General features: G+C 35.8%; 16 protein-coding genes across 23 annotated transcripts; 10 read left to right on the plus strand and 6 right to left on the minus strand.

Annotated features, from left to right (window-relative positions):
• The first annotated feature begins 1,908 nt into the window (after positions 1–1,908).
• LOV1 (NAC domain containing protein 35) lies at positions 1,909–4,080 on the plus strand. Its single transcript, XM_059590088.2, has 3 exons — positions 1,909–2,309; positions 2,497–2,765; positions 3,347–4,080. The coding sequence occupies exons 1-3, from the start codon at positions 2,060–2,062 to the stop codon at positions 4,028–4,030; spliced, it is 1,203 nt and encodes a 400-aa protein (XP_059446071.2). The 5' UTR covers positions 1,909–2,059; the 3' UTR covers positions 4,031–4,080.
• A 4,071-nt stretch (positions 4,081–8,151) lies between these two features.
• Positions 8,152–10,610, minus strand: LOC132177139 (multiple C2 domain and transmembrane region protein 5-like). The gene is made up of 2 exons (XM_059589368.2): positions 10,210–10,610; positions 8,152–10,051 (listed from the first exon to the last, which is right to left on the minus strand). Exons 1-2 carry the CDS (start codon positions 10,608–10,610, stop codon positions 8,152–8,154), a joined length of 2,301 nt encoding a protein of 766 aa, XP_059445351.2.
• A 1,548-nt stretch (positions 10,611–12,158) lies between these two features.
• On the minus strand, positions 12,159–20,320 carry LOC132177666 (GTP-binding protein). 3 transcript variants are annotated; one of them, XM_088515991.1, is made up of 9 exons: positions 20,140–20,320; positions 19,549–19,794; positions 19,090–19,444; positions 18,742–18,966; positions 17,755–18,014; positions 17,309–17,529; positions 16,567–16,692; positions 15,146–15,331; positions 12,159–12,951 (listed from the first exon to the last, which is right to left on the minus strand). In XM_088515991.1, the coding sequence occupies exons 2-9, from the start codon at positions 19,727–19,729 to the stop codon at positions 12,511–12,513; spliced, it is 1,995 nt and encodes a 664-aa protein (XP_088372117.1). In that variant the 5' UTR covers positions 19,730–19,794; positions 20,140–20,320; the 3' UTR covers positions 12,159–12,510. The 3 variants fall into 3 exon arrangements, with proteins under 3 accessions (XP_088372117.1, XP_059446072.2, XP_088372116.1); XM_059590089.2 differs by having other exon boundaries at positions 19,975–20,320; XM_088515990.1 differs by lacking the exon at positions 20,140–20,320 and having other exon boundaries at positions 19,549–19,958.
• A 682-nt stretch (positions 20,321–21,002) lies between these two features.
• Positions 21,003–27,534, plus strand: AL6 (alfin-like 6). 2 transcript variants are annotated; one of them, XM_059590091.2, is made up of 5 exons: positions 21,003–21,469; positions 21,603–21,635; positions 23,296–23,524; positions 26,794–26,920; positions 27,016–27,534. In XM_059590091.2, the coding sequence occupies exons 1-5, from the start codon at positions 21,373–21,375 to the stop codon at positions 27,286–27,288; spliced, it is 759 nt and encodes a 252-aa protein (XP_059446074.1). In that variant the 5' UTR covers positions 21,003–21,372; the 3' UTR covers positions 27,289–27,534. The 2 variants fall into 2 exon arrangements, with proteins under 2 accessions (XP_059446074.1, XP_059446073.1); XM_059590090.2 differs by having other exon boundaries at positions 21,005–21,469; positions 27,013–27,534.
• Positions 27,535–27,984: 450 nt separating this feature from the next.
• On the minus strand, positions 27,985–30,374 carry LOC132179279 (Pentatricopeptide repeat (PPR) superfamily protein). Its single transcript, XM_059591979.2, has one exon. The coding sequence runs from the start codon at positions 30,334–30,336 to the stop codon at positions 28,057–28,059; it is 2,280 nt and encodes a 759-aa protein (XP_059447962.2). The 5' UTR covers positions 30,337–30,374; the 3' UTR covers positions 27,985–28,056.
• Positions 30,375–35,642: 5,268 nt separating this feature from the next.
• On the plus strand, positions 35,643–43,864 carry STI (AAA-type ATPase family protein). The gene is made up of 6 exons (XM_059590186.2): positions 35,643–38,255; positions 38,443–38,662; positions 40,590–41,153; positions 42,172–42,895; positions 43,367–43,448; positions 43,541–43,864. The coding sequence occupies exons 1-6, from the start codon at positions 36,177–36,179 to the stop codon at positions 43,637–43,639; spliced, it is 3,768 nt and encodes a 1,255-aa protein (XP_059446169.2). The 5' UTR covers positions 35,643–36,176; the 3' UTR covers positions 43,640–43,864.
• Positions 43,865–45,819: 1,955 nt separating this feature from the next.
• Positions 45,820–50,068, plus strand: LOC132179567 (protein SIEVE ELEMENT OCCLUSION B). Its single transcript, XM_088515231.1, is given in 7 exon segments — positions 45,820–46,190; positions 47,359–47,433; positions 47,435–47,449; positions 47,642–48,042; positions 48,319–48,565; positions 48,884–49,321; positions 49,448–50,068. Coding segments are annotated over 7 exon segments (1,851 nt in total). The 5' UTR covers positions 45,820–45,989; the 3' UTR covers positions 49,922–50,068.
• Positions 50,069–52,968: 2,900 nt separating this feature from the next.
• Positions 52,969–62,011, minus strand: ISPD (Nucleotide-diphospho-sugar transferases superfamily protein). 2 transcript variants are annotated; one of them, XM_059589795.2, is made up of 13 exons: positions 61,823–62,011; positions 61,629–61,711; positions 61,474–61,545; positions 60,678–60,733; positions 59,320–59,399; positions 59,071–59,153; positions 58,223–58,300; positions 56,866–56,934; positions 55,721–55,789; positions 55,555–55,601; positions 55,108–55,198; positions 54,980–55,022; positions 52,969–53,649 (listed from the first exon to the last, which is right to left on the minus strand). In XM_059589795.2, exons 1-13 carry the CDS (start codon positions 61,980–61,982, stop codon positions 53,636–53,638), a joined length of 945 nt encoding a protein of 314 aa, XP_059445778.2. In that variant the 5' UTR covers positions 61,983–62,011; the 3' UTR covers positions 52,969–53,635. The 2 variants fall into 2 exon arrangements, with proteins under 2 accessions (XP_059445778.2, XP_059445777.2); XM_059589794.2 differs by lacking the exon at positions 52,969–53,649 and having other exon boundaries at positions 54,947–55,022.
• A 141-nt stretch (positions 62,012–62,152) lies between these two features.
• On the plus strand, positions 62,153–64,885 carry LOC148586057 (NADH dehydrogenase (ubiquinone)s). Of its 2 annotated transcripts, none has more exons than XM_088515822.1 (2): positions 62,153–62,495; positions 64,616–64,885. In XM_088515822.1, the coding sequence occupies exon 1, from the start codon at positions 62,260–62,262 to the stop codon at positions 62,491–62,493; it is 234 nt and encodes a 77-aa protein (XP_088371948.1). In that variant the 5' UTR covers positions 62,153–62,259; the 3' UTR covers positions 62,494–62,495; positions 64,616–64,885. The 2 variants fall into 2 exon arrangements, with proteins under 2 accessions (XP_088371948.1, XP_088371947.1); XM_088515821.1 differs by having other exon boundaries at positions 62,157–62,495; positions 64,628–64,885.
• Positions 64,886–65,818: 933 nt separating this feature from the next.
• Positions 65,819–69,953, plus strand: PEX4 (peroxin4). The gene is made up of 6 exons (XM_059592370.2): positions 65,819–65,984; positions 66,355–66,407; positions 66,676–66,795; positions 66,870–66,998; positions 67,838–67,967; positions 69,647–69,953. Exons 2-6 carry the CDS (start codon positions 66,402–66,404, stop codon positions 69,733–69,735), a joined length of 474 nt encoding a protein of 157 aa, XP_059448353.1. The 5' UTR covers positions 65,819–65,984; positions 66,355–66,401; the 3' UTR covers positions 69,736–69,953.
• Positions 69,954–70,927: 974 nt separating this feature from the next.
• MMT (methionine S-methyltransferase) lies at positions 70,928–77,980 on the plus strand. Of its 2 annotated transcripts, none has more exons than XM_059590331.2 (12): positions 70,928–71,364; positions 71,517–71,710; positions 71,820–72,026; positions 72,118–72,213; positions 72,591–72,779; positions 72,853–73,041; positions 73,142–73,378; positions 73,713–73,847; positions 75,032–75,352; positions 75,536–75,715; positions 76,415–77,383; positions 77,540–77,980. In XM_059590331.2, the coding sequence occupies exons 1-12, from the start codon at positions 71,133–71,135 to the stop codon at positions 77,846–77,848; spliced, it is 3,258 nt and encodes a 1,085-aa protein (XP_059446314.2). In that variant the 5' UTR covers positions 70,928–71,132; the 3' UTR covers positions 77,849–77,980. The 2 variants fall into 2 exon arrangements, with proteins under 2 accessions (XP_059446314.2, XP_059446315.2); XM_059590332.2 differs by having other exon boundaries at positions 71,343–71,430.
• A 722-nt stretch (positions 77,981–78,702) lies between these two features.
• On the plus strand, positions 78,703–79,615 carry LOC132179514 (18.1 kDa class I heat shock protein). The gene has a single exon (XM_059592249.2). The coding sequence runs from the start codon at positions 79,024–79,026 to the stop codon at positions 79,603–79,605; it is 582 nt and encodes a 193-aa protein (XP_059448232.2). The 5' UTR covers positions 78,703–79,023; the 3' UTR covers positions 79,606–79,615.
• A 48-nt stretch (positions 79,616–79,663) lies between these two features.
• On the minus strand, positions 79,664–82,595 carry LOC132179515 (large ribosomal subunit protein eL42). The gene is given in 4 exon segments (XM_059592250.2): positions 79,664–79,910; positions 80,019–80,093; positions 80,288–80,467; positions 82,407–82,595. Coding segments are annotated over 4 exon segments (504 nt in total). The 3' UTR covers positions 79,664–79,850.
• A 4,105-nt stretch (positions 82,596–86,700) lies between these two features.
• LOC148586058 (uncharacterized) lies at positions 86,701–89,129 on the minus strand. The gene is made up of 3 exons (XM_088515232.1): positions 88,739–89,129; positions 87,323–88,622; positions 86,701–87,052 (listed from the first exon to the last, which is right to left on the minus strand). The coding sequence occupies exons 1-3, from the start codon at positions 89,127–89,129 to the stop codon at positions 86,701–86,703; spliced, it is 2,043 nt and encodes a 680-aa protein (XP_088371358.1).
• Positions 89,130–113,570: 24,441 nt separating this feature from the next.
• EMB140 (EMBRYO DEFECTIVE 140) lies at positions 113,571–125,426 on the plus strand. Of its 2 annotated transcripts, none has more exons than XM_059589626.2 (16): positions 113,571–113,933; positions 114,047–114,180; positions 114,499–114,556; positions 115,281–115,496; positions 117,589–117,864; positions 118,090–118,224; positions 118,310–118,435; positions 118,875–118,919; positions 119,064–119,171; positions 119,951–120,093; positions 120,201–120,324; positions 121,140–121,214; positions 121,736–122,098; positions 122,172–122,264; positions 124,120–124,276; positions 125,088–125,426. In XM_059589626.2, the coding sequence occupies exons 1-16, from the start codon at positions 113,685–113,687 to the stop codon at positions 125,318–125,320; spliced, it is 2,535 nt and encodes an 844-aa protein (XP_059445609.2). In that variant the 5' UTR covers positions 113,571–113,684; the 3' UTR covers positions 125,321–125,426. The 2 variants fall into 2 exon arrangements, with proteins under 2 accessions (XP_059445609.2, XP_059445610.2); XM_059589627.2 differs by having other exon boundaries at positions 113,573–113,933; positions 125,100–125,426.
• A 10,911-nt stretch (positions 125,427–136,337) lies between these two features.
• LOC132177565 (zinc-finger homeodomain protein 4) lies at positions 136,338–138,661 on the plus strand. Its single transcript, XM_059589938.2, has one exon. It carries the CDS (start codon positions 137,449–137,451, stop codon positions 138,286–138,288), a length of 840 nt encoding a protein of 279 aa, XP_059445921.1. The 5' UTR covers positions 136,338–137,448; the 3' UTR covers positions 138,289–138,661.
• The last annotated feature ends 2,961 nt before the right edge of the window (positions 138,662–141,622 follow it).

The raw sequence follows: 141,622 nt of genomic DNA on the forward strand, positions 1-141,622 counted from the left end.
GGGATTTTCAAGATTGAAGACGCCCGGCCGGGGGTATTCATATATAGTTGTATACATTAATCATATATAGTTGTATACATTAATCCTCAAAAAGCTACTTTTTTCTAGTTAGTCTAAATTGGTGACCACAAGGAGCACTAGCCCATGTCCCCCACATAGCACTGCTGATGCAACCATAATCAACATTCTTGCAGCAAAGTCAACCCAAAGCGTCGTCAGTATTTGTCATATATAGCTAGTATATATTTATATATATGATCATCAGAGAGTATATATAATGGAGTATATATACACCATTTTCAAATATAGTTACTACAAGCTCACACTGGTATATATACGTGCATGCAAGCGAGACACAGAGATTGAGAGAGAGAGAGAGAGAGATCGATTTCAAAAACAACACCTAAAAACTAAAAGCAATATAATAGCTAGCTAGTGATCGTATGCATGTCAACAGAATGTGCTTTGTATTAAATACATATTAATTATATATATGTACGTATATACTACCTACTTGAAGAATTTAAATGAATTCCCTAATTAATCCTATCAATGCATAAGTCATACAGCTAATGTAAGGTGCAAGTATGGGTGGTCCATCCATTAGCTAGGGGAGGATGACAAAAAAAAAAAAGGAAAAAAACTTTAATATTGCGAATTCGCAAACTTTTTTATTTTTATTTTTTAGGAATCATAACCTAAAAAATATTGCGAATTCGCAAGGGTTTTGAAATCATAACCTCGAATTATCAAAATTTGAAATATCAATATACATCCAAAGTTTCAACTCCTTTTAATTTCACTCACCTGTTAAGATTTTCTATTAAATCTTAATGGAAGATGCCAAAATAATCAAAATACCCCCATTTTAAATTTTTATTTTATTTTATTTTATTTTTTAAAAAAAAAAGGATTTGCTGGTGAACCACGGCTTGAAAAATAAAATACCCACACTGACGTTTAAGTTTTTTTTTTTTTTTTTTTTTTTAAATAATAATAATAATTAGGGGTAAATTTAGATTTTACAAATTTTACAAGGGTATAAGAGAGACATTTCATCTCTTAATGTTTGATTTAACCCTAAACTATAACCGTAAAGGTGAAATAAAAAGGGGCTAAAACTTGGGATATTACCAATGTAGCAAATTTTGATAATTCAAGGTTATATAAAAATTAAAAAGAAAAAAAAAAACGACAATGGCCCCCAGGAATTTACAATGCTATATATATATATGATCAAGTTAGGAACGAGGGATATTAATTAATACACCAAACCCTCCATATCAACTCTGAAGTTAAAAAAGTAAATAAATAAATAAATGTGGATGATATCTCTTACCCTAAAAACATCATGTGATAAACCCCATACATGAGCTTTGGAATCATCAATTTTTTATTTTATTTTTATTTTTTTATTGAGATGGCATATATATAAGACCATTAATAAAATGCATGTGGTACATTCATGGTGTTGAACATATACATGAAGAATATTGTTGTCCCAAGATACAGGATTTATATTAGGTGACAAAGGCAATATTAATTTATTCGTATAATTGATAATAATAATTTGGTGTGTAAGGTAGAATAAATAAAATTTATATATTTTCATTAAATGAGATAGATAAAAGTGCGATTTATCATTTTTTTTTTTTTTTTTTGGTGGCATCGGAAATTAAATAAGTTTGAATTTTTATGGTGGAAGAAAGGTCCAAGGGCACCGCTGAGGGCTGTGTGGCCACCCTGTCGTATTTGTGAGATGTCATTTTCTCATCTTAAAAGACACCTCTTCCCCTGTAGGGCCTGAAAGCTATGTAGATCTTTCTATTAACTCCCCTCTCCATTCTTCTTCTTCCCTCTGAGTCTCCCTCCGACTGTAGAGACAGAAAGAGAGAGAGAGAGAGAGAGAGAGAGAGAGAAGAAATTTTTAAGTATTTGGAAAGGTACGACATTTTTACCATCTCTTATCTTTGGCCACCACTTGCACCACTCAAATCGTACGGTACTATTTCTCCATCTCATGGTGTATAAATAAAGAAGGGATTTGAGAAGATAGTTTATGGCAATTACAACAATAAGCTCATCAAACAATATGAGCCACGACGAAAGCAGCAGCAACAACAACAACAAGCCGGCGGTAGTTGATGATGATCACGAGCATGATATGGTGATGCCCGGGTTTCGCTTCCACCCGACCGAAGAAGAGCTGGTGGAGTTCTACCTTCGCCGTAAGGTAGAGGGAAAGCGATTCAACGTTGAACTCATCACTTTTCTGGATCTTTATCGCTATGACCCTTGGGAGCTTCCTGGTACCTCTTTCTCAAGGATATCCTATACCTAGCTTCCACTACTATATATATATATATATATATATATATATATATATATATATACTAGGAGCATGCCAAAATTTGTATTAATTTATTCCATCCATCTCTACTTACGCTTACTAATTACTATATATATGTATATATTGTTTGTGTATGTGTTAATTAGCCTTGGCAGCAATTGGAGAGAAGGAATGGTTCTTCTATGTGCCTAGAGACCGCAAGTATCGAAACGGGGATCGACCCAACCGTGTTACAACTTCCGGCTATTGGAAGGCAACCGGAGCTGACAGGATGATCCGGACTGAGAACTTCCGCTCAATTGGGCTCAAGAAAACCCTAGTTTTCTACTCTGGCAAAGCTCCCAAGGGCATCCGTACCAGTTGGATCATGAACGAGTATCGCTTGCCACATCATGAAACTGAACGCTATCAGAAGGTATATATATAATTTAACTTAATTAATTGCTATCTCTATCTATCTATCTATCTCACTTGCTCATAACCTGCATGAAAAATCGATGATGATGATGATGATCAACCTCTCTCTCTCTCTCTCTCTCTCTCTCTCTCTCTCTCTCTCTATATATATATATATATATATAAAAGAATATATAATAGCAGCCTTGAAAGAAATCCTATATATATATCCTGTTATTTTGTCTCCTCATGACTAACCCTAGTTCCTAGGGCCTCCAATACACCTTGAATTGGAGCACAATCTCTTGTTTTTTCAACAATTTCTTGTATATACAACACGCTGCAAGGTGCGCATGCACAGGAAAAAAACAAAACCATACAGATGAGAGACTGGCAGAAACGCTCCTGACAATAATCTTGGTTTCAAATTTCTCATTATTTAATGATTTGATGTTTAATATGTACAAAGGATCGATACTCCATTTTTCTCGTAACTAATTACTACACAGTTGGTGCATATATATGAATGAAATTGAGTCAGAAAAGGTCATCACAAACTTTTCTCCTTCCTTGCTTGCTTCCAAAATTTTATTGTTTCAGGCAGAAATATCACTCTGCCGCGTATACAAGAGACCCGGAGTTGAAGACCACCCTTCTCTCCCTCGTTCTCTTCCATCAAGGGCATCATCATCATCATCATCTAGAGTGGCTCAGTCGTCGGGTAGAAAGGCGCAGCCTGATCAGACGACGGTTCACAATTCCATGGGAAACTTGCAAGCTTTTGGAGGACAATTATCACAGCAAATTGAGGTTGAAAAAATGAACGAAACAGATGGGAGCAGTAATTCAGATGTGACGACAGCTCTTGGGCTTTCCAAGCACAATTCATTCCCATCTCCAATGGAGGAGGAGGAAGCTGCAGGAATAATGCTGATGCACCACTCAAAGCAACCAATCTTCACACCCGGCTCTTCTACTTCTGTGCCATCTAGTCACGTTGTGGATGATCTTCATAGACTAGTGAATTACCAACAAGCTCACGCTTCAATTATGAGTCAGCAACAACACTATTACAATGCTCATCATCATCATCATCATCATCACCCCACCCAATTCTCAGGCTTGCCAGTGCCAGTGCCATCACATTCACATTCACAATCACAACAACCACTTCCCCTCAGCACACTCCCCAACGTGCTTCCAACCGCCTTCTCCGATAGACTTTGGGACTGGAATCCGATCCCTGAGGCGGCAAACCGAGACTACACCAATCCCTTCAAGTAATCAAAGCTAGCACATAGATAATACTATATATACACTTGATGTTAATTTTAGTGATTTATCTAAGTTCTATTAATGTTGTTAATTAATTAACTTTCAGAATATTTCATGACCTATAATATTGATAGATAATGATTTGTCGCTATCTTAATTAGGGTTTTTGTGATGCTCTTTCTTGTGTTTCAACAAGAAAGGTGTTGGTGCTTACTTTATTCAAATTAATTAACTTGTGCATGTTGTCTGTCTTGCATTTGTAAAAACTTTCAACAATATTGAGAGTTTCAAAAATAGATTAATTAGTGCATGCCTAAATTCAGGTTAGTCTTCCAGATCCAATATATATATGGAGCTTAGTTTTCAACTTCACAACTTGTTTTCGCCGCTGATGTTTTAGGCCTTAATTAATTAAGTAGCCTCAAAAATGGAATCTCTCTCTCTCTCTCACACACACACACACACAAATTGTTCAGTACTTTAAAACCCTAAGGATGGATGATGATGGCATGATTGATACGCACATATATTGATCATCACCATGGGTAGATGGACAAAGGTATCTTGGAGAATATTGCAGGAGTTGGACCAATAATTGCAGAAGCCAACGTTGAGAAAGGGAGAGAGGAAAAAAACTGTCCTATTTTGCTTATTTGGTTGCTTATTTTGTCTTTGTTTGTGGATGCATGTTTTACATAATGGTGAACTGCCTCTAAACCAGACAAGTTTAGAGGGGCCAGATGTAGCTATAAACATATGAGGTATATATTTCTAGATCGAACCAGCTTAATTCCAATATTCTTCAGTTCCATTTTCACCGTGGACTAGCTAGCTTAATTAATTGAATTCCTGTGGAAATAAACCATTGGATCTCCCTCTCTCTCTCTCTCTCTCTCTCTCTCTCACACACACACACACAATTAACTGACAAGTGTAAGCATGTAGGGTATATAGGACATACGTACGTAGATAGGTGTGAATTGATAGTAGTTTGCAATAATGATCAGTACTGCGCGCAGTCTGCAAGTCAAGGAAAGCACATGTGCACACTTTGCGGGCGGGCGTGCGTGATATGGGTTTGCTAATTGCGCGCTGTAGAGAGGTCCATATATATGTATCCCATTGTCTGCATGTTATCTCTATATATGCGCAGTGCGCACTAGTGTGGTTTTATGACCTAGCTAATAATACTTACTGCCTCCCCACCCTTTTATCAATTCTTTACCAGATTTAACTTGCTTATATATATTCACATTCCAAAAAGGAATGCTTATAGCTATATATAGTACCCCTATAGCTCTAGCCACATATATGCCAACGACTTTGCTTGGAGTATATATATATTTAGACTTTAGCTAGCTAGGTTGGGGAATGACCTAAAACACTACTGGTACTGCACCTATCTATCATCAACAATTTCATTTTATTCACTTTTCCTTTTCATATTTCATAAATTAATCATCATCCCATGCATCATATATATGCAGTTTATTTAAGTACTTCATCTCAGGGAATATTCTTGATGGATGTTTATGAAGCACCCAACAATAATGGGCTAGGATGTTCATATTAGTCTTCAAGGGAATAAAGAAAAGAAAAGTATATTATTGTAGATCATGAGACTTGTTATTCCTTCATATATATATATATATATATATATATATATATATATATATATATATATATATATATATCTTTTATTCATCTCTTTTTTCAATTCATTATTTTTCATGTAGGTCCTATTGATCCAATGGTGAATTTGAAAAAATATAGATAGAAATGGATAGGAGATGGAAAAATAGCATTTCTCATTGTAAATTGTTAAAAGTATATACTATATTGATTATATTATTACATTTATTTTTTCCTATTAGTTTAAGCTTTTAGGATAATTAAGTAATCATTTAACATAATATCAAAGTAGAAGTTCTGAGTTCAAACCCTATTTCTGTTATTAACCCCCCATTTTAATTAAATATTTTATGTGTTATGTCTTACTTATTAATTAAATGATTAAATTTATCATATCCTATTAGTTTAAACTTAATTTTGAAATAAATAGTTATATAATGGAATAGTCATAATTTTTTTTTTTTTTTTGTTAACAAACCGAAATCCATTAAAGCATAAGAAAGTTACAGGACATATAAACCCAATTTAAACGGACTATAAACTCATCAAAGCAGGTGAAGATGGAAGTTATCTACAAATGCAGCCCTAGAAAATCCATGCCGCGGCGCAATCTGATGGATACTACCATCAGAAGTATTAATACTCCTATCAAGCATCTAAGCAGACTTTCAAAAAAGCCATGGAGATTTAGATGCACAATAACCGTGGAAAAAAGGTTTCCAAAAGGAAACCAAAAAGAAAAGAAAAAAACCACTTCACTTACGAAGAGTCTAAAATCTAACCAGATTGGGTTTATCAAAAAGTAACACAAACAGGTTACAAAAAATAACCACAACAACATTACAGAATAAAAAGGCAAACTAAAAAGCAGATAAAAATGTCCAAAAAACAACAACAGTGGAGTAGTCGATGACGCACAGGCCCACAAGCCGGAAAGGAAACCAAAAGATCAGCGTATGAGGTTGATGGAGGTAGAGTGGTGAGTGGGGGACACGCGCCCGCGAGTAAGATCTACTTGTAGGCGCGAACACACATTAACGCGTGGTGGTCAGATGGGTGGATTGTTGGTGGTAGATGATGGCGTAGACACCTGGAACCCAATTGGATGGCTCTTGTGCACCTAAGATTTCCTGAAAACAAGAGAACAAATTTTGAAAAAAAAAAACATATCCGAAGCTTTCAAAAAAGACGCGAAACCCAAACTTGGAGCTACTAGTGATGGAGGTGGTTGGAGGTTTTGGGGGGGGGGGGGGGGGGGGGGGGGGATGGGCCGTTACAATTTTTTGACAGAGATGAGGCCACCAAGGAGGCAAATAGGGTCTCCAAAGAGACGATTTTAGCCTCTAAAGAGGCAAGAAAGAGAGGAGAGGGTGGAAAATGGAAAAAGAGAAAAAGGGGGGAAAGGAGGAAGCCTCCTTCAAGTCAGCCAAGGATGGGCTTGGGGGATTTCTGGAGGAGAGAGAAGAGAGTGTTTTGCTCTCTAGGGTTTTTTTTCCGTGGAATAGTTATAATTAATCAGCCTTCTTTCTTCCAAAACTAGGTATTATCTCTTAATTTTTATTTTTTTAAAGCTATATAGCCCATGTAATTAACTAGGCATAGATCATTATTTATATCTAATTAGCTCCACCTAATCGATGTTGTTTGTCAACCGTCGCTATAAGTGCTCTAGTTCTGGAGATGGTATTTTCAACCCCTAAATTTTATAGTGCATATCTATCTACGTACTGAGTTATGGAAATGGCTTGTGAGAGCTTTAACTTCTCCTAGGGATATATATTAATGTGTGTATATATATATAGCTTCTTAATTGCTGCCCTCTCAGTACTATTGCTAGATCCACCCATCATGCCCTTCACTAATTAACAATTCCACCCTTTTGTCAAATTTTCTTCAATCACATATTGTGCAATATCACAATATGTAATATTAATTACTATGTTCGTCATTTTTTAGTATATATCTTTTATAGGTAACAAGATCATGAAATGAATTTACTCTTTAATTTCCTTTACTTTTTGAGCTAAGTTAGCGACTAGCTCTTTTCACTGCTTTTGGTTCCAAAAGATAAGAAAAGAAAACGGATGATATATATATAAGACCAAAGCATGATTAATTTGTAAGCAGCCATCACAAGCTACACAGTGTCTAAGCTAAAATAATATAATTTCAAAACACACACACATTGCATTTTGTGTGTGTGTATATATATATATATATATAAGTGTACGTGTGTGTGTGTATGTGACCCCCTCTCCTTTAATCCGAGATGATTTTTTTTGTCTATCCTTCCTAATTAATGGAAAATTTAAGCTCAAATTATTTATATCATTCAGTTAAATTTTCCAGTATAAGTTCATAAAAATGCTATTTATATTAATCTTCAGCCATCATCATTAGCATTGAGACCACAATTACAAAAAATAATTTCAACTCCACAAAAAAGTTCATCTCCAACTACGTACTCGATGTGTGTGTGTATATATATATTAAAGTTGTCAAAACATGCTATCTGTTTTTGCAGGCAGCCTTCTAAAGAAGTTATGGGGCACCGAAGGAAGATCAATACGGAATCTTGGATGCCTTAGCACATAAATCCCCGCAAGAAAAATCATAAATCTGTTAGGAATGATATATGTGAGAATCGCAGCAATCAAACTGAAACATACAAAGATAGCTGTGGCTCTCGGATCCTGCCAGCTAAGCAGTGACTGAGCCCTCTCCCCTTGAGTTGCCAAGTCACCAAGCACCGTCTGCATCCTCCCACCAATGCTTCTCAATCGATCATATCGCCTTCTAACAACTTCACCCGTCTTCTTCGATGGAAATGTATCAAATTCTTCATCCAATTCTTCCTCATTTGTTGTGTCAGCACGAGACAACTTGGTATCCAAGTGAGGAGGATTTCTTGGCCTCTTTCTGTGCCGCCAAATCCCAGCCAAGAATAGCAAAACAAACATTATCGGAAATATCAATTCGTCAAAGAAAACCACAAGCCAGAATAAGATGTGAACCATAACGGTTACACCAGTATTTCTCCAATTGCGTATCTGCTCAAACCCTTTGATAACAGCTACAAAACCATTCAAAAGATCAGTGACTCTATCATAATTGGCTTTGCCTTTCCGTATGCTCCACATTTGTGATCCAACATCAAGCATATACTCAACAACCTCCTTCATTAGCGGCGGCTCGGCTCGAGTCAACCTCGAAGAAATCAAATAGGCAGCTTGGTGCCTCAAACTGTCTATCTGAAACACAGACAGCGGGCTAAGGTAGTGCATGTTAGGAAGCAACGGTTTGGAATAACTATGTAGCATATTAACATAAGACGAACAAGAAAACCTGAAAGCCAATTGAATCTCTCCCATCTTCATTGCCCCACGAGGTTGTAAGACTAAAAGTGGATAAGAAAGTGTGTAGATCCGATTAGTTGCAAGGGTGGATAGCCGAATCCTCACCTTCCCAATTCTTTGATGTAAAAATACCCTTTGAGCTGGTGAATCTCCTACTTGTACATGACCATTATCAAAAACTCCAATTACAAGCACAGTACACAGATCATGAACATCCCAACTATACTGTTCGTTCCATTGTGGAGTAAAACTATCAACTATTGTTCTTGTCCTCTCCCACCTTGATCCATATTTAGCCACACAATAAGCATCTGTTCTATTCTCTTTCGGCTTCATTGCCGGCAACCCAGTAGCATTCAAGATTCCCAGATGAAAAACTCCAATGACAGGTCTCCACAATAGCTTCTCAGTTGGCCTGAGATCGCTGCTGTAGTGTGTGGATTCATCAAGAACATGATACCCACCATCCAAAGAAATTCTCATGTTAAGCTTACTAGCAAACTTCACCTGATTTTGATCTTCACCTCCTCCAGGCCTTTCAAGATTATAAAACTGATTAGAGGCAGGAGTATTGTCCAGCCTCTTCTCAACATCAAGCAAAGGAATTACACACCTCCCCAAACACACACTTTCCTCCCTATTAGGCTGCAACTTATCCTCCACACTCAAAACCAAATCATCATCAAAAGGTTCTGCTGCAACAAACATGATATCCTCATTCCACGTAGGGTGCTTGTCATAATTCTTTGGTGATATCGTCTTAGTTTTAAAAACCAAATTCCCAAGTGTAGCCTTCACAAATATTTCCCTATTCTTATCTCTAAGTACCAAATCCTGCGCGTCAATCACATTAACTCTAAGATACCAAAGCTTAGGTGAATAATATTGCTCGGAACGCGTATGAACAATACCATCACCACCAACAGCTGCCGAATCCGAATGCCAAGCACTGGAAAAAGCCTCGTCCGCCTGAGTCCCCATCCAAACAGATAACATCAGCTCGGCCTTCACCTTCACCTTGTTCTTGTCCTCCAATCGATACCTGTTAGAATATAAATTAAATGATTAAATTCATTTCTTCGACTTTTGGAATATGCGGTGATTTAGCATACGGTATGAACCTATGTCATTTACTTCCAATTTCAATTAAAATATTTCAATAATTAAACGTTGGCGATAAGTAATGATTTAAAACAATACCATTGTGGCGCCAATGGACTGTCGGGTGGAACACGCAAAGGGGCCTCGGAAATAGTGAAGGAAAGTTTACCAATGATTTCAGTGGACAAGTCAGCCCTGTTCTTCACTACAATCTCAAATTCAGAAGCCTGAATCCGTTCTTTCTTAAAAGCAAAGACTTGATCCCATTCAGGGTTTGACTTCTTCTCAAGGAATTTAGTGGTGGCCTTGTAGTTGCCGAGCATCAGTTCAACGTAAGGGTCAGCAAGGCCTATCAGATACCTGGCTTTAACGATCTTCACGAACAAGAAGTGCATTTGTTCTGTCAGATCGGAGGCCCTTGCGGGACCCATTGTGTCCTTGGTGGCGCTGATGTTCGGCGAGGTCTCCTTCACAGAAAAATCTTCTTTTGGCTTTGCCATTGTGCCAACTGCAACAACGGCCAACAGGGTGTCTTCAAAATCGGTTGTAAAAGAACATATATATATATATATAGACATGCATGCATTATACCGTTTAAAATTTTTATACTCAATTCAAGGAAAAAGAAAGATATATTAGCAGCTAGGGCATGCGATTTAAAATAGGGAGCAATTTGAAAACGTTAATTGTTTTGTAAACTTGAAGCTTGGCCTATAAAATTGCAGATTTTTCTACATGTTCAAATTTCAATTTAAAAAAAAAAACTCCCAAATAATATATTTTCTGTGATTTGATTTAAATTGCACTTTTAGCATGCAAAATAGTAGTGCTAAAAACACAATCATAAGTAGAGAGCTGTTTTATAAATTAAGGAATATATAGGACAATACCGTTGTAAGGACAGAAACAAGAATAAAGGTCTCTATATGTGATCCCTTAAAGAGCTTGAAAGAGACTGCAAAAAGAAAGAACAACTATGTTAGAAACAATACTAAAAAAAAAAAAAAAACAAATTTAGATTCTCCTCGGGAGAAAATCGTACATGTATATGTATATTATGAGGGCTGAGATGTAATCCAATACTTTCTCCTATATATATATATATATATATATATATATATGAGAAAGGACAGACAAAGAATAAGAGTGAAGACAGAGGATGCGGAGGACAAGGATCGGTTCCCTGTGAGAAGAAGAAGAAGAAGAAGAAAAACCCTCGGGGTTTGACGTGAGTTTGAAGCAAAAATAACAAGAACAAAAAGCAAGCCTAGGATTTTAACGTGGTTTGCCGAATAAGGAAATTTCTGAATAACGGCAACTCTTAGAAGAGAATATATAGGGCTAATTAAGGTTACGTTTGTTAAAAGTTTCCACAAAAAAAAAAAAAAAAAAAAAAAGTCCTTAATTTCTCTTTTTAAACCTAAAACACTTTTCAGAACACAAAATACTATTCAATATATATATATATATATCTAATATACTAATTTCCAGAAGAAAAAAAAAAAGACAACACGACGACTAACATTTTTCAAAACTCTTGAAATTAACATAAACAAATTTCTCGGCCAATTAATTAATATGGATGGCGAAATTTAGATTTGTCTTTGGTTCAGTTCAAACCTTGTTAATTAGTTGCTGTTTTCTTTTTCTTTTTCGACCAAAACGGAATTAAGCAGGTATATATATAGCTTCACCGTACCGATGATGTTAGTGTAGATCTATATATGTTGATTAATTAAAATTTTGTTCCCTATATATTAATTGAGATTAAGAAATCCGAGTATGGAAAAAGTTTCATCTGACAGCAGACCATTAATACACTCTTAATTAAATTTTATAGGAGAGAAAATATCCTTTTTGAAACTAGATTTCTTTCCTCATTATTATTATTATTTTGTGAGGAAGCCTAGCTAGGGTTCTTAAGTTACGCAAGAGGCATCTAAACCCAACCCTTCATATATATTCGGATAAATATTGCTTTCAATATAAAACCTTTTTATTTCAGCTCTTCTGCATGCTTTAGATAGATATAGTGTCCTGGATGGATCTGAAAATTGGGGAATATATCAGTGAGTCTGTTTCCCAGTGAAATACATTCATATAAAAATAAAAAATAAAAAAATCATCTTAGCGTAGAAGAAAGCAATAAAAGGCATGATTACCGCCATTTCACTTCGTTTCTAGCTATGAATTTTACATTTGCTAATCATACAAACAAATCCCTTTTAGATGGTTAAACAAAAAGCCAACACTACTGAAGAACCAAGCTAGGCCTGTAATAATTACCACCATAGGATCATTACTTAATTTCAGCATCCATCTGACAAGCCTTAAACTACAGATCGCGAAAACTGGAGGATCAAACTCATCGATCTCCTCTACCTCATATTGAAATAGCACTCAACCAGAGACACCTCTCTTGTCGGACATTATCCTGTCAGGCAGTCTGCCAGAAGATTGGCTGCTCTTGCTAGTGTTGTCTGCACCTTTTCTTGAGACAGACCGCTGCATTATCCGAATGGGAATTCCACCCAAATCGAAGTCTTCCTTCAATGACTTTGTTAGGAACCTGAGGTCTGTATCCAAGAGCTGTCTCTTTCCACTCACAAAGGCAACAAAAGTGGGTGGCCGGGCCTTCACCTGGGTGAAGTACTTGATCTTGGGTTGTGCAACCTGATGTTTCCAAGAATGCCTGCTCATTACCTTACGCAACCAGCGATTCAGAGAAGCTGTGGACAATCTTAAACACCATTTTTCATATGTATCAACAACCTGACTTAAGACAGGTATCCGGCCCCTTCCCTCCAATGCTGAAATGAATACAACCGGTATTCCTGTCACCTGCCGATAAGTCATTTCAATGCTAAATTGTCTAATTTATCATCATTTGAAGATCATGGTTCGATTAATTCCCAAAAAGAGTAAAAGTAGATCGAAGAGAAAACACAGATCGATTATAAAAGTTATGTAGAATGATATAGAAAAACACAACTTCATCCACCCTATCTGGGACTTGCTATATGTCCTAATTTATTTTTCTGCATCAACATTTGCTTCTTTTGTTATTAAAAGATTATGCTGAAAAAGGGAAACTAACAGTAAGGTTTATGTGTATCAGCACTTCTTAAAATGCACCCCTTTTTATGCCCAATCTATAAATCCAATCTGACAAAATCCTCAAATTGAACAATCCATGTATGCCCTTTGGTTCACATCTTCCAGAAGCTTAAATGGTAACACCTTATCATCAATTTTAATATCAAATCTGTAAGGCAGAGATGGCAATACAAGAAATTAAATCACATCATCTACTTGAAGGTCAAATACTTCAAACCTACATTTAAATCAGAAATCACTTTTAAAGTATTATGGACTGAGGTCTGGGGTTGAACCAGAGCCATCAATGATGAGTTAGGAAGTTTGAGGGTGTCAGAGAAATTTTGAACCTGATTTTTTTTTTCTTCTGTAGTGATGGGGGAGGTGGAAAGTTATCCTTCTTCCATACTACTTGATTCTACAATGGTATTGGTACTGCTTTGATTTGCAAAGAATTTGATCTTAAAAGGTTCTTGAGTATCAAAATTGAAAGGTAAAAATTATCATATATGGGAAGACGTTATGACATTTGAATCGATCCAACAAGATTATATAACGCCTAATCCCGTCTTCCAATAGAACTAATATGACATTAGCACATATTTACACTGATATGTACACCATAACATCTCGCTCATATGTCCCATTGAAGAAGAAGAATAAGTTGCAAAACTCGAGTTCCTTTTCTCTCGGTGTTTTTATTTGGGGGTAAGTAATAATGAGTTTTCATAGAAAGAGGAGATACCTTAAGTGCACAGGACGTGTACAGAAGGTTCACCAAAAGAATACATTTAAAATTCATCTTCTCCATAATATCTAAAAAGAAAAATCAGAACGTAGCAAAAAATAAGCATACATCCATACAATGACCTCAAAAATAAAAACCTAAGCAGAAACGTGGAAAGCTCAACACCACTAAAAGTCCTATAGTTCCTTCCCCAACACCACCCCCCCCCCCCCCCCCCCCCCCCCCCCCCCATAGTACACATTACATAGAAGAGTAGCATTCCACACGGGTCCATCACTATGCTGCCTAAACAAATTAACCCTACCAACAGAGAAAAACATTAATAACCTTGAAGGCATCATCCTCTACAAAACTCAAGCTCTTTTTCTGCAAGATTCACCGCAAATTGTATAATTATTAATCTGCAATCTATTAATTCATGTGAAAATAAAGTTTGAAAGGATTGTTCGAACATGCAGTGGATTGTGGATGAGAGAATCATGTCTTAACTAAAGGTTTTTCATGCTTAGTTTGGTCATATGTTTGCTTGCTACTGCCTTTTTGAATTATATCTTACTTTTATTGACCACTTTGTATGTTGCTAGCGTATAAGAAGTCATGACTATCATGTGTCCCTCTTAGCACAGTGAAAGGCTGAGATATATAAGGTTTTAGGAGTAATAAATACCTGCATCATAAGGTTGCTAAACCCTATTGTCAACGACTTAGACCACTACCTCAAATTATAGTACTGTAGATGAAAAGTCATTTGCAAGTAACCAAATCCAACATTTATCAAATCCCAATTCCAATCAGATTGCAAGTCCACGATTTTCAGTCATTTCATTCCTGGAAATTCCCCAAAGGTTTAAATTTGCACAAATGCCAGGCATGCAGTATGTCTGAATATTTTTCTTTTGTTGCACTCTACTCTATCAAGGTCATATTTGAGAAGAGAATTCCTTTTTTAGTATCAACTTTCAGAACATTAGAGAATTCCCAAAAAGGAACAAAATGATACTACATTAAACCAGTTCTGACTTAGATATATGCAGGTTACTTGCAATGAAAACAAAATCCAAAATGATTGCAATCACAACAGATCAAACGTGGGATACTGGATATATAAAAGCAGAACATGCATATGTGTGGATAAAAGAATAACAGGTGCCTAAGCAATAAGTTACGTAACTTTATCGTAAGCCATCAGACCTGGGGTATAACTGTCTGAATTTCTTGAGGAACAGCTTCCATGACCTTCGCATATGAAGTATGATTTTGTTTTCCTCTTAGAAGATCCATCTTGTTCACGATCACAACCAAACCACGCCCTTCTTCCACTGCTCGTCTTGCTATAACTACTTCATCATGACTCATACTTCTTCTAGCATTTGCAATCTGATCATCAGATGAATGAACATTATAGCAAAAGACATCATAGAAATAGCAAAGAAATGTCCCAAGTTATAAAATTGATATTGTGTTATAAACACAAATTCATACAGGGAATGGATTATGTGAAAATTGCCATTTTCATCATTCAATTGCTTTAACTACTGTCTTGCATGGAAGTCAGCAATTTGTTTAATATCTCATGTAAAAAACCCGAGAAGAAGTTAGAAATGCTTTCCCACTATATTCATATCATTTTCTTGTCATTTTCTGTAGTGGAAAACCATCACTGGTCTTACAAATAGTAATTCACTAATAACTTTCATCACTCTGGGCAGGATAGCCTCGGGAGGATACAACAGCATGAACTCCAGCATTACGTTATATGAAACATAGATCATTTTTGGTTCATAAGTCAGCAACTAAATACAGTACACCACATGCTCCAAAATGTTGTGCAATGGGAGAATATAACAAAAATAATGAGCCACTTCCACAAGGAGCACTTGTATGAGAATGATCAATGAATTAACTATATTTAACGTGGTGTCTTTGGAGGGAAAGAAATGGTAGAAGTTTTGAAGACCGTGCAAGGACAATGGTGGAGCTAAAGTCTTTCTTCCTCAATACTCTTTTCCACTGGACAGAAGCTCTCGACTGTCAATTTGCCTACTTTTAATGATTTTCTTTAGTCTCTTTACTTTTCTGGATCGGTGTATCTTTTGTATACTTTTTGTATACTTGGATTGCGCCTTCGTGCTTTTTATGACGATTACTTATATTAAACACAATAATAATAATAATAATTATAATGATAATAATAATAATAATAATAATAAAACTGTCAAATAGGAATCAAGCAATCAAAAGCACAGAACCAACCATAATTAAATATAACAAAACTGTCAAATAGGAATCAGCCCAAGTCTTGTATTCTTGCTCGAACTAAAATGACCCTAGTTATATTTATTATACTTCTACTTTTTGTATTTCATGTTTCACCTTTTATCAAAATTAAATGAAAATCAAAAGTAGAATAAAGATAGAATCACTTAATCTAGGGTTCTCAAACAAGTGTACCACATTTTGGTATGTGTTTTCCAGGACTATATCAACAGTAAAATTCCTGCTCAAACTGCAATTTGGCGTCTTAACAGAAATCTATAATGTCAAATGACAATCACAGGTTCATCACACTATGACAGAAAATGCGGAAAGAACAACATAATGTAATGACACACCTCTTCTGCATCAAGGACCAAAGCAACTACATGAGCCCTCATTAGATTCTTTCTTGACTGCATAATGCTCAAGGATGATGCTCCTTTCTCCTGTTTTGTCCTCTGCAACCAGCCTGCAGTATCAACCTACATAAATAAGCAACAACCTCAAACAATGTACTTGGAATTTGAAGATAAAAATTTTAAAAATTCAATTTTGAAAGCATAACTGGAAACAATTATAGTGACCAGGCTCTATATAACACATTGTGGACATCTATTACTGGGACCTCGAAATCCAAAGCCAGGTGCTCAATATCTCATTGGATAATAAAAATACCATTAATATGAAAAACATCAATAAAAAGAGCTAAAAAAATTAAGCCACTCAAGATAGAGATAAATTAGTGGCTGCCAGGACAGTGTATGGGCTTTAAGAACACTATCAAACTTTGGGTAGGAAATACAGTAATAATAGGTGAGATTTTTTTTTCCCCGCCAGACCCTTTTTTGCTCAGAAAAAAAAAATTAGGTGAAATTTTTAGTCCACCGACTATACAAATAGCTTGTGAATAGGACATAAACCATTACCATGCATGATGAAAATCCACCATCAGTTCTTAGTTTTGAGAGTGGCAATAACCCATAATCAAAAAGAGAGGGTAAATAACAAATAAAACAAGAAAAATCGAATTAAAGAATAAAAAATGTAGCAACAACATCATATAATTAAAAGAGGACATTGAGGAAAAATGATATTTACCAGATATATTGTTCTCCCTTGAAATTCAAAATGAGCTCTAATTGAATCTCTTGTCAAACCAGCTTCTGGACCCACCAACACACGTTCTTCTTGTAACAATGTATTTAGCAAGGTTGACTTTCCAACATTAGGCCGTCCTACAATTGCTAACTGTAATGGCACCTTACTTTCTTCAACCTCACTAGGACTACTTTCCTTGCTATTTCCCTGATTATCTTCATCTAGCAGTAGTAGAAGTGCGAAGTACGGTTAGCTATAATGATTTATCCAAAATAATTGAAGATGATGACAAACAAATTAAAGAACTATATTCAAGATTTCAATTTCATGATTGTATATAGGTCTAAATTCTAAAGATGACCGAATAATGAAAAGGCCTTGATAGAAGAAGAGCAAATTTTTCAATGTTGGATGACATATCCTACATGAAAATGAAGTTTTCTTACCATTCAAGACATGAAGCATATAATCTTCAAGCATAGGCTTAAGAGCTTCATAAAGTTCTGTCATACCAAGTCCAGTCTCGGCAGATATAGCAATAGGATCCCCAAATCCTAACCTATAGACTTCATCAGCAGCTGCCTTAAGAGAGTTACAACCATCAAAAAGTGATTCAGATTTATTCATTGCTACTATAGGTTTGATTCCAGGAGCATGTCGGCGTAACCACTTTCCAACGTCCATATCAAGGGGATGAAGTCCAGCTCTAATTACAAGATAAAAGTAAAAAAATAAAATAAAAATTGAAATTTGCAAATCAAAGGAGCCAAAAGAGAACAAAATTACGCACACTAGCAGCCAAGGTATGCATACACTTCTTTGATAAGTAGGTCTTGTATACATTTCAAAGTGAGATATGAAATTTTAAGGTGTTTTGGGGTGTGGGAAAGGGGGAGGGAGAATAAAAGGAAAAGAAGACAACCGAATTTCACCAGCTCTGTCGTCAATCAGAAGTAACCTATTTCCACGGCATACAAAAAATTAAAATTGCATTATTTGATACACACTTATCTGAAATGCAGCAAATAACCCCAGGGTTACTTGCTTACTACAAAACAAACAAATGTGACCTAACAACAAATAAATAAATAAAAACTCATTAAATTTTTCATTTTCTTCTCAAATTATCCTCGAGTTCTCCCAACTTAGAAATTGTATCCTCATTGCATTATTGATACACACTTATCTTAGATACAGCAAATAGCCCCCTATGGTTACTTGCTTGCTACAAAATAACAAAATGTAACAAGATAACATCAAATCATTCTTTCTTTAACATAAAGCTTTTAAAAAAATTCACTTTCTTCTTAGTTCATCCTTGAGTTCTTCCAACTTAGAAATTTTTTTTTCATATCAAAATGAGTTTGGCACATTAAAAAAAAAAAAAAAAAAAAAAAAAAAAAAAAAATCAGAAAGTCATTCATGAAACTGACCTCACATCTACCAGGAAGACTGCAATCTGAGACCTTGCTAGCACATTTGCAGTCATTCTTGAAGTTCTGTCAAGAATAGACCCTGAAGATGCTTCTGTTTCTAAGCCAGCAGAATCCAATACTCTAAATCGCAAATCACCTAATTTGGCAACACCTTCTCGTATATCCCGAGTAACATGATCCTCAGGTGTATTATATACAAGAGCCTCCCTCCTCCGAATTAAGCTAAAATTAACCAAAAATGATCAACAAGAAACAAAAATATCAAATGCATCAAAATCTTCCAAAGAATACTAAATTTAATTTTGTACAACAACAGAGAGCTAAGCACGTAAAATTGAAACAGACCGGTTAAATAATGCTGACTTGCCCACATTTGGGCGCCCGACAATCATTACAGTTGGAAGCAAATTTACTTCAACTTTCGTGAAGTCCACTGGTTTTCTATACATGCCTTTAACTTTCTTTTTAGTAACATCATCATCCCCATGATCAGGTTCAAAATCAAAATGTGACTCTTCAAAATGGCCACTTGCATCATTGCATGAATTAGAATCCGACAGTTCATTTTCAGTCAGCGTGCAAAATCCCACTGTAACTTGAACCAGACTAGGTGAAGGCAAGCTCAAGATTGACCTGCAGCAATTCCAAATCGAAGATGTCCTAGGGTTGCTATTGCTAAAGGAACCACTAAATAGCGACTCTGAAAAAAAAAAAAAAAAAAAAAAAAACATCATCAACCACAGATTTGGCAAACCTTGTCACATATTATGGTCAAGGAAAAGAAGCAAGCACTAGAACTTGTACCTGATGTGATCTTGATAGCATGACGAGACTGTGCTATAGAATGAAGGCGGTCTCTCTCTTTGAAGACATTTGGGATTGGGTTAGTCACACGGCTGCGTATAGAGGTGCTCCTATCGAGGAGACCAACAAGACCATAATGCCTCTTACGGACAGAAAGGGCTCGAACCCATGAGTTAGACATGCCCAAATATTGGCTATTCTAATAGCCACCTCCTATTCATACAAACAAACACACAGTTCCACTCCCTGCAACCAAAGGCATTATATTTTTCAACTAGAACATAAAACGAAAACAAAAAATGCAAACCAATAAGATTATAAAAGATTGGGAGTGTTCAATTTCTATTGCTGAAAAGGTATTGGGACAGCAATATTTTTAGACAAAAAGAAGAAAAAATCCAACTTGCACAATCAAAATCCAAGTACCCAAAAGCTCTCTTCTAGTCACAATACATAGAAGATTTATATCAAACAGATAGTGTGCAAACTGTGGAAAAGTGAAACTAATCAGGTTTCTTGGAAGAGTTCTTTGTAGCTGGACTTGAGAATAAGAAAGATGATTCTTATGATGATACAGAGAAAAAAAAGCACCGGAGCTTGGGATCTTTTCTGGGTATTTTATTGAGAAAATACAGCATGAAAGCAGAGTTCACGGAAACATCCAGCAGCAGTGAGTTTCCTTGATCTTCATAGTTTTCTCATCGTTCCCGCAACGCAGCTTAACGCACCGTTTAGTCAGGGAGGGTTTTAGCGCGGGTGGGCAACGGACGACGTGTAGTTTATTACTTTATTTTATTATTCCATAAGGACGGCGAGGAAAACAAAACAAAACACATACTTGGTAAATTTATCTTTATAATATATAGCATTAAAACACGGTTGTTATGGTAGCAAAAAGAGTAATGCTACTCTCCTCCACCCCTATTTATTTCATATAACATAAATACTATACTATGTTAGTGAGTTAAAACTTATCATGTCACTCACTAATCTCTATAAAATAGGTGTGACTCTATCTCTATGAATACTATATTTTTATTTTTTTGAAAACTAAAGTGATAATGTATTAAAGGTGAAAAAATATAATTATTATTGAGTAATTAATGTAAAAAGTATGGTGATAAATAAATTGTGAAATGAGCAGCAAAAACCCTTGTCATTGTCAACATCCATCAATTGGGGTTGGGGGGTAATTCGGAAAAATGAAAAGAAAGTTTGATTGGACGTGATTTTGAGAGAAAGAAAACGGCAAATTCAAAGGACAAACAAAATTCTTGTCAAACATGGTTCAGGAAAAGAAAATCAGAATCAAAAGATTGTTTGAATAAATATATATATATATAAGGAGCCCCATAATTATTATTATTATTTTAGTGGACGACTCTATAACCCTAAAGAGAAGAAGATAGAGAGGACCCCACCAATTAAGACTTAAATAAAAGGATTAGAGGGGGGGAAGCAAATAGGAAATAGCAATGCGGGTAAGAGCAGTGAAACCCTGATTCGGAGGGTAGCCCTCATCTCTTCTCTTCTCATCTCATCCTATCATTATAAAGTCATAACCCACCCTTCGTTGTAATTCCCAAAATTCATACCAAGACTTCCACCAGATAAAAGGGGTTTTTTTGTTTCCCAAATTGGAATATTAAAGAAGCAGAAGAAGAAGAAACCCTAAGGAAGCCCAATTGGAAACCCTAATCTACGTGGTTTTCAAATTCTAACCGAGAATACCAGCATTTGGATTCCGATTGTGTTAGGGAAATTGGATTGAAAATTGAGACACACAGAGACGGAGACGGACAGACGGAGATAGAGAGATAGTGAATGGAGGGAATACCGCATCCGATACCGAGAACAGTTGAGGAGGTCTTCCAAGACTTCAAGGGTAGACGCGCGGGTTTGATCAAGGCCCTCACGAATGGTACTTTACTCTTCTCCGCTTTCATCTTCTTCTTTCTTCTTCTCTGCGGGTTTGCCTTTTTTTTTTTCTTCTTTTTTTTTTTTTTTTTTTTTGCAAATTTTGCTAATTTATCTCCTTGGGGTTGAATTTGCAGATGTCGAAAAGTTTTACCAGCAGTGCGATCCCGGTGGGTCATTTTTAAATTCTTCTACTTCTTCTTCTTCTTTTGAATTATATTTCATTTTGTGCGACTAGGGATTGTGACGAATCTTTGCTTTTTGTTCTTTTATTGCGACTCTGCAATTGATGATGTACTGTGTTCACTGGGCCTTTTGGTCGGTAACAGCTTATGGGCTTTTCTTTTTTTTCTTTTTTCTTTTTTTTTTTTTTTGTATCAGTAATTTTTGACAGTTCACTAAAGAGTTTGTTGTTTTAGGGATTGATAAATGTCTTGTTGCACCTCTCTTGGCTGACCTTTGCTGCATGTTGTTCTCATTTGAGTACGATTTTTTTTTTTCTTTTCCATTTTTCAAGTCCTTTCATAATCTAGAAAGTTAAATAGAAGTGGGAATTTAGCTTTTGGTTTTTGGTGAAAAAATGTGATTTCAACAATGTGCTATTACAACCGTAGAGTATACTCATGATTCCTGCAATTATCCATGAATCTCCATGGAAACTTAGGGGATGTGTGTGTGTGTGTGTGTGTGTGTGAGAGAGAGAGAGAGAGAGAGAGAGAGAGAGAGAAAATAAGATTAATAATGATTATGCACAATTTCTCTGTGGAGTTGACTCCATATACATGTCATTTTTAGTGTTGTTTTGGGCTTGTATTACTTAGAGAACTGAAAACTTTCTTATAGGTACATGAATAAATTTATGTGTTTGGTCATATGATACATTTATTATGATAGCTTCCTTTACACAGTTTTGGCTTGATGAATAATTGTGAAAGACATTGAATGGACTGAGGCCTTATGAAGATTACTGGTATATTCTTGTTCTATGTTGTATGGAAATAAGGAATTTTTACCTACCACCATTACGAAAATAAAGCGACATAGAAAATATGAATATCTTTATTTGTAGCATTAATGGCTTACTTTTTTATGTTATGGAGGTCCCAAATGTATACTTCATAAATTTAAATATTTAGGTTTTCGACTTTGAATGGTGTTTGATAATGTTTATCAAAAATATTTGTACAGTTGAATCTTCAAATTTTAGGTGAACTCACTTGAACCAAATAAAACTGGAAGCAAACTTTCCTACATGTAGACGGATTATGTTAGTATGGGTACACTGTTGTTTCGGTTGTAATCTTTCAATGTATTCTTTCTATTCATAACTTGTCCAGCTATATATTTTGATTATTTTCTGCATTTTACTGCTCTCTAATTAGCTGATGTGCTGACATATTTCAATGATTAAGTAATATCAGTTCTGCATTCTGAATTGTCAGTTTTTTTGGTCCATTTTATGATTGTGATTTTTTTTCTATTGTCATATTGAAAGGAGACGTCATATCATGTTATTACTTTTACCTCTATCTTTTAAGTTGTAAAGAGATCCAATTGATACCATAACTATGGTTATGGTATCATTCTTTTGTCTCTGTTTGATTGTTGTTGAACGTGTATCCCAATGGTCCTAGAAGCTCCACAATATATTCGAAACTTTACTGTCATTTTACACTGTCCTCGTGCATTCTTAATAGTTATTTAGTGTTTTTTTTTTTTTTTTTTTTGGTGATATAAAAAACTTGCAGTGGCATGGACATGATTTTGATTACATTGGTAGTTGGAGAGAGTGTAGTCTTGTTTCTTAATGTACTCATGTTGTACTTTCAGAGAAGGAGAACTTGTGTCTATATGGACTTCCAAATGAGACATGGGAAGTTAATCTGCCTGTTGAGGAAGTGCCTCCTGAGCTTCCTGAGCCAGCATTAGGTATTAACTTTGCTAGGGATGGGATGCAAGAAAAGGACTGGTTATCACTGGTTGCAGTTCACAGTGATTCGTGGTTGCTTGCTGTTGCATTCTATTTTGGTGCACGCTTCGGATTTGGTAAGAACGAAAGGTATGAAATTGTTATCTCTTACTTTATGAATTGTTATCTGTTGTAGGGAGCAGTAGGTATCATCACTCTGGTTTTATGTTATATTGACCCAAGACTTCCTGGCTGTCAATCTTAATTTTCAATTGGCTCCATCTGTCTTCCTTTCATGTTAGTTTGTTTCCTTGCCAAAAAAGAAGAAAGAGAGAAATATTGTCTCAGTTCAACTCTTACTTGAAAAATATGTTATATTTATGCTTGAAACGTTGTTTGCATTTGAATTTAACATTATTTTGGATATGTCCTCAATTCAGCTGTATCTACTTAATACATAATTAATATATCAAAGTTATGGAAAAATTGGAATCAATTTTTCTAGTCATCAAGCAAATATTCATAAATATTGAATCTAATGTTTAGCTTATTGTCTTAAACATAAACGTTGCATTTGACTTTGTTTATTATTACATGCTGTGTATTAAAAATTATTTGTACATTTTCTTGGCTCTAATTTGCAAAGATGTTTTAAATGCTAACGAGAAGAGGATGTAACGATGTATTTTCATCACATCAGTATCTTGATCCCCACCCCCCCCCCCCCCCCCCCCGCCAAAAAAAGAAGAAGAAAGGTTTAAAAATAAAAATCAACCCCCTTTTATGGTTTTTCTAACTGACACTAATATTTTGGTAGCCTTGGTTCTTTCTTTTTTTTTTTTTTTTTTGCCTCGATGTTTCTACTGTTGAAATCTTTTTGATTAAACTGTTGATAAGATGCTTGCTCCACCTGTAAAATTTGGATCAACTTAATGATTTGTGTTAGTGTTGGTGTGCTATTCTTCATGATTAAGCGAGATGATTGGCACAATATATTTTTGATAAGTAATATGTATTATCAACCCCTCAAAGGGGCACAACCCAAGTACACAGGAAGTATACAAAGTAACCCCTAGTGACTAGAAAAATAATTTCAAAGCTCTAAAAAGTCAGAAAATGTAGACACATGCGGGTGAGACCAAGTCATGCTCCATGAACACAGAGTATTGAGTGCCAACTTCTTCACCTCAAACACGCCACTCTCACAATCCTCAAAGCTGCGTGCATTCCTTCTCACCATAGACACCACATCACACACAATGGGATCAGCCTCCATATGTGCAACACAAGCCGATTGCCTAACTGTCCCCCCCAACTCCCCAAGCAATCACTCACCTTTCACGGCATAACCCAATTAACACCCAAAAGTTGGAAGAACATATTTCATAACTCATGTGCAACCTCACAATGCAGGAGCAAATGGTCGGTGGATTCGCCACATTGTTTACACGTAGCACCACTCCATCACCATAATATTCATCTTCCGTAGATTATCCAAAGTGAGTATTTTCCCTAAAGCCGCCGTCCACACAAAAAAATCCACTCTCGGAGGAGCCTTCACCTTCCAAATATATGATTGGCACATATATTCCTTTATTTCCTTCCCTATTTATTAAAGTTGTATGAAGGTATACATATTATGCATGTATATATGCATTCATGGATGTATGCCTGATGTGCAGCTGTGTTCTACATCTCGGCTTTTGGCAATTGCTTCGTCAGATATCTTCTGTGTTTCATTACCATGTCTGTCTCCATGTCTTCAAGCATGCCAAGAAGATTTGTACAATGTGATTTTTTCATTTTATAGAACTTGAGAAGGCTTGTACCTTATTTGTCTGTATATTACTTCTTGTTGTAAAATATCTATTTATCACATCATTTTAGTCATGTAATTCTATGATTTTGTGTTATAGATGCACTCTTGGTGTATGAAGGAAATAATATGAATGTGGAAGGATCATTTTTCCTCAATTTGGGTCATGAGTTCTTAGAAGGAAATTTATTGCAAAAAGAATTTTTGTTGTATATCTAGGTCACTTTTATCACTTAACATGGGGCAGTTCTCTTACAAGATCAATTCAGATTGTCTCTGGTTCATTTAGAAAATACGATCAAAAGAGCTACTAGCGGAGCAATTAGGCATAAATTGATACAGACCCCTCAGAATTTGGTAACTTCATTAACAACCACATGCATTGTGTCAAGTTTTGGATTGAACTAATCCATTGACGCAAATAGTTCGTGGGAGAAAATCCAGTTATTTGGGCCCTCTAAATTGTACTTGTTTATAATTTGTGAAGATCCAATTCTTATTTTTCGTAAGGTTGCTTCGAGATTTCCCCTTCTCTTCTTTCTTCAACATACATACTCTCTCTTGCTGCTTAAAAGTAATTTGCTATGGAAAGGGCTATGATTAGCTGATATTCATCCAGTATTATTCCTCTCCTTTTTTTGCTTTTAATCTTTGTTGTGCACACCAATATATCGAATGAGTAAAACATGTGTTCTTTTGGAGTTAGAATTTCTAGTAAGCCTCCATTGTCCTTGTTTCATTAACATTCAGAGTTGTTGGAAGTTTTTTTTGTATGCTTTGATTATCCTTGCCTTGTAATTTTCATGAGTTGGAAAATGTAGGAATGAGGCCGCAGGTATATAATATAGGTGAAGGTAGGGCATCTTTCCTTGTTTGAATACTGGAAGTTAGGATGAAATTGCCATGGATTAGTCAAGTTGACGAAAATCCTGAAGTTTTATGTAGTTAGATCTACAAGAAAAGGGTTGTTTGTGAATTATTTTGCAATCAGAGTGCTTCTATTAGTGAAGTTTTGCAGCATGAGCTTAGTAAGTCGTTTGGTTCCTTTTTTGACACATAAAAGCTAGTTTGAAGTGAATTGATAGAAGAATATCATGCTTGATTTATGATGGGCTTGCACATTTTTTGGAGCTTCATTGTCTTGTTACTTATGCTTTTATTTATGAGTCTTTTTGGTTCACCAATAACAAAAAAAACCATTGCGATTGATTTTCCTGGACAAATTTTTGTAATTTATTATTCATTCTACTTTGAATATTTGAATTTCTTTAGGTAAAAAAAATTCGTGATTGTAAGCTTGTTTTAGTTTTCTGCTCAGTGGCTTCTTGATGTACCCATGACATTGAAATTTGATGTGAATTGTTTGCATATATAATTTTTGGGCTGATTACAAAATATTGCCATTGTTTACTAAGAAAAAAAGTGCTACGCTTGCTCCAGTGTTGTATAATATAGAAAGCCTTTCGTGCCATAGGTGCAGAAAATGTTGCCCTTGCTATAAAGCCAATAATTAGTAGCTACATTTCACCCACAATTGTGTAGTATATATGATCAAATAAAGTAAGTAGGTGTTTCTAATATTGTTTGGAATTCGCATTTACAGGAAGAGGCTTTTTCAGATGATAAATGATCTCCCAACCATATTTGAAGTTGTGACAGGCAATGTCAAGCAATCAAAGGACCAATCTGCTACTCACAACAGTAGCAAAAGCAAATTAAGTGGAAAGACGGTAAGAAATTGCTGATTTAACAGAAGTTGTTCATTTTTTATGCCTCCTTCGTGTAAAGTTCTCACTGCGTTCTATTTTGATGTTGCCCACAGCAGTCCCGACAATCTGAGCCCCAGCCCAAGGGAGTGAAGATGTCTCCACCACCCAAGGAAGAGGATGAGAGTGGCGAAGAAGATGAAGAAGATGATGAACAGGGTGCAACTTGTGGGGCCTGTGGGGATAACTATGGTACTGACGAATTTTGGATTTGCTGTGATATTTGTGAGAGATGGTTCCATGGCAAATGTGTAAAAATTACACCTGCGAAGGCCGAGCATATCAAGCAGTACAAGTGCCCAAGTTGCAGTAACAAGAGGGCTAGAGTTTAAATCTAGGTTCTGAATTTGGTGATTAATACCAATCAAACAGAGGTGAAAAGGTTTAGACCTTTCTCAGTACAATTTGAAAGCAAGTCAGTGTCTTGTTTTAGTTTATGAATTTGAATGATTGCAGATGAACTTCGGATTTCAAGTTTTGCTACTTTTGCTATCAGTTCTGTCTAATTTTAGTGGGAATTGTGTTTTTAGATAGTGAATGGCAGCCAGTAATACTATGTCTATGCAATTTTCTGGTTTGATCTTGGTGCATATTATCTTCCGTTTCTGCATATTACTACCTTACATTTGGACAGTTAGTTCTCCTTTCGTTTTGCAATCTGCGGAGGTTGCACATGGATAGAGCTGAACGACAAGAATTGGCAAATGTTTTCTTGCTGCTTACCATAGTTTATGACCGTATTGATCTACCACGCTGCTTTGAACACCCTGAATAGGCTTTTGTGGCAATTGGCGTCAACCATGTTAAAAAGCATAAATGTTGAGCCATTCCCATGAGTTCCGAGAACTGCGGAACAGTCAGCAGTGCAGCCACCATAACACTGCAAAATGAGACCGTTCCCCCTTTCTAGTGAAGAGTCTGTAAATGCTCAAAAAAAATTATAATAATAAATTTTTTTTTTTAAAAAAAAAAAAGGCCAAAAAACACACATCTCACGCTCCTTTTTTTTTTTTTTTTTTTGGCTTTTTAATGCCTATTCTCTCAACCAATGCCCCCACTCAGGTCCCTTAGGTTTTGAGTGTCTGATGCGTTGTCTCCCATTACCAGTAATCTTTGCAAGAACATAGCCCATTGCTGAAGCGGTGAAACCGATTATTATCCCTCACAATTATTTCCCTTTGCTCCAACTTGGAGATCATCTTAATAGCTGTATGACAGTCCCAACATACCCTTAAATTCTTCACCACCCTAATTACTGCCCCTGCTTCACTAACAAGAAGAGCAAAACAAATGGCCAATTTCTCACTATGAGTTCCCACCATCTCCTCTTTCTCCTCGTCTTCAACGTCTCTCAGCACACAGCTTTTATCAGCCGTATACCCATCCCTCGTCATCTTCCTTCCCAATTCTGACAAAATCCTATAGATGTCTTCTGATTGTTCATGCGATCTATCTCCTACTATGAACTTGTGCATTTTACCCTTGTCTTCTACCCAACTCCATCCAATTGTCTTCTTCACTCCCACCCTTCTCATTGTTGCCCGGACCCTATCGACGTCTTCCCACCTCCCTGCCGAAGCATAAATGTTGGATAGCAAAATATAATTTCCCGAATTGTATGGTTCAAGCTCAAAGAGATTGCTTGCAGCCAGCTCCCCAAGTTCAACTCTTTTGTGAATCCGGCTTGCATTTAAAAGAGACCCATAAACTCCTGCGTGTGCTTTCATCGGCATGCTTTCAATTAACTTTTTAGCTTCCTCCAGTTCACCCAGTCGACCTAGCAAATCAACCATGCATGCATAGTGATCTACAGCAGGAACTTTAATTGATTTGAAGACCTTCCAACCTTCTTCCAATAATCCCGCATGGCTGCATGCTGTCAGGACACCAATATAGGTTACGCGGTCTGGTTCAATGCCTTCTTCTTTCATCTTTGAAATTAGTTCAATGGCTTCCTTTCCATGTCCATGAGTTGCAAACCCTGCAATCAATGTGTTGTAGGAAACAACATCTCTTGTTACCATTTCTTGGAATATCCTCTTGGCATCTTCCACGCTCCCACATCTAGAGTACAAGAAAATCATAGAGTTGTATCCTGAGATGCTGAGCTTGATATGGTTTTCATTGAGGATGTTCACAGCCCAATTGCCCAATTTCAATGCCCCAAGATGTCCACACGCTGAGAGAACACTCACCATGGTCACCTCATCTGGTTTCGAGTCTTCGGTAGTAGTCATGTCTTTGAAGAGCTCAATTGCCATAGCTGACTGCCCATTTTGAGCATAACCTGCAATCATCGAGTTCCATGAGACAACATTCTTCTCGGGCATCTTATCAAAAAGCTCTCTAGCCGAAGTCAAATCCCCAACCCTTGCATATGCTGAAATCATGGCATTCCATGTTACAGAGTTCCTAAACACACCCAGATCATCAAAAAACTTTCGGGCAGTCTCAAGGCTCCCGCACTTTGCATGCATATCAACCAGCGCGGTCTTGACAAAACAATTTAAATGTATCTTCTTCTGGTCGATTTTTCTGACAAGTGAGTCTGCAAGGCAAGGATCACCATGCAACGAGAGCGATGAAATCACAATAACCCACGTCGTTTCATTTGGTTGAACACCGGTATTCATCATGTCATCAAACAATCTTAAAGCCTCCTCTGCAAACCCACTCTTAGCATAACCTGATAGCATTGCATTCCAAGAGACAACACTTTTCTCCGGCATCTCATTGAAATACCTCCTTGCACTCTTCAAAGCCCCCATCTTAGCATACCCAGTGACCATAGCTGTCCACGTAATGACATTCCGCTCAGGCATCATATCAAATAGTATACGTGCTTCAACTTCATTACCCCATTTCCAGTACCCAGAAATCATTGAATTCCAATCCGCAAGAGTCCTTTCATGCATTTCATCAAACAACTCCCTGGCAACCTCAACTGGGCCACATTTTGCATACATATCCATAATTCCATTGCGTACGTAACGATCCAGACCATGACCCAATTTAATCACATGGGCATGAAACAGAATGCCGGCGTTGCCAGCCAATCTAATCAATAACGGGTAAACGAATGTACCAGGCCTTACACCACGACATTGCACTTGTCTGAACAAAGAAACCACTTCATCATGAGCACCCAAATGGGCGTAATATTTGAGCATGGAGGTAAAGACATGGCCATTCGGGCACAACACAGAGTTGAAAATGAGACGGGCGTAGGTGAGAGGCGCGCCGATGCGCGTGCAGTGATTGAGAAGTAGTGCCACCCAGTAGTTGTGGTGGTGGAGGGAGTTGTAAACGAGGTTTGCATGGAGCTGTGTTAGATGTTTTAGACTCCTTATTCTGCAAACTATGTTGCCCAAATGTGACATCACATTCACATTTACATTTACATTTACATGCTTTGGCTCCAAACATGCCCAAAAAACCTTTTTAAATGGTGTTATAAAAACTCTCCTCACATGCAATAGGCTTATCTTATCATTCCTTGCCTAAAATCAATGGGTATATATATTTGTTAATATGTTTTAAGGGGGTGTTTTTTAATTTTTTGTTTGAAAAAAATATTATGATGGCACGTAAAGGCGAAAAATTGTTTTTATGTTTTAAATAATGTCTTGTGTTTTAAATTGTTTATTAAAAAAAAAAAAAAAAAACATAAACCTCTCTTAATTTGTCTATTATATTCAACAAATTACAAGGCAAATACTTATACAATATATAGTTTCCAAAACAAACACTCTTCTTTTTTCTTATTTTCAAACAAGAATCTAAGCAATTTTCCTCTCAGATAAGTGATTTTAGAGAATGAAAGATGAAAGAGATCGAAGACATAATAGAAGGTGAAAGAAGTAGGTAGGGAATCAGTAAGGATGTAGGCTTGTTTGCTTTTGAGCGATTAGATTAATTATGATGGACGTGGCATATTTGGAACCATGCATTGGAGCAAATAGGATGAAACTAATTAATTGGGAAAGAATCTATACTCCATCTTTTCATTTCTTTTTTTGTTAAATCAAATTCCCAATATAACTCCAAAAATTTCCATATTCTCTCGTGCACAGACATAAATATGTCATCATCGTGATTAAATCATAAAATAATTAATGATGTTGCATGGGATATCAACTACCACTCGTATTATATGTATATATATATGGACCTACTCTTTAGTGTTATGTTTTGCATTGCTAAGACAACCTTTTTTGTCAAATTGATAGCTCTTTCTGCTTAGTGCTTAACAATGGAACAATGTTCAGGATTTGTACCTAACAAATGGATACAGACGAGCTAAGAATGTCCTAGTTGTTTGGACGATTCCCACCAAGAAAATATCATCTTCAACTGCCACAGTTGAAGGCTGTGCTGTTTCTTAATTAATATATTAACTCTTTTTTTTCTGGTCAAATAAAACAAAGAGAAGAAACACTAAAAGAACAATCAGAACAACAATAAAAAAAAGAAAACTAGCTAGGGGGGGTGGGGGGGATTAAGGTTACTAATGGTCCACAACTATAATGGGGCAAAGAAAAAATGAAAATGCTTCCACTTTAATAGTTGGGGCAGCCTATCTAGCAATAAGGTTGTGCGAAAATTAATTAGCACTATAGCGAATTTTTAAAAATGAATAAGCTGTAGCTAACAGTAATAGACTCTAAAAGTTGGCAGGCTTAAAAAATGAAGGAATTCAGTAAGAGCCTCCAAGTTGAGAAAGGCACGCCAAGACAAAGAGAATTACCATCAATCTATAATGATATTGTTGAGCCCTATGCAATTGCAAGTTTAATGACCAATAACACGACTCTAGCATCACCTACAAAAGTGACAGTAAAAATCACAATTAAATTTTAAATAAACTACTGTTAAAATTCCTACTAGAAAAACTACAAACAAACGCACTCACAAAAGAACAAAGGCACTCACAAAAGGACCACTTCAATAATCAAAAATATAAATACACCATTGATTCTGTATGCAATATAATTAACTAGAATGCATGTCCATAAGCCTGCCTTCAGGGTTGGACCATCCCCTCGAGCCTGATGAGTGTGATGTGACCATTCAGTCGCACTTATTGCTATCAATCATTTTGATGTTGCCACTCAAACCTCACCTCATTTAAAATATAAAATATTCTGATCATCACATCTTACTATTAATTGTAATAATCACTGTTATATAACTAACTAACTAAGTTAATTTACTCTCACAATTGAAATGACTAATGGCAACTAAATCTAATCGTTGGATCATACTCATTAACTATAATCATACTATCAGGATCAAATTACTTGATTACATAATCACATCAATCCAAAATTTAACGACCACGATTTGATGTGCACCGTATATATATATATATATATATATATATATTTCTAGAACCCTACACCCACCACTTCACATGCATTGATCTTAAGCTATGACTACTATTTCCGACTGGGGACTATTTTTGTTTTAAGAATTACTTCCAATTAATAAAATATATGCATCCATAAATACATTTTATTTTGAAAAACTTTCAAATACTCCTTTGTTTTTGCTGTAGACGGCAAAGCATAATGTTTCCATAGAAATAGGTAGTCATAGTGGCAGAGTCAGACAATTTATATGAGGGGTGTCACTAAATTTTTTTTGACATCCTAACAATTTGTTATATCCTAAAAATTTGGTAATTCAAACAATATATGGATCACAAAAAAATATCTATAAAAGTTTATAAATATGTGCTCAAATTGATATATTAGAAATATAACATGTCAGCACTATATCAAAAAGACAGAAATACAAACAAAAAAAGTATCTAGAACTGCACTTTAAGGTCTCTTAAAAGTACAAAATCATTAAGTATCGAATCTAAATCGAAGCTCTCAGCAATTTTCCTTTCAATATGGAGAACTAAACTATTTGCAAGAAAATTATCCTCCATTTTGTTGCAAAGTTTTTTAACAATTTTCATTGCTGAAAATGCTCGTTTGGTAGTTGTTGTAGACACTAGAAGGGTCAAAACAAAAACAAGACAAATCAGTCTATTAATAAGATAATATGTCTTTGATTTTTTTTGTCTTTGCTTGCCTTATCATAATTCTGCAATAGAAGACAAATTTTATAATGTTGGATCGGTAAGCACATTAACTTCAAAACACCTCAATTGATATCTCAAATTAATTTTGTCATGCTCAGAAAAATCAAGAGGATAATACTTCTCCGCAAGAATACATAAATTGTTAATTTTAAATGATTTATAAGCATATTTTGAATCCAAAATAGAGCTAAGTATCAAAAGTTTTATCGCCTGTTCACCAAACTTACTATCAAGCTTTTGCATTTGAAAGTCGATAATAGTATTGAATATGTAAAAATGATAATGATGCTCTACTGTAATGTGATTCTTTTGATTACGACCTTAACCTTCAATATAACGAACACTCAAATTTGAAATGTCAATTTCATATTTTTTGGAGGAAGAGACAATATTCTCAAGCAACTACCGAACGAGCAAAAAAAAATTAAAGACATACTATCTTATTAATAGAATTTTGGGAGAGAGGAGAAAAAAAAAAATAAAAAAAATTGGGGGGTGATGACCGTAGTCAGCCTAGTCCTATCCCAATCTAGTATATATACATTTAAAGAATAATCATCTTTGAACATTGAATCACGTGTTTTGATTCCATCAGGATGTGAGAGAGAGAGAGAGAGAGAGAGAGTCCTTTTAATATTTTTCTTATATATATATAATATGATTGGGAACTTAATTGGAAATAAATAAATAAAGAAGAACAATTGAAAGAGAGGGTATTAGAGGTGGTAATCTTCTGGATTGTAATGGAGGAAAGATGGCCAATCACAGGCTTTAATTTCCATAAATTTATGTAGGCAGAAGATAAGAGCGTTGAGCTCCTCGACCAAAGGCCTCTGTTGTGAACTTCGTTTGTGTCTGTTTAAACAACTAAACCTTAATTAATTATTATGAAACAAGTTAAACAACCAAATAATTGTTTCCACAGCACATGGCATCGTGATTTTTCTTTAAAATGTGTTCGTTTTTTTTTTTTGTCCCTACCTTTTGCAAAGTTATCCTACAACACCCTTTTTTTAAAAATCATAATAATAATAATAATAATAATAATAAAAAATAAATAGTCTAGTAATATTTTCATTGATTAATATATATAAGAGCTTGAACACAACGTTCATGAGATACAATGTGAAGAATATATATAAGGGAAGGCCAATCTTGGTGGGCATTGTAGTAGTTTTTGTTTAGTTTGAATAGATTTTCAAGAGTAGTGATGTGGCAAATAATTAAACATTAGATTGAGTTTAGATAGAATGATATATGTCCTGTTCCTGCGTATCTGAATTAAAATGGGAGGAAATGTGAGAGAGCTTTTAATGGGAGCCAGGAGAGCCGCTGCAATGATATTTAAGACTTGAATTTGCAAATGGACAACAAATGCCACATCTTTTTACCATACTTGTATGTATTTTATTCCAAACATGGGTAAACCTGTTTCTTTTATTTCCATTTTATTAAAAAAAAAAAAAAAAAAAAAAAAACTAATTTTTAATGGATTGCCACACACATTAGCATCCTATATTAAAAGAAATGCTAAATTACAGATTACTTACTTAAGAAACATAATTTATATACTACATATATAAAAACGAGTAATTGCACATAGACACAGCATCTGAGATTCTGAGATATTAAAGGCTCAGTAGGATTCATAGAAAGAAAAAAGAAGAAGATAAGTTTGGTAGGATGAGGTACGGTTAGGCCCTCTTAATTAATTTTCCAACAGGGAGAGGCTTTGGACATGCCCAAATATGGGTGCCACATTTGACATTTGGTTGCCCACTTGGCCCCCAATGTCTTTTTTTTGCCTATATAAATAAATATATATATACACTCATTAAGTTTCACAAGGAAAATTAAATAAAAATAATGGCTCTATTTGTTATTTGTTAGGTGATGTTCATTCCATTCTTTAGAGAGATTTAAATCATTTTCCACTGGCAAATTTGTTATTGAATTGGAGATCAGTTTTTGCTAACAATATTTTTTTGTTTGTACTAAACATTGAAAAATAATGGCTCTATTTTTTTTTTTTTTTTCTTTTGAGATGTCCACAGAATGGGGAATGGGGAGAATGGATTCGAACTACTGACATTCGCTTTATGAGACGTCATTTGCAATCGATTGAACTATCTCTTGGGACAATAATAGCTCTATTTGTTAATGTATTTAATTGTATTTTTTGGGTTTGGTTTAAAAAAAAAAAAAAATTCCGATGTGATATAAAAGAGAAAAAAAATTATAACAAAGGGAGCCAATTTTTTAAAAAGAATAAAAAGGTAAGTAATAGGTCAAATGGGGATTAGAATGTAAAAGGAAGACAAGATGAGAAGAGACAATAGAAAGAATGTAAACGAATGAATGAGCAATAAAAAGGGAAAAAGCAAAAACAAAGGACATGATAGAAGCAGAATCCCGGAGTCACCGCGTTTGGACAGAGTTTTCCTTTTTTCATCTTTCTCGATGATCATTCAAAATTTATTTTTTATACAACACACACAGTCACTGATTCAAGATTTCATCAGGGGCGCGGGCGCCAACTAAAAGAGAAAGAAAACCCTACTATACACACAAAAAAAGAAGAAAAAAAAAGAAAAAAAGAAAAAAGAAAAAAAAGAAAGAGTCAAAGGAGAAGCACTGCCATTTCATTTCATAGAGTCGTCCTCTCTTCTTCCACTCTTATTATTATACTAATAATAATAATAATAATCTGTCACTCGGATCAGATCTGCCCATTCCCTCAAGACTATTTCTTCCTATTATACATGTTTAGTCTGTATATATGTGTATTTATATCAATGTGCATGTTTGATCAATCAAAAGTGGAAGAAAAATGAAGTATTGGTGTAAAATGGGGTCTCATTCTTTCAGGGTTTTGTGGTTTGTGGGGTTTTGCATCTGAAAGATGGTATTTTTATTTGCTTCAACTTCGTTACACTCCAAAACCAGTCCCAAAACAAAACCTTTTGGGTTTTTGTGAAGAAGAAAAGGGAGGTTGGAATAAAATGGGGCTCATACTTTCTGGGTTTTGCGGTTTCTGAGGTTTTGGTTCTGAAAAAGGAGATATTTTTAAGGCTTGTACTTTGATTAGCACCAAAACCCGACCCCAGTAGTGTTTTCTGAATAGAAATGTCAGAAACGAGGGGTGGTGATCCAAGCAAGCTCCACTTGAAGAAGGAGCTCACTCAAATCCGAAAAGCGGCGCGGGTTTTACGCGATCCAGGTACAAGCTCCTCTTGGAAATCTCCTCTCAATTCCTCAAGATCTGTAGCACCAGCTGCTGCTGCTGCTGCTTCAACTTGGAAGAACTTGTTACAGTCTGATCAGTTCCAAAATAACAATGGGAAGGAGAAGGAGAAGAGGGTGTTCCTGTACAATTGGAAGAGCCAAAAATCCTCAAGCGAGAAGAGCGCAGCAAAGGCCAAGAATGAGGATGATGATGATGATGGTGATGATGGATCTTCTTCTTCTTCAGTTCTCGGGGGGAGTGTTGATGATAGCCTGAGCGATGCGCGTAATGGTGGGGATTCAAAGAGCGATAGCCGTTCTTCCATATTCAGATGTAGGGATGCAAATCCTGTGTCATCGGCCAATATTAAGAAGAAGAAGAAGAAGAAGAAGAAGAAGAAGAGTAAGAAATCTAATGCCCATTTGGATGTTTTATCAAAATATCAGCATAAACATGCTATTGTTGGTAGGAACTTAGTTAATTCGAAACGGTTGCTCCAGGGTCATCCTTCTATGGCATTAAGCCGGGATGACTCGGTCGAGCAATCTGATGATACTGAAGAGTATAGTAATTCCGAGGAGTTTAGGCAAATTTCGGGGGCATCTCCATTGCTTTTGAAACTTAAGCATAAGAAGAATTGGTCTCACTCGTCGGCTAATTTTTTGAGAAAAAGTAGTCTAAGAGAGGATTCTTCTTATTCGTATAGTACACCTGCATTGTCAACTAGTTCTTATAATATGTATCGCAATCGAGACCCAAGTACTGTTGGGTCTTGGGATGGCACTACAACTTCAATCAATGATGGGGATGATGAGGTGGATGATCATTTGGATTTGCCGGGTCGCCAGGGATGTGGGATTCCATGTTATTGGTCAAAGAGGACACCAAAACATCGTGGTGTCTGTAGGGGTTGTTACTCTCCTTCGCTATCGGATACTATAAGGAGGAAAGGGAGCATTATCTTGTGTGGAAGTCAAGCTATGTATCCTCGACAACGCCGATCATCAGCAGGTTCCAACAAGCTGAGTATTGCTTCAAGAAGTGCTCAAGGCATTCTCCCATTGCTTGGCGATGGTAGAGGAGGCTCATCTATAGGAACTGGGAGGAGTGATGATGAACTCTCAACTAACTTTGGCGAGCTTGATTTGGAGGCTTTGAGTAGATTGGATGGAAGGAGGTGGTCATCCAGCTGTAGGAGTCAAGAAGGATTAGAGATTGTAGCTCTTAATGGGGAAGTGGAAGAGGAAGGCACGCCGGACAATATCACGAGTTTTAGCCAGAAGTATAAACCAATGTTCTTTGGTGAATTGATTGGGCAGAATATTGTGGTCCAGTCGCTTATAAATGCCGTTATAAGGGGTCGGATTGCCCCTGTTTATCTTTTCCAAGGTCCCCGTGGGACTGGAAAAACATCAACAGCCAGAATTTTTGCTTCTGCCTTGAATTGTCTGGCTCCTGATGAAACCAAGCCATGTGGATACTGCAGGGAATGTACCGATTTCGTCTCTGGAAAGAGTAGGGATCTATTGGAAGTTGATGGAAGCAATAAGAAAGGAATCGATAGAGTTAGGTATCTACTGAAGAAACTATCGGCGGGGTCCTTTTCAACCTTCTCACGATACAAGGTTTTTGTTATTGATGAGTGTCATTTGTTACCCTCTAAGACATGGCTGGCATTTCTCAAATTTCTTGAAGAACCACCACAGCGAGTTGTGTTCATCTTAGTCACAACAGATCTTGACAATGTGCCCCGTACCATACAATCACGGTGCCAGAAGTACCTTTTTAACAAAATCAAAGACAATGATATCATAGCCAGGTTGCGGAATATTTCTGCTAATGAAAACCTGGATGTTGAATCGGATGCATTAGACCTGATTGCTTTGAATGCAGATGGTTCACTTCGAGATGCAGAAACTATGCTAGAACAGTTGAGTTTACTGGGGAAAAGAATTACTACATCTCTTGTAAATGAACTTGTAAGTTTGCTAGCCAATACTTCCTTGACGTGGTCTGCTTGAATTAGGTTTTTTATACTTCAATTTTATGATCGGGAAAGGATCAAATTAGTATGTGTTAGCAAATTTTAGTTAGGGGAGTACTTTTGTTTTATAAAATTCTGTAATTGAATGATTCAAACCTATTGATTCAGTGTATCTTCTATAGGTGGGAGTTGTTTCAGATGAAAAATTACTGGAACTTTTGGAGTTAGCAATGTCGTCGGACACTGCAGAAACAGTGAAAAGAGCCAGAGAGTTGATGGACTCGGGGGTTGATCCATTGGTTTTGATGTCTCAACTGGCCAGTCTCATTATGGATATCATTGCTGGCACTTACAACATAGTTGATGCCAAATGTGGTGATTCCTTCCTTGGTGGACGAAGTTGTGAGTATTATTCCCCATCGCGATTGATGCTGATACAGCATTTCATTCTTCATCTTGAGTTTTGGTAGTGATAAGGAAACAATAGCTTAAACAAATGGATACCATCAAACTTAGGTTATTGATTAAAAATGCCTTTATTTTAAGCAAATGTTTGAAAACGTAAATTTAATGGCGTACTGTAAAGCACAATGGAAAAAAGAACATTGACAGATCAAATATTGTTGGTAGATTAACCTGCCCTATTACCTCAAATAATTAGGACAGTAACCATGTAGAAACCTATTGAAACAAAAAGCAGATCCTCTGACATTAAAATCAGTAGTTAGACTTTATATGAATGATTCTAAAGTAATTGTCCAAAGTTCTATTACGTTGGTCCCAAATTTATTGGCTGAAACTCAACTGTATTCTCAAAGCCTCTTATCTGCTGGAGTTAGCCATAGAATCCTCTTCTGCTATTCTGCCCTTAGCCATCTTTCTATACCTAGTCATAAGTTAATATGTCTATTCACGGTAAAAATCTTTATCATCATCAACACCTTTCAGGTCAAAAGAATCCATACAATTCAAGGGGCTGGGCCATTTGGTTGTTGTTTCAATCATTGCATCATGTGGCCAGACCTTAACTTGATCACATTCTAGAGAAAAATATGGAATGAGTAAAAAAAAATTTGATCCCCTCCCCGGGTGTCAAAGCCAAGAGACAACCTCAAAGCAATAGGTCCTTGTGTCATCCAAGGCTTCAGGTGCCAAGAAGGCTGTTGCACAAGTGAAGCAGGCAACAAGTTATAAACATAGTATACATATTATTAACTCAAATTATGTGTTTTGGTGCGTTGAAGTCTTATAATCAAGTGGCTCTGTGCCTAATGGATAGGGGCTGTTCTATAAAACATGTGATCTGCTTGCCTTTTGGCCTTTTACTGACTTGATAGGACCCTAAAGCAACACACTTCATTGGTTCTTTTTTGATGAATACACACTTCGGTGGTTCTAGTGACCAACACGTGTTTTATTCCTTTTGGCTCATATGTTCTGTTCTTTAGTATCTGAAAAATCTAAGAGGGCTTTGGTTCTCCAGACATTATTTCTTTTTTTTCATTTAGGTGTTTGCTTGCACCCTGTATAAAACTTAAAAAGAACTTGATATAGTTGGAAAGTACCTTGCTCCTAGACACTTTCATCGATGTGGTGGAAATCAATGCATCTTATCTGTTGACCTGTTAGATTATCATAGGCTGCCCAGATCCTGTGGTAGGTCATGGCTGGTTTTATTCTCCACTGTTTCAACTGGCTACCTAAACCATTAGAACTTGGGCTATTATTTAAGCGGATTATCAACCTAGCCAGTTTACATCAGATAGTTTATGCAATTGAGCCCATAATTTCCTAGTTTCTTATGTAATTGCTTGGCAGCTTGAAATTCACTTGTTAAAGTTTATATTTTGATTGTTCTTGATACGTTCTGACTATTTTTAGTCATACTCTTTGATTTTTTTACAGACAACCTATGCCATCTAATTTCTTTTCTTATTTTCTTGATAATTTTTTTTTTTTTTTTTGGTTATGTTAGCTAATTATCAATTTATTTTAGTAATTATCTTGCACCGATATCTTCTAGCTTGAAATTCACCGTTATCATCAAGATACACATCCCTATATGCCGTTGGCCTGTTGTGGAATACCTGGACGAATGTTTACCATTATGAGTTACCCAAGAGATGGTGATAAAATGATATCTACTGATCACCTCCCACCCCCCCCTAAAAAAAAAATTGGTGATAAAATGTATCTACTGAAATTCACCCTAAATAAAAAATTGGTGCTTCATATGTTGCTGCCTCTTGTGTCTGTCACTATAAAATTATCTTTTTAAGAAATTGAAAATATTATGATTTTAATATTTGGGCTGGGTTTCACGCTTCAGTGACTGAAGCAGAATTGGAGAGATTAAAGCATGCTTTGAGGCTTCTTTCAGAGGCTGAGAAACAGCTAAGGGTTTCAAGTGAACGCTCAACATGGTTCACAGCGACTCTATTACAGCTAGGTTCAATGCCTTCTCCAGACTTTACTCAATCTGGCAGCAGCCGGAGGCAGAGCTGTAAGACGACTGAGGACGACCCATCTTGTGCTTCAAGAGAAGTTGCTGCTTGCAGGCAGAAGCCAGATGCTCAATATATGCCTCGAAAACCAACTTCTCCTGCTTCCTTGCGCAAAGCAATAAGTGCCAATCCCAACCATTTAGGGGAACTACTGTCACGGGTTGATGTTTTCAGTTCCAATTCCAAGCACTCACATAGCCAGTCAGTTGATGGTGGTGCCTTGGCAGCCTCATGTGATGATGTTATGGTTGGAAATATGATGTTTAAATGCATAAACTCAGAAAAGTTGGACGATGTGTGGGCACATTGTATTGAGAGGTGCCATTCAATGACACTGAGGCAGCTGCTGGATGCTCATGGAAAGCTTGTGTCTATCTCTGAAGTTAAAGGTAAACTCATAGCTTTTTACATTCATTTATCTTTTGTTTGTAAAATTGTAGTAAAAAATGATTTAAAAATATGCTCAACTTTATCATAATTGCAAGCAATGTGCTGGTGGTCTTGATGAGAATTGGGGAAGTAATAGTAAAAATTTCAGCTATGGTGTCAATGTATTATTGAATAACTAATAATTTACAACTGAACTTACAAAAATAATAATAATTTACAACTGATATATATTTTTTCAATTCTGGATGATGTAATGGTGGATTCTCATTCCGAATTAGGTGTGAATTGTGTTACTCTTTTCTTACCTGCCAGAGAAAGTTTCATATAGCTACTGAATGATTTGTCTTCTGAAGTTTGCTATGAATGAATATGGGATCTTGCAGTTGTGGTGAGTGTAATTTGTTATAGCGGATTTGGACACTGATGTAAATTAATCAATAGTTTTGCTGTGACAATTATGTTGTATCATTCATTATGGAAATGGAAACAAACTTTCAACCTTTATATGCTGCATTCATTGTATGAAATTGTGAAGCCAGAAACGATGATGATTTGAAGGAAATGACTCAGTATCATCTTATGAGTTTGTTTCAATTTCTATTTTCATTTTAGTCAAATTGATTAGAAAGATCCTTCCCATTGGATTTAACTCATGCAAGTCTTCTTACCTCCTGGGATAAAGTTCTATTTGCTACTGTTTAGCTTATAGTGGCTATACTGCTCAATCATTGATGTACACTTTACCCCAAACCCCAAGATCCCTCCCTTTTTTTTTCCTTTCAAAATTATCTGGCCTTTGATATATATTTTTTGATAAGTGGCCTTTGATACACACACACACACACTGGTTAGTTTTCAACTGATCCGAGTAATTTCAGGACTATGATTTGGGTTGGTTTCTCAACAAGTGGAAGCATTTAGTTGAATCAATTTGCTTTAATAGTTGAAGTGCTAAATAGCCTTTATGATGGGAGACTGTCCCCCCTTTTGTCCTTTCTTATATGGTTTTACGTGCAGGTTTTCTTGTTGCTTTTATTGCATTTGGAGATGCAGAAATTAAATCTAGAGCCGAAAGGTTTTTGAGCAGTATCACAAATGCAATGGAAATGGTTCTGAGATGTAGTGTAGAGGTTAGAACTATCCTTTTACCAGATAGTGAGGCTTCTATAAATGGTGTGAAGCTGGTTGAGTTACCAGAAGGTCTGAAGAAGGCGGAAACAGCTATAGCAATTGATAGGGAAAAGCAGGCAGTTCACAAAAACACAATAAATGGTTTTTCTAATTGTTCTCCATTGCTTGATGAAACCTATCGATCTACCTCTTGTTCATCGGACTTGATGGCTGATGGCAATGTTCAAACCAGTGGAATGAGAGGGAGAAGGCAGGAGATTCCGATGCAGAGAATAGAGTCCATTATTCGTGAGCAAAGGCTAGAAACTGCCTGGTTGCAGACTGCGGAAAAAGGCACACCTGGATCATTGAGTCGTTTGAAACCGGAGAAGAATCAAGTCCTGCCTCAAGATGGCATATATTGTCAAGATCAGATAGAATCCATGAACACAACGGTGTACTCCTCTCAGCATTGGGAAGACGAATTAAATCATGAACTCAAAGTTTTGAAGATTAACAATGGAAGTGTCCTCCAGAAGGACCAAAATGGTCGAAGGCTTGATCGTCTTCCCATGTCCCCAAGTTTTTTGCATGATAAAAGTTTAGTGGGAAATCCCAATAAAGATAACCGGTGAGTCTTTCTTTGATTCCTCAACTTGTTGCATGATCTTTTCCATTAATCTTTCTTAACTTTCTTTCCCTCACTCTTGACTGAAAGCATTAAAATTGTAGATTACATGTTGAAATTGAAACGCCAGCTTGTGCCCTTATAAGATGCATTTTGATTTTGATATATAAAATATCAATCAGGAACTCGTACACTCTATTTTCGAAAGTTGTCCAAGCTTTCATTTTCACGCATCTAATTATTAGGTGGTTTTCATATGAAGTGTTGATCCATTAAGATTCTAAGAAGATTTAAAGGTTGGGCTTCTTGGCTTTATGATTCTAAGACTCAAGCTGATTCTAGTATCTGCTTCTTGAAGTTAATTCTGAATGGATAGAGCTTATTAGATGACTGTGTATGTGTGTGTGTGCTGAGTGGCCATGTATCAACATTTATCTGTTGTATAACATTCACTTATTCCTGCTGTTTCTTTAGGGGATATGAATCAGGGTCAGGAACTGGAGGTTGTAGTGGACTTTTCTGTTGGAATAACACCAAACCTCATAATAGGGAAAGGGTAGGTTGTTGCTTTATTTATTTATTTTCTTATTTCTGTAGGGAAACTTGTTTAACCTGAAAGAAACTTGTTGGTACTTTGTTTGTAAGCAGGTTAAAGGGACTACAGCTCGAACACGCAAAGGTGGACGGTTTTCATTGTTTGGTGATTGCACTAGGCCAAAGAAAACAGAGAGCAGATCTAGAAGTTAAATGAGAGAGAGAGAATTCATAATTTGGATTTTCTGATATACTGTTGGTTTTCACAACATATTTTTCTGTATTTAGTTCTACAGTTGAGCCATTCTTCAAGGGTGTGAGCGAGAAGGAAACATGATATGTAAAGGTTATATGTGGTTGGGTTCTGCATTTTCTTAGCTCCATCCTGATACTATGTGATCAATAAAGGAAAAGGGACAGTGGATGTTAAATTGTTTACTCTTGTTTCGTCCGTTTTTTTTTTTTTTTTTTTCTTTCAAGTTTTGATCAGACAGTAATTGTGGGATACACGAGGATTAGAAGGTATAATTATTTTTATCATTATCTTTTATGGGACAGAGGGTGGGGAGAATTGTAACCAGTATTCTAAAGTCATACAAGTTATCTATTGAAAAATAAAAAATAAATAAAGTCATACAAGTTGAGGGGGTGGAGGAGATTTGGTATTTGAGGTTGAACAATCTATCTACCTACCTAGAGTCTAGATGTCACAGCCGTGACATGGCTGTCATGGTGGCTGCATGGGTTTGCCAAACATTTATGCTGTCCACCATGCCCTGGCATGAGGGAGGCATGCTTTGGGCTAAGATGAAGGCTGGGTTTGTTCCAACCTCGCTGGTTTGTTTGGTTGGGCGATGGCCCATGGCACCATGCATTGTCAAGGTGCTTGGGCATGCTACTGTTGACCCAAGAGCTGCTGTGGGGCGCATGGGTGCTGGGATGGCTTGTGTGAGTGGGCTGGGCGTGGCCTAGGCCGTTTGTATGCTTGTCTGTTTGACCATGGTGTTGTATGCTGCTGAGAAGGGCCACATGGCGCCCAAGATGCCCTTGAGAAATGCTGGAGAAGTGCCTGCAGGCAGTGGCCACGTGGTGGCATTGCCCTGTCCAAGTTATGGTGCTGTTTGACTAGGTATGGTGTGGCTTGCTACACCAGCCACATGGCGCCCCTGCCTTGCCTTGCTGGAGAGAACCTATTATGTCAGGGTTCAATGATTGCCTTGTAGTGGAGCTCGGATGCTAGAACAACCTTGAGTGTGGCAGTGGGCTCGTGTGGGGTGCTGGCCAAGCCCCTTGCCTGAAGATTGCCTGCTACAGTGGGCAGTATGATGTTCTACCATGCTTGCAAGAGTGCCTGCAAGGGCTGCCATGGGGCAGCAAGCTATGTAAGGGTATTGGGCTAATTCAAAGGAACCATGGCGCATGGTCCAGGTGGCAGGTTGGTTGCTGGAAGTGACCATGTTGCACCATGTTGTGGGCTGCAGTTAGGTGGCAGCCCACTGCAGTAAAGCTCTTCCTCCTGATGGCTATAAGAGGGATGCTGGGGCTCTCATTCAAAGCTGCTGGAAGTTGCATTGTGAGTGAGTCTTGTGAGGGAGCTGCTGTGAGGAAAACACTGAGTGCATGTGATTTGTATTCTGGTTTCCTGTTGTAAGCTTTGGTGGCTGAGTTTATATTGTGGCTAAGGGTTCCATTGTGTTGTAAGGGCCTTGGTCAGTGTCTTTGTACATTCGGTTTGGTTGAGTGTAAAAGTTGGGAGGTGTTGCTCCTGTAAAATTCTATTGTGTTGTGATTACCCTTCCCTAATCTCTGTTGGTGTGTTGGTTGCCTTGGCACTGCTTGGTGCTTTGCTAAGGGCCATCATGTGGCTTGTTTGATGCAAAAAATTTGCCCCGTGACACTAGAGATCATGAGGTTTTATTCTATTCTATGCACCCCACCATCTCCATCCATCCATTTCAGATATCTCACCATAAGTTGGATCAACAATAAACGCAGCAGATTGAAGAAGAAATAATGATAAATATAAAAGCCATTATTTTGCAGATTATTCAAAGACTTGATTAGAAAAACACTTGCTTTATTTTGTGTTTCGTGTATTAAGAGTAAAGCTTGATATAACAAAATCCAATAACCAACCAAAGAGCCAAAGGTCAACATGATAATCCATACGAGTGCTTCGAGGGGAGGTGTCATCATCCATTGCTGAGTGAACAAATTGAATTTCTCGAAGATGGGGATTTGAACAATCACTTTAGAGATATTATAATAACGGATATATATATATATATAAAATTCTTTATCCCAGTATCTAGTGTGGGCATGGTAGCAGAATGAGAGGTAAAGGTTTTGAGTAATACCAAATTATGAGCCATCTAATTTGACTTGAGCGGTTAATCACTCTAAACCCATTTTTTAATCTAAACCGAAATTTTAATACAAGTTGACACTTCCCGCACCGAAAAATCGCCAACTTGTCTCGATCTCCCAAAACTAAACCCCAACCCACCTTCTCTGTTCTTCCCCAAACCTCTTTCGCTTTGCAATAGACAAGGGCCAAGGCAATATGATGGTGCAAGTTATCGGACAGCAACCCATTGAGGGTGAGCTGAACGTGTTAAACATGTCCGGCAAGCAGATCTTGAATCTAATAACTGCAACTCATGGCCATGTTCCTGCTGACCATAATTTTGATGCCCACTCTGTTTTCGTTGTCGTCAACAACATTCTTAAGCGCGCAATCCGTATTGTTGACAACGCCTTGCTGGTACGCATATAGCCTTATACTATCATATTCTGCATAACATTTTTTTTTTTTTTTTTTTTTTTCACTTTTATCTTCTTGCCCGAAGGTGGGATATAATAGTCTAGCATTAAAATTTAGGAATAAATGCAAAATTGATCTTTGTGGTTGGCCTAAATTATAAATCACTCAATAAAGTATAAAAAATAATTTATAGATGTAGTTGGCCTAAATTACAAATCATTCATTGTGATATAAAAAATAATTTATAGGTCCTCAAGGTATGCCAAAATAACAGTTTATTTCCTGAAATCAATTTTCATTAAATAACATAACAAAATCTGTCACTTTACCACGTCATACCCAATAAAAATGTGACACATGTTATTATTAATTTTACTTTTAAAAATGACAATTAAGATTTTTCATATCATTTTACAACATTAGCTAAGATTACATATCAGTCCTCACTCCAGTCATATGGCCACACTAAATTAACCCAATCTCTTATATCAAAAAAAATTTACCATGTCCGTAACCCTCCATCGTCTTTATCTTTGCTAGCCACTTCACAAAATGCGACCGTCAAATTCTCGCAAAATGCTCCCAAATCACAGCGAGAAAGATGAAAATGAGGGAGGCTTATGCACGAAGTAAAATTTTGGGAATAAAAAAGATTAGGTTAATTTACTATAGCAGTATGACATGATAAAGTAACGAATTATGTTAAGTTACTTAACATAAATAAATTTTATGAAATAAACTGTTATTTTAGTATACCATAAGGACCTATACATTATTTTTTATATTACTGGGAGTGATTTATAATTTACACCAACTATAGGGACCTATAAATTATTTGTTATACCACATGGAGTAATTTATAACTTAGGTCAATTACATGGACCAATTTTACATTTATCCCTAAAATTTAACACGTTTTTATTCTAGGAGAGAACAAATAAATGGGATATATATTGTTATTTTAAGTTAGGGAAAAGATCGAACACATTGACAGTGTTTTGGTAGTTTAGGGTTTTATTGACACAATTGATACTTTGAGGGTGATATTGACAATGGGACGAGAGTTTAAGGAGAGTATGTTTACTTTTCTCTTTTAATTATTAATGAGATCAAGGTAGTCTTTAGAGTTTGCTTTCACTAATGATTACTTATGACTTACTATATATAGGGCCAGGAACACCTGGAGAACCCGGAGGAAAAGGCGTCCAGAGCCAGTTTCGATCCACTATTATGCATACTCAAACGAACTTTCCTTTGAGGTAATTACAAAGAATAGCAATTTTTCACCTCCACGAAAATCTTTTACAATAGCTCATATTTTTCTGTTATTATTGTTTTTTTTTCTCCCAATGTTTGTGCCATGAATTCGGATTGAGATGAATGTGATCGTTTTTACTGTATAAATACCAAATTAGCAATTTTGTTTCATAATATCAAATGTGTAATATCAGATGGCATCCAAGGCTCCAGGTGTGGAAATTGCACACAAAACAACGATGTCAATATTTGACAAACTCTCAAGCTACTCATGGAATGCTAAAGCAGTACTTACACTTGCGGCTTTTGCTTTGGATTACGAGAATTTCTCAGCTCTTGTCCAGCTTCACTCGTCATACCAACTCGTCGAATCAGTAGAGATCACAAAGCATGTCACCTTAAAGAACCTAGACCTCCAAAAATACGAAAAAACGATTGGGGAACTTAACAAGATTATCAATGACACATTGGACATCATGGACTTCATCTTAATTGAGTCGAAGAAGCTACCTACTTATACCATGGTGGGTGTCTATTGGATTATCATTACTGTTGTAGCGTGCACAACTCAGATGCGTTGTCTCACTAGCGATGAGTAAGTTGTTGTCCTTAACATGTACTATATATATATATGCTCAAATCCTCACTGACATATCTCAATTATAAGACTTGTAATTACAAGGGATCTGCTAATTGGGCAATTCATAGATGTCCACTTGGGGTTTCCATTTGATAGATAATGTTGTCCTTTTAATCTATTGCAAATGACCTTGGTTGCCTGATTTCTGGGTTAAGACACAGGATCTATTGCCCTTGGCCCACAAAATCTCCTTAGTAGGGATATCGATAGAAATGTGCCCATCTGAAACAGGTTAGCCCCAAGGCAGATTTCAATCATAAGGAAGCATGCTCCATTGAATCTATTGCAGATGCAATATAGTGGCTCAAAAACGGGCAACACTAACCAAATATCCTTGTTCACTGCAGAGGAAATGAAGGCAAGAAGAAAACTAAAACAACTTTTACGAACACCTGATGAAATCATGGAGGTTTTCAAGGGGCTGATTTTTGCCAGGGATGATATGCAATCTCTTATTGACGGTTCCACCAACAAAATGGTTAGCTTTGAAAACGAGAACATACAAACTTTATTTACAACTGTTGAAATTTTGCACCACATAAAATTGCAGAATTTTTGGTTGAATAAAGACAATCTTTTAAAAATTATATATGCAAATAAATAATATAAAAATAAACTGTAAAAGAAAAAAATATATATCATTATTGGGCCTCCCTAATAATACTTTTCCTTTTCAAGTTTGTCTGCATGTAATGTTTCCTTCATCATGAATGTACCTGAATTATGTGCAATAGGCACATTAAGATTAATGAACAAACCATTGATTTGATTTTTCACAATCGTCTTGCACAAACAGGTTAGCATTGACATGCTGAAAAAGAAGAATATTCTATTGTTCATTTCAAGCTTGGACATCTCTAAGGATGATATCTCTATTTTGATGCCAATTTATGACAGAATAAAAGAGACTGAATACCAATACAAAATTGTATGGATCCCAATTGTGGAGCAGTAGACCGATGACATGCAAAAGAAGTTTGAGATGTTGCGGTCTAAGATGCCATGGTACATAGTGCAATACTTTTCACCAGTAGCAGGCATCAAGTTCATTAAGGAAGAGTGGCACTTCAACAATGAGCCTATTCTCGTCGTAATGAACCCAGAAGGGGATGTGGAAAATGAAAATGCATTCGACTTGATTAGGCAAGAAGGGATGCAGGCCTTCCCTTTCAATACTCAATGGGGCCACTCAAGGCCAAGTGCGGTTGTCATGAGACCACCTGGACCTTACACAGTAAAGTCCTTTTCACATCTCTAAATTAATATACACATTAATGCACGCAATTTTACACAAAATTCATAATGTGCCTTCAAATAAAATTTGAGGTTATATATATATATATATATCTTGTGTAATCAGATCGAAAAGTATACTTTTCACTGTGGAGGAAAGGACAACAGATGGGTTGAACAATTTTCCAAGAAGGTAAATGTTGTAGCTGAGGATCCAATCATAAAGGAAGCATATATTTCCATAGAATTGTCTTGCGTTGGAAATGGCTACAAACAACAACGTTTTTGGAAACACACCAAGACTCAGAAGACTGAATCCAACTCTCGGAACCATGAAATTCAAAATTTATTGCTTTCCTTCAAGAATGAGAGTAGGTGGGCTGTGTTGACCAAATGGTCTACAATGGTAGTAAGTGATAATGGGGCGACAATTCTAAAGGTCTTGGAGGCGTTTGAAGAATGGAAAGTGAATGTGCCTGAGAGAGGCTTCGAAATTTGCTTCAACGAGTACCATGGCAAGCTTCTTCAAACTAATACCCTGCAATCGAGGAGGCGCACCATTGGCTTTAGGTGTTATCACATTGATTGTTTTACTAAATAATAGAATGATTCCCACCAAGTAATGATGTACGAGTCTAAGTTTGTAACCAGTGTCACCAATACTGGGAAGTTTGATTGTGTAATGCTACATATATAGTAAAGGGCATCTTAATAATGATGATGGTAATGTGATGCCAATGTTATCGTTTCATGTTGTTGCAATTGGAGGTCATCTCGATCACAATTTTGTTACTATATATGCTTTCATTTTCTGGTCGGCTACTACTGTTTGAACTATGTTGTTCTTCCCACTCAAGCTTAGTCAGCATAAAGGACATCGTTGTTTTCATTTAACTACTTGACACAACAAAATAGGAAAAGGAAATAGGAAACCCCCTTGAACCCATGCTCTCTACCTCATGGCAAAAAATATATTACAGTAAAACTGAATTTAATGGTTGTTTATGGTAAATCTTAATGGGAGTACCATCAAATAAGTGGGCAATGTCTCTGCCTCCCAAATCACTATTTGTTTCATGTCATGTGAAACCATAAATTTCATTGTGTTGGCCTGTTATTGTCTGTTATAAGTTGCACTTCTTCTGGTACCTAACTACTATTTTCAAGTGGGTGATTTACTATAGCCAATTTTGCTAAATGGGATAGGGTCAATGTGAAATCTTGCTGAATTAATTATATTTTGTTGAATGTTAAACAAGTTGAATTGCATTTAAAAAAAAAAAAAAAAAAAAAAATTTGTACGAGTATGCCAAGTGTTTAGCTTCTTTTCAATTGGTTTGATTCTCCCATTTTCGCCGAGTTCACTAACTTGACTCTAACGCTACTGCATTGGCATGAGATCGGGGTTGGTTGATGATGCGACAAGTTCAAATCTCTTGGAGGTGAGTTCTTTACGATTCCCATAAAGTAAAATTGTCTTGTACTTTCATTCTTGGAATTTCTAAGCTAGCATACACTTAATTATACAAGAATACTTGTTTTCTTTATTTTGTTTTAAGAGTTTCTTTGTGGGAGCATTTGTTCATTTTGATCTAATATATCATTTTATCTGAATTCACAATTTTTTTTTCTTCCCAATTTTCTGTTGTTGTATCCATTTGCCAATCAGTTTGCAAAACAGAGCCTTTAGCTTCATTAGGTATTGCAACATAAATTAATCATTAACTTATCTTATGCGTTAACTATCGTGTATCCAAAGTTTATTTTATCGATAGTAAATTTTATGTCATAAACTCTATTTTCAAAAATTCGAACATAAGTTCCTAAAGAGTAGCTCAATTGGCTGTGAACTATACTTCATGAAGTGGAGGTCACTAATTCGAATCTCTTCTCCCCCTTTCCTTGTATAAACACGTTAAAAAAGAAACCCGAACATAAGCGTTATTGTAAACACTTGGGATTCCTTTAAATTATAAAAATATAGCTCAGTTATAAACACTCAGTGACTTTTATACTTTGTGACATTGTGGACTCATGTGGTGACCCCCACAATCGTGCAGGCATTGCTTTTGGCTGCAGGTGTTTGTTGTCTGTTGTCATTTAGCTTAGATGTCATCGAATGTGATACTTCGAGTTGCTAGCTGGTGAGGCACTAACTTAAGCTAAATCAGTCTCTCTTCTATTGTATAGATGCCTAGCTAGCTAGTGTGACATGTTAATGTTGTAGATATGTACATGTTTATTAAACATTATGTTGTAGGAACCACCGCAATTTGGCCCCACCTATAGAAGCTCCCTACCCGATTGCAACTTCTTTCTTCACAAATTGTTCACAGATGACCTATCCCACGTCATACAACACCCCATGCACTCACACCACACTCTTTATTCTCAAACAACCATCACCGATGACCAGTGGCGGAGCCACATTAGCCCTTGGGGGTGCCAAGGATTTTAAAAAAGATTTTTTTTTAATTTTTTTTTTGAGGGTGCCGTGGGTATTAAAAAAAAAAATTCCTTTTAAAATTTTACCTACCCATTACCTAGACACAGCAACCCTTCTCCCGCACCCAAAAAAAAAAAATCTCTAAGTCGCTCTCTCTCAGACTCTCTCTAGTCTTTTCGTAAAGTGCAATTCTAAACCTTTTTTTTTTTTTTTTTTTTTTTTTTTTGTATTTTTGTCTTTTTGATATAGTGTCAACATGTTATATTTCTAATATATCAATTTGAGCACATATTTATGAACTTTTATAGATATTTTTTGTGATGCATATATTGTGTGAAGTACCAAATTTTTATGGTAGAAAAAATTTTTAGGACGCCAAAAAAAATTTAATGGCACCCCCAATAGAAAATGGCTGGCTCCGCCACTACCGATTACTAAATCATATTGTGATGCTTGCTGCAAAAATTGCAAAGATTAATCTTTATTTTATCGCTGTTCATCCCTTAATTTGCGACTTTGTCGTCGACATCCAATGTGCTTCGCGCTGAACTGGAAGATTAATGCCGACGACTGTCATGATCAACACGCATTTGTTTCCACCTAACGCAAATCAACTTCACTTGTAAAGCCTGTGGCAAGTATAGACCCAAGGACATTGCCTACCACTGTAGCATCTGCCGACTCATGATTCACGGCCGTAAGTATTATGCTCAATTTCTTCACACCATCAAAACTAAGACACATGCATGATCACCCCCTCACTCGCACTTATTCTCTTGGTCAAGTCAACAAACAGGACAACGTTATTCTGTGAACTTTGTCGTAAAGTAGTAAATATAGAGTATGGAGCTTACTAGTGTCAAATATATATGTGCTCATATTACCCACTTGAATTGTGCAAATACATTTAAAGATGAGTATTTTGACTTTAGTGCCACCTCCAAGTCGGATGCCAGTAATTCTAATGACTACCAAACTCAGTTGGTTCATTTGGTCGAGGGAATCAAGCTAGTGGAGGACCACCAAGTTTATACCCGAGAGATCAAACATTCTAGCCATCCACAACGTAACTTAATCGTGAGCACTGAAAAGCTTATGGATTACAAGCGTTGCAGGCGTGTATGCAATTTATAATATTTGATGCCTCATTTTACAATTGTGCCCAATGCAATTTTTTCCTCAACAGTAGATGTACTAAACTACCCGAAACCATTACGCGAATGTTACTTCATGAACATCCGCTCAACCTGATAGTCTCAAAGGATCCAAACACTAATGGATTGTTCTTGTGTGATGTTTGTAAACATCATCGCCATGGCTTCACCTATAAATGTGACAAACTTTCTATGGAGCACTACAATTTTGACGTTTGGTGTTGTTTAATTCCGGATCATCTTGAACATGAAGGTCACCCACACCCCATTTCCATTGCTAAAATATCTCATGGAGCTTGCAATGCTTGTGGTAAAAATTATAAAGGGGTTTTGAAATTCCTCTGCACTTATTGCAGGGAGTTCACCTTGTGTATTAGATGTGCAACTCTTCCACTAGTAGCTAGATATGAATATGATACACATTGCCTACATCTCTCCTCTACATGTGAATATGATCTCGGAGAATATTATTGTCTAATTTGTGAAGAAGAAAGAGATCCAGACTGCTGGTTCTATTACTGTGAAGAATGTAAGTTCACTACTCATCCCCGATGTGTTATTGGGAAGAATGTTTGCATCGAGTGTGGAAGAACTTACATAAATAAAGATCACCAGAATCCTCTCATTATTGTTGAAAAGACCAAGAACTCTCCTTCATGTGATTCTTGTGGTAAGTCCTTTCATGGTGTAGCCCTAAAATGTACTCAATGCAGATTCAATGTCCAGCCTCTGTATCAAGATTAGAAATGGAAGAGATGTTTGAGAAACATCAGTAATAGAATGAAGTAAGTTTTGAGTTATAATTAGAGAAAATTACACAATATCTTACTCTTTTTAAGTGCAATAGTTAAGACGTGTGTGTAAATTAAATTCTTGTGTTTCTTTTTTCAATTTTTTTTACATGTCTTGTATAAATTATATATTATTTGCATTTGTTTCAATGTCATTAGAAATATCTTGCTCTACCTTTTTCCAGCATTCCTACGAGTTGTTTTGGTTTAGCAGATCAAAATCGCATTTGCTTTATTCTCAAGCTTCATTTTACAACTCGACCATCATTGAAATCATGGCCATTAATGACTTCCATGGGTCCTCAAAATAACACATCTGTTGATTTAGTGGAAGGTGAGTGAATTTGTGGTTAGCAATTCCTGGCTTGATGAACATAATTACATCATCGTGATTACTCAGGATCATCTTTTTTGGCCACTAAATGTTGCTAAATCGGTACAAAATTGTGAAACTTTGATAGACTAACTAGTTAATATATATATTATTATTAAGTTTTGATTAAAAAATATTTCATAATGAAAGACAAATGTGCTAATTACAAGATGAAATCCATAACGATAAAGATTAAAATAACAGAATATAAAAATAACAACATTACCAATAATTATAAAGTTAATATATCAAATGATCACAAGTAGAATAGGAAAACCAACTATAAAGAAAGTGATTGTTTATTGGCTAGTCTATTTTTATTTATATATAGAATTGGTTTGCAATAGGTTTTATCTCATCACATGTTTTAATCTAATCTATTTTTCATTCACAAGTCCTACACTCAATATATTCTTATAATTTTTGGGTTTATAGCTCAACATCATGGGTTGACCGCTTAGAGAAACTAATTTTATTTGGACTGTCCATTTGAAATTGGCAGTCAACATGGTAGCAAATAAAACAGAAAAAGGTGGCTTGAGTGTCTATTAGGGTGGCAAAACCACCTCCTATGGTCAAAAGGAGTGGTTCAGCCACCCCCAATAGCACAATAAGAAAGCAAACAAGTACCAAGTTTTTTTATTTTGAAAAATGTTTCTAACAATATCATAGACAAGGTGTCAGATTGAAAAAAGCTTAGAGACTACTTATGCATGAATATATATATACGTCCTTTTTTGCTTGTGTTCGTGTGCTGGTGCAAGAATTTTTCTCAAGTCAATAATTTAGAAATTATGAAGAACAAAAGATTTTATTACTCAACAAAGTTGCTAACAGGAACAATAAGCCCAAAGTGTCAGGGCTGCTAATTAAGAAGATGATCCAGAACTCGTACTCAATATTCTCTCTGCAAGCAATAAATCATCTGGGGTTGTGACCTGCAAAACAATCTCAGCCAACAATCCAAATCAATTCTTGAAGATAAATAAATATGATAGAAAGAGTATTATGAAGTTCTGGTACCTTGATGTTGGTATAAGATCCTTCAGTAATGTATACAGGATGCTTGAGGTGCTCCACAATAGACACATCATCGGTGACTTCAAGTCCTTCTCTGTCAAGATGTACAATTCTCAGAATTAGACTACATAAAATTTGAAGAAACAACAATTACAACTGACAAATCCCTCCGCAAAGGTTTTTCTTTAAAAAAGAGATGTTTTACACCAAGACGCATTCATTGCATAGAATAAAACTGCAATGGGATCAGCATTGGTTTGCACATAGCAGGATATATTTATCTACAGTAATTACATGCAACATATTCTGTACTGCTACTAATGAACAGGAAAGATTAAATCTACATCAAATAGTGTATAGCATACGTATGCAAAGTGAACTATTAAGTACATTTCAGCTAAGAGAGAAAATAACAATAATAATAATTAAAAGGAGTTCTTTGGTACGTACCTATTTACATGCTCAAAACCCTTTTTAAGTAACTCAGGTTTAATGATCTGCAAAAAGAAATTGATTAGGCAGCAATATTACTATTCACCCTATGCACCCAAAAAAACGATTCTCTAAAACAAGATATATCAAGTACATATAAATATAGATGCTTTCAACATTAAACCTGTGGGGTCTGCATTTCCCAAAGTTTTTTCCTGTCCAGAGTTTTTACTACAAAAGATCCGCTGTTGGCCTGCACAAGATTAGAAACATGCTTCGCTATTAACCAGGTCAATTGATTGAGCAAATCAATGCTAATATCGATGTGATAATATGCTCAAATTAGATTAGGCAACCATGTAAATAAAAGATATTAAAGCTCACTGAAAAGCATACCAGACAACAGCGAAGATCCTACACAACGTGACAGTTTCCCAAAAGCTATAATGTGCTCTTGCATGTGTTAAATGAAGAACAGAAACATAATATTTGGTAGCAAGAGTATTCTATGCACTATCATTTTTACATGGTATAAGCAAAAATTCATTAAATGACACCAAAGGGGACGAAACCCAAGTAATAGGAAAAATAAGTTGGTAATTGAAAATGTGCCCGCAATAAATGTAAAAGGCCAAAAAAAATTTAGAGAGAGAGAGAACACTTAATGTCTATGATATACACAGGGTCTGACTATCAATTTGCACCAATTCCATCATCACAAATGACCAATGGGACATAAGTATGTGTGATTCATCAGTCACAGCAAAGGAAACACAATCCTTGTGTAACTAGATATAAACAGGGACGATAGTGAAAAAATGTCTATGAGATACCCAAATAGTGTACCATTTAGGCATTTATATGACCCTAAGTAGTTGAAATGAAGGCTCCATTGAACTAAGACAATATCTTTGGAAATTGAAGTAAAAGATATGGAAAACAGAAATTCCTAAACAAAATAGAGAAGAGAGAGGCAATGGCAGAGATCTACTACTAGAACAAGAAGCCACTAAATAGGAAGAATTTGTTCTGACTAAAAAAGCACATGAAACTCCTTAAAAATCAGTTATATAGATATTCATCTGAATCATAACAGCTATTCAACAGAACTTCATAAATTAACATAACTACCAATTTTTGTAGCAAAAATGTAATGCGAACTTGATGTTTTTGTTCTAAACATTCAAGTACCTTCAAATAATTTCTTTTCCAATTTGCAAACATTTTTATTTTCGGGTAAGTAATGTATTAAAAAAAAAAAAAAAAAAGAACAAAGGCAAAGGGGCAATCTATAAAATATCGCAGTAACTGTCTACAATCAATCAATACCTCTTTGATTGTAGCTTTTACAGGAACACCAAGTACAGCTGCTCCATTCAGCCAACCATCTTTAAGAACCTAAAACCAAACAATTGACAAAGTCTAATCATCCTCTGACAAACAAAAAATAAAAGTGTAGGCATGGCCAGAAAGTGAGAAGGTGAAGGAGAGCAGGAGGTATAATGCCGAAGTAACACAGGAGAATACAATATGTATTCCCAAATATTATCAAAATAGCGCACACTGAAACTCACCATGTTCATAGATGACATCTTTTGAAACGTACTTTATAGTTCTACAAGGTAGTCTAGCAACTAAGCCTCATAACTGCTTCCACTTGTCGCATGGAGCTTTAGTCTTTTCTTCTGACCCTCAAATATTGCCAATTTTGGACTGTCAGGCAAATTAGCAACTACCTTCTAATATTCAGACTAGTGCCAATAAGAGTAAGCTACTATTATCTAATATTCACACTAGCTTAATAAGAGTAAGCTGACATATGCAGATTGCAGGTTATTTCTACATTTTGCATATTCGACCAAGTTCTTAACTTGTTCCTAAGATTTCAAATCATTTCATCCATCAAGTTGGAGACTTAGAGTGGTTCTAAGCAAGTAAATGGACAGGTTACCTTATTACTCTTCATTTTTTATGGGTACACAGTACAAATTTAAAGAACGGTTGAAAACACCTAGATATTGAAATGGAATCCTCAATAAAGAAACTCCAAACTTCAAGAGACGTTGCCTGCATAAAGCTTACCCAGACATAGATTCTCTACAACTGCTCTATCTAAAAGGGGAAAAAAATGAGGGCATAGGCATAACAGGCTATGCATCAAAATTCAATCCTCCACATATATATCACACCCAAACATTACCTGATGCTTTTTTTCCCCAATGACTTGCCTCTCGTCAAATGAGATGCTGAACAAGAATGACAATTTTAAAACTAAGGGAAATAATTGGAAATTGAAAAAACATAGACTGTGGGTATGATAAGAATTAGAAAAGGATGAATGTGCCCTGCCGGAGGGGCAGGGAGGGTTGTTTGAAGGCTTATGGGGTCAGGCAATCAACAATATTCATTTTTCAGTAAGTATTGCTGCTTAAGGATTTCAGAGCTAAGGTAAAAAAAAATGCCTCCAAAAGATCATATAAGTATAGATCTCCCTGGTTCAACTTCCACTGCCTGAACATGTAAAGTCCAACATTCAAGCAGTGTATGGAAAGAATATTTCACTGAAGATTGGAGAATAGCAACATTGTATATCTCCTAAAAAATAGTTCACTGATGATCATCAATAATTTGTACAACAAAAGCTAATGCACTAGATAAGAGTAGAGAAAAGTTCTCTAAGCCAAACCTTTTCTATATCTCCTGATGATACCAAAGGTCTTGCAGAATCGTGGATGCAAACAAGCTCTGAGTTTAAATCAACTGCCTGTAAACAGAAGTAGCAATAAAACTAAGAAAGAAATCTGTAATCACTCAACATACAATCAAAGGCATTATCAAACCTAACAGAACCATTTCACGTATAGCTCTCACGAAATGTCATTGTTATACAACAAAAGCAAATGGCCATAAAGTATATAGCCATACATGATTCCACTCGCACAAAGGAGACAAAATTTAATTAACAAGCAGATATATTATAATACCCTGATCCTATATTAGGAAGATAAGTAGTCCACATAGAGAGTGGGCGGTCTATAAAAGATGTTCATAGGTGCTAAATCCCACATTGCTTACTGACCAAGTGAAACTGAGCATTATAAGTGATTGTAGGGAAACTTCAAATTGACTAGTCCTTTTAGGGTGATAGCGCATATGTGACTAGCATTTTTTTTTGAATTGTTAAGATGAGTAGCCCACATAGAGAGTGGTGGTTTATAAGAGATGCTCATTGATGCTAAGTTCCACATTGCTTACTTACTAAGTAAAATTGAGCTTTATAAATGATTTTATGAAAATTCCAAATTGACTAATCCTTTTGAGGTGATAGCACAAATGTGGCCAACTTTTTCTCTGAGTCGATACAATTTCACTCTCTTAACACCCAACTAATTATTGTTATTAAGAAGTTGGCAAAATGTTCAAATATTATAGACTCATTATTAAACAGGTATGAAACAAGATTTGGTTACTATAGAAATAAGACTTACTTGAAGAGAATAATAATTAAAAAAAAAAAAAAAAACTTGCAACTACCTGAAGTCCACTGTAGACAGAATCTTGTCTTTCCTTACCAGGGAGTGTGAATTTAAGTTCCACACGAATCTTCTCTTTGGTTCCTAAGAAAAAGAAAAACGTTCCTTTGAATATCTTTTATAGTACTAGAGCCAGTAGTATGAAACATAGTCAAGTGGTAGATACGTTTTATGCAAAGGAACCCTACTACACACACACATGCACACATGTGTGTGCAAGAGAGAGAGAGAGAGAGAGGAGATATGAAACCTTCAAAAACGTCCTTGTAGGAGGGATCACAAACCACAATGATTTCCTTCACTTCAATCAATTGTGAGAAAGTGTACAAACTGCAAGAAGTCAGCATATAATTACTTCATAAGCACAAAAGACAAAGTATCAGTAAAGAATCAGTGTAGAATCGAGGCAAAATTACTTAAGGTGCACAATCCTAGTATCACCTTAGAAGCTGGACCTACATTTGAGTCCCACCTAGGGATTCTTTCTACCTAGAACTACAAAAACATGAATCAGGTCGAATCTTTAGTTAAATAAGGCTCCCTGTGTCAATGCCATGAGCATGTTGAATTCACACTTGGCACTCCAATATGGTGAATCTTTTGCCTTTGTAACTGACTGTTGATGGCAATTGTAAGCACATTGATTGCAACATTAAGTTCTAGACTGATACTAAGCATTTAAGGTCTGCCTCAAAGTTTAAGCAAGCTTTTGTGTCGCACAAAATTGTTTCCATATGTTTAAATTTTACCCTATATAGATCTTCTATTAAAATTTTCAAGACTTTGGCTCCACAAAAAAAAGAACAAGTTAGCCCTCAAAGGAGTTTAAAAGAAGTTTCAAAAAGTTCGAGCAAGTTACTTAAACTGTATAAAAGCTCCCCTCAAATTCAATATTTTTATAAAATTTGAATAATACATGACCATTCTTTCGTGGTCTTTACAAAAGTTTATATGAAAGGCAGGTTATGAAAGAAAATTCAACATAAAAACCCAAAGCAAGCAAATACCTACCTGCTACAAATTCTTTCTCACAAGGGTTTCTCAGTTTCACTCATTTTGCAAACAAACACAAATTGGACTCTAAGATGTTAAGTTCACATATAAGATTATTTTTAGACATCTATCAAAGTTTTTTTTTGATCGGTAATATCAATTTATTAAAAGCACAAGGGGTGCAACCCATGTACACAGGAAGTATACAAAAAGAGTCCACACATACAAACTTTTAATTTGAAAATGATGCACATAAAAAGTTGATAGCTTCTTTTACACAGTATACTTATGAGTTATGACTTACTTTGGTATCAGAAAATTCAGATTTTTTTTTTTTTTTTTTTTTTCCCATAACACACATTCAGGCATATATTTTTATTTTAAACTATGTCTTTTTCTGAAGGTGTATCAAAGCGCACACCACCCCGCGCCCCCCCCCCCCCCCCCCCCAGGCGCCCCCCTAGCAAAAACTTAATACCGCTTCTGATAATACTGGCCATCTATTCTTCAGTTACAAAAGAGACGAGGTTCGAAAAGTCCTCGAGAAGAATCTGAAGCCAACCCTGTGTAATGGGAATAAGACATTTATAGGTGAGTTAAGTAGTTGCCATTTACCTATATAAAGCAATTGGTTGGCCTAAAAGTGGGATATACTGCTTTGGCATGCTCGCCTATTAGCACAAACATAAGAGAACCATCATGTGGCAGATGAGGAATAGCCAAATTATAGACAATGAAGAAAATGGGAGCATGTGCGAGGTGTATGTTCAAGCAAACTATATATAAACACACAAAAGGCCATACATGTATGTATGTATGTTTGTATATATGTATCCTTGTGTGTGTGTGTATGGATACATAACCATCAGATATCTCAAAAATAACAACAGAAATAACAATATGAATAATCTAAATGATGAGGGTCATGCTTGCCTCTGGAACTATATTTTCTTGAAGAATATGTCAATTCTTGAGTCAAGCAGTTGAAAGATGAGGAAAAAATACATTTAACCCGAAGAAGAATGTAGAAGCCTATGCCTAAGGCCATTAGGGAACCTAAATGCTAAGTGCATTGCATTGTCTTAATAACTCCATGCAAGGTCATTCGATTGTCTTCACTTTATTTTTTATTTTTAAAAAAAAAATGGAAAAAAAAAGGTAAATTTGAAAGGATTAATAGTTAGATAAAACATAATTGAGGTAGTGAATTTGAACTCCAAGAATCTTGTAAAGTACAAGAAAACCATGATACCGTTTAAAGTAGTGTATCGTCCTCTTTTACCAAAGATAATATGGGCACGTGAGAAAATTGTTTGTTTGGAATTTCCATGCGAATGAAACAAAGAACAATGGTTTACATATAAAGTGAAAGGCAGGCCCGTCTGAGTTGAGAAGAAAGAAGAAGACTTACTCCCATCCTTTTGCCCTTCCCTCCAGCCAATAGAATCACCGATACGCTCTTCTCCTTCACAACTCTAGACTCCTGCGTAAAACAATTCACAAAATGACCTAGAAAAGAAAAAAAGGAAACCCTTCCAATTGTTTTTTCAAATGTCCCAGACTCACTTCATTCTCAGAGTTTGAGGAGCAGCGAGGAGTGATCCTTAATCTACAAGCTCTCGCCTTTTCCCTGAATTCGAATTGAGGACCTGATAACACCACCACAACCAAATTTAACTTAAATATAGTTTCTTCTTCAACAGAAAGTGACAAAACAGTAAATGGAAATGTAAGGTTTAAGGAGGAGGGTTCGACTTTGCCTGGATAAGGAAATGTAAGGTTGGAGTGTGAATGTAGTACTCGAATTGACTTGACCGGAATTCGGTGATTAGTAAAGAAAAGCGAACGAGAAAATGAAGAGAAACCAAAAGAATCAGCAGGAGAAGGAAAGCTCAGGTTCACGGGAAGAAGAAGCGCCATCTCTCACTTCTCTCTCTCTCTCTCCGTAATACAACTGCCAGGCTGTGGCTTAAAACAAGAAATGGGCTACTTGACAAAAAACCGAAAAACAAAAGCTTGGGCTTGTAGGAAATGGGCTTGTACAAAAGTTAAGGGTTTTCTGATATAAGTTGGGTTGGTCCAGTCCACCCAAAAAGGTTGTTTCTGATTTCCAAAGTTCAAGAAAGGAGGTGAGGAAGAGGAAGCAGTACTGAAGACGCAGAGAGAGAGAGAGAGAGAGAGAGAGAGAGAGAGGAGAATGGCGAACAAGGCACTGGGACCGACGGGAGAGTTCTTCAGGAGGAGGGACGAGTGGAGGAAGCACCCTAGGCTGACGAATCAGCTGCGCCACGCCACTCCTGGCCTCGGCATCGCCCTCGTCGCCTTCGGCATCTACCTCGTCGGCGAGCAAGTCTACAACAGGGTCTACGCCCCCTCTTCTTCTCACCACCACCACTCTGCTCCATCTACTTCCTCTGCTGCTTCTCACTGAAGGTCTGAATCTCAAATTTTTGAAGTTTTCTTTGGTTTTTTATTCGATCTTTTCTGCTTTAGGCCGATTTTGACCCTGACCCTTTTGAGCTTCTGATTTTCGGTGAAATGGGTTTCTTGTATTATGTTTGGTTTTGGCCAAATGTGTCTCCTTGATATCGTCTTTTACTTTCTTGTGTTTCTATGATAACTTGATTGAACTGATGGTTTTTAACTATTGAACCCTGATTGATCCAATCGTTATTCATTTGATTTTGAGGTAATTGATTGATTGTTTTGGTGGGAGCCGGTGACCTCTCTAGCTCGCTGTTTGGAGGATAAGACCCACCAAGTGTGTGCTTTTTTTTGGGAATTGGAAACTTTTCGTGAGAGGGTATCCATTTCTTCATGTAGAATGAGGGATTGTGTCATGAACTTCTTGTGAAAGAAGGTGTGAGATTATGGCTTGCAGTCTTTTATGAATTGAACGTGGAGATCGGGGTTTTGACCATAGGGATAGATGTCGGGAATTTTTTGCTGGTTCTGTAGCAGCAATAGAGCCTCAAGTTAAGTTGTCAACCATCAACTCGTATGCTTATACTCAAAGTTTTGAATGATGTTAGGACAGGATTGAAGCACTCCTAACTGTGAACTGTCACTATGCTTAAGCTCTGATGGATTCCTTCGAAGAGACATCCTTTGAGGTCAAATTTTTTTTATTAAGTTATCCTTCCCCATGTTGATTTCTCTTTCCCTTGGAAGAACATTTGGAGGTCTAAAGTTCCTTTAAGGGTTGCTTCCTTCACTTGAATGGTATCCTTAGGAAAATTTCTTACTATGAATAACCTCCACATAACCTCCATAAGCATCACATTATAGTGTTAAATTGGTATTGTATGTGTAAAAAGAGTGGGGAAACACATTATCATCTCCTTCTTCATTGTCATATTGTGAGAGAGTTGTGGAATTTGGTTTTTAGATGTTTGGAGTAGAGAGAGTTATTGTCAAAATGGTGATGGAGCTATTGGCATGCTGGAAAGGAAGGTTTGGGCAGAATGATTTTAACATTGTTTGGAATGTAATCTCTTATTGTTTAATGTAGTGCATTTGGAGAGAAAGAAATGCTAGAAGTTTCAAAAATTGAGAGAAGGCGTGTTTGGAGCTATAGATGTGTTTTCTTGAATCACTCTTTGAATGGATCTATGTTAACGCTCTTCTCAATATCTCTAGCTTTGCAAATTTTTGAGCTCACTTTCCTCGTTTTTGATCTTGTAGGGTGTTTATCTCTTGTATGCATCTTGTGTACTTAGGTTGCGCTCCTTGCGCTTTTAAAGAATTTGCGTTATATATATATATCTGAACTCAACATGCCTATGTTTGAAATTTCAATTGATCGCGTAGTTGGAGAAGAGCACTGGTCAATTAGAGTTGGGTTATTGAGCTTAAAATGAAAAACTGATTGTTCACTGGCTTACCGAACTCACTTGACTAAAGAATTATCCCATGTCTAGCTTTCATTGTTTTATATAACTATAGTAGTGGTTGAAAAGTGATTTGTTCATTTTAGTTTCTGGTCTGCATATCATGTGGACAAATAAATGAGATATCAAGATCGATGAACATCCATATCATCAAGCATGTTTTATTTGTTGTTTTTATCTGTGTTTCTTTCTTGATTGTTTTTATGTAGTTGGATCAAGAGTTAGTGAACTCCTTGCATGTGTTTTTTTCCCTATGGTTATGATTTGATTTTATATAATCAAAAAGTTGATCTGCTTGCATATCTTTTGCATCTTTTTACATAGACCACCCATTCTAATCCAAGAAATGAACTTTTGTATTTCTAAAAGACATTGAAGGCCATATGAAGTGGAGTTTGTCAAGTGCCCTATAATAGCAAGATAATCATTATCACTGCCCCGGGGGGGGGGGGGGGGTCATTTCGTATTTTTTTCTGGAAGATTTTTGATTCTGCCAGCTAAATCTTAACCTCTGTACTTGCTATGATTTGAACATGTTGTGATTAGAAGCTGACAGAGCTGGTGCTTGCGAATTGAAGATAATCACGCTGCTGTTGTTTTTGCTCTTTACACATTTAAAACATATTTAGTATGGTATTTGCAAATTGATTATTCGACAAATAGCTAATCTTGCAGATGAGCGATTGGTGAAGGGAAGGAAGCTTGGGCCTCTTGTATTTCAGCATTCCTCTTTCTGACTTGGTGTTTAATAATAAAAGGTTTCAAAATGGACATGGAACTTAAACCATGTTATTTTTGTTCTCTTTCATAAGTTGGAATGTGGAACTTATAGCAAAGCTGCTATGTACATCTTTAAATTACTGTCTCGATCTGTATGTTTCTATTCACTATCCATACATTTTATGCCTCAATCTATGTTCAGTTCTTCTTCAATTTTTTTTTTTTAATTATATTTGTCTTTCTATGGTTGGTTTCCCTCTGCTACTATTGCATTATTTCTGGATTAGAATTCTGTGTGGTTTTACTTCTCCTGGTGTCCATGCAAGGAAGCCTTTAGGCAAGATTGAATAACACTTTTAACATGACCTTCCATTTTATAAGGTTCTTTTCATATTTCCTAAAATTTGTAAACCCGGACCATCCACGGGCGGCCGGTCGCGCGGTCATATTGGCGATAATAATATTAATAAATATATTCTGTATTTTTCTCTTCTCAAAAGTCTTAGAAATCTGTCTTCCTTTTTTTTTTTATAAATTTCTGAAACAAGTTTTGGAAAAGAAAAACTAAATGATATTAATTGAATTTTGGCCAACAAATAGAAGTAAAAATAGAAAATGATATGTTGGATGTTTTCTTTAAAAAAAATAAAAAATAGAGATCATGGCTTCTTTATGGAAAATTCATCAAGAAGTGCCATTTTCAACAAAATTGGTGAAAAGTATATCATTTGAGAGTCAGTTTTTTTTAATTAAAAAAAAAAAAAAACCATTATTTTAAAAGTTAAATCGTGGTCCTACCACATGTTAAAGTTAAACAGCAATTTTCAAATTATATATTTTAAAATTATTATTTTCTATATCGCACTTTTTAAATCACAAATTCAACCCCAAATGATATTCTGACATTGAAGCTATGATATTTGTTTTTTTTTTTTTCTTGGTAATAGCAAGAGAAAAAGGGGGCATTGTCTCGAATTCTTAAAGTAGTAGTATAGCAATTAGCACATAAATTTTCTCAAATAATTAAATAAGTATGATGTTGTTGTCTCGTTAATATTTATTATTTTAAAATAAAATTATATAAAGTGGCGTCGTAAATTAAATAGTAATTTGATAAAAATGATTATAACATTAAGCATGCATATAATAATATACACGAAGAAACGAATAGTTGGAATTTTCGAGAGGATCATAGTCCCTGTGCTTTGTCTTTCTCGCTGAGACGGTTTCTCCTCGATCCCAATTTCGGTCACCGCAGTCCGATCACCCAGGCACTCAATCGGCGCCACCACTCACCGCCGTATCTCGCCAGGTATGGATACCTAAATTAATCATTCAAATCACTCACCATCGCCCTTTTCTCTTCCCAATTCAAATCGCAATCTCTCCGAATTAGGATTCCACTGGTCTTCTAATTCTTTTAATTTCGCCCTACTTTTTCTTCTTTTATGTCATCGGGAAATTGCCCCCTTCTTCTTGATTGAGAAAAAAAAAAAAAAAAAAAAAAAACACGAATTTCCTGTTGGTGTTGTAGAGATGTAGAAACTCAATTGGGTTTAGGCTGTCTCATGAGTACATCCATTTATTGAATTCCATAAATGAAATGTTTAGTCTTTGTCGATTATGTTGGAATTTCGCACAACTATTCATTGATTATCTATGATATGCTTACTGGGTTACAGTAAGGTTTCAGCTTTTGACGCAAAATTTGATCGACAAGGACGACCACATGCAGGTTAGCTACTGTAGATCACATCAAAACTTCTTTTTTCTTGTTGCGTTTTTTAGTGCCCATTTGTGAACGTTGATGTTCCTGCTGTTGTTTGATTTTTCGTTGTTATGCATTGTTTTTTGTATATATATGTTCTAATCGAGTAGGTCCATATGGCTGCACTCTGCATGAACTACATGTAGGAGAGAGATTTGGGTCTAGACCAGTACGTCCAATATGCATATTTGTTCTATGGTTTTGGTCTTTTTCTCATATGCAGCCTTGTCTGCAGGCGTCAAGGGCAAGGCTTTTCAAGGAATACAAAGAGGTGCAGCGGGAGAAAGTAGCTGATCCCGATATTCAATTAGTTTGTGATGATTCCAATATATTCAAGTGGACTGCTCTTATCAAGGTAAGCTTGGTTATCGATGAAGAAAAACATGGTGTATTATGTTGTTGCTTGATTGATTTGCCTTAATTATTCAGGGTCCATCAGAGACTCCTTATGAGGGTGGCATCTTCCAGCTTGCTTTCGCTGTTCCTGAGCAGTATCCTTTGCAACCTCCTCAAGTGAGGTTCTTAACAAAAATCTTTCATCCAAATGTTCATTTTAAGGTATGAATCTTTTGTATGATACCTAACTTTTGGAATAACTTCTAGTACATACATAGACACATGGGAACTTGCATGCAGACAAACATTTTCATATATTGTGTATGCTGGTTCATTTCCACCATAAAATAAATGACAATCACCAGGAAACCATAAGGTAAAATGGAGGAACAGTATATAGTGATCCTTTTTGCCCACTAATACTTTACTTGAAGTTGCATTAATGTATGAATTCTCGTGGTTTTTCACTCTGCCTGAATAAATTGTGGAAAAATAGTATAGATAGGATTCAAGGTTGAGAACTTTTCCAGAAAATGCTGAAGCACTTGTGAGGTGTTGAGCTAAGTTATGCTTGTTTTGTTTGAAATTTTGTTGAATTACACTGGAAATTGTGGGGAAAATTTGAAGCACAATGTCAGCAAGTTTCAAAATTAGTTGAAATTTTGAAATCAGCAAAATTGAAGACTTCTATATTAAATGAATGATTTTGGTGATGAGTGAATGCAGAACATTGTATCAGGGTAATCAACTTTATGCCTGGACAAACATCTGTAATATTATTGATTTAACAATTTATTTTTAGTTGATAGGTGAAGGAAAAGTGGCTAGATACTGTTTGATTTGTCATATTTTAGAACTTGATTAAAAAAAATGGGATTGAAGTCTGTCTAAAATCCAAATTGGCCTACTGAATACTGATTGGGCAATATGAACTAGTTCACCTTGGTTAAACATAGCCATCATAAGGGAATAAGTGATGCTGAAAATTTATGTTTTAATACAATGTTGCCAACATGGTTAATTGAGCATTACTTATGTTATATAATATGTTTCTCCTTCAGACAGGAGAGATTTGCCTTGATATCCTGAAGAATGCGTGGAGCCCAGCTTGGACACTCCAATCTGTTTGTAGGGCTATAATTGCTTTGATGGCCCACCCAGAACCTGATAGCCCACTAAACTGTGATTCAGGTAATCTCTGTTACTTCATGCATTATTTTTACATTTTTTCCAATGAGACTATAAGATTCTAAAAGCCTTTTTTCCCTTCTGAGAGTGTGTGTGGTTAGGGGTTTCTTTCTTTTCTTCTCTCCTTTTTTTTTTTTTTTTTTTTTTTTTTTTTGAGGGGATGGAATGGTGGATGTTCCGGTTCTAGGTATTCCAGGATAATAAATACCCTTTTAGTGGTGGGTGGGCGGATGTTCCAATTCTATGTTTTCCAAGATAATAAATACCCTTTTAGCACCCCAGTTCCATCCACACAAAATAACTACCCCCCCACCCCCTGCCACCCACGACATGAGAATTGGGTGGTGGGTTGACGGTGCGAGTTCAAATCATGCTAGGTGTGCAAGTCATTTACACATCAAAAAAATAAAATCACATAGCTTGACATATTTTCATTTCAGATAGATAAGTAAACAGAAGATGCAATTTAAGCTTGTCTAAGTGGTACCCCTTAGACATAAGATAGGGATAATATATACGTGATTTTAACATAGATGCGATTCTTTTTCCATCTTTGGTTCCTTCAACTGAGAAACTGCTTTATACCCAAAAAGAAAAATGTACAAACTTCTCATACCAACAGCCATAAAAGTACTTACAAACAACAAAAAAAAAAAAATTGTTGAGTATACATGCATAAATGTAGAAAGGTTGAGTCCCGTGCTAAGAATACTTCACAATTGTTGAGTGACTAATATAGCATACTTAGGCTTAAGCTTTTAGATTGAGTGTTGACCCAACATGTTGTATTATGGTCTCATTGAAAGATTCTACAAGGTGTCAATTTCTCCAATAAGTGATATAAGAGTATGGTGATGTAAAGTATGTTGATGCAAGGATGGACAAGGATCCCTATGGTAAGGGTAGAGGTGCATGATCCATAGAGTGGTGGCAAAGGTGCATGACGCATGCATGGACAATAGAGCACCCCTAGAGTAGGGGCAAAGGTGCATGGTGTGGGCATGGATAAGAGTCCCTAGAGTAGGGGCAAAGGTGCATGGTGTGCGCATGGATAAGGATCCCTAGAGTAGGGGTAAAGGTGCATGGTGTGGGCACAAACAATGGTCATTGGAGTAGGGGAAAACAATGGTCATTGGAGTAGGGGAAAGGTGCATGGCGCAGGTAAAAACTGAGGGTCCCTAGGCGTATGGTGCAGGTAAGCCCACATAGCAAACAAACAGCTCATAAGATTGATGAAAGTTTTCATTCAATGGGGAGTATAGTAATTTGGTGGAGGACTTACGTGTGAAGGGAAGATTGTTGAGTATACACGTGTAAGTGTAGAAAAAATTGAGTCTTAAATTGGAAAGATGTCATAATTGTGAGTGGTTAATATAGCATAGTTGAACCTAAATTCATAATCTGGAGCTTTTGGGTTGATTAGTGTTCCAATATATTATATTTTAATCCCACTAAAAGACTTTCCAAGGTGTCAATCTCCCCAACACTAATAGATAAATAAAAGCTTGAGTTGGCACACCACAATATATTGCATGCCCGACTCTGTGTATTAATGTGTGATTGTGAACTAATGGCTGTGTAAAAGAAGAAAACTGGTTGTTGGTTTAGCTTTTTTCTGTGAACTTTGAGGTATCACCCGCTTATGGTGTTTATTTTAATTGGATCACTTTTGCTTGGGCCAGGTAATCTTTTGCGCTCTGGTGATATTAGAGGCTACCAGTCTATGGCAAGGATGTATGCTAGGCTCGCAGCCATGCCGAAGAAAGGCTGAATTGCTCGAGTCCCTTCTACTCTCATTGCATTGGGTGTATTTTTTGCTACTATGCAAAGATATGGTGTATTCAGATGATGCAAGTAAAAAAAAACTTCCACGCTATCATTGGAAGACTCAACTCTTTGTTGTTCTTTTTCATTGGACGTGAAATGTGCTTAGAAATTACAATGCACCTCTGTTCTCAGGGCAAAGAGAAATTGTTGAGATTTTCTTTATGTGGACGACAATATGTGATGTTTGATGCGAGTGGTTGTGGGTTAGCAGAAATGCTCAATTGCGCTTGCGCATGCACCAACAGCTCTGGACATCATAATAGAGAAAGCGCATCTCTGCATGTTGCCATTAATTGGTAAACAGACACCCACTCACTAAGACTCTGGAATTGAAGCTCTCCAAATTGACCAAAAACGGCATAGAGGCATATCTGATATGTCATTGGTATTTTCTCATTTAGAAAACACAAAAAACACAATACAGTTGTGGCCACTCGAGCATAGTCGCAAGATCAACAAATTGCTCCTGGTTCTACTAGTAGTGGGCTCCAATTTATTTATTATTGGCCAATTCCCCCAACCTTTTTTACTTGGTGTTTCTTTTGGTTAACTGTCATTTATCATTGTTTTATGAGAATGGGAGTAAGTGTCTTTTCTCCTAGAAGCGTGCTTGAAAAGACTCAAAAAAATCTTCCATCCGTCAAAGTATTGCCACTTCCGTCATTTTTCTCGTGGAAGTCATTATCCAACCACTCTACATCTTCTTGTGCCATGTGCAAATATGCCACTAATCGGGTCAACAAGAACCCAATTTCCCTTGTCTTCTTTCCCTCTTCCTTCCAAACAAACAAATAAAAAAAAGCTGAACATTTGAAAGGGAGAGACGATATTTTGTTCCCCATATTTTGAGTTTGAAGATTCTTTGTTAAAAATGGAGATTCCCCATATTATTCTTTCTTCCCCATATTTCTATATTATTATACTTATAGTACCCATATTTTATTTCTTCTTACGATTTTTTTAGTAAAATTTCAGAAAAGAAATAATATGCCAAATCCCAATATAGAAAGAAGAAGAAGAAGAAGAAAAAGAAAGTCCCCGTACACTACACACTAAAAAATATCTATCTATCTATCATATCATTTCTATATGGAGTCTGATGTCGCACCACGTCTCCATATTTCTGTTATAAAAAGTGTTAACGAAAAGCACATAAAGCGTCAAAGTCGGTGACCCCAGCATTCTCTTTGAGCAGAGACACTGTATCTTTGATGGTGTATTTATTTGATATAATATAGAAGCTAAAATCCATTCCTCGGAAAACAAACAAGAACCACCTTTCTTTGCTTTCCTTCTTTCTGGGCTTTTGCGACAGTGGGGTGTGTGAGCGAAGAGCGAGTAATGGGGCCCACGGTGGACGACTTCTTGAATGAGTGCGAGCAGTCCGGCGACGCCGCCTACGGTGCCTTCAGATCGGTGCTGGAACGCCTGGAGGATCCCACCTCCCGCGTGGATGCCCGGATCTTCCTTTCCGAGGTCCAGAAACGCTTCTCCGGTGACTCTGCCTCCGCCGACCATTGCTTCCACACTTACCATTTCCGGATCGACGACATCTTCCTCGACCAGTACGAAGGTATTGTCAAGAAAAGACGTTAGTTTATCAGAGTTTCACGTGTTATAGACAATCTTGTGGAATCGTGTAAGTTTGCGAGGACGATTTTCGGGTTTATTTTCCTGTTGGGTTTTGGTTTTATGGTAACAAAAATTGCTCTGTTTTGTGTGCAGGGTACCAGGGAAGGAAGAAATTGACAACGATGGTGATCCCAAGCATATTTGTTCCCGAAGACTGGTCCTTTACTTTCTATGAAGGACTGAATAGACACCAAGACTCTATTTTCAAGGACAGGACAGTTGCTGAGCTTGGATGTGGGAATGGATGGATTTCCATTGCCATTTCTGAAAAGTGGATGCCTTCAAAGGTTTCTTCATCTTTTGATGCTTTTTAGATATTTCGTCTTCATATCCGCAAATAGCGGCCCATTGGGAGTTCTCTAAGTGTGTTTGTTCGTTGTAAATATCCCTTTGCAGGTGTATGGGCTTGATATCAATCCTAGAGCAGTGAAGGTTTCCTGGATAAACTTATACTTGAATGCTTTGGATGAGAAAGGTCAGCCCATTTATGATGAAGAGAAGAAGACTTTGCTGGACAGGGTGGAGTTTCACGAATCCGATCTGCTCTCTTACTGTAGAGAGAATGGTATTCAGCTTGAACGGATTGTTGGATGCATACCTCAGGTATTGTCTAGCATTTTGGAGTGTAAATTTTTCCATTGTAATCATTATTTTGACTGCTTGGTTGCCCTTACTTGTGTTCTTCTTCCTGCAGATTCTCAACCCAAATCCTGATGCAATGTCTAAAATGATTACAGAAAATGCAAGCGAGGAATTTCTCCATTCGTTGAGTAATTATTGTGCACTTCAGGTTGCAAGCCATCTTTGATAATTTTAGTGTTGATGTCCATTTCAAAATTGTTTCTAAGTTAGCTTGTCTGCTGCACTGTATGTCTAATTGATTTTTAAAGTTATTGTTAGATGATCAAAAAACTTAAAAATTATGATTAGGTTTCCAAGTTATCCTGTAGGTTCCGTTTGCTAAATTTTTTGTTTTGTCCTTTGTTTTGTCTTCACCAAACAAAAACATTAACAAACAACTCAAATACAAAAACACTAATAAAAACACTAAAACAGTTGACACCTTTACGTCAAATCAAAACACTTTTTCAAACCAAAACTCCCAAAACACATTAACAAACAAAGCCATTTTTACCTTATAATTTACGTATATTATTTTCTATGCAGGGCTTTGTTGAGGACCAGTTTGGCTTAGGTCTAATTGCAAGGGCAGTCGAGGAAGGGATAGCTGTCATCAAACCTATGGGGATTATGATCTTCAATATGGGAGGCCGTCCAGGACAAGCAGTTTGTAAACGCTTGTTTGAGCGTCGTGGTTTTCACGTTAACAAGATTTGGCAGACCAAAGTTCTTCAGGCAAGTAAACCCGTTTCGCACTGGAAATTATTTTTAATCCAAAATGCACTCCTCTTGAAGTGTCCTGCTGCAGGCTGCTGATACAGATATTTCAGCCTTGGTTCAAATTGAGAAGAACAGTCCACACCGTTTTGAGTTCTTCATGGGGCTTTCTGGAGATCAGCCTATTTGTGCTCGAACAGCATGGGCCTATGGGAAGGCTGGAGGTAGAATTTCTCATGCTTTATCAGTTTACAGTTGTCAGCTTCGGCAACCAAATCAGGTGCTCACTTTAGTTATGTTTGTATTTTAACAAGTGGAAGTTCATTGCCCCATATGGGGAAGGGCAATCATAAGAACAATGGTTTGAATAAATTTGACAGGTCAAGACGATTTTTGAGTTTCTTAAAAATGGCTACCATGAGATCAGCAGTTCGCTAGATTTATCTTTTGAAGATGATTCTGTTGCTGATGAGAAGATTCCAATCCTAGCTTATATTGCTACCGTCTTGAAAGAGAGTTCCTTTTTCCCCTACGAGCCACCAGCTGGAAACAAAAGATTCCGTAATCTCATTGCAAGCTTTATGAAAACATATCACCATATTCCACTGAATGCTGATGTAAGAAAATTTTAACTGCATCTGTTACTATTATTTTTTTTTGTAAGTAAATGATATTCATATCGAACCAAAGGGCACCTCAAGTACACAGAAAATATACAAGAGAACCTATCCAAAAAAATAAATAAGATCAAAACAGTCATGAAAACAATCATCAGCAGCGATCCACTGGAAAAACAATCATTATTTTTTTGTTATTATTTAGTAATGCTGCTCCTTTCATTGGGGGGGGGGGGGGAGAGGACTAGGGGACCGTTGGTCTATTTTTCTTGATGCTAGTATTACTCAATGTGAAGTACTTTGTAACTATTTTTTCATTTCAATTCTTGCACAGAATGTTGTTGTCTTTCCTTCTAGGGCCGTGGCAATTGAGAATGCTCTTCGGTTGTTCTCACCCCGTCTTGCAATTGTTGATGAACATCTGACCCGACACCTACCTAGGCAATGGCTAACATCTTTGGTAATTGAGGTATGCTAGTTTGTGATGCTGGCAGTTTTTTTTTTTTTTTTTTTTTTTTTTAAGTTTTTTCATTGGTAAGTTAAATACATAGCTAAAGGTTTATGAATCCATGACTCACTTTCCATCCCTTTCTTATTGGGGGAAGAAGTGTTACGTGAGCTAGAGCTCACTGGCACTTTCTGATGCCGTTGCAACTTCAAGTGTCAAATTTGTCTAAAATGTCGTAGTGTAGCTAATGAAATATTATGCACTTTATTGGATTTTGCCACCCTTATAGTCTACAATCAATGTAAATTCCATTTGTGGCCAATTAAGAGAATAATGATTTAGTTATTGCTTCAAATTAGTAGCCTTGCAGTGCATGGCTTTTTATAGCTTTATAACTCCATCTCGTCCAAGATAGAAAACATCTGTCTGATATACTCAAATTTACTTTTTCTTTAATGAAAATAAATCTATGTACAGTCACCTTCATCATTCTTGTTGTTCGTTTCATCATCTTCTTTGTCATTTATGGATTACTATTATTGGTATGAAAAACACATACTAGGTGAGGTAGTCATATAAACCATCTTTATCTTTGTTCTAAAAATTCACTGATTGATGTTATCTCGGAATTGTGTTTACATGGAGCTATGCAATGTTATCATCATTCCTGGTCTTGTCTGTTTAATATTGTAATTCTTGTCTAATATCTTGAATTATATTCAAGACAATGAACTCGAATAATAATGTAAACCTATACTAAGTCTGTTTTTTCCACCATGTTATATTTGAAATAATTATGATCAGTTCGTTCTTTGTCAAATATCTTCTTTTGTATATACATGTGGGTAGGGATATTGCCGGCATATTTGCCATGGTGGAGTAGAGACATCCAAATTGTATGCTTGTGTATTACCACTCAGAAATGCACATTGTGTTTTATGACCTCAAATGAGATAGTTTGATACGCTTAATTCAGACAGTTTTCAGATTTTCAAGACCAGAAGAAATTGCTTTATGAATTGGTTGCTCCACTTTTGTTGATGATGCCATTTCTGGTTCTGTAATGACTTTGGCCTCCAAATGCTTGGGAAATCTAACAGACAATTTCCTGTCTATGGTTGTCAAAATACCGCTTGTTGCTGTGTATTTAGCTGTTAAATTTGTTTGAAGCATTTAAATAACTATATATATCTTGTTTATGATAGAGTACAGGAAGTGATAACCCGTCAGAGGATATACTTACAATCATTGAAGCACCACGTCAATCAGATCTGATGATAGAGCTGATTAAGAAGTTAAAGCCACAGGTGGTGGTGACTGGGATGGCTCATTTTGAGGCTGTTACCAGTGCAGCTTTTGAACACCTTTTAGGTGTTACAAGAGAAATTGGATCTCGTCTTTTCTTAGACATATCTGATCATTTTGAGCTATCCAGCCTCCCGGGTTCCAGTGGGGTCCTAAAATATCTTGCAGGAACTCGGCTGCCCTCGCATGCAGCAATTATATGTGGCTTAGTAAAAAATCAGGTATTTGTTTCTTTTTCATTTAATCAACTGATTATCTTAGTCTAGCTTTCCTAAAGGAAGGTATAGCGTAACCTAATCAAGCTACTGAACCAGTCTATTGAACTGTCAGATTCAATCTGATCAGTTTATTTGTAGTTGTAGTTTTAACTTCTCTTGATTAATGGAGCTAAGTCACTTTTTCAGGTTTATTCAGATATGGAAGTAGCTTTCATCATTTCAGAAGAAGAGGCCATCTTCAAGGCATTGTCCAAGACTGTAGAAGTACTCCAGGGGATTACTGCACCAATGAGTCAGTATTACTATGGTTGTCTTTTCCATGAGCTTCTAGCGTTTCAACTTGCTGACCGACGTCTACCTGCTGAGGTTTCAGTCATTGCATTATTTCTTAATCTATTTATCACCAAATGCATTTGATGTTGAATTTTATGAAAGCATTCATTCTTTTGATAAATTTACTCTTCTATTTGTAACACTAAATTTGTCAGTTTTAATCAGTAATGTTACTGTAATATTTAACTGGCAAAACTGGAAGACTTCTTTTAATGATAAGAAAGAGATCAATAGTGGTTGATTCAATATTTTAGCAGTGGTGCAACAATTTTTCCTCACCACTCTAGAGTTATTCTTCTGAATTCCTGTGCATCATGTCATGGTCTAAGCACCATGATTTCTTTTAGAGCTCGCCTTATTTTCTGGACTACTTGGGAGCCTTGAACATGACATCCTCTGGAGACCCGAGATTCACTACTAGAAAGGGAATAGTTTTTTCCCCCTTTAGGCTGATTGCTTCAATATTTTAAATGGACCCTTTTATTGTGCTTTGGATGCTCTGCAGTTAAGCATGCTTGGGAAGAGTAGTAATAGGGATAACATCCTGGGAAGTCTTTGTGCTGCATTTCACCTTTTTACTTATTAAAAAAAAAGAAAGTGCTCTGAATAACAAGCTGTAGTTTGTTGCATGTTGGTTGTCTCAAGTAGTTACTTGAAATTGTCTGTAGATGTGCATTATTCTAGTTGATACATTTTTGCTCATCTAATCAATGTTTGATACATGTCCTGTAGAGGAAAAGTCAAAAAGGCAACTCAGTCGAGATGATTGGCTTTGCCAGTTCAGCCATCTCAGTCCTAAATAACTCAGAGTTGTCAATTACTGAGGAAGAGAACACGTCCCTGATTCACATGGATGTTGATCAAAGCTTTTTGCCTGTACCATCTGCTGTAAAGGCTGCAATCTTTGAAGGTTTTGCAAGACAGAACTTGTCCGAATCAGAAATTGATGTCACCTCTAGCATCAAACAGTTCATCAAGAGCAATTATGGGTTTCCAACTGATAGAAGCTCAGAATTTATATATGCCGACAGCTCACTGGCTCTGTTTAATAAAGTTGTCCTCTGTTGCATCCAAGAAGGTGGAACTTTGTGCTTCCCAGTAGGCTCAAATGGGACATATATTTCTGCTGCCAAATTTTTAAAAGCTAACATTTTAAATATCCCTACCAAGTCTGACAAAGGTTTTAAGATGACAGAGAAGATGCTTTCTGAAGTACTTGAGACTGTAAATAAGCCATGGGTATATATTTCTGGTCCAACAATTAACCCAACTGGTTTGCTTTACAGCAATGAAGAGATAGAAAATATTTTATCTACCTGCGCTAAATTTGGGGCAAGAGTTGTGATTGATACTTCATTTTCGGGTTTGGAATTTGAATCAAAGAGTTGGGGTGGCTGGGACTTGGAAGTGAGCTTGTCGAAGCTCAGTTATTCTGGAAAGCCATCTTTTGGCGTCTCTCTGCTTGGAGGGCTGTCTCTCAAGATGCTAAGTGGAGCACCCAAATTCGGGTTCCTGGTTCTAAATCAATCTCACTTGGTTGATACATTTTATAGCTTCCCTGGATTATGCAAACCTCATATCACTGTTAAGTACGCTATAAAGAAGCTGTTGGGTTTGAGAGAGCAGAAATCAGGCAACCTAGTGGATGCTATTGCTGAACAGATACAGAATTTGAGATGTAGATCTAAACGCTTGAAAGAGGTAATTAATTATGTTTTCTGCCGAAGGGTTTCCTTTCCCTACTCTTTGATTTATAATTTTATAGTTCCTAATGTCACGCCTGAGAGCTGCAATTGAAGCACAGCTGTTTCACTACTCTTTATCTTAATTTCCTTTCTCACCATGTATTTGCTGTAGACACTTGAGAAGTGTGGGTGGGATGTGCTTGAATCCTGCGCTGGTGTTTCCTTGGTGGCAAAGCCCTCTGCCTACCTCAACAAGGTTGTTAAGCTCAACCATTCACCTGAAGATGATGCGACTTATGAAGTCGAGCTTGATGACATAAACATTAGGGAAGCCATTCTCAAGGCCACTGGTTTATGCATCAACAGCAGCTCGTGGACCGGAATCCCTGGCTACTGCCGGCTTACATTTGCTTTAGAAGAAAGTGAATTCGAACGGGCATTAGATTGCATTGTTAAATTCAAAGATATCACCAGTAACTGAATTGCTCTAATACTGCCGCATTTCTATTTGATTTCATTGTTTTCACGACTTAGGTGTTTTGAAGTAAACCAACTCTCAATTTATTGAAAATGGAGGTTTATTTTCAGTTATAGAGCTCAAGTTGAGCCTCAACACAGATTTTCACTTGTGCATATGAGACAATGTACCAGTCAATCTTCATGCTTGATTGGCTGAAGTAGTCAGCCAATGCCCCTTGTCTTGTCATTTCACTGCTGTAGCCTGTAGGTGAAAAGGGATTGTAATAAAATATATGCTTTCTCTACTCTCGTTTGAAACGTTGCAATGAACTTGTTAGATGAACTTCACTGCGGTTATGTTGCAGCAAAACTGAAGAACGATTGGAAATGAGGAACTGATCAATTCGTGATTCTGTTTTTGGAGGAACTTGTGGAGTGTCGGTTTGGATCTTTGAGTTCAATGGACAAAAATATTCTTGAAGAATTTCAAAAAGAGAAAAGTACTCGAATCCCAAACAAAATATAAAGTAACTCCTAGCCCACAGCCATGCCTCAAGTCAGTCTCCTCAAGCTTTAAAATGTTTCTTAAAAAATTTCACCTCCTAATTTTTTATTTCGTCTCGCTTTGGGCTATCATTGATCCACGGCTCAATTAGGTTTTTTTTTTTTGTGTAATTTTTTGTATATTATTTTTAGGAATATTTTTGTCTTTTTAAGGGCAAAAGAAAACGTTGTAACCCCATGACCATGATAGATTGGTAGTACACATTAATCCAATTCAAACATTTAGAAGACCTTGCAAATTAAGTAGCCATTTGTCAAGTGCCACATTTCTTTCGCAAATTTCAGATCATAAATCTCAATCGCACAAAAAAAAAAAAAAGGAGAGAGATCTTGATCTCACTCTCCCGAACATTCTAAACAAAAGTACCTCTCTTTCTATGTCCACGTCACGCAACCGTCTCTCTAGATGGTCCTAGATTTCTCTCCTTTTCCCTTGGAAAATCACAAGAACAATCCAGAAAACCAACGACCAACGTGCTACCCCCCCGCTTCTCTCCTCCTATAAAACCCCAACCTCACCCCTCTCCCTTCAACACAAGCAGCTCAAATAGTTAAGCAGACCCACCATATATCCTTCACTTTTCTACAACCTTCTTCTATCATTATTCAAAGCTACTAAAAAGAGGCCCCAAAATGGTCAAGCCTGGCATAAACGGGTCTATGCTTGTCGTAGCAGCTGTAACGGTAGTAATAGGCCTCATGGCCACACAGGCCAACGCCTTGATGCCATACACGAGGCCATCCCTATGGGACATTTTGCTCCCATATTCAGAGGACCCGTTAAGAATCCTTGAGCAAACCCCGCTAACCATCCCCAGAGGCGTTGAGACCCTCGCTTTGGCACCCTCAGACTGGAAAGAGACGCCCACGGAACACGTCATATCACTAGACGTCCCTGGGATGAAGAAGGATGATATAAAGATAGAGGTGGAGGAGAACAGGGTGCTGAGGATCAGTGGGGAGAGGATGGGCAAGAATCAGGAAGTTGAGGGCGAGCGGTGGCACAGGGCAGAGAGGACTAATGGCAAGTTCTGGAGGCAGTTCCGGCTGCCGGGTAATGCGGACTTGGATCACGTCAAGGCACATCTTGAGGATGGTGTTTTGAGGATTACAGTGCCAAAGTTTGCTGAGGAGAAGAGGCAGCCTAAGGTTATAAACATTGCTGAGGAGGGGTCCTTTGGGGAAGACATCAAGGCCACCAAGGCTACCGGCTGAGATGGTCATAAGTAATGTATAAATAATATAAGATGTATGTTTTCAGAAAGTAACGAAATAAATCACAACTGCAAGGATCGATATTAGAGAACTGACGCCATAAATAGTGTTTCAAAATCACTTTGATGTTTTTCCTAAACCAACATTCGAAGGAACAGAACGACTATTGCAAATTTGTCTTCAAAGTCCAACATAATTGAAAAAGTATATCGATATAAAAATAAGAACAATACAATGCAATGCATTCAGAAGAGAGAAGTCCCCTTTCCCTTTTTGTCTCCACCAATCTCAAAGTGTTTGCACCTCTGCAAAAACGAGTGGGCAAGCCATTAGCAAAAGGCAAGAACAAAGAAGCTAAAACAGACATGCAATAGTGTAAACGATAAGAATTCAATATAGTTTTCTAAATCAACCTTAATTGCGTGCTGGGACACATGTTTGCAACTCTGGCATTGTAACCTCAAGACAATTTTTTTGGTTGTCTTGGCCTGCACAGAAAACGATCAAATATCTTAACATTTCGTGTTCACCTTTATAAAGTATTAAAAAACAAACCAAAACCACGTGAATGCAACTTCTGAAGGGATGTGAATAATTCTTTTAACATATGAATCAGTTTCTTTTCATGCTAACTTTAGTATACATGCAATGGAAAAGAGGAGGGAAGACGTGGAATCGATACCTTTTTGTGGAAAACAGGCTTTGTCTGCCCTCCATAACCTGATTGCTTGCGATCATAACGTCGCTTCCCTTGAGCAGCAAGGCTATCCTTGCCTTTCTTGTACTGTGTGACCTTATGCAAGGTGTGCTTCTTGCACTCCTTGTTCTTGCAGTATGTTTTCTTGGTCTTAGGAACGTTCACCTGTGGTAAACAGCATAAAATTTTATTAAGCATGTAGTTCAAATTATAGGAAGAAAGGGAGGGTTGAATAAATTATGTAATCAGATAAAAGCAAACACCAATGTTGCAAAATAATATTGGTAACTTAACTATAGTTAGAAAAGAAGCACCATACAAGGCTATAACCATATCTGTCAATGCGGATAATGTGTTGGATGAGAACAAATAAATGGAAACTAATAAAAAATTGGAATGGTACAAACAAAACCAATCACTGAGGACTAACATGATCATCAAATCAAATTTGAAACTGTTCCCAACATGTCTATCAATCCAACACATCCCACTGGCACTGTACTATCTCTGTGCTTTCCCCTTCTTTTCAAAATCTTTTCATCTGACAAACTACAACAAAAATTCTGCATTCAATGCATCAAGAGTTCACAGAACCAAAATTTTAAGTTAGGTGCGATGGTTGATACCTCAACGACACCACCAACATTCATATTCTAAAATAAATTCTTGCAACTCTTACTGCCGCCACCCACATGAACACACACTCATTTGAAACTTATTATTTGTACAAGTCCATTAGCTAGAGAAAGCATGCCATTGACCAAGTCATGTTCTACTTGATGCAATATCACCGGAAGTGGTCAATAAGACTTTGCTTTTTATTTCAATTAGCAAACATTGGTAACTAAAAAAAATCCCAAAAGGCATACCTCCACTTCAGACAATTTACTCAAGCTATTTAAGCATAAACATAACTCTCTCTATTTCTTTCGCACACACTAATCAAGTGACCAATTGCTCCAAACTTAGAAACTTGAAGCTTATCTAGACCATCAAAAAAAACAAATTCATGGTCCTTAAAACCCACAAAATAGAGGACACACTTGCATGGATGATAGAGCGACAACATGATAGCTGAAGAACTTTAACACATTGTCAAGTCAAAATCATTGCCTATTTATAGTTTTTTTAATAACGTGGAACCTCACCAAAGCAAGGCCTTTTGGACCCAGCCATGAGGAGCAAACCCAAAATAAATGACCCCACCTGCCAGTACCGTGTATCAGGTGGCGAAATCCTAGTGTGGAATCAGATATCGGATTCTATGGCTCATCTCAAGCCCTTTGACAATCAGGCCGCACCAGATGGGTCATTGCCTATTTATAGTTAACTATGCAAACCGTACACGAAGAATAAATAATTCCCAAAAAAATAATAGAACAATGGGAGAAAAGGTTAGCCATGCAACATGGGAATCCAGCCAACATTTTATGATCACAACCCTAAGCAACTATGACATTACCAACATCTTCCAAAGTAAGAACCAAAATAAACTCTAACCTCAGCGCCTACTACTATTAACATCCAAATCTAACTATAAGAGGGCCAAGTATCACATGGGAATCATTATTTCCATTTCCCTTACCTCAAAATCAAAGTCTTGGATCTCTCAAAAAAAAATCAAAGTCTTGGAGGAGACACCTAGACAAAAATCCTAGTAAAGTCCAAATTAAGAAGATCAAGTTAAAACACTAAAAGTACTCGAACAACAAAATAAGATTGGAACAAATAACCTATCAAACCCCTTTTCCGTACATTCCAAACCTCACCTGATGCATAATACCCAGCTAAAAGCCTATACATATACATATATACACATACATAGACATGTATGCATGTATGTATATCACCTCGAACCGTTTTACATGGTGCAGCAGCCAAGAAATTGGGAGAAGACCCTAAACTAGAGAACCCAAATGGCAGAGAACTTTCAGCCAGAAGAAATAACTAGCTTACACATAAATACACGCATATATTCACAGATATAAATTTATGCGCTAATATACATGAGAAAGAGAGCATAGAAATGAGTATAATTTCAGTCACAACCATATCAAGTACCATCAAAATCCGAATAAATAAGAGAGAGCGAGAGAGAGAGTACCATGGTGATGACGATCCCACCGAGCGTAGCTCTTTGTTGCTCTGAGAAAACCCTAGAGCACTGAACTGCGTTGGCCTTTTGTAGGGCTGCAACCGACTAGTTTGGGCTAGGGTTAGCACCGTTTTTGTTGGGCTGCAACCGACTAACTATTGGGGCGGGAAGATCGAACCCGACCCGACTCAATAGCATATAATGGACAAAACCCAAACAGTTGGATACACCTTATTGTATTTTCAAATAACCCGTTTTTAAGTTTTAAAAACTTGCTTTCGGTTTCAATCCATTTTTTAGGAAATTGGTTTCAAAGAACCAATTTTCGGAAGGACAAATTTTCCTCTAAATTCATGCAACCCATCTTATTAAATTAACATGTAAATTAAATAAACGAGCTTGTACCCCGTGCAATGCACGGGTTGTTATTTAAAATGACATGATGGAAAAAATAATAATAATAATTAGTGGGTGGATAAATGACAGGAAAAAAAAAAAAAAAGTTTGAGTTTGAATTTTTTGTGAGCATTAAACCTCCCAAAAAATATCCATTGTGAGCATTAAACCCCATTACCTATTCTCGATGCAACAAATATCAAATAATGAGCTTAAGGAAATATTTTGCAAATTATTTTACGATGACAGAATATTTTGGCATGATAGGTTATTAATATTATATTTTTAATCAAACCTATGGTTAATTTGGCCATTTTTCATGACTTAGTTTTGCCAAATCTTCGTATTATCAATGGACATATTGTTTCATTTATATTCTAATATAACGTGTTATTTTTTACCCATGTTATATTCTAATATAACATTCACGCAATAATGAGCTTAAGAACAAATTTTCATTTATGAGTTTAAGGAAATCTGTTTGAAATTATTTAATTAGGACATTATTTTGAACAGATATCAAATAGTCATAGCAAGATGCAAAAATGAGGCAATGTGAATAAGTATTAACTATATATAGTAAAAGTTCAAGCATGTAAATTATGATTAAGTGGTAGAGTTACTTCCCAATTTCTTTTCTATAAGTTATTTCTACTTTCTGTTTTTTCTACATTCGGGTTTGAAGGCCAAATTTTGAACTATAAGTAACAAACGTTTTGAGATAATGAAGAGAGAAAGCTCATGTAAAAACTGCAGAAAAATTCCAAATGAGTATCTATCAAAATGTTCTAAAACTTTTTGGGTTCTTATTATCATAAAAAATTATTAAAATCATTTAATGATTTATAAAATTGGAATTGGTTATAAATTAAATTAATATCAAAAGCATTTACGAAGAAAATAGTGATCAAAACACTGCAATATAAATTGAAAGCGAGAAAAAAAAAAATGAAAAGGCATTAACGGATTACAAGTAATTAATTCAAGAAATCATTTAGCTTTTAAGGGTAGAAGTAAATTTCACCGCACAAAGGCAATCTTTGGGAAATTGTGAATGACAGTTTTTAAGAGAATTGAATTTTGACTTTGTAGGGAAAAAATTTTAGACATTTTTTGAAAAAACAAAAATGAAAACAGAATGTTTTTATTAAAAATTAGAACAAAAGTCTGGAAAATTCTTATTAACACGAAAGAGCATATTTGCATTCAGAGTTTTATGTGTTTGAACAATATGAGTATTCTAAGAATCAAGCAAAAGAACATAGCGCAATAATAGAAAGTAAACCTTAACAATAGAGTAAATGGAATTTTGTAAGGAATAATTGAAGGAAAATATATCATATTGGTGGGGGCTAAGACATTTAAAAAGTAATTAATTAATTAATTAATTTTTTTTTTTTTTTTTAGAATGTGACATCGTATCAGTGAAAATATTATGATTTTTTATTTTGAAAAATTAAAAATGTATCTTTTCAATTATGCTGAAATTTCGCAAGAGTTGTTCGTTGGATAAGGATGTGCGTACGTTGTAATCTTCTGTTTGAATTCAAAATCTAGAGATAATCTCTCAGTTATGCTGAGAAATTCAAATTTTGGGGATATACATGGGATTATTTTTTATATATATATATTAATCTTTGTGGGTTTTACATATTATGCTTATATTTAATACTCCGATCCTTAAAGGACAATACTGTGTTTATAATTGAGTTTGTGTTTTTAATCTCAAATTATTTTTCTATGGGTTTTTAGTAAGGATGTGTGTCAATATCTATTGCAATATTTTGTTTAAATTCAAAATCTGTGGATAATCTTTCAATTATGTTGAGAATTCAAATTCTAGGGATAAACATGGTATTATTTTATCTATTTCTTTGTGTTGTTTATCTAAGTTTTTGTGGGTTTTAATATTATGAGAATTTTGTGTTTATAGCGAACAATTTTTAGACTTTTTTTTTAAAAGAAAAAAAATGAAAACAGAATGTTTTTATTAAAAATGAGAACAAAAGTCTAGAAAATTCTCATTAACACAAAAGGGCATCTTTGCATTCAAAGTTTTATGTGTTTGAACAATATGAATATTCTAAGAATCAAGCAAAAGAACATAGTGCAAGAATAGAAAGTAAATCTTAACAAACTCCCCTATTAGATAATATGATATTAAAGATTTGCTATTAGATTATATTAGATATTAGATTACATGGGGATAAATAATGTTTGATGGCAGTTGAGATTGAAAAAGAAGGTAGTTTGAAAAAAAAAAATGTGTTTTTTTTTTTTTTTTTTTTTGGAAAAAGACATAATCTTCATTAGATAATAATTCAAGAGCCAAAGCTCTACAAAGATAGAGCCAACTCCTCTAAAAAAACAATATGAGAAACACAATAAGGTGTCTCCTCAATCCACACTCTATCAATAGATGACCTTGAAGCTTCTCTTGCAAGAGTATGTGCTGCCATGTTTACCTCTCTCTTCACATGACCTATGTCCCAGCTCCTCCTTGTTCGTAGTAGTAGATGAATATCTTCTATAACATGTCCATAGCTACTGTCATTTGGATTTATCTCCTTGATAACTTTTACTACATTCAAGGAATCTCCTTCCAACAATATATCGTAAACCCCCAGGTCTCGACATAGCTCCACTGCCATTAACGCCGCCATGGCCTCCTCAGTTGTTGGCTCATGTATAGCATTAACCGTTTTACTCTATACAGCAATTACTCTTCCTTGTTCATCACGTATCAAAACTCCTACTCCCATTTGGTTGCTTGGAACTGATATGGCAATGTCCCAATTAACCTTGTAAACTTTTAAAGGTGGATTCCGTCATTTCATGGTCTGTTGAATTGGTATATCTTCATGCTGTACTGACACATTTGCACGGTGAAAAGACTGGAGCAATTCACTTGCTTCATTAACCACAGATGTAGGATGAGAAAAACTACCCCATGAACTACTTCATTATGCCTCTTCCAAATTCGATTTGCTGTCATTACAAAACTTTCCAACTCCTCCCTGCCCAACCTCTTCGTAATTTGTTCCACTAAATCCATGAAACAAGAACCCATACTCTGACATTTTTGCAATCTTCTATCACTTACACACTACACGTCCTGAGCCGACGGACACTCCCACAGAATATGATACACTGTTTCCTTTGCTCTTCAACAAAAAATGCATGTATCATCTTGCACAATTCCTCTCTTTCGAAGAGCATCTTTTGTAGGCAGAATATCACTACAAGCCCGCCACATGAAAACTTTGGCTGTGTTCGGAATCTTCATACTCCAAATCATTTTCCAAATCACTTCTATACGGTCTCTGTTGGATCCCTCACCTTTTGCTGCATCTGATCTCTCCTTCTCCAAATGATACGCGCTCCTCACAGTAAACATCCCAGTTGGAGAAGCACGCCAAATAAGCCTATCCGACTAATTGTAGTGACTAAGAGGAAGATTGCATATAGTATCTGCTTCCTTCTCACTAAACATCCTATGTATAAGGTCTTTCTTCCAACTAACCAGATTTGCATCAATCAACTCCTCCACTTTGGCATCAGGTGATAAATTTTGACAGTGGGTTTGAATCATATACGTAGAAGGCTGGGGTATCCATTTATCACCCCATATAGCTACCGTTTGCCCATTTCCGATACGCCAAATGAGCCCCTCCTTAAGAAGTTCTCTTCCTGAAATTATACTACACCATGCATAAGAAGGTCGACTCCCCACTGTTGCCGACAACAAGTCCCCTCGTGGATAATACTTTGCTCTAATTATTTTTGCCGCCAAACTGTCCGAATCTTTCAAAAGCCTCCAACATTGTTTTGCCAAAAGGGCTTTATTGAAACAAATAAGACCACGAAATCCCATACCTCCTTGTGATTTAGCCCGGCCAAGCCTCTCCTAGTTCATCCAATGCACCTTGTTCTCATTCTCCTTATGCCCCCACCAAAACTTCTGCATCATTTTGTTCATCTCCTTACATAATTCTTTGGGAAGAAGGAAAATGGTCATACTATATGTGGGAATTGCCTGCACAACAGCTTTTAGGAGGACCTCTTTATGCGCCAAAGACAGAAATTTTGTCTTCCAATCGGAGACCCTTCTTCTAACTCTATCAATCAATCCTTGAAATTCCCTGATACGTGATCGGCCCACAAGGGCTGGGAGACCAAGATATGTATCAAAACGTTGGGCTGCTAGAACTCCCACTATATTAACAATGCGGCTACGAGTCTCTAACGTGGTATTACGACTAAAAAAGATTGATGTTTTGTCATTATTCAACCTTTGCCCCGAAGCCTGTTCATACCTCTGTAAAACCTCCGATAAAATATTCCACTCATGTTCGGTAGCCTTACAAAACAACAGACTATCGTCCGTAAAAAATAAATGGTTGATTCGCATTCCCTTAAAAGAGGTAGGAACTCCCCTAAGCAAACCTAAATCCTCCGCCTGATGTAATTGATGACTTAGAACCTCCGCACAAAGGAGAAAAAGGTAAGGAGATATAGGGTCTCCTTACCTAATCCCCTTTGAAGGATGAAAATTACCCACAGGAGAGCCATTTACAATGATAGAATAGGAAACCGTTCTAACACATTGCATGACCAAGTGAACCCAATGGTTGTCAAAACTCATTTTTTGCATCACCTCTTCAAGAAATACCCATTCAACTCGGTCATAGGCTTTACTCATATTGAGCTTCAAAGCCATATACCCGACCCTCCCATACATTCTAGAATTCATAGTGTGAAGAGTTTCATAAGCAGCAAAAATATTATCAGATATCAGACGATCCGGTATGAAAGCCGATTGATTACCCGAAATAATGTGCGGGAGAATCAACTTCAATCGGTTTGCCATGACCTTAGAAAGAATCTTGTAAACTACATTGCATAAACTAATAGGTCTAAAATCAGACACCCTATTAGAATTTGACTTTTTTGGAATAAGTGCAATATAAGTGTAATTTACAGCTGGATCAAGAAAACCACTATTAAAAAAACTTTTAATAGCCAAATGTACCTCTTTCCCCACCGCCTCCCAGTGATCTTGATAGAATGCAGCCGGAAGACCATCTGGACCAGGAGATTTATGTGGGTCCATTTGGTTTATAGTCATACTAACTTCCTCCTCCGTGACTATCCGCATAAGCTCCATAAGCTCCATATTCATGTTGGCCGTTATTTTACCGGGAATCCCTTCCAAATATTCCTCAACACCCGTAGGATATGAAGATGACAACATCTCCTTGAAAAAGCTAATAACACCTTCCTCAATCTCCTCAGGAGAGTGCCGCAAAACTCCCTCAGCATCAATAATACTACATATACGGTTGACCCGTCTTTTTTGAGTAGCACTTGCATGAAAGAATTTGGAATTTGTATCTCCCAATTTCAGCCACGTCTCCTTAGCCCTTTGTCTCCATTTGATTTCCTCCTGCTCGATCAGATCTTGTGCAGTAGATTGAAGATTCATCATCTCCTCCTTGTCTAGTTGTCCATCCCTCTCCTTAAGCTCCTTTATTTGTAGCGTGGTCCTACTTATGGCAGCTACCAGAGGTTCCACATGATCCTTGGCCCATTGAACAAGAGACCTCCTACTTCTATCCAGCCCACTTATCACACCTTGCCATTTGGATTCTTGCCTTTGCTTCACTCTCCAAACTTTCTTAATCACCTCTTTATGATCCTTATTATTTTTGCACTCCCCTCCATTTCTGAAACAATGTTTTCCCCTTCTCTCCCTTGGCCGAACAATCATACACAGTGGTTCATGATCAGAACGACCAAAACCTCCACCCGGCGATTTGGATACAAATCCTGCCAAATTGAATTCCCCAAAGCACGGTCCAATCTTTCTCTAATAAATTGATTTCCTCCCCTCTTATTACACCATGTGTACTTAGAACCCACATAACCTAGGTCCTCCAAAGTACTTCGGTCTAGAGAGAGCTGAAACTCTTGCATTTGGCTTCTCAGTTTCCTGTGTTCTCCAAATTTTTCAGAATCATCAAGAATTTCATTAAAATCTCCCATGCATAGCCACCCCTCCGGTTGAAAAGAATGAAGAAAGCATAGAAGGTTCCATGATTCCTTTCTTTTTCCCACCTCAGGATGGCCATAGAATCCTGTGAATTTCCATTGTTGCCCGGCTTCTTCTAACTTCACAGTAGCATTAATATGCCTTCTACTATAATTTTGGATTTCCACCAAAATGTCCGCCCTCCATAAAAGTGCCAAGCCACCACTTTTCCCTACACAATCAATTGCAAACACACTATCGAAATCCGTCCGATATTTAATGGTGTCCAAACGATTAGCCCGCATTTTGGTTTCCATTAAAAAAACCATGTTGGGTTTCTTTTCCTTCACCAAACGGCAAAGATCTCGAACTACTCGGGAGTTCCCAAGCCCCCGACAGTTCCAACTTAGGATACTCATGGTGCTAGGTGGGACTGTTCAACAGCCGCCGCCTCTTCAACTTCATTGTCAACTACTCCCTGCCATCTTCCTTTTTTCCTTTCTTTTTCATGGGCATCATCATTTTCCAATGCTTCAGCCTTACAGGTACCCCTCTCTGATTGTAGCCCCAACAGTGCCCCTGAATTTTGTTGAGCAACTCGTGCTCGTTTCTTCCAAGTATGAGCACCACCTTTAATGCCCCTTACGGTATTCACCTGCAAATAACTAGACATTTGTGCAGAAACTTCCTTCAATTTTTTACCCTTCGCAGCTCCACCTATCTTATCATCTCTACTAACTGTAAAGACAGGTGTACCCCTTGTAGCTTCCTCCGAAGTTGTAACATTGCAAATAGGATTTGAGTCTGCTGAAACTTCTTGCATGGCCAATAATCCAAACCCTCCTTCTTGTGATCCAATGGGCCCATTTATAAATTTTGGAGATGAGAACAGCCTAATCATTCCACTAGAAACATCCAAACTATTAGAAGGCCTCAAGTTGCCTGAAATATCTGCATGAATACCCCCTTGCAAACCGCCCCCCATCATTTCTGTCTCTCCTTCTATACGTTGCTCCTCTCCTAATTGGACACCAGTATAGTTAGCAAGAATTAAGTGGGGAGTAACCCCCAACAGTTTAGATTGATCCTTAACCATGCCCTCATTTTCAGCCCCATGATGCACTTCCTGAAAAATCTCCCCTCGCTGGACCTCCTTTCCGACTATGGCTTGCCGCACTTCGCCACTAATCACCTCTAGAGTTGTCATCTTGTGCTGAGCATGATCCATATGGAATGGACTATTTGGCCCTGTTGATGAATAAAGAGAGGATCCACTATCCCAGTTTCTCCTTCCAAACCATGGCTTCCCCTGCTCCTTCCGCCATGCAGGTGGTGCTACCCTGAGCCCTATACCAAATTGTGGTTTCTCTTCCTTCTTACCATTGCAACTAGAAACCTCATGGCGAAACGGTCCACAAAAAAACAAAAATGGGGAAGCCTTTCATACTGAAAAGGCACCCATAATGAATTTCCCAATAAATTAATACGCCTTCTGCGAGGTATTGGCTTAGTGATATCTATAGTCACCCTCACACACAAGTAATTCCCCCATCCAATTCCTTCGTCTTCAGTATCAACCTCTTCAACTATTCCCATGGTAGAACCGATTTGGTGACCCACAGTGTGTCCCATACAGGCTAACGGAAGTTTGAACATCCGCACCCAAAATGCTGCTTTATCGAACGGTATCTCCAATGGCGGTGTAATCCCATCAAACTCTTCCAAAGAGAACAAACTCCCTTCAAACACCCAAGGTCTGCCCTCCCACACCCTAGTCTTGTCCCATGAATACTAAAAGTCTACGATAAAAATATTCTCTCCCAACACCTTGAACGTAGTAAACCCTGTAGGTTTCCATCCCCTCACCAAGGTTGACCTTATAGTATCCTTGCCTATAATCCGATCAGAGATTAACTTACCCACTAGACATGATTTTCCTCTTTCCACCACCCCTTCGAAAGCCTGTTCTTGAACAAAAACTTCCACATTTTCTTCCTCAGTAAGTTTTAGATCTTGCCACAGGTTAGTAAGATCATCCGCCATCAAAAAACCTACTACAAATACACCGAAAACCCAAATTTTGAAAGAACTGAACCCCCCTCCACAGTCTAAAAAAATAGACCTGGAAAACTTTTTCGTCTCCTTTAGAGTGGCTAGAGAGAAAACTCCTGTTAAATCTACCAATCTTTTTTTAAAAAAAAAAACACGTGTTTTGATTTTAAATGGAATGACACATGTTATTTATTTATTTTTTTTTGAAACGTACCATACTCATTCATTGATAAAAATCGCGAGCTTACAGCTCTTACAAATAGAGCAAAAAGTTCTGAAGTAAATCATAGCCGAAGCTAAAGATACAGTCATCAACAATAGACCAAATCAACCATAACACAACATCCACTAACCTATGACTAATCATCAGGTTTAAAAATCAGATCTGCATCAAACAGACACCATCAAATGCATAGGTAGCGCTTATTCCTCGGCCTTGAGAGCAAAACCCCCAAGCCCATACTTATTCCTCGGCCTTGAGAGCAAAACCCCCAAGCCGATACTCATCCTCCTCGACCCGAAGGCCAGGATAAAGTTCATACCCACAACCCAAGGGTTTGGACCAGTAATAACGGACAGCAACCGGGCGCAACAAAGTAGGAGGAGAGAGCCTTATTACAAGCAAAAAGAAAAAACCATACAGGGAAATAAAAGGAACAGTAAAACAAATGTAGGAAAAGAAATTACAGAAAAAAAAAAAAACAACAATACAGGGAAATAAACGCGAAAAACACACAAAGCGGGTCACGGCAGCCGGAGGAGGCCGATCGCGAGCTAGTTGGAAACCGCCGCGGAAGGTGGCACAAAAAGCTTGGCGCGAGAGGGGCGAAGCGGACGCGGAGAAGATCGGCAGTGCACACAAACAAACAGGAAGAGGGAGAGTTTAAGTGAAAACCCCCAAAAGCAGTACCCACCGAGAGAGAACACAAGCACAACATAACAGAAAACACCAAAGATAGAAACAAGCCTAGCCGGATCGACGGAACCCTTGCAAAAGGTGGGATGAGGGGGAAGAGAGGGAGAACCGGGACTAGGGACATCAAGTAAAATACTAGCACCCGGAGCGGAGAGGTTGAGGGGAGGAGGGATGCAGGCAACGGGCATCCCTCCTCCCCTGAGGCGGCGGCGACGCTCTGGAGGGGGGGCTTAGGGTTTCACGGTCTTTTCAAGATACTTGTCTGTTGCTTCTTGAATGACACATGTTATGATATTAGTCTATTCTACTTAGAACTTAAAAAAATTCAAACGTAAAGTTTCATCTAATATAATGATTTGTCAAATAAATAGAATGCTACGTGTCAAACTCTTAGACTCTACGTACACTCTACGTCATATATATATATATATATATATATTCTAATTTATACATTATTTTTATTCAAATTGATTACTTCTTTTTCTTTATATATATATAAGGAACAAAAACGAAAATGGAAGAACATAAATACAGAATAAAGATTAAAAAAAGGAAAAAAATGAAAATACTAATATAATTGAAAAGAATTATTCCAACAAAAAACAAAAAACAAAAAAACAAAAGAAAGAAAAGAACTTAAGTATATTTTTTCATTCAGAAACAACAATTGGAAACTCTCTCTCTCTCTCTCTCTCTCTCTCTCTCTTTTTCTTTCTAAATTGAGTGTAAAATTGACAAAACAACATTGAGATATAAATAGAAAGCAAGAGAAGAAAAAAGAAAAATAAAGAGAGAGAGAGAATTTTGGAACCCTTTGTTTTCTTCACTAATACATCAATTAAATGCATCCTAAATAAAACCCATAGGTTTTAATTGTAGAATTTAAATAGAAAGCAATAGAAGTCATAAAGACAAATAGAGACAAAAAGACAAAATTTGGGAACCTTTGTTTTCTCCATTAAGACAATTATATTACAAATAAAACCCCTACGTTTTAATATACAATTTACAGAAGAGAAAAAATTAATTTGAATAAAAATAATATATAAATTTGAAAGAAAATATAAGGGACACAAACAAAAACAGAAAGTAAGAGAAGATAAAAAGAAAAATAGAGAGAGAGAGAAAAAAAATTTGGAAACATTTTGTTTTATTCATTAAGACAATTAAATATATTATAAATAAAATTCCTCTGTTTTAATTGTCTCACAATATTGATATATAAAGAGAGAGAGAATTTCGAAACTTCTTGTTTTCTTCATTAAAATAATTAAATGCATTACAAATAAAAACCCTAGGTTTTAAATGTCAAAAACTTATTCATTCTTTAAAACACCACGTGCCGCAATTATAGGCACTCTCTAAAAAAAAAAAAAAAAAAAAAGAACTTAAGTATATTTTTTCATTCAGAAACAACAATTGGAAACTCTCTCTCTCTCGCTCTATCTTTCTCTCTTCTTTTTTTTTTTTTCTTTTTTTTTTTTCTTTTTTTTTTCCTAAATTGAGTGTAAAATTGACAAAATAACATTGAGATATAAATAGAAAGCAAGAGAAGAAAAATAAAAAATAAAGAGAGAGAGAGAGAGAGAATTTTGGAACATTTTGTTTTCTTTACTAATACATCAATTAAATGCATCATAAATAAAACCCATAGGTTTTAATTGTAGGATATAAATAGAAAGCAAAAGAAGACATAAAGACAAATAGAGACAAAAAGACAAAATTTGGGAACCTTTGTTTTCTCCATTAAGACAATTAAATATATTACAAATAAAACCCTTACGTTTTAATATAAAATTTACAAAAGAGAAATACTTAACTTGAATAAAAATAATATATAAATTTGAAAAAAAAAAATATAAGGGACAAACGAAAACAGAAAGTAAGAGAAGATAAAAAGAAAAATAGAGAGAGAAAAAGAAAATTTGGGAACCTTTTGTTTTCTTCATTAAGACAATTAAATATATTACAAATAAAATTCCTCTGGTTTAATTGTCTCACAATATTGATATATAAAGAGAGAGAGAATTTCGGAACCTCTTGTTTTCTTCATTAAAATAATTAAATGCATTACAAATAAAATTCCTACGTTTTAAATGTCCTAAACTTGTTCATTTTTTAAAACACCACGTGCCGCAATTATAGGCACTCTCTAAAACATGGGTTCAGAACACGTGTCGTAATTCTAAGCACTCTTTACGTCAAAACTCGGCTTTCATATATATATATATTAGATATTAGATGTTAGATTAGATATTAGATGTGAGATATTTAGTAGAATATGTAATTTTTACGTGTAGTTTTTTTAAAATACATGTACAAATTATATATATTTGGAACATATGTCACTTTAATGGTGAATTGGAAGAAATCTTTTTAACTTTTTATCCTTTTACAAAAACCCCAATTCAAACATGTTTTCCATTGATTTCTCATGTTTTTAAAAATACCAGTATTATAATTTCTTAAAGTGCCTATATATGTCTCCAAGTATGCATGCCCTTTTGTTGCAATAAAACCTTATAAACAAATAAAAAAAATCTTAAAATAATATATGACTTCTAAATAAGAAATCAGTTGAATTTCTTTTTGAAGTGGTTTACATTTTGTTACAAAAATGAATATTTTACATCTAAAGTCATGTGTGTTTTCAATCCGGAAAAAAAATTAATTTTCTAGGATGTTTGTTATATAGATTTTTTTGTCATTTTCAAGTCTATAACAGAAGAAGGCTGTGAGTCAGTCTAATTTGAAGCCATCCTTCCACCGGTGTCTATGAATTTCAAATAATGAGAGTTACAAATTTAGAGTTGAAGATATCTTTTGTTTAGGTTCATTGAGTTGGCATGCTCCATTCATTATTGGTGTTTTTTGCCTTTTTAAATTATGGATGGACGAAGTATGTAACTCAGCGAAAATGCACGTAAAATTGATACAAGAATACAACACTAAGACCCGCACTTCCTCTCTCATATCTTACCCAATTTTTATTTATTTATTTATTTTTTTATAATTCCTTAATTCGAACAAATTTGCTGAATCAACATTTTGCAAATGTATACAGATGAGTTTCACATCTTATACATAAAAAAACCATTTATTCTACGACAAAGAAAAACATACTCCTTTGTTGAATAAGAGCTCATCTTTACTTCCCCGGGCCTGCGTTGGGTGCAGATGGAGGAACCGGACCCCTTCCGTTGCCGTAAAATGAGTCTACATTCAGTACAGACGGAGGAACAGGACCCTTGGACAAACCATGGAATACAATTCCAAACCGATGAGGAGGAGGAGAAGGAGAAGAGGATCTTTCGCTTGGCCCAGATGGAGGAACCGGTACACCTTTGGGTAGCATCCCATAATGCAACCGATGAGGAGGAGGAGAAGGAGAAGAGGATCTTTTGCTTGGCCCAGATGGAGGAATCGGTACACCTTTGGGTAGCATCCCATAATGCAAATGCTTGGGCGGGGTTAAGGAAACATCATCTACTTCATCGAGCTTTCTGGCATCTGTCGGAAAAGTGGCTACCACAAACACAAGGGACATGATTCCGATGAACATCAGTTTTTGGTTGGCTACTTCCATCTTTTGTTCAATATGTTCCACTCTTCTCCGTTTGGCTTGTTTCTTTTAGGCTCTCTCCTCTCATGACCTTTTAAATAAAAATCAGGCATCCTATTTTAAGAAATGGTTTTTCTTTCATTGGTCCTCATTTTTCCTATTTCATTGCCCCCTAGCTTCTCCTTCCTTTAAGGAATGACTTGAATTTGATTGAGTCTCGTCTCTTAATTCCTTTAATATTTTTTTGAACTGAGATCTCTAGTAATAGTAAACGTGAGAGAGTTTTCATAGAATTTGCTTATTTAAGTAGGTTTTGGGACCGTCCAACATGGATAATAAATTGTTAGAGATCAGAATCCATATTGTTTTTAGTATAATTATATTATTAAAATTCTAATTGTGGTAAGGTGTTTTCCTCATTAAATAGGTCATATTTTACCATTATTTTCTAAACATGGTAATCCATAATATGATAATGTCTAAACTATTTAAATATAAAAATAATACTTAAGATTTTGTGTAAATTGATTTTCATAAATATTATGCACCTATTACATATAATTGTAGCCATGCTCTTGATTCTTCTATATATTGATTGTATATATTCAGGAGGAAGAGTTATTAAAACTTTAACCATTATTTTTAATTAAATGATTTAGAATTTGTTATCTCAACATTTAACATCTTTTTTTTTTTCTCCCTTTTTTGAGGTAGACATTTACCATCTCTTGATAGTCCCTACATGTTTACTTTATTCATTATAATTAACTAAGCATAACAAGATCTGGATTAATGAATAAATATAACAATTCACATTTTAATCAATTTTTTTAGGAATCTAGAGGACTGAATTTCCCACAATGTACCTATTTCTTCGACATGCTCTTTTTTATTATGAACAATGTTGTTTAGTAAACCGTTATATGACTGTTATACAATTGAAATTATGCGGTAGTGAACATCAACTGTTGTTTTTTTTCACAAGTGTTAATTCAATGACTAATTGTCACCACGAAACCATCACAATTGTATAACAATCGTATAATAATATATTAAATAGCATTACTATTTTTTATTATTATTATTAGGTATTTTTAAGTAAGCTTTTCACAAAAATCTCAATTCTGATTACCTAAAAAAGGAAACATATATCCAAAATCTTCTTGATTTCAGCCCTTCTAGTAAGCTTATGAATTGAAGAGCCACAACACCTACTCTCCTCCTTCATGGGGCCAAAAAAGAAAAATGCATGTTTGCATTATGCTATTCATCTCACGTATATTTTCGTTAAGTTGTTATGCTTCATCAGCCTTTTTTTTTTTTAGTATGTCCGCACAAGAGGGGGAGGAAAATTCAAACTAGTGACCTCCGCTTTTTGAGGCGTGATCCCAGCCGATTGAGCTACCTCTTGGAAATTGCTTCATCAACCTTTAATTAAAAAGAAAACAAAAAAATTAATGGTTGTGAAACATGCTAACTCAACGGAGATGGAGATGTACGTTAAATAAATGCAAGAACACAAATAAGCATTTTTCAAAAAAATAAAAAATAAAAAAACATGAGAGCTCGGCCCTCCAATTTATCAAATTGTTGCTAAAAGCTTAAGTGTTTGGGCTGCATCCTTGGATGGCAATCTTTAGAGTTGTTTCCTTACGTTTAGAATTCGACAAATTGAGTAGCTTAGAGATCTCTCCCAACCACTAAACATGCAAGTCAAATTCACAGTAATTACTTGTCGATTGAAAGGTGATCTCCTCCAGTACCCCAAGGCCATTCCCATTTAAGCTGTGATGTCTAAAACTACCAAGCCAGGGCCTACATGTGTAGGTGTCTGAGATCACCTAGTTAAAGGTTGTCAGTGTTCTCATGTGACAAAAAAGTAAAAATTATTTTTATAATAATATGAATATTTTGTGTTTGAATTTTTATTTTGAAAAAATAAAATAAAAGACATAAAAGATAATACAATTGGAGCCTTTCGGAGCGAGAAGTACTATATAAGGAGCAAAACAAATGAACTCAGAAAAATGTCCAAATTTACGTGGCAAGGGTTTTTAAATAAAAAAAAAATGTAATTCTCTCTCCCTTGTCTATCACTCACAATCTGCCACTCATAATCTACCTCGTTAATTTGGACATTTTTCTGAGTTTATTTGTTTTGTTTTGTTTCCTAACACTTCTCTTTGGAACGCCCTATTATTTTTGAGTTAGAGTACAGAAAAGGTGTAATTTTAATTTTTTGAAGACCAGAAAAAGGTGTATTAAGGCTATTTTAAGATGCTCCACTTGTATGAATCAACATTTTACAAATGCATTCAGATGATCAGTTTCACATCTTTATAAATAAAACCAGTTTATTTTATGACAAATATATCAGGATTGCATTGGCAAGGAAAAATAAAGAAAAACATGTATATATATTAATAGTTGGTATCCTCCTTTGTTGAATAAGAGCTCATCTTTACTTCCCTGGGCTTGCGTTGGGCACAGATGGAGGAACCAGACCCCTCTCGTTGACGTAAAACTAGTCTACGTTCGGTGCAGACGGAGGAACAAGACCCCTGTTGACGTAAAACGCATCTACGTTCGGTGCAGACGGAGGAACAAGACCCCTGTTGACGTAAAACGCATCTACGTTCGGTGCAGACGGAGGAACAAGACCCTTGGATAGACCATGGAATACAATTCCAAACCGATGAGGAGGAGGAGAAGGAGACGAGGATCCTTTGCTTGGCCCAGATGGAGGAATCGGTACACCTTTGGGTAGCATCCCATAATGCAAATGCTTGGGCGGGGTTAAGGAAACATCATCTGCTTCATCGAGCTTTCTGGCATCTGTCGGAAAAGTGGCTACCACAAACACAAGGGCCATGATTCCCATAAACATCAGTTTTTGGTTGGCTACCTCCATTTTCTGTTCAATATGTTCCACTCTTCTTCGTCTAACCTGTTTCTTTTAGGCTCTCTCCTCTCATGACCTTTTAAAGAAAAACCAGGCATCCTATTTTAGGAAATGTTTTATCTTTCATTGGTCCTCATTTTTCCTATGACATTGTCCCTTATCTTCTCCTTCTTTTAAGGAATGACTTGAATTTGATTGAGTCTTGTCTCTCTCTTCCTTTAATATTTTTTGGATAGAGATATCTAGTAATAGTAATGTGAAAGAGTTTCCATAGAATTTGCTTATTTAAGTAGGTTTTGGGACCTTCCAATATGGATAATAAATTGTTAGAGATCTGAATCCATATTTGTTTTTTAGTGTAATTATATTCTTAAAATTCTAATTGTGGTAAAGTGTTTTCCTCGTTAAATAGTTCATATTTACCATTATTTTCTAAACATGGTAACCGATAATATGACAATGTCTAAACTATTTAAATATAAAAATAATACTTAAGATTTTGTGTAAATTGGTTTTTATAAATATCATGCACCTATTACATATAATTGTAGCCATGTTCTTGTTGTATTTAAGAGGAAGAGTTATTAAAACTTTAACAATTATTTTTAATTAAATGGTTTAGAATTTGTTATCTCAACATTTAACCATTTTTTTTTTTTTTTGGAGCTAGATAGACATTTACCATCTCTTGATAATCCCTACATATGTTTACTTTATTCATTATAATTAACTAAGCATATATAACAAGATCTGGATTAATGAATAAATATAACAATTCACATTTTAATCAATTGTTTTTAGGAATCTATATGACTGAATTTCCCACGATGTACCTATTTCTTTGACATACTCTTTGTTATTATGAGTAATGTTGTTTGATAAACCGTTATACAACTGTCATACAATTGAGATGATGCTGTAGTGAACATCAGTTGTTGGTTTTTTTCACAAGTGTTAATTCAATGATCAATTTTTACCGCGAGACCATTCCAATTGTATAAAAATCGTATAGCGATCTATTAAATAGCATTACTTTTTTTTTTTTTTTTTGTATTTTTAAGTAAGCTTTTGATGAAAATCTCAATTCCCATTACCTAAAAAAGGAAATGTATATCCAAAATCTTCTTGATTTCAGCCTCTCTAGTATGCTAATAAATTGAAGAGCCAAAGCACCTAGTAACCTACTCCCCTCCTTCATGGGGGCCATAAAAGAAAAATGCTTGTTTGCATTATGTAATTCATCTCGCATACATTTTCGTTAAGTTGACATGTTTCATCTACCCTTCACTACAAAAATCACATTTTTTTTTTACCAACCATTTTTGATGTGTCTCAACAGTTAAAAGGGCGAGTGTCAAAAAATCTAAGTTTTTAACATGGCATTTTCACCACGTCAAAATTTTTTGACGTGTCAGAAACTAGAACGTCAAAAAAAAAATTTTGACGTTCCAATTTTACCACGTCAAAATTTTTTGACGTGGTGAATTTGACACATCAAATATATATATATATATATATTCTGAATTATTCGAGTTTATACCCAGATTTACGTATTAACCTGATATCCAATACATTTAATCCAATATCCAATACATTCAATTCAATCCAATATCTACATTTACATTATCCAATACATTCAATTCAATCCAATATCTACATTTAAATTATCCAATACATTCAATCCAATTTTTACATTTACATCCAACAACATCTCCAATACATCCAACACCATCTCCAGTACATCCAATTAATCCAATACATCAAACATATTATACAACCCCATTTCAAACATATTCAATATATCCAATTAATCCAATACATCAAACATATCCAACTCCATTTCAAACATATCTAATACATCAAACATATCCAATATATCCAATTAATCCAATACATCCAACCCAATACACATATAAAATTCCAATTCAATTTGCATATACATCCAATATATATGAAATTCCAACATATATACTACGTTCTAACACAACACAAAACAAAACAAATATATACATCGAAAATATGTTCCAACACTACAAATATCTACATCAAAAATACGTTTCAACACAAAAAAAAAAAAAAAAAAAAAATACAATTAAACTATCTCTGTTCCAACTACTCTCCACAAACATATAGCAAACTATATGTTTGTTATACATAGTAACAAAATATATATACAAACAAATACATTAACAAATAGTAACAAAATATATATATATACAAACAGCGATGAGAAACCATGGGCTCAGTCCAAGTCAACATAGTCATCCCCCAACGTCTATCTCACATTACCTGTAAATGAGTTGTGAACCAATGATAATCAATAAAAAAAATTCAAAACACAGATATATAGTGATGCAAATATACGTTAATTCTAAAATAAACCATGGGAACAATTCGTTGCTAATTGAGAATTTTGTAGAGACACAATTCTAACAGTTAAAGTGATCAATGCGGGCTATAGTCATGTTAACCGAAAAATAATAAAAACAACACAAATATAGCATTACTTCTGTTGGGCGTGGATCCAGATGTCGACGCAAGCATGGCCTCAAGCTGGCGGAAATAGGGCTGTTAAGTAAGCAAAGCGTCTCGCGAGCAAGCTCGAGCTCGGCTAGTGCTCGACTCGAATATTAAATGAAGCGTGAAAAACGCTATGCCGACTCCAAAAAAACTTGTTTATCACAATTTATGCGGAATTAATATTATGAAGCAATAAACAATTCAATCACCCAACATATATAAAGCAATAAAGAGGCAGACACAGATATTTTGGTTACGAAGAGGAAACCTTTCAGAAACCGATCTAAAAGTAAAACTTCTCTAGGGCAACCAAACCTAAGAAATCACTATCAAAAGATTATCCAGAGATTACAGACACTAGGAACACTTACAACCCTTTGCAAGACATTGCTCTGTAAGATCGACAAGCCTACAACTCGTCTCCTTGCTCACAATCTTCTTCAACGTGATTCTCCTTTACCGGATCCTTCCGATAGACTTCTCAACCGTAGATTTATCAAAGGAATAACTAAAACTTTAAGAGATTTAATTTAACGCTCACCACATATGATCTCTCTTAGCACAGCCTCCGACGAACTCTTTGGGGGTAAAAATTCGTCACTCTCTCTTCTATATTGATGTATATATACCCCCGACAAAACCCTAGACCTAACCCACTTAAAATCACGTTTTTGGGCCTAAAACTTACTGGGTGTCCGGACATGTTAATGGGCGGTCTGGACACGGCTTTGCGGAGCAAGATTTTAGTTTCTGGAAATGAGGTCCGGACCCGGGGAATTACGGTCCGAACTTGGCCTGTCCAGTCTTGATCAACAGCTCCGATTGATGGGCGTTTGTGGTCCGATTGAGCTGAAATTTTGCAGGGACGTTCATAACACATGAATCCACATTATGAACGGTGGAGATTGGATTCTGAGTATTCTATATCAGTGTTTGAGCCTGTGAACAGTAGCATCTGCATTTTGGAACTGAATTAAGCCAACACAAAAACTAACAAACTCCCCCTTTGGCAATTCAATGACAAAACCAAAATGTCGAGCCAATCCCATCATCTCCCCATATTTACTCCCCCTTTTTGTCACAGAATGGCAAAAGGTCTTCATGTTTTCTGAAACACTTCACAAAATACATCAAGGCATATGTAGAACAAGAAGACATAAATAAAACTCATGATAAAAAAATGACGTAGAATGCGTGATCATAAAGAAACATCAGCAAAACTCCCCCTCAATGTATGACTCAATTAACAACAGGAAACTGGAAATGCAAAGCATGTTTCTCCCCCTTAAAAGTTAAATGAACACACATGATAACACATCAATGACTCATGTATTGCACAATGAATATCCAAACATGCTCCAAATATGCAAAATATACATGAGACTAGAAATGGCTAGAAACTCATATTGCTTAACCCAAGCCAAGAAAATGTTCCATTCAACTTATGCTTGTGTGGTGTGTGGATAAGCCATCCATAGAGAAAAATTTTCAATTTACAAAATGAGGAGAAAGTTTCACCACCATGAGGTTTTGACAAGTATATCAAATCAAAAGTCAAACCTTATTATACTAGGGCCTAGCCACTCTCATCCTATACAATTCTCTTTGTAAAATATTTTGCACAAGTTTGACACAGTGAAATAAATTCCTTTTGGAATATGATCTTTTGATTTTATTTGTTTCACTATTTTGTTTATTTTTCTCTTTGAGAAAGTGTCCTTAAACTTGTGGTGCTTATCACAAAAGAGAAAGCAGGAATTTTTAAGCCCTAGGTTCAACTAGCATATGGTCAATTTGAAAAATATGACTAGTCTAAAACCTCATATGGTTACCTAACAGACCTCACAAATAAAGTGAAACAAAACCTCAATTTAAGCTTAAATGTGCACAAAAGATAAAGCATAGGCAAAATGTATCACATAAGCTCAGGCTTTAGGTAACCACAAAAACAAGTCCATTGACACAAATTTTCATCTCATGCATATTAAGAACATTCCAAGACGTAAGGAATTAAATTCATAAAAAGCAACATGAGAAATTAATGGACTATCTAGGTGCATAAGACAAAAGAAAGAAAAGGAAACAATCAAAGTAACATATTTTTGTCTTTTTGAAATTTTTCACAAAAGAAATGCACACAAAAAAAAAACATATGCAAAACAAAGAAAAATGCAATGCAAAACAAAACAACATGCTTGAATTGAGATTACAACAGGCAAGACATGAATGTCCTTTAGCATTAAACTTTCATCACATCTTATAGGTCTCACTACAAAATAATGATTTGGTTTAATAACTACTTCTAGGTCTTCACAAGACATTACACATTCCTGAACATTTGATTAGCAAGTAGACAAAAATCTTGGCGGTCCGCACACAACATCTTATCTATAAGCTTTTCAAAGATCATGATATATGAATTTCTTGAAAAATCCTTTATGAATATGCCTCAAAACATGAATCTCAAAACAATCATGTATATACTCTTCATACAGAAAGTGTAACAACAAAAACAATGTAGTGCATAAACAATAAAGTAAAAACAAAAAAAAATGCAAAGCAAAGAAAAATAACATGCTCTAGGATATTCAAAAATAAGCAAAACAATCAATCCTAGGCATGTTATTGACTCACCTAACTTTATGTGAGATCACTACCACTCCCCCTCAATGGGTGAATGGTATAATCCTTCCTAACCCAATCCTTCCTCATAATCTTTTCTAGAAACAGAATTTTTATTTTTATACACATGAGGTTTCAATTTAAAACAGTTGGGTCGAATGTGACCAACTTTTCCACAATGATGACAAGTATGGATAAACCTTTTAGGAGGTAGATTCCTAGGAGGATGGACGACTCTATATTTGGGGTAAGATACATAAGGTTCAATATGAATTTTCTTAACTTTCTTACCTTGTGAGGTCGAGGCAGCTTCTGTTTTTCTTTTAACCACAGAGTCTTCTACTTTTTCTGATTTAACAAATATTATCTCGAAAGTAGAATCATTGTTAGAAGACAAAGCAACATGACAATCAAAACTTAACTCAGATTTATCACAATCAGAATTCTGAGTATATAACATATTCTCAAGGGAATTGCTAGAGAATTTTTCTAATTGAGTTTCTGACTCTTTTAATTTATTCTCTAACAAATCAACTTTAGAACCTAAAATAGAATTTTCAGATTTTAAAGAATCAATTAAAGCATGTGATTCAGACAATTTAGTAACAATAGATTCATTCACATGCTTAAGATCTTGAAACTCCCCCAAACAATTTGTGTATTGATGTCTCAAAAGAGTGAATTTTTCCAACAAATTGTTGAAGGAGTTTATAAGATCATATTTCCCTTGAGAAGTATTCATAGCAAATAGGAGTCAACAGATCTCATTCAAGAATTTAATCCAAATAGAGTGAACCCGCTTTGATACCAATTGAAAAACGCTATGCCGACTCCAAAAAAACTTGTTTATCACAATTTATGCGGAATTAATATTATGAAGCAATAAACAATTCAATTACCCAAAATCTATAAAGCAATAAAGAGGCAGACACAGATATTTTAGTTACGAAGAGGAAACCTTTTAGAAACCAATCTAAAAGTAAAATCTCTCCGGGGCAACCAAACCTAGGAAATCACTATCAAAAGATTATCCAGAGATTACAGACACTAGGAACACTCACAACCCTTTGCAAGACCTTGGCTCTATAAGATCGACAAGCCTACAACTCGTCTCGTTGCTCACAATCTTCTTCAACGTAATTCTCCTTTACCGGACCCTTCCGATAGACTTCTCAACCGTAGATTTATCAAAGGAATAACTAAAACTTTAAGAGATTTAATTTAACGCTCACCACATATGATCACTCTTAGCACAGCCTCCGACGAACTCTTTGGGGGTAAAAATTCGTCTCTCTCTCTTCTATATTGATGTATATATACCCCCAACAAAACCCTAGACCTAACCCACTTAAAATCACGTTTTTGGGCCTAAAACTTACTGGGTGTCCGGACATGTTAATGGGCGGTCTGGACACGGCTTTGCGGAGCAAGATTTTAGTTTCTGGAAATGAGGTCCGGACCCGGGGAATTGTGGTCCGGACCCGGCCTGTCCAGTCTTGATCAACAGCTTCGATCAATGGGCGTTTGTTGTCCGATTGAGCTGAAATTTTGCAGGGACGTTCATAACACATGAATCTACATTATGAACGGTGGAGATTGGATTCTGAGTATTCTATATCAGTGTTTGAGCCCGTGAACAGTAGCATCTGCATTTTGGAACTGAATTAAGCCAACACAAGAACTAACAAAGCGTTTCGTGAACACGAATCCTAGCTCGAATATTAAACGAAGTAAGCTCTGCTGGACTCGGCTAAGCTCGCGAGCAAGCTTGTATAAGCTCGTGTATATATATATATATATATATAAGTAACAAATAATTAATTATATATTTTATGATTGGCTAATCCCCTCCCATAAATCTTATTATTCATTAAAATCTTTATATTGTGTTTATTAAATCCTATAAAATCGCATTTCCTGATTGGTTCATTCCCTTCCATAAATCTCTTTATTTATTAAAATCTTAAAACTGCATTTATGTTTAAGCGTGAAAAATTTTAGACCCTTCAATTTTGCCAACTGTTCCGCAATAACTGTTCACGCCTGCAACAATCAGCCTCTCAACAGCTGACACGTTGCCTCGAAAATGCTACAACATTTCAATCTCCCAACCTTGCCAGCTTGCACCCATCCATTTCTTTCATTTCCTCATTTCTTCACTTCTACTCATACGGTCGTACCAAAACCCTTGCCGCATTTACTGCTTCTTGCTTGGTTTCAATCAAACTCAAATACATGACACACAGGGAGATCGAGACGCAGAGATTGAGAGAGAGACCAAGATGTAGAGATTGAGAGAGAGATCGAGATGCAGAGATTACGATGGTTGAAAGAAGAAGATGATGAAGCCAAACAGGAGGGGTTTCCAACCATGGGTTGTTGTGAGCTAAAATCTTAGCCTTTCCTGTGTATTTTCTTTACGCCCATTGTTTATAAAACAAAAATCACATTGGTTGGGTAAGATTTCACCTACGTTTGATTTAGGTTGAGATTTTGTGATGTGTTCTTGATGTGGGTTTTGACCAGAATAGTCGAGCCCGAGCTCGAGCTCGAACATGGATTCAACCCTATCGAGCCGAGCTTGAACAAGAATCTCAGGCTCGAGCCCGAGCCCGAGCCTGATCCCAAAATAAACGAGCCAAGCTTGGACAGCCCAAGCTCGGCTCGTTTACACCCCTAAGTGGAAACGGGCCTCAAAGATGGCATCTTTCTCTGCTATCTAAGCTTTTTGTTCTTCAATCTGTTTGGCCATCTTATCCATCGCACGTCTTTGTTGTGTCCGCTCTTCTTCAAGTTCTCTAATTCTATTTGTCATCTGTGAGAACGATGAGTTCCCAGGATTTTGAGACCGTGCCTGGGACGATGTATAGTATGAATGTATGTTGCCTCGCACTGGTAAAACATTCAGATCCACCTGTCGAATCCTGCCAGCGTACTCAGGCTTATTTCCATGCGCCTGAGTATACGCATCATTCGGTGTCCACCGTACCGTCCCTTCAGTCACACTCGACGTCAATGCCGGGTCAGTGGGTATCAATTCCTCTATCCTCTCCTATATGTTAAATAACAAGTTAATATCTTATATAAAGAAGGTTAATCGTAAATAATTTATCAAAATATATATCGGTGAGTACTTACACATCTCTCCCTGACAACTTCATTTGGATAGTCACCATCCTTCTTCGTGTGTGTTGAAATGTAAGCTTGCGCTCGAGTCGGAGTAGTGCCCAAAGTTACGGTCTACATAAAAAAAAAAAAAAAAAAAAACATAAATATACGGTTAGATACCTATATATATATATATGTGTGGTAAATAAGACAAATACCTCTTTATGTGTCGCTTTGCTACAAATACCTCTTCATGTGTCATCCTAGCAAAGCTCATCGACCCGGTGCAGTGAGGTGTGTTGTTTTTTGCTCGCAATGCGTTCATGTAGGCAGCATACTCCTACATAAATATCATTCTTAATATGTCAGTCCTAACACAATTACAATTAATGAAACTACACTCGTGACCTACCTAATTTTTCGTATCCAACAACACATCCAAGTCATATGCGTTGTATTTCGAAACGGCATCTTGATCCATTCTCGCCTTCACGATGTCAGGAGTATCGCTCGACTGAATTTTTATCGCTTCTTTCACCGAGTGTTTCCAACTCTTCAGCTTCACGCCTATATCTCGGAACGCGTCATTTTTAATCGCATCGAGATTGTACTCAAGTGGGATGTAAAAGTCCAACTGCACAAGTTAAAAAAGTTAGGTGTGTCAATTCACGCATTAATAGCGTTTGACATAATGAAATATACATGCTAAAATATAACAGATAGTTTAACCATACCGTCAAGGCGTCCCATATATCCTCCTTCGTACGGGGCACTACCTGTGTCCAGTCGTCCCGCAATCTAACATAATTCCCGCTCCTTATGATGTTGCTGGTCGTCCTCCAAAATTTCATCCTGCTAAATCCTGCGGGCTGCCACACTCTATTGTACTCGCACACGACATTTTGCCCGGTGAGGACATCCTACGTCTTGTTCGATGGTTTAATGGTTACCACTTGAATATGAGTGCGCCCGTCTCGATCGATGCTTAATACATTAATAATTACCGATATTAATTATTTGCAATTCAATAGTAACTACATAACTATTATACGTATTCAATATTGGTATTTGAAGCAAAAATACTTGCTTATTGTCCGGAGCTGGCGATTGCCCAACACATCTGGAGTAGAGTCATCGGGCTACGAGTCCTGCGTGGCACCTATCCCATCATTCACGTCCGCTGGTCCCTGTGTCTCACTGTCCTCCGGTTGCGATGACTCACTGTAGTTCAAACATGTGTTCTCGTCGGGGGGGAATAACCGCTCTATATGGCCATGTGAACATATCCCTAACTCGCTCATCGGCGGACTAGGCATATAAAACTCTTGCTCCGTGTTATATGGAGACGGCTGAGACTGATACCCCATATGGGACCCTTCCACATGCTCTGGAAGTATTGGTCTATACCTCTGGTCGTCTACCTGTGGGGACCTCTGTCGTCTACTCTTCCCCCTAGTACTCATATCAACCTGTGAAACACATCACGCACCCAATTAATTATGTATACAATAGATAAAATATGCACCACAATTACCAATCAATGTAGAAAGAAATAACAGAAAACAAGTCAATTAGTTGTTATTTTTTTAGTGTATTTCTTTAATTACATCGTTTCAATTTTTTGTTTATTTTTAACAAATAAATACATACATTTAGTTTCAATTGTAACATCTACATAATCTAAATTTACAAAACCTAAACAAAATTAAGGTCCAAATTTAAATGCATTTCTTATACATGGGGACCCTAGATAAAATAGATCTAGCTATCTAGCTAGGTTATTTGTTGTATTTTTTTATTTATTATTTTTTATGACATTTACATACTATAAATTTGTAAGACCTAAATGAATTTTTTATATATGGGGATCCTAGATAAAATAGATTTAGCTAGCTAGATTATTTGTTGTTGTTTTTGTTTTTGTTTTTGTTTCTGTTTATAATAACATTTATGCATTTGTTATATATGGGGACCGTAGATAAAATAAATCCAGCTAGCTATGTTATTTGCTTTCTTTTGTTTTTTTTCCTTTGTTTTTCTTTTTTAACATTTGCATACTTATTCTAAATTTTCAAAATCTAAACAAAAATTAACGACCATATCCAATGCATTTGTTATTTGTTGTTGTTTTGTTTTTTGTTTTTTTTGGTTTAAGCAAGTTTTTTTGGGTTTTTTTTTGTTCTGATAACGTGCATTTGCAAAACCTATACAAAATTTATGTCTAAATCTAAATGCAAAAACCTGCACAAAAAAACCTAAACCTACACAAAATTTAGGTCTAAATTAATCTAAATGCAAAAACCTGCACAAAAAAACCTACTTTCAAAAAATTTACGTACGTAATTTTACATGCATGTATGCAAATATATTAAACAATATTCCCACCATAGAAAACATATATCTCAAACAAATAAATTAATTAGCTAACATGTAAAATTAATTTGCTAATATAACTATATCAATAATATATAATAAAATTATACACCGTAAATTATATATTTATATAAATAAATATATATATATATATATATATATATATATATATATATATATATATAGAGGCCGGAGAATCGCCAGAGGGAGAGCTCGTGACGGTCGGAGGGAGGAGCGGCGATGATGACGGTCGGTGAGAGAGAGAAATACTGAGAGCTAGAGAGAGAATGCCAAGTCACTAGCGAGCTAGCTAGTGAGAGAGAGAACACGGGTGAGAGAATGCGTGTGACTGTGACGAAGACGGAGATACGGCTGGCGGTAAAAAAAAAGTGGCGGAGGGGAGGGGGCTGTTAGCTGTGGTGCTCGCGGGGGAGAAAGAAAGAGAGGGAAGGACAAAGAAAGAAGAAAAAAAGAAGAAGAAGGAGCTGAACCCAGGCTGGATTCGCGCCTTCCCGAGGTGTGCTTCTTGACGTGTCAACACAGGACACGTCAAGAATTAATTTTCTTGACGTGTCCACATGTGACACGTCAAGAAATTCTTGACGTATCATATGTGACACGTCAAGAATTGCAAGATAGATTTTTAAATTTTAATTTATATCATTTTTTTCTCTTATATAACACATTATACATACAATATACTTAAAACTAATTAGAGAATAAATAGATTAATATTCTAGATATACAGATAATAAAATTCATTTTTTCGTGAGGCCGGGCTTAATAATCCACTCACTGAACATATATTTTGTGTTGGTCGGGTTCATGTGGGGTTTGCGGGTCTTATAAAATAAATGTATTCTGTATGTCCTATTTTTTAAAAATTAATATGGCTATTATATTAATATTAGTAGAATGATTTATGCATGATAATATGATCATATCATATTAATATGGCTATCATTTCATTTCAAATTAATATTAATGAAATGTTTGATTCATATGCATGATAATATTTATTGGTATACAATACGTATATACCAATTAATTTATACTAGTATGATAAAATTAATTTTTCATACCAATTAAAATTAATTTACTACCTAATTTTTTTAATACATATTGTATAATTAATTTACTACCTAATTATAATTATAATTAATTATAATTATTGACGTGTGGAATAAAGGCACGTCAAACTTTTTTGACGTGTAAAAAATAACACGTCAAAAATTTTTGACGTGTCATAATGGTATGTCAAAAAGTCAAAAAGTTTTGACGTGTCATAGTGGCACGTCAAAAATTTTTGACGTGTTAAAATCCGACACGTCAACAAATTTTTTATTGACGTGTTTATTTTGACACATAAAAAATTATTGACGTGGCAAATATGAGTTACTGTTTACCACGTCAATAAAGTCCTTGTTTTTCGTAGGTGCTTACTTAAAAAGAAAACAAAAAAAATTAAGGGAAAGCTAGGTGTTCTTCCAATGTTCTCTTAGTGTTCTCCCAACTGTGATGTGACTTTTAAAATTACCATTGAATCATAATTAATTTTTAATCTATTGGTGATTTTAAAAGCCACATTACAGTTGGGAGAACACTAGAAGAACACCAAGCATTTTTCAAAATTAATGATTGTGGAGCATACTAACTCAATAGAAATATACATTAAATGGACGCTAAAATACAAATAAACATTTTTCATAAAAAAACATGAGAGCTCGGCCCTCCAATTTGTCAAATTAATTGTCGCTAAAAGCATAAGTGTGTGGGGCTGCATCCTTGGATGGCAATCTTTGGAGCTGTTTCCTTACTTTTAGAATTTGACAAATTGAGTAGCTTAGAGATTTCTCCCAACCACTAAACATGCAAGTCAAATTCACAGTAATCACTTGTCCACTGGAAAGGTGGTCTCCTCCAGTACCCAAGGCCATTACCAATTAAGCTGTGATGTCTAAAACTACCAAGCCAGGGGCTACATGTGTAGGTGTCTGAGATCACCTAGTTAAAGGTTGTCAGTGTTCTCATGTGACAAAAAAGTAAAAATTATTTTTATAATAATATGAATATTTTGTGTTTGAATTTTTATTTTGAAAAAAAATAAATAAAAGACATAAAACAATTGGAGCCTTTTGGAGCACCCTGTTGTTTTTGAGTTGGAGTACAGAAAATGTGTGTTTTATTTTTTAAAGACCTGAAAAAGGGGTATTAAGGCTATTTAAGATGCTCTAATTGTATGAAATCTTCAGTCTCTAGTTTAGTTTATGGTCTCAGCCAACTAGCTCAAAACGTCCAACCTTGAAATTTTTTTTTAACTAGTGTTTGTTGTCTTATTATTAAAGGGCGTGGTTGAAGTGGGTCTACCACTCTTTTTTTTTTTTTTTGGTTAGCAAGTACAAGGGAAAGGGGAAGGGAAAACTATCAGAAGAAGAACAAAATAAAAGGCAGGGCAACCTTACATAAATTCCAATACAACCGATTCAGAGCAAAAACAACCAAAATCTACTATAAATGGGTCCAAAAAGTGACCCGATCTTGACTCTTGACAATTCGGCCAAGAGAATGACAGCCTCAAATGGCAGTTTGGAGGGGCATTTTTGCCTGAGACATCTTCTACTACAACAATAAACCATCTTCAAAGCTACATTAGAGAAGGGAGCTCTGGAAGAGGTTATTTTGGAGCGGCCGAAGATAAGCACCCTTAAGACTTGCACTCCTTTTCTCGTTTCCTACCCGAATTTTTTAGAACTCGGACGGAATGTCTACCAAAATAGATGCAATATGTACCAAAAAAGAAAATACTCTAGCTATACCATTGAAATTTGTTGTCATGTATATTTGTTGAATCAAAATTTTACAAATATATACAGAGTAGACTTGATGAGTTTCACACTTATACATAAAACCATTTTATTCTATGACAAATAGACTGGCTTTTAATATCGGCTAGGAAAAAAAAAAACATACAATTCCTTTAATTTATTACAAGAAGTTATTTTCGACCCCATCGGCTTGCGTTCGGTGCAGATGGAGGAATATGACTCTTTTTCATTACACTGGGGTGAAACATGCTTGGGTCTGTTCCACCCGAAGGCCCAGACGGAGGAACAGAACCCTTGGACAGACCGTGGAATATGGTCCCAAAGCGATTATGAGGAGGAGGAGGAGGAGGAGAGGAAGAGGACTTCCTAGCATTAAGCTTTGGTAGCATCCCATAGTGCAAATGCTTTGGGGGGGTGGTGGAGAAATCTGGTTTTCCATATGCTGCATCAAGCATTCTGCCCACTGTGGGAAAAGTGGCTACTACAAGCACAAGGGCAATGAACATCAACTTTTGACCGGCTACCTTCATCTTCTTCAACGCTCCACACTTCTTCTCTGTAAGCTGCTTTCTTTTAGGCTTCCTCGTCCCATGAGCCTTTAAATAAACACCATGCATGCATCCCTATTGAAGGAAAGGTTCGAGCTTCATTGGTCCTCATTTTCCTTTGACATTGTCTCTGGCTACTCCTTCCTTTAAGGAATGTCTTGAATTTTAGTTGATCCTCCTCTTCCTTTAATATTTATTGAATAGAAATTTTCAATAATTTTGCTTTTTGAATCGTTAAAAAATTAGACAATAAATATGAGAGAATTTTTATAAAACCCACTTATTCAAATAAGTTTTGAACATCTCGTCCACTTGTTTGGGCAGGGTAGTAGACATCCAAATCCATATTTTTCACTATAACTCTATTCTTAAATAGTTCAAATTTTACCAAAATTGTAATCATAATTTGACACAATCTAAACTATTTAAATATAAAATAATAGATTTCCAAACGGACCCTTAATTATAGCCATGCTCTTTATTCTTTTTATTGATTGGATTCAAGAGGAAGAGTTATTAATTTTTATGCATATTTTATGTTTAAATTGTTTGTTAATAGTTTTGTTTTAAGAACAAAAAAAAGGCATAAAATAAAAATTTTAAAAAACTGAACAAATAGTTTTTGCTAGTATTTTCCTTGGAGTAATGGTAGAAATTATTCTTTTGTTCCTTTTGTGTCATTCCAAGAATGATGTAGTTTCTAAAATCACTATTAGCTTTATGATGGATCATTATTGAATTTTAATCAAATTGTGATTTTAAAAGTCACCTCATTCTTAGGGCCTGTTTGTGTGTGCGTTTGAGGAGATTAAAAGTATTTTTAATACTCAAAAAGTCCGTTTGAAGAAAAAAGTACTCGTTTGGTAAAAATATTAAAAAACGCTTTTAAGGGTTCAAAAAGTCAAAAAATGGTCAAAACGCACTTTTGGCAAAAACTTAAAGTGCTAAAAATGAATTTTTTGCTAAAAAATGCTTTTTGACTTAAAACTATATTTCTCAAACACGTACAATGTCTCAAAATGCTCTTGCCTTAAAAGGAATTATAGAGATAGACCGAAGGAGTAATGACTTTTCTTGCCTTAAAAGGAATTATAGAGATAGATGCGGGATGAATAATGTTACAAGTCCCTCTTGTGTCACAATTAAACTTGTAATTAATCATTACTAAAATTTGATCAAATGATAATTTTAAAAGCTCTCTTGCACGAATGGGACACCGGACCTTTAGAAGTAACAAATAGACCGGCATGGTTTGACGAGTGATTTATTTCTTTATTTACCATAAGACCAAAAGAGCAGGTGGAAACCCAGACTGCCCCTATTAGAAGCACATGGGGCTTAGCTCGCAAAAACTTGTACAAATCTTTCTTATTCCAATTCCAAGCGAAGCAGAGCGAAGAGAGAGCGAGAGAGAGAGTGGCGCGTAGTTGCAATGGAAAAAACCCCAACCCTAGAAGAACAGCCCAAATCAAAGCCATCAACTTCTGAAGAAGATGAAGAAGAAGAAAACGTTGACAACGGAGACCAATACATGCCGGACGCTGCCCAAAACCCTCCTAGCTCTCCCGGTTCTGATGGCTCCGATTCCGACTCCGAAGACGAAGCTCAGCAGAACCTCCAGCTGCAGACCTTGGAGGTGGAGCTTTCGTCCAACCCTTCCAACTATGACGCTCATATCAAGGTATTCACTCTGTTTGCTTGCTAAGAAATCCCAAGAAAAGAAAATGATTTTTATATATAATCTAATAATTATGGTCTTTTTTATTTTTTTTTATTCTTTCTTTCTTTCTTCAGTTCGTGAGGCTTCTGAGGAAAATGGGCGACATAGAGAAACTGAGACAGGCAAGGGAAGCTATGAGCGAGCTCTTTCCACTGACACCTGCCTTGTGGCAGGAATGGGCCAAAGATGAAGCTTCTCTTGGCACCGGGTATCATCCATTTCATTTCTATTTTCCTTTGGGAATTACTTTTGCTTACTGGGCATTTTTGCTTGTTCCATGGTTTTGCTCGTATGAGAAGAAGTGAGGAAAAGATAACCAAATAGGGAATCAAACACTGGGTTTTAAGTTTTCTGTGCATTTTGTTTTTTGGGCTATAAGTATTTTACAATCACTTACGGTCTTAGGTGCACGGCAATTCAGAATTTGGATGAAATTCAGTTTCCTTCACATACGAGTTTTAAGCTTTTTGTTATCTTTTGTGATTGTTGGTTTAATTTGTTTCTATTTTTTACCCTGACTTTGCAGGCATGAGGCTGTTCCTGCAATTGAGAAGCTTTATGAGCGAGGAGTATTCGATTATCTGGTTTGTTATGGATCTTACTAACAGAATTTGGGTTTTTTTTTCCCCCTGGTTCTTGTTATAGCATATACTGTTTAAATCCCAAGAGGTGCCATCTATTTTCTTTCTTTTACTGTGAGGCATTATATCAGGATGTATGGCACAAATTTCTTCCCCCGGCAAGTATATTGGGACAAATAACACATATTTATGTTGCTTTGGCGGCTTGAAAATTGTTTTTGGAGAGTTGGTTGTCTTTCCCAAAAATCTTGTAATCTTAATCCTGAACCATATGATTTGAAAACTTGTTCACATTTCTATGAAAAGAGAGTAAAAAAGGAACAAATTGATTAGCTGAAGTGACAACAACATGATAGTGAGGTTCACATTATAATATCAATCTATGTTTGTAGTTTGATGTCCATGTGGTTGTGAGCCATTTTGAAGGTGAAATTTTCCTTTCCTTGTTTTATGATTTTGGCACATCAGTGTTTGAACTAAATAAATTTGAATCATCTTCTAGTCTCTTCCAATTCTTAATGTGGAGAAATTAAAGCGAAAATTTACATGTGAACATTTAGAAGAATGATTCTTTTGTGGCAGTCATATTCTTGTAATGCTTTGTCAGTTCCCCAAGATGCCGAAGCTGAAGTCTTGAGAGAATTATTAAACCTCATATTTTCCACCCATGATATCAAGGTATTGCTTACAGAAGTGAGTCAATTGACTATCATGTTTTCTGATACAGTCTGTCCCTCTATGGTGCGACTACTTGAATTTTGTTCTTGAGCATGATCAAATGGTACGTGACTGTTTGCATGACGGTATTTCAAAGGCAAGAAATCTATATGAGCGTGCTCTTACAGCAGCTGGCTTGCATGTTGCTGACGGCATTAAACTATGGGAAGCATACAGGGAATTTGAGCAAGCTATATTTCAAACTATTGATCAGTCGGACATTCAGGTAAGAACTTGTTCAGAAACCTGTCTGTTGTTGTTTATATTCGTTTTTTTTTTTTTTTTTTTGATAGGTAAAAAAGGGGTAATGATACATATTGGCCCATGCAGGTATATTCTTATTGAAATACGAAAATCTCCATGAACGTTTCAATTATGCTGTTCAATATCTAAGTGGCAATGTCTCTAGCCTTTCTGCTCATGTACTCATTGTACATTTTTATTTTAAGTGTTGTCCTTGCTTATAGAAAGGGGAGAAAAAACCTGATGGTATTTCCTGATGCACAGCCATGTAAATATCTTCTTTGAAAGCCAAGCATTAAACTCTGAACCAATTTCATATGTGTTATTATAGAACTTTGGTTCTAGGCTACTAATAGGATTTCATCAAGTGTATTGACAGTTTCAAGGATACTTACAGCCTAGTGATAAGTGGCTATGATCTTTGAAGGAGAAATTGGTGATCACAGTAGGCTTATTTTGATTTTATAAACTAGGACCTTTCATTTCTTATGAAATAAATAGAAATTAGAAGCAGGAATTGATGTTTTTTAGTTGAAAAGTTTTAGAATAATAAACTTTGAAGGACTTAGAATAATTTGGAGGAAGATTTATTGCAGGGAATATAAATTTTGTGACTACGTTAGTAGTATTGAGGCAAATAGAGTGGTTTTCAAGGGTTGATAGAATGGATTATTGTGGGGGCTTCATGGCGTATCCTGCATAATGTTTAACCCTTTGTTCTCTATGATGTGCATTGCTTATCATAAACCCATAATTCAATCTGACATTACAATTTTTATTTTTTATTTTTTTATTTAAAAAAAAAAAACCTAAAAGATGGCAAGGGGTGAAAGGTTTTCCTCTTAGCCATCATTCTATGTACATCTTGCACTATTGTGAAACTAACCACTTTTGGAGATTTGCTATAGTCGGGAGTTTAACTAGTGTTGCTGGTAGAAGACACCTATTTTTGAAGGCATGAGGATTCAAGACAATCTTAGGTGGAAAGGATCGCGTAGGCTCCCCATAATTATATACAATGGCTTAAACTTGACATTATCCATTTTCAAACTTTAAACTAGCTTCATCATAGACACAAATTTTTTCCAGTTCTGGTTTATTTTGAAGGAATGGTTGCTATTGGGACCATGCCTTCCTGCCTTAAGCGGCCAAATACATGGGACAGTAAGTGTAATGCCCCGGTCCCACATTTGGAAGATGAGGAGTAGCCCACATAGAGTGAGTGGTTTATAAACATAGTCATGAGTGTTAAAGTCCCACATTGCTTAGTTATTAGGTGAAATTGAGTTTGATAAGAGATTTTAGGGAAATTTCAAATTGACTAGTTCTTTTGAGGTGATAGCTCAGATGTGGCTAGCGCTTTTTTCTGGGTTGTTACAAATGGTATCAGAGCCACCTAGTAACGCCATGTGGTACTCGAGCAGTACATGACTTAGCCCTAACAAGGATGCCAGGGGTTTAAGGAGAGAGTTTGTAATACTCCGGTTTCACATTGGGAAGATAAGGAGTATCCCACATAGAGTGGGTGGTATAAAAAAATAGTCATAAGTGCTAGGTTTCACAGTGCTTAATTATTAGGTGAAAACTAGGCTTTATGAAGGATTATAGGGAAGCTCCAAATTAACTAGTCATTTTAGGGTGATAACGCAGATGTGGTTAGCGTTTTTCTCTGGGTTGTTACAATAGGTGTGTTTCATATTATAAATGAGTTACTCTTTCTTGTTGGAAAATGAATCCTAGGTTATCTCATGTATCTAAGTTATGTCACTTTATTGGTTTACATAAGTGGCTTTGCTTTTATGTTCCTACTCCATTTACTTGAGTTGTTGCAATATTTTTGGAGAATTGTACGTTCAGAAGACTTGACTGTGATTTGAGTTTAATGCTTCATTGATAATAGTGTCTTTTTTTTTTTTTTTTTTTAATGCTTTGATAACTGTAGTCATCACTTCCTAGTTGTTTTATTATTTGATTAGGAAATTCTATGGCGTTGGATGAAAATCTGCTGTAATGCAAGGAATTACATTTTTTTTTCCTGCATGATCTATGTGTAAGAGACTTTTTGTATGTTGCAGGCAAAAGAAAAGCAGATTCAACGCATACGAACTATATTCCACCGTCAGTTGTCTGTGCCTCTTGTTAACATGAGCTCAACACTTCAGGCTTCTAAGGCTTGGGAGATGGAACAAGGAAATGTTCTTGACGTTGAATCTAGTGATCTGGATGCCATTTCTTCTCATGTTGCCTCAGCTTACAAGAGAGCCTTGGAGGCGTATAATGCTCGTGTTCATCTCGAAGAACAGATTTCAAGGCAGGATATATCTGAGGCAGACAGACTCCAACAATTCATGGTATATAGCCTATAAAACCAGCATTTTATTAGCACTTGTAATAAATAGAAATTATATTTTACTGTCTCTTTCCTCTGCAGTCTTTCCATTACTTAAAGTACCCTTAAAATGTCTTTTTTATTTATTTATTTTTTATTTTTGGTGGTGAAGTATCATTTGTTCATCTTTTTTCTTTTCTTTTTTTCCCAGCATAACGCCAGTAGTTCTAAAAACATGATTTTGCAGATCTACTTGAAATTTGAACAGTCTTCTGGAGATCCAGCCCGGGTACAAGTTCTGTATGAACGTGCTATTACTGACTTTCCTATAGCAAGTGACCTTTGGCTTGATTATACTCGCTATTTGGACAAAACCTTGAAGGTTTTCCCTCTTAATTTGTTAATATCATACTTTCCCGAGGACAGTTATTTGCAGTCCAAGTCCTCATGTATTTCTTGTTCTTCAGGTAGGCAATATTGTTAGAGAGGTTTATTCAAGGGCCACGAAGAATTGTCCCTGGGTTGGGAATCTTTGGGTTCGATATTTGCTCTGCTTGGAGCGTGGCCGTGCTTCTGAGAAAGAATTAGCTGCTGTATGTTTCAGTTGGTACATTTTCATTGGAGCAAATGTTCTTTGATTGGAGTTCATTTTTTTTTTTCTTTTCTTTTTTTGAATTTTAATGATTAACAAGTAGTGCAGTCAAACTTTGTTTTATGAAATGGTTAGTAAGAAAAATATGCCACTGCTGGTTAAGAGACAAATGAAACTTTATGTTCCAAGTTGCATTTGTCTTTCCAAACCTCAATTACGTTAGCCATTTTACTAAAAAAAAAATTACAGACCAATGACATAAATATTATGGAAGGCAATTTTTTTAAATCAAGCTTAAAGTAGGCTTTAAAAATTGTAGCACCCAAAGTTCATTTTGCCCCCTAACCAATGTAGAGTTTCCACGTCTTACTTCCAAGTTACCAGGTTATTTTGTTTATTGGGTATAAGAAAGTCTTGAGTCATTTGCTCATTGATTTCAGGTCTTTGAGAAGTCGCTGCAATGCACCTTTTCAACCGTTGAGGAGGTATAATCTCTTAATTACTTTTTATGTGTTAACATAAACATTTTCTTGTAATTTGTTGTGCCTGGATTGGTACATAAACACATGCATGCATGCACACATCTGTGTACTGACTCTACCTTTGATTACTGGACCTTGTTATTTCAGTACCTGGATCTATTCCTCACTCGAGGAGACGGCCTAAGACGAAGATTCTTACTTAATGGTGAAGCAGAGGATGCCTTGAATTATTCAATAATAAGGGAAACCTTTCAGGTTCTGTCTTTTTTTTTTTTTTTTTTTTTCCTTCCTGCCCTTAAATTCTTTTTATCTCTGGTTAAGTATAACTTTGAAGCTTCCTAAATAGATATGAAGCTTGCCTTATGTATCAATTATTTATTAAAAGAAATTCTGCAGTGCTTTGCTTCCCTAAATGTCTTTTCTTCTTTCATCATTAGTGTAGCTGGCAAGATCTTCAAAATTTCAATTATATTTATTAAATTTTTAAGGGAGATCAAATTATTTGCTATGATTTATCAATAAGATAAGATTATATATAATGGAAGGTTATGAGTTCTACTTGCGTTTTATGACCCTGTTGGTATCTTGTGGTCTATTGGGTGGGGGCTGGCCATAGTGGAGTAGGATGTTGTTTGAATTCAATTATTTGTAGATACTACCCGATGTATATGATTCATGATTTTGAGGTGGTCACCAAATTGATTTTGGGACATTTGTTTGTGCATCTACTCCCTTGGGCTTTTGGTCCTCATTGGGTTCTGTGGGTTAAGTGACAAAAGCTTTCACTGTTTTGAACTTTATAAAACTTTGATACACACACACACACACACACACACAGAGATACTTTGAGAACTGAAATCTTTAGTTATTTTGAACTTTATAAAACTTTGATATACACACACACACACACACTTAGATACTTTGAGAACTGAAATCTTTAGTTTATTTTTATCTTCATTTTTTTTGGAAAGTAAAAAAGTATTTTGATTTTTATTGACAGTGCCTTGAACTCTTCTAATTTTATTTACTTGCAGAGCGCATCGGATTACTTATCACAGCACTTGAAGAATACAGAGGGTTTGGTGCGTTTACATAGTTATTGGGCCCGTTTAGAGCTAAATCTGGGAAAAGATTTAGTTGCAGCTCGTGGAGTTTGGGAGAGTTTGCTTAAGATCTGGTTTGACCATATCTTTTTCCTGCCATATACAGAACATTAGACACTTTGTTGTTTTACTTTCTGTCACTTCTCAAAGTTTGCCATCAACTTGCTTCTTGTTTTCACAGTGGTTCAATGTTGGAAGCCTGGCAAGGTTATATAGCAATGGAAATTGAATTGGGCCATATAAATGAAGCTAGGTCCATCTATAAGAGATGCTACAGTAAAAGATTCCCTGGGATTGGTTCAGAGGTATAACTGATTTTCTATTTCTTTTATGAAACCTTTTGCATCACCTTTTCATTTAGTAGTTTGTTTTCTAGTTCCTCTATTTGAATAGGGATCTGCATGTATAGCAGTCACAGATATTTTACATACCATATGCATTAGTTTAATAGTGACACAAGTAACCTATGGGTGTTTTTTATTTGTTGAAAAGTATATTAATTGTTGAAAACTAGGCGGGGTTCATGGGTAATAATTTTAAACCTAGTAGTGGAATTGTAGTCTTTCTCATTAAGTGGAATAGTGAGTAGAAGAAAGGAAAAAACAATATAGAATAAAAATAAATGCCATGCATAAGAATGAAAATATCCTATAGGTTTAGAAGATACTTAAAAGTAAACCTTTGCTTTTGGGGGGTTGTACCTAAGGCAGTCTAAATGTCATCAATTTTTTTCCCCTATAACTGGTGTATGAGTTAGGTTTTTGACTTGATGGAGGTGGTTGGTTCCTTTCATATCTGCCTTTAGCTTGATTGTTTTGTTTTCGTCTTCCACTGCTGTTTTTTGCCAACTGTCTCTATTTGGTCTGACCCAAAATTCCATGAATGTTCTTACCACTTTGATAAGGCAATATTGTTGCTTTCATATCTGCCTTTAGCTTGATTTGCTTTGTTTTCATCATTCATTATATTTGTTCCAACTTGAAATTCCATGAATAGTCTCACTATAATAAGTCAATACTGTTTCCTTTCTTATGAGTTCTATAGAGGTTTAGTTCACTTGCCATGTAATATATTTTGGACTAGATGATATCTTCCCTTCCTAAAAAACAGAATGATTCAGGACATATGCCATTCTTGGTTACGCTTTGAGAGGGAGTTCGGTACGCTGGAAGATTTTGACCATGCTGTACAAAAGGTAAATTCCTTTCTTCTGCCGTTTCAATTTGACTGTTTATATACAAAATTAGCACCATGTTTGTATATTGTAAGTGATACACATGAATGGTTTAGGTAAATCCAAATATGTAGAATAATGTGCTGCAGTTTCCAATAATGGATGTGGAGGTTATCTTTAATAAACCATAACTTTTTGATCCTTTCATCATCGAAGAGAACTTTTTTGACCTTTGCTGGTTGCATAGTGAGGTTTCTCTTTTCCCTAGGTTATATATATATTCTACTTTTGGACTAGCATGTTTTGCAAAATGGATCCGGTTTTGTGTCTAGGTTCCTTTGAAGTTGGGCAAAATCTGAAATGGACATGACTAAGTACCAAAAGCAAATGGAATCCTGACAATCTTGTTTGATAATTCAGAAATCTATTCCACTCAAACTGAAGCAGTGAATCAGTATATTAATCCTGTATTGATGTTGATTGTATATTTATCTCTACACTCATCTTCTTGCTTTGCAATTTTCTCTCTTTTGCTTGCTTAGGTTGCCCCTCGCCTGGAAGAGCTACAGTTCTTTAGGTTACAGCAGGAATCCAAATCAACAAATGAGAGGGAAAATCCTCTTAAGAAGAATGCTCGTGAAAAGAGAAAGCCAGTTTCAGACTTAAATCAAGAACAGTCTCTGGCAAAGCGGCAAAAAGATAACGCTAAAAATCCAAAGAAAGTGTATGGGAAGGATAAACCCCAAGAGTCAAACTTAGTTGAGTCGAACAAAGTGGAAGAGATCAAAGTAAATGTGGATAAGGAAAATAGAAGAAAGGAACAACAGATGAAAGATACCACCACTGCAAAAACTAAAGTATACAAGGACCAGTGCACTGCATTTATATCAAACATGAACCTTAAGGCAAGTAGAAATGTTTCTTCTCAATCTTGCGGTAGACTCCTGAATTTATTATATTGATGTTACAAATTTGCAGGCAAATGATGAAGACATCCGTAATTTCTTCAGTGATGTGGGTGGAGTACAAGATATTCGAATACTACTTCACAAGTTTACCGGAAAATCAAGGGTCTCTTTCTCTCATCCTTTGTTTCTTTTGATCTTGTTATGCGTTTTAAACCTTCAAATACACACTTCATTCTAGTACTTTTGTTTGCAGAGGCATCACAAGCGAGTTTCCTATCATAGTAGGTTTACATCAAGGATTAGCATTGAGATTTTATCTCTTTGCATTGGTTATGATTTGCCGTACTCAATCAATAGAGGTTCCCATTGCATATGCTTTATGCGGATGATTATTAGTTGATGAGACTGAAGTCGAACTTGACCCTAAGTTGAAAGTTTGGAGGGATACTGTATAGTCTAAAGGTTCTAAGAAGGGAAAACTTCACTTAACTCGTCTGAACTTTCATCGTTTTTGCAATCACTCCCCTAAAATTGAAGAACCAATTTAGTGTATCCAATTTTAAAAAGTTTGCAATGTCACCCATTTGTTAGGGTTTTTTGTTAAATCCTAATTACCCTATATATATATATATTAAAAAAGGGGTATTTTGGGAATTTCTAAGGCCTTTGTTAGGATTTAACCTCAAACCCTAACAGATGGGTGACATTGCAAACCTTTTAAAGTTGGATACATTAAATTGAGAGTTTTTGAACTTTAGGGGTGGATTGCAAAAGCGATGAAAGTTTAGCAGAGTTAAGTGAAGTTTTTTCGACTAAGAATGATTAAAACTTAGTATATGGAGCGCAAATATAGTAAAGATACAATTTTAAATGGGACAGATGGTAAAACTTGATGGTCAAAAGAGGTACCAAGAAGTCATCATTTTCACATTCTTTTACAAATGATTTGTGAGGGTAGAAAGATTTGAGGAGGATGTAACTCATGGAATAAGAGTAGGGTGGGTGAAGTGGAGCAGTAAGTCGGGTATTATGTGATCATATAATACTTATTAAAGGAAATGTTCTATTTGACTGCAATAAGATCAGCTACGCTCTATGATATGGGAATGTTTGAATGTTAAGAAGCAATATGTACAAATGTTAATGTTAAGACGGTTGAATGTGAATACTAGGAAGATAAGATAAAAAATAAAGTCAGCTATTCAAAGATAGAAGTGATTCATGTTGAGGAAAATATGTGGGAGAACCATTTAAAATGTTTTGACCATGTGCAATTGAGACCCGTTAATGTACTGGTGAGAGAGTAATCTATTTAGGTTGATAGAGTGAAAAGAGCTTGAGAGAGACTTAAAATAACATGGATAGTAGTAGTAATATGTTCAATAGAAAGACTGACTAGTGGCATTTCATCTCATTCAAATGCATTTTACACAGATGTCTTGTCATGCTATCAAGCTTCATGAAACTCATTTTATCCTAAGTTTCTGGTGTGGTTTTTGGGCCATTTACAGTAGTAGTTTCTCTTAACTATGCTCCTTGTGTATCTATAATAGTGTGATCTCTGTACTGTACCTAGGGTTGATGCTTCTTAGTAATGTTGTAAATAATACGACTTGGACAAATCAGGCTTTATTATACTTAAACTTTGACTGGGTATCCGTAGTGAGACACTGTGTTAGGTTCAGTTTTAATGGGTAACATAGCCGAGGGTTGTGTTTCAACATCTTTTCTATTTTTTATTTTTGGAACCAGATGGTCAAGATTAATTGGACATGTTCCATATGACAAAAAAGTGAAGTGCCCTATTAAAACGATATTGCCATTTAAATTTGTGGTAATAGAATTCAAGCTAATAGACGATGCAGAATATTAAAGCTTAATATACTTGTATAAGAAAATTGGGTAAAGGTCTCTCTAATGGTGGTGCTCTTTTAACATGCTTTGGTTTTGACTTGTGTCGACAATGTTGCATTGTGATGTTTAATTTTATTTATTTTTTCTTAAATTGACTTGTGAAGGGACTAGCATATGTGGATTTCTCAGATGATGCACACCTTGCTTTAGCTGTAGCAAAGAACAAACAGATGTTACTTGGAAAGAGGTTGACTATTGCTCGGTCCAATCCAAACAAAAGCAGAAAAGATTCCTCTGGCCGTGATAACCAAATGGAACATGGTAGGTTGATGTATTTATATTGTTTATTTACCATGTGCGCATGTCAGGGCAAGCATGATTGTGCGTGCGCACCTGAGTGTGTGGTAATGCTTGAAACATTTTGTGTCAATTTCGTTAATTGCAGAATTAATTGTCCCTTATCACAGTTTAAAAATGTTGAGTGTATGACAGCGCTTGCATGCCTTTGTGCCAATTTTTGTAGTCACGCAGTTTTTTGTTCTTTAGTACAAACATTTTATATCGCATATAACTTTCCAATATCAGACGGGTGACGGGTGCAAAATTTGTGTTAAAGATGGTTTAAGTATCACTATATTAAGATTGATTTTCTAGAAAAAGTTATAAATGATGGAGAAACTTTCAGAGAGGACGAGCAAGAGAATGAATGGAGTTTGTAGTGTATCTGGGAGAGAGAGTATACAACTCTGGATTCATATAAAGCACAATGTTGGGACTAGACCTGTCATCTTAACATATCATGCTATAGTTATATGTTTTTGCTTTTCTTGGTTGATTTCAAACTCAGGTTCAATTCTTAAAAACAGTTTCACTTCCATCAACTTACATAATTGTCACATGAGGCTTATTGCACACATCAAATGTTTAGTAAATATTTTTGCATCTCTGGACTTCACTGGACTTGTAATTTTTTTTTTTTTTCCCACGTTTTCATGTTCTGTTTATTGTTCTGCTTTTCATTGAAGCTTTCAATCCTCATTGGTGTTCTGTATTTAGTGGTCCTGATGTTTTCCCTTCTATGCTATTGGTTTGGTCCTGCTCCTTCGTGTAATATTTTCCTCACTTTCTGAAGTTAAATTGGCAGTGCATGCTGGTGGTGGGGGATCTGCCTCTAATGAATCTGCATCACAATCTGCTGCTCATAAGCGTGGAGGTGACGATTTCCAGATTAAGGGGAAGAACACATTTGCAGTGCCCAGAAATGTTAGAGCACTTGGTTGGACTGCAAATAAACCCAAGATTGAGGAGGGAGATGAAAAGCCGAAGTCCAATGACGAGTTCAGAAAAATGTTAATGAAAAAATAATGTTACTGTTCTAGGGCTCACGACTTTAACTGCGTGAATGACAAGTCTCTATACATAACAGAGTAAGAATGTGGTGGTTTGGAATTTCACAAGTTTTGCTTTGTCAGCAATTTTTCCACTTTATGCAGTTGCTAAATTGTATAAGCAAGGGCTGAAAGCTTCCTCCGGATTTTAAGCTTAAACTAGAGTTCTGGAAGGAACCTTGGACTAGAGTTAAAAGCTTCAAACATTAACTGTATAAGCAGAATCTTCACTCGCCCAACGAAGACTCTTGTATGCAGAATATTAAGCTTAATATGCTTGTATAAGAATATTAAGCTTTTAACTCTAGTTGAAGGTTCCTTCCAGAACTTAGCCGTTGCTTATACAATTAGAGTGAAGATTCTGCATGGTCCTTCCAGCCAGATTTTAATTCGCAGTGGGCCTCAAGTAGAGTGAAGACAGATAGAGATACCATAGCAAGGACCTAGTTCCATTTGGGCCCAAGACAAATCCTCACCAACTACCTCAGAATTATATATATATATATATATATATTAACCTACTCCTGACTTAGGGCTTGTTTGGGTGTGCGCTTTAGAAGTCTAAAAGTGCGTTTAACATTTAAAAAGTTCGTTTAAAGAAAAAAGTATTATTTTGGTAAAAAAATTAAAAAAAACTTTTAAGGGTTTAAAAATAGTTAAAACACACTATTTGACAAAAGCTTAAAATAAAATTTTTGTCAATTTTTGACTTAAAACTCTTTCTTCACAGCATCAGGCCCCATTGGCAATTGGTACTATGAATATTCCTCCAAGCCTTCCAACTCTCCCAACTTTATTCTCGTAAGTTTATATTGCTCATCTATATATACTTCATTTTCCCTGCATTGAATTTATGGTAATTCAGTACATGACTGGAGCATAAATATTTTACCACCTTCAACGTCACTCCATATAATCTTCTTGGAAGACTAATAATGTAGACAAATTTTATTAACATATAGTCTGGCTGGTTCCATGGAAATCTCACAAATTGTATGAGAAAATTTCCCAGCAAATTTAATTTCTTCTTTTTTGTTAAAGAAATTGGGTCACTATTGGTGGTGATTTTGATGGGTTTCTGGTGTGCCTTCCACAATCTTAATGCCCAACAACAAAAAGAAGCATGAAAACTAAGTCATCAGGTGTTGGTGCAGAGAGAGAGAGAGAGCAGGTATAGGCTGTGGATGGGATCAGAAAAAAGGTCAGTTTTCTTTACCTTGAAAACCTAAATTCCATCAATGCAATTTACATGTGGGTGAACAGTGAAAGAAAAGCTTTTCCTTCCTTTTTTTACCTCCATTATTTATTTTATTTTATTTTATTTTTTTTGACATGTTTACCTCCATTATTCAATTCACTCCATTTCTTTCAGGGTTTTCTTACACGCCACATCTATTCCAATTAACATCTTTACCCCAAAACAAACCCGAAAAATAAATATAAAACCCATATTATATATATATATGATGGTAACATCGTTGTCATGCATATTGGGATTTACACCTGGCCGACAAGCTAGCCCACGCGCAATATGATTGGCCATAAAGGCCTTTTTGGCGCGTCCATGTACTTTCCCTTGTTCACTTGCAGAGGTTACCCACAAGCCACAACCACAACCACAACCACAACCACATGGGGAAAAAAGATGCATAGAATGGCAAGCCAGTATAGGGGAAGTACTCCCCTCCCTCTGCTGCAACACTGCCATGGCTAATGTCTCATGTCCTTCTTCTCAATCAACAACCGGCAGCTTCAATACAACAGATGTGTACATACTATTGGCCGAGGAACCAATTTCTTGTGGTGGGTATGCCCCTATTCAATATATACATCACATAAAGCTGCTGCTCACTAGGAGAGATATATATAATTTTTTAAAAATGTTAAACCATGAACACAAATGTGTATGTATACACTTATGGTGCAAAGATTATAGAAAAAAGAGACTTCTTGTACATGTAATTTGAAAAAGAAGAAGCTAGGGAAATAAGAAAAATAAGAAATAAGATTGGAATTAGAGGGTGGGACAAAATAGTGATGCAGAGAGAATTAGCTAGGGGGTGAGCTTCCTAACAAAAGCGCAAAAGATGAGAATGAAGAGACTAAGAAGACAAAGCTTTTGGACCGCTCATACGGCATTTAAGCATGCGATCTCAGTATCTTTTTGTCTATACTCTCTTCTCCCTATCTCCATAATCATCATAACTTGAGAGTCATGCATCATATATTGCTTTTTGCATCGGCAACCACTAACAACAACCAAATATGCACACCCACCCCCAATACAGATACAAACAGACACAGAGAAAGACACACGTCAATTGTCATCAAATTCTTGTCAAGCAAATAAAGGCAAATGTACATATATTCCATGTTCCAAAACACCATTGAATAAGGCTGCAAATTTATATATCTAGGTGTGATATGTCACCATATAGTTAGTTTTTTTCTGTCTATATGTCGGTGTTATTTGCCAGTATTATTAATAATAATAATAGTAAAATGAAAAAAATTAATAACAAAAAGATTATTTACTCAAAGGAAAAAGTTGTGATTTCCCAAAAGTCAGATAGTGTATTTCACAACGCAGATGAGATGAGATGAGATCACTCTCTGGACAATCAAAATCAGACATCATTTCTTCCAACTGTAATTGAACATTAGAACACGAGGAGAACAATGAAATATATATCGAACCCAACAGTTTTGCATTATCCCATTTCTCTTTTACGATATGGGAATGTTGGAGCCAAGGGAGATGTGACTTGAGATGTTAAAGACTGTTTAACTCTACGATTTTGCACACAAAAAGAGATTGATTTACAATCAGTTTCATGTAGCATTAAAATGTCATGAGAGCTTCATGAGATATGCATAAATAACAAATTACTCCATGCCATCAAATTTCATAAAAAAAAAACTTGACGGATTTCGTTAGCGTGCCATATTAGAGCCAATAAAATCACGACACAATAAAATATATTCAAATTAAAAACTAGACATATATTGACGAATTTAGCATAGAGTAATTTGTTATTTATGCATATAGCATAGAGCTCTTAAAACATTTTGATACAATATGGAGCTAATTGCAAATCAAATAAGTCACAAGGATTGATTTTGCATTTTTTTTCTTCTTCCTTAAATCAAATCATAGATTATGTATCACTTAAGAGTGCATTTTTTAACAATTGTGATTTGAAAACGTAGAAAAATTTGCGTTTTCAAATCGCGCAGACAACATGGTACGTTTTTAAAAAACACACGATGTGAAAGGCTAAATTAATTGGAATTTTATCAAATGTTTAATTGTGTTTTTAAAAATCGGGTTTTCAAAAATCACACGTTTTAAGATTGCTACTTTTAAATCGAACGTTTTGAAATCGTAAATCCAAATCTAAATATGGTTAATTAAGAAAAGAAAGATAGAAGCAAAGTAATATATATTGACGACTTGAATGTCTATAATAAATGAGCTCATACATGCCATCACTGCATCACACTTGTCATATTTCTTTAATTTATTGGACATAGATGAAGAATGAGATCATGAGCTGTATGGTCCCCCTATTATATCAACACGTACAGTCAATGTTCCAAAACCAAACAATTGGACAACCTCTATCTCTCTCTCATACGTGATCCTTGCTTGTCAATTTGTTTAGATCTGCAAGATAATGCAATCGTCTTACTGTGAATGCAGATTCTTGAATTCTATTTCCTCAGAAAAAAAGAAAAAGAAAAAGAAAAAGAATGCAGATTCTAGAGTATGCAAAAAATCCAGAAGATCATGTTATATTACTGAAACTTTCTTTCTTCAAACATCTCATACGTACAGAAACCTATATACTTTCCATTATATATATGCATGAATTAGATGACAATGAACTGTTGAAGCAATTAATTAGTGAACATGATTTTTTATTTATTTATTAATTGTAAGTTTTTCATCTTAAAAATATTGGTTAATTTTATTAGCAATCTTACCAGCTAGATATATCCTTGTCCCAAAAGAAAAGGAAAAAAGATGCATTGTCTCTCTAGCTATCTGGGAGAGATTGCCAGATTCATATTAGAAGAAACTCAGAATTGGCCAGTTTACCCCAATTTCAGGGCCCTGAACTAAGTTGTGTTTCTAATGTGACACCTCAGAAAGTCCCATATTTGGAGGATTAGTTTGTGGACGTTAAATTTCACATTAGTTCTTATTAAGTGAGATTGAACCGTATAAGCGATTCTGGAAAATTTTAATTGCAATTTAACTAGTTATTTTGGAGGAATAGCACCGACATGATTAGTATTTTTCCTAGATAATTACATCTAGAGTGGCAATTCTTATATCATTTCACTTTTCCTATATATAGAGCTCACTAGTGGGCCTGTCATATATAGTTCTTCTCCATTCTTCCATCTGGTCCACCCTGCTGGCAATCTAAAGGCTAACTTCGATGTAGCCATTTAGACTTGAATTCGATGTTGCAGCTGCTATGCTCAGTGATATATATGCTGATGGCAACTGTTACCAGGCTTTTTCCCTACTTCAGATGCCTCCATTGGTGAAGCCCATGCAGCATTCCTTGCTGCACAACTTGCTGTTTCTTGTGGATGTAGTTCCTTTGTTATTAAAGGAGATGCTCTTACTATCATCTGCCATCAGCAGCCGCAATCTCTTTTCTGAATATTGGAACTTCTTTAGCATAATCTCTAATTACATTTTCATTATCTTCAAAGTTGGAAAGCGTTGAAAGTTTCTCGATGTGCTAACATTAGAGCATATTTGTTAGCTAAGTGAGCCGCTTTTCACCTTGTATTTTGAAATATTTTTAATTAATCTTCCATTCTCTTTTCCATCTAAATCAAGAATGAGAAAGATCCTTTATTGTAACCCCCATCCTACTTATAAAAAATAAAAAAATAATAAAAAAGGGTAAAAAATTGAAAAATCAATAGAATAACCATATGTTATACATAGATAAGCAAAGAATATTCATAGGACAAAAATAAAGTAGGCATGAAGAATGTCAGGAATTCAAAGCAATTTGCTTTTTTCTACTTTTTCGAAAAATTTCTTATCACAATATTGTGGATCATACATTAGAAGGTGGTGGTGGGGTAGGGAGGGGAGGCAATGGATACTAACGGATTGTGTAAAAGGAAAGGTATAGCCTTTTCTTTTTCTCACTTCCCTTGCTTTAATCTTATGCCAATGCCATGCCCAAGGAGAATGTTGAGTTGGTAACCTTATGTTCTAAGTCCAGACAAAAATATAAAAGTGGTGGAATGTTCCCAACGGCTACCCATTTGCTTTGCATTTTCAAAATTTAAAGGAGGGGGAGGGGCCCAAAGACAGAAAGCACTTCCCACCTAATGTCCAAATCACTGCATCAATATTCCAGCTCAGACAGCCCTGCCCAAACCCTAGAAATGCCACAATAAACTTTTAAAATTGGGAAATTAATATATATATATAATATTGTGACTTTTTTTTTTTTTTTTGTTCTATTTTTCATTTAGGTTTGTCAATGGCCAAAATATATTTTGAGGATATATATATAATATGTGCATTACATATTATTCACAGAAGTATACTAAAAATATGCGCAATTAATTTTTTTAATGAATTTTGACAAAATAAGATTTTATTATATGCATATATATATAGGGAAAAGAAAAAGAAAGAAACAAGTAAATCATCTAAACATCATGAGTGGGAAATGGGGCATGCAGCATGTGGGGGTGTGCCAGTTTCAGATCCCAAAATTGTAAGAAAAGAAATTGCTATATTCTCACATTTGAAGCTCAAGGAACCCAAAACCTCGAGGAGCTGCTGCTATAGACTACTTTTAGAAGAAATAAAATGATCCTCTGCCTTTAAAAAAAAAAAAAAAAGTGAAAGAGGGCATAAGAAAGAGAGAGGGACAGTGAGAGAAAAGGTGGCAACATGCCAACATGAGTATGAAGTTAGCAAGAATGATACAAAATGGTATTTGGTGGTGGTCACCCTTTGCTAGTACTGTTTAATTCATTTGATTTTCCACTGCATACAACATATATTGGATTGAGTGCCTCTCAAACAAAAGCCAAAGCTTCTTTTGTTTAAGTAGCTGCTATTATTAAAAAAAGAAAAAAGAAAAAAAAAGGGGGGGCCAGAAAGGGAAAGAAAGTAAAAAAGAAATCGATCTTATTTTCTCTCATCGTCATGTTTATTATAGGTGGAAAAATAGTAATTATATACTCTTTGTAATTGTCTTGATCATGAGGAGCAAGTCTAAGATAGAACCCAAAGGAAGTGCAAAAAGTTGATGGAACTACGTATTATATTTGTAAATGGAAAATGATTGGCATCTCAAAGGAAGTTATGGTTTCCTAAAACAAGGCACCTAAGAAAGAGGTTGGTGATTATTAGAAGAAAGTTGGTGTCTTCAAAAGCAAAAATATAAGGGACAGCTTGTTGATTACTTTGAGGATAAAATCTAGTTGACCCAAGAATATATTTTGCTTTTTGTACAGATCAAAAAGGTCTGCTCTTGAGAAAAATGTTAGTGAATATTAGAATCAATGAATCTCTATGATATGATATATATCTCTTCGTCTCTTTGCTTGGTTGATAAAAAGGGAGAGCAAAAGGAAGTTAAATAATATCTTGAATCACATGCTCGATCGATCAGTACTGCCCTGTGTGTTATATATTATTCCTATTACTTTTCCTAAACTTAGTTAACTTAATTATGTCAAGCTTTTTAGTAATTGTTTCTGCAATCTAGACTCCGTTTGTTAATGCCTTTTAGAGAATACTTTTTTTATTTTTTGTTTGAAAAAAATGTTATAATTAATTTGACATAAGGTAAATACAATTTTGATTGTTTTGTGTTTTTGGTTGTTTGTTAATGTTTTTGTTTAGAGAAAGAAATAAAAAGCTAACGGAAAAAGAAAAAGTGTTATATATCAAACAAAGATTCATGATTTGGGATAAGGATTTTTTTTTTTTTTTTTTTCTAGGGTTAAAAGTACAAAACAATATGTGATCATCTGAAAAGTAATGCTACAAGGAAGACGAGAGCCCTCTCAAATTTTAAAGTCACAATTAAATTTGAGATGATCGTTATTAAATTTTAATCTATTAATATTGATTTAAAAGCCACGTCATATTTAAAAAGACTTGAGAAAAACTCTAATCATCTTTCTAGCGTTACTTGTTATTTAATTATATATTTTCTGATTCAACGAGGTTGGAGGCCATGTTCAATATTTAATTGTTGTTGTTGACGTTAACAAGCAAGATTACTTGGCCTAGAAGGGTAAGTTTATACTCCAACCTCGCAGGCCAAATCTTGAGTCCAATGTTTTTTTTTTTTTTTTTTTTTTTTTTTTTTTTTCCATAAATTAGTGGATAATGTTTCACATATCTCTTGTTGGACAAATCTTGTTTCGCTTAATAAGGAAAGCACAACTCCCACCCATTTTTTCCGATAACTAGATCTATTAAACGACTTTGCATGCAATTAATGCACCTTATAAACTACACCACCTACTATCTTTCTATTTTCTCCCACACTTCACGTGTTCTTCCATATATTTGGTCGTGAGATGGAGACGAATCATTTTATAGTTTTCATAATATTTTTAAATGACGTAATACTATGTACACAGTAAAATATTGTTGTAAAATTTAATCTTGACTATATATGAAATAGTTCACTATATTTCACTTGAAAAGGAGATCTAAGATATTATTTCGTCAGTGCATTTGTGCTTGCTTCCTGAGTCTTGTATTTAATGATCAAAACATACTTTCAAATTTAGTTTTTTGTGGGATTTGAATTGGGTACAATTAACTGCCCATTCTTACAAGAGTAGGACCTGCGTACCTACCTGCTTACATTAACTACGCGCATTTATAGCATACAATATAAAAAGTTAATTGCATCCGATCTGTCTGTTTTTGTGATAGCTAGAGTGATGTATGACATAATTAAACAAACAGTTACAGTTAAAAGTTTTGTTGTTCAAGATTCATCTTCATAAAATAGATTCATGTTAATTATTTAATTTCATCACATAATCTATACCATTGAATTCTTATATTATTTAAGTAGGTAATTGGCATTTAAAGCCCCCAAATATTGTATAATGCCATTTAATTATGAAGTGGACAATATAAGGAGTAATTCTAAATAGCATATTTGTGTCCTACTAAGAATGATGTACCTATTAAAATCACTCTTGAATCAAAACTCAATAATAATCAATCACAAACTCAGTGATAATTTTAATAGTCACGTTATTTTTAATAAGGTACAAGTACACAATTATGCCTCCTAAAATTACTTCAATATAAGCCCCCCTATTATATGTTTGCAGTACACCTTATTTTTTCATAGAAATCTAAAATCTGAAAGGCTTCAAGACACTCCAAGAAATTCAGAAAAATGGGTTTGGATTTGGCAGTGATTGGGATGGATGGATCTATGTGTGCTTTACCTAAAGGATTGAAGAAAATTTTGAGTTCTGGAACATCTTCAAAATTGTGATCAATGGTGTCCTGTGTCATCAACACCATTTATTCTTGTGGCCCCCTTCACCACAGTACCATAATTATCTCTCTCTCTCTCTCTCTCTCAATTTCAGAGACTTAGAGAAATTATCATTACCTACTAAAAGAATAAATTTTAATTCATGAACTTTTTTTTTTTTTTCAGAAAATATAAATTAATTATGCAGGATAAAGTATGCAGTAAAATCAATTTATTTTAGATGTAATTCGATTAAATATTAGACAAAAATCTATAAAATCACCAAAAAAAGAAGTTTGTGATTTTCAAGCTATTTTATATATAATGGTGGTAAATTTTTTGTATAATTAATTAAGCAAAAAGATATATAGTTATGTGAAACTTAAAAAGAGAGAAAAAGCGACAAAGAAAAAGTAGTAGTCCTAGAGTTACTAGAAGAAGAGACAACGTAGATAAAAACAAAAAAAATAAAGAGGGATAAAGCTTTTAAATGTGGGGGTGTGGAATAAAGGCAAAGATAATAAAGAATAAAGTGATTTTGGATAATCTAATAAAGGGGCTAACTCTTTTTTCCCTCCATGTAGAATGTGAAAAGGAAAATTTAGCACAACAACAGTACCTTATATAAAAATATGAACAGCTTCATCAAAGTTTCTTTACGAGGTTTTATTCTCTAATTGTACCTAAAAAGGTTAATCTACTTTCATCATCTCGATCCCTATATGTTTTAATTTTCGGAATTAATTACGACATAATGAAAAATATTTGCTTTCTAGACAACAAAGCTAATCTCCCAAATCATATTACTATACATGCATCTTACCTGCATGCATGTATATCATGATCATTTCAAAGAACAGCTTAAATCATGAAAAATATCAACTAGTAATTTTGAATTTATTAGTTTTAAAAGCTCTACTTGAAGGAAGCAAAAATATTCGAAGACTATATATATATATATATATATATATATATATAAATCCTAGCATATCAGTAAAACGCCAATAGTATCATGGATGAGTTGAGATCGATCTTGGGTTCAAGTGAAGCTTTTACCCAACAAATATACAAACAATAAACCTTTGGCTTGACAAGATATAGGCGTGCTTTATATATATATATATATATAAAACTAAGATTCATTCTGTCAAACCTATAATAAGTGATTATATTAAAAAAAAAAAAAATTGTAGTTGATACGTACTCATTATGCTAAACATCACTGTTGGATTAGAAAGTGGAACTATTCTCAGGTCTCAATTGTTACTCCTCTCTCTCTCTCTCTCCAGACCCTTCATGTGATGGGTGTGAATGAATTGGAATGGCATTGTCCATTGTATTCTAAGGGGACATCATTGTCATATTGAGTAATCCTTTCTGATGATACAACACCACAAGGAAATTAATGCAGATAAGAAAAGGGTATATTTATCTATGGCAAATAATTGATGGCCTCTTGTTAAAGAATTGGTTTGTATTCCCTCAACAGTAATTCTGGCTCTTGAAGGAAGAATCCACTGATTAATAAAGCTTTCTATTTCTGCCAAAGACCTACTTAATTATCACTCTTGCCCCCTTTGACCATGCTTCAAAACTACTGCTGTGTTCATAAGATTTCCCATATTTTATGTTCAAAAGAATCAAAACTAATCATTTCACATGAGTAGCATGACATCCTTTTAACTTCGACTCAAGGATACAAAGGGTGGCATGACTGCATTAATTGCAGTACTACTGTTTTATTGTTCTTTAATTAATCTAGTCAAAGTAACCAATTTTACAAACTAACAAGATAAATGCTACACATTAGTTTTATCACTCTTATTCCCACTTCTATACTTTTAACTACACATTTTTAAAGTAATAGTAAAAATCACCATAGAATTTAGATGAATTATTATTAAATTTTGGATTTAATAGTGATTTTTAATGCCATATTTGAAATTGTGCACTTCTAAGTATGAGAGTGTGTGGGAGCAATTTCTCAACCAAGAAAGTGTATTAGAAAGAAAATCTTGCTATGAAGCATTGCATCAAATAACAGATTCAATTATTAGCAAATCTACACATGCAACCCCTCCCCCAACACGCATGCACAAACCCACAGAACTATGGTATGAGAGAGTCATGTAATTATAGGAAAATATGTCCATCCAAAAGCTTTTGAGTAATGCTATTAGTATATTAATGTTATTTGACTGTCATATAATTGAGTTAATGTGACTAAAAAAATTAATTTTTAATTAATATAAACATATAAAAAATAAAAAATGATTTTTACTGTCACATTATCTTATTGTTTAGTATTAGTTTAAAAATATATTAAATAGCACCTTTTAAAACTTTTTGAATGCTCCAAGTCCAACTTAAAGAAAGCTAGGCCATTTTGCTAATTTCTTTTAAAGAATATTTCTTTTCATAATTCTCTCTCTCTCTCTCTTCTTCCTTTGTCATCTCCACTCTCTGACACACTGCTCTCCATATGGAGTAAACTTGATGCCTGATAGTGCAAGCAAAGCAAGCACCCCACCTTTTCTGCTCTCCCTAAACTCACTGTGTTTTCCTCTTTGTCTGTTAAAAAAACCTGCTTTCTTTTCTTTCTATCCTCTCTCTTTTTTGCCTCCTCACTATTTCTATAAGCCCTTGTTTAGTGCTTCGCTAGCAAAACCCACCTCAAAAAAAACTCAGCCCTTTCTCTCCCTCTCTCTCTCTCTCTCTCACACACACACACACTTGCTTAGTCTTATAATCCAAATCCTCCTCACTCTGCTAGCTAAGTCTACCTTCTAAGCCAAAACTTGTATTCTATCTTAGAACCTCATCGCCTTATAGTATGGAAGGTGCTTAAAGCTCAAGATTTGGACACAAGAGAAATTGATATAGGTATGCCATTTTCTTTCTCCCTTCTTTCCGTTTCCATTACGAGTCGAAAGAAGAACAAACAAGGCTTACTTGATCAGTCGTCTCCCTTTCTCCATCATTTTCTTTCTCATCAGAGATTGTTTGACCCCCTTTCTCATTCTCTCTCTCTCCCTCTCTCACTTTCGAGAAATAGAGATTGAAATGTTGGGAGTTGGTAATTTATTTGCTTAAATTAGTCTCTCATCGATGCTAGCTCCTGGCCACAGTGCCATTGAATTTGTTTGTTTGTTTGTTTTCTTTCTTCTTTTTTCCTTCTAAGTTGACCTCTTGAGAGAAAATAGATGGATACCCAAACCCTTTTCTTGCTTTGTTCTCCTGATCATTAACCTTGTGATATCTCTCTTTGAGCCCAGCAGATCCCCTGTCATTTCAACACCTTCTCTCTCTCTCTCTCTCTCTCTCAAAGCAACTGCAATTTAGTCCCCATCTTTTGTGTCTGCGAGAATAGTAAGGGTTTCTAGTTTGTGTTGGTTGTAAAAGAGTGGACAATTGTCAAGAAAGGTCCCAGGAGTACAAGAAAGCAACCACTTTTAATATTTAATGATTTAGGCCTCCAAATTATATCCTCCTGTCTTCTTGTTGTTTCTCTTCCTGTCACCATACAAACAACAAGACACAAAACTAATATAATAGCCAGAGAAGCAGCTAGCAGAGAGAAAACAAGCTAGGGATGGAACTTTCAAGTCAAGAAGGAGAAATCCCAATCCCAATCCCAATTCCAATGCCAATAAACAGTACATATGGTGGGGGGCATGGGCACTTGATCCATCATGATCCTGCACCCCACAATCACATCATCCCTTCATCAGCAACCCAAATCCCCTCCAATGGCCTAGAAGAAAATATTGTGCCCTACAAGAAAGTGGTGAGGTATAGAGAATGCCTCAAGAACCATGCAGCAGCAATGGGAGGGAATGCCACTGATGGCTGTGGTGAATTCATGCCCAATGGTGAAGAAGGTACAATAGAAGCACTCAATTGCTCTGCCTGCAATTGTCACAGAAACTTCCACAGAAAAGAAGTTGAAGGTGAGCCCTCTAATTCATGTGACTGCCATCATACCCCACATCTCAACAGGGTTGCCAGGAAATTCATGCTTGCCCATCACAAAAATTTACTTACTACCCCAGAGGCCTTGGGGTACCCTACAGCTACAGGTACATTTATATCTTCAAGACCAGCAGCACCCCACCAAATTATAATGCCCTATAACATGGGCTCCATCCCTTCTGAGTCTGATGAGCAGGAAGATGGTGGGGGTGCAGGAATGCCCACCAGGCATCCTCCACAGCTTATGAAGAAAAGGTTCAGGACCAAGTTCACTCCAGAACAGAAGGAGAAAATGCTCAACTTTGCAGAGAAAGTTGGGTGGAAAATCCAGAAGCAGGAAGAGGCTGTGGTGCAACAGTTCTGCCAAGAGATTGGAGTCAAGAGAAGAGTCCTCAAGGTTTGGATGCACAACAACAAGCACAATCTAGCCAAAAAAAATCACTCCACGGATTTAAGTTAACCATTTTTTTAGTTTGCATGTGCTTTAACTCCACATCTCAGCTGAATATGTTTTCTTTTATTTTCTCTACACCCAGCTATCTTTTTAATCATTTTTCTTCTCTTTGAGTAAGTTACTTGAGTTCTCTCACTGTTTGTAATAATAGTGGTTATATATGATATGTAATGTAGCTTAGGCAAATTGGGTTTGGTAGTGTTTGAGTTGTGGTTCATGTTCATGTTCTTGTTCAATGTTCAGTGCAGGATTGAGTTGAGTTTTTCAGACTGAGATACGCCAATGTATTATTAATCTTTAATTTTAGGAGGAGGAGAGCTTCTTAATTAACTAATATTCTTCCTGTTATCTTATAGTTTTTAATATAATATTAACTTTTGTATTAAATATTGTTATACGTCAGACTGTGAAAACCAAAAGGCTGAGACTGCATTTGTTTCAACCTAAAATGATTTTGATGGGAAATTTTTTACTTGAAAGTACTTTTATATATATATTTTAATTTTAATTCTCAAAATCCCACCAAAACTCATAGATAGCCAGGGGGTCATTTAAGATAGGGTAGAAATGCTTGGTCTGAATTAGAATTTTGAGGAGTAAGCCATTTTTCCCTAGTGTTAAGCAATTTGTAGTATATTTTCTTTCATTTGAAAAATGATATTTGACATTTGCTTCTTCTAAACAAAGAAAATAAAGAATAATTAATGTGGCCCATTAAAAGGGAAAAAAAACCAACAAAAATATTAAAATGAATTACCCAGAAAATTAATTTATAAATTTACCAACTATCAATTTATAAGAAAACTTATAGTACTAAAAGCTCAAATTAAATAATCCTTTGTACAATTGTGCCCATATATAGCATTTTACTCTTTCCCTAACCAAACCATGCCTTATATTTTGTCCTCTAATATAAAACTTTGGATTCTATTCGTAGTTTGTGCACTTGTCTCTCTCGTGGGAGGAGGGACCTCTATTATGACTGGTGACTACCGCAAAGAGCAACTCATTTATTATATTTATGTCTATAGCTTCTTTAATTTGGGTTATTTCTCTGGGTACGTATGTCAGAGATATATATCTTCTTCATTTCATTTGAAATTGTAAACAGTTATTTTATAATTGTTATATCCTCTTCATATCATCTTCCCCTAATTGGTAAGAATTGAAAAAACCTAATTATCAAAATTAAAAATTTTAAAATTAAATTAAAATCGCAAGAAAAACATATACTAAATTTGATTTCTCTCTAATATTTAACACCCACCTATATATCCCCTTAATTCCCTAAAGAAAAAGGGAAAACAAGTAAAAAAAAAAAAAAAAAAGAAAAAGGAAAGGTCACTTTAGAGTTTTGAGTTTGGAATTTGAATGCACGTTCTTTTATGCAAGAAGTTTGTTTTGGTCGGAAGCAAAAGCAACGAAAAAAAGTCTACATGCAAAAGTCAGTACTCCGAGCAGCCTGCCCATTCATTTAAAGGCTAAAGGCTAAAGCAATTAAAACAGTCAAAGTATTTAATTAAAATTTAAAATATGATAAACTCAGGCAAAATGTGGATATTAGTCATTAATCTCAACAGTAGTCCCCACCCCAGAAATAAATAATATTCGATTATTGTATTTTAGAGAAATAAAATTATTTAAAAAATTAAAATAATAATTTTACCCCTCTATAAAACATTAACTGGACACAGTTTAATACATGTGATTAAAGCATGAAGCTTCAGCATTTCTTCACATGCATTCTTGTGCCTCCAATTAAAACACATCAAACTAATCAACTATTAACAGATCTATTTATTTTATTTTATTTTATATGTTTATAGTAGTCCCTTCAGTTATAACATGTTTACTACAATTTTTCTTTTGTTCTACTTTCTTGTGGTAGATTGAACTTAAGACATATCAATATATCTTATCGCTAGGGTGGACAGTCTCACATGAGAGATTGCTCAAGCTTAATTCACCCTATTTGGGTAGGAGCTTGGACAAAGTCACATAGGGTGCAAGTGGGAGCACCTGACACACGCAATGGACAGTCAAATATCCAAATATCATTGCACCTTATCCCCATTTACGTACGATTTAAGTGCTCAACATTTCAATTATTCACCTTGAATATTGTTGCAATGAGAATATTGCAGGACCATATTACATACTTATATAGACCTTTAAGGGCTTGTTTGCCAAAGGAAGTTAAAAAGGAGGTGGAGTTTTACTGTAACATATTTGATTGATGTGAAAAAAAAATAATAAGAATGTTTTGTATGAAAAAAGTAAAATTTTTTTATTTTATAGTAATTTTTTTATATGAATAGTGATAAAAAGTAATTGATGTGATGTAAAAAGTAAGAATGTTGTGAGTTGATTTTGAGAGGAATAATATTAAGCTCTTTTTTGGTCCTTTGGCAAACAGGCACAACGATTAAGAAAGTCCAAGACCAAGCTAGGACTAGGTTTAGGTGGCTAATCCCACACTAGGTCCAATACTAGCAACTCGATGTCCCTTCATCTTCATCTTCATGGGATGCACCACATGCCATCACTTTACTGACCTACGATTTCAAGCATTCTCCATTATATCCCACACCTACCACGCCCAAGAGAGAATCTTTCCGACCCTTTATTTACATAGCTTTTATTAACTTTGTTCTCCCTCTTAGGAATTGACTTGAGCATCGGAGTACTTCCGGTTTCGAGACCGGAAGCCTTCTATCCACCCTTCCCTTGTTTTGCAAACAAAACTCCTCCTTCCTTGCATCAACGTATATTTCCTTCAATACTCTCCACCTTCAACAGATGAAAATAGTTTAATTGCCATGAAAATAACTACTCCCGTGACCATCTTAACTATTGGCAGTGACATTTCCAGCGCCCCATCTACTAATCCCCACCTCCAAAAGCTGCAGAGAGGGGGACCCCAAAACAACCCCCATTTCTTATGCTGAAGTTTTGTTCTCTCAACCTTTCTGCATTGTTTCATTTCCCCACTCAATCGTAAGAGTGACAATTCACCACCACATTTAAGAGGCCTATTTAATTGGAACCATCATCTTCCGAGCCATATTTAATATGCTTGAGCAAATCTTTAATGTGGTGTTGCTGCCACTGAATTGACATTTCCGCCCTCTTCCATCTATCACCAGCTAACCTCTACACTCACAAAACCATGGATTATATGATTTACACTTGCACTTTTATTTATTTATAATTTCCTATATAGGATGGCTTTAGGCACCCGCCTATGCCCAAAGGTCAGCTTTGCTGGCTTCTTGTCCTTGGACCTTGGCTATAGATTCTTGTATTGTTGGTCTACAATTCGTAGTTTCTCAGCCATTTA

The sequence above is a fragment of the Corylus avellana genome, chromosome 4 (assembly GCF_965113065.1).
Source record: "Corylus avellana chromosome 4, dhCorAvel1.hap1.2, whole genome shotgun sequence".
Taxonomy (NCBI): Eukaryota; Viridiplantae; Streptophyta; class Magnoliopsida; order Fagales; family Betulaceae; genus Corylus; species Corylus avellana.

Coding starts and splice junctions, on each gene's coding strand:
- LOC148586058 (XM_088515232.1), bottom strand. CDS start 89,129: ATGCGGGCTAATCGTTTGGACACCATTAAATATCGGACGGATTTCGAT. Junction 88,623..88,738: donor TCAGCTCTCTCTAGACCGAA/GTACTTTGGAGG, acceptor TCAATTTGGCAG/GATTTGTATCCAAATCGCCG. Junction 87,053..87,322: donor CATCCTTCAAAGGGGATTAG/GTAAGGAGACCC, acceptor AATCTTTTTTAG/TCGTAATACCACGTTAGAGA.
- EMB140 (XM_059589626.2), top strand. CDS start 113,685: ATGGAAAAAACCCCAACCCTAGAAGAACAGCCCAAATCAAAGCCATCA. Junction 113,934..114,046: donor ACTATGACGCTCATATCAAG/GTATTCACTCTG, acceptor TTCTTTCTTCAG/TTCGTGAGGCTTCTGAGGAA. Junction 124,277..125,087: donor TGATAACCAAATGGAACATG/GTAGGTTGATGT, acceptor CACTTTCTGAAG/TTAAATTGGCAGTGCATGCT.
- MMT (XM_059590331.2), top strand. CDS start 71,133: ATGGGGCCCACGGTGGACGACTTCTTGAATGAGTGCGAGCAGTCCGGC. Junction 75,716..76,414: donor ACCGACGTCTACCTGCTGAG/GTTTCAGTCATT, acceptor CATGTCCTGTAG/AGGAAAAGTCAAAAAGGCAA. Junction 77,384..77,539: donor GATCTAAACGCTTGAAAGAG/GTAATTAATTAT, acceptor TATTTGCTGTAG/ACACTTGAGAAGTGTGGGTG.
- PEX4 (XM_059592370.2), top strand. Junction 66,796..66,869: donor AGTGGACTGCTCTTATCAAG/GTAAGCTTGGTT, acceptor TTAATTATTCAG/GGTCCATCAGAGACTCCTTA. Junction 67,968..69,646: donor CCCACTAAACTGTGATTCAG/GTAATCTCTGTT, acceptor TGCTTGGGCCAG/GTAATCTTTTGCGCTCTGGT.
- AL6 (XM_059590090.2), top strand. CDS start 21,373: ATGGAGGGAATACCGCATCCGATACCGAGAACAGTTGAGGAGGTCTTC. Junction 21,636..23,295: donor TTACCAGCAGTGCGATCCCG/GTGGGTCATTTT, acceptor TTGTACTTTCAG/AGAAGGAGAACTTGTGTCTA. Junction 23,525..26,793: donor GGATTTGGTAAGAACGAAAG/GTATGAAATTGT, acceptor TCGCATTTACAG/GAAGAGGCTTTTTCAGATGA.
- ISPD (XM_059589794.2), bottom strand. CDS start 61,982: ATGGCGCTTCTTCTTCCCGTGAACCTGAGCTTTCCTTCTCCTGCTGAT. Junction 59,400..60,677: donor CAACCAATTGCTTTATATAG/GTAAATGGCAAC, acceptor GACTTCTTGCAG/TTTGTACACTTTCTCACAAT. Junction 56,935..58,222: donor CATCAGGAGATATAGAAAAG/GTTTGGCTTAGA, acceptor GTTTGGTTTTAG/GTTCTTAAAGATGGTTGGCT.
- LOC132177139 (XM_059589368.2), bottom strand. CDS start 10,610: ATGGCAAAGCCAAAAGAAGATTTTTCTGTGAAGGAGACCTCGCCGAAC. Junction 10,052..10,209: donor AGTCCATTGGCGCCACAATG/GTATTGTTTTAA, acceptor ATATTCTAACAG/GTATCGATTGGAGGACAAGA.
- STI (XM_059590186.2), top strand. CDS start 36,177: ATGTCAGAAACGAGGGGTGGTGATCCAAGCAAGCTCCACTTGAAGAAG. Junction 38,256..38,442: donor CATCTCTTGTAAATGAACTT/GTAAGTTTGCTA, acceptor TATCTTCTATAG/GTGGGAGTTGTTTCAGATGA. Junction 43,449..43,540: donor AACCTCATAATAGGGAAAGG/GTAGGTTGTTGC, acceptor GTTTGTAAGCAG/GTTAAAGGGACTACAGCTCG.
- LOC132179279 (XM_059591979.2), bottom strand. CDS start 30,336: ATGTCACATTTGGGCAACATAGTTTGCAGAATAAGGAGTCTAAAACAT.
- LOC132177666 (XM_088515991.1), bottom strand. CDS start 19,729: ATGTCTAACTCATGGGTTCGAGCCCTTTCTGTCCGTAAGAGGCATTAT. Junction 19,445..19,548: donor TGCTATCAAGATCACATCAG/GTACAAGTTCTA, acceptor TTTTTTTTTCAG/AGTCGCTATTTAGTGGTTCC. Junction 17,530..17,754: donor TATGCTTCATGTCTTGAATG/GTAAGAAAACTT, acceptor TACTACTGCTAG/ATGAAGATAATCAGGGAAAT.
- LOC132179514 (XM_059592249.2), top strand. CDS start 79,024: ATGGTCAAGCCTGGCATAAACGGGTCTATGCTTGTCGTAGCAGCTGTA.
- LOC132177565 (XM_059589938.2), top strand. CDS start 137,449: ATGGAACTTTCAAGTCAAGAAGGAGAAATCCCAATCCCAATCCCAATT.
- LOV1 (XM_059590088.2), top strand. CDS start 2,060: ATGGCAATTACAACAATAAGCTCATCAAACAATATGAGCCACGACGAA. Junction 2,310..2,496: donor TGACCCTTGGGAGCTTCCTG/GTACCTCTTTCT, acceptor TGTGTTAATTAG/CCTTGGCAGCAATTGGAGAG. Junction 2,766..3,346: donor AAACTGAACGCTATCAGAAG/GTATATATATAA, acceptor TTATTGTTTCAG/GCAGAAATATCACTCTGCCG.
- LOC148586057 (XM_088515822.1), top strand. CDS start 62,260: ATGGCGAACAAGGCACTGGGACCGACGGGAGAGTTCTTCAGGAGGAGG.